Here is a 137,035-nt window from a genome sequence, read left to right on the forward strand (position 1 = left end):
CCACGGGAAGGACGGAAAAGGTCATCTTTGACTGCTTAAATCATCCCGAGTTTGCAGCGAACATTTGGTATGTGGAGCGCCATTTCATCTGTGCGCTGTGAAAGGTTTTTGGGAAATTCTGTGCAAAAAAAAAGAAACCATCTGAGTCCAAATACTGTGGAGAAATATATATTTTTTAAATAAAAATAAATAAAATGACCCTATTTTGCCATCCTTATTGTGGCATAAGTACAACCATAAAGTAGTAACATGAGCACAGTCACATTACATCCTGATCTCCAATTTGTTCCTACTTTTTCTTTTAACCCGACCATTATATCATGAACAGAGACTCCATGTTCATAAAATCACAATTTATGTTGATATCACAAACATTCAAATATTCCATCCATCCATTTTCTTCCGCTTATCCGAGGCCGGGTCGCGGGGGCAGCAGCCGAGGTGTTCCCAGGCCAGCCCAGAGACATAGTCCCTCCAGCGTGTCCTGGGTCTTCCCCGGGGCCTCCTCCCGGTGGGACATGCCCGGAACACCTCCCGAGGGAGACACCCAGGAGGCATCCAGAACAGATGCCTGAACCACCTCAACTGCTCCTCTCGACGTGGAGGAGCAGCGGCTCTACTCCGAGCTCCTCCCATGTGACTGAGCTCCTCACCCTATCTCTAAGGGAGCACCCAGCCACCCTGCGGAGGAAACTCATTTCGAGCGCTTGTATCCACAATCTTGTCCTTTCAAATATTCAAATATATTAAATAAATATTCAAATATTTAATCATTCATTTGTTCAATATAAATCTTTCCATCAGAACCACGATGATCATGTTGATTGTCTCTCTGCCTGTTATACATTTTTTGTCCACTTGTTGGTGCAGTGGAGCAAATGAAGCACCTTGAAGCATCGCCTCAGGAGATGAGCAAATAGATGGAATGCTTCAGTGCTTCATGGGGCTTCATCTCACCATCACTACCTGTACATTCCAGGTGTTACATTTGGTGTTACTGGCAGGATTGAGCAGTCAGTGTGTGGCTGATTTTTATTTTTTTTTTCTTTAGTTTTGGTTACTTATATATATATATAAAAAAAAAAAAGGCAACCAGCACTGACCCTCTGATCTGGACTGTGAAAACCCAGAAATAGCTGTTTGTTAGGTCTGCTCAGGAAGAGGAAGACACCTGGTGCCCCTCTGACCTTTATAGTCTCTGCCATGTGACACAGCTGCCACAGATGGAAAGATTCATACTGAACAAATGAATGATTAAATATTTGAATGTTTGTGATTTCAACATAAATTGTGATTTTATTAACATGGAGTCTGTGTTCATGATATAAAGGTCGGGTTAAAACAAAAAGTAAACACTTCACCTGATTTATTTTTTTTTTACAAGAAATATATTAGAGCAGGGGAAACACTGTGTTATCAAATGTGTGTATTTAGTAATATTGTTTGTTTAATGATGTCATTATTACTATATTCTTTATCAGGAGATATCAGCTCAAAATGTTCCCAAACAGGGGAAAATATTCTGTTTCTTGCTCAATCACAAAAAAAAAAAAAGAAAAAAAAAAGTCAAATAAAATGTACCAAACTCACAATAACCCAACACCACAAAACATGAGGGTGAGTCCGTTGCTTTTCTTTGTCTCTTATGTTTCGAATCACGCGCCAAATCCGCAAACCACTTCCTGAAGCAGTCATGTGGTATGGGCGGTTCACGAGGCTTTGAACGTCACCACATACGTCACTGATACAAACCTCGATACGCTTCACCAAAGACTTTCAGGATTACCCGGCGCACGCTTCAACGCCTCGACACAGACGCCACATCACTAGTAAAAGGAGCTGCTCACTTGAAAATGATTTCAAAGCTTCATGACATCACAAGGTGGAGCAGAGCATTTTGAGCTTTGGAGATGTAGACAGACTAATAATAAAGAGTTACTCAAACATGTGAATGAAACAGAACACATGTCCAGGTCTGTTTTTGAGAATGGAACAACATAATAACATGGTTTAATGTTCACAAGAGCCAGTTCTGTGTCATATAGAACCTTTAGTAAGACACATATAATGCAAAATTGACTTTGCTGAGCTTTTAAAAGGTGCACTGTGCAACTTTTCTGATGGACATGTTTGTCTTCATGGAGATGCTGTTGCTTTGCCTGGAATGTGGAATTATATCTTAGGAAATGAGAAGTCTATGTGTTATTTGTTCATTTAAGACAGTAAAGAAGGGGTGGGCTTAAATACGTATTTACATTCTCCTCGTTTTCGGACACAAGGAAAATCTGCGTGACATTTACTTTTGTTTATTGTATTGAAAAGAAGTTAGTTTTTTTTTTTTTTTGTATTTGTCTGTGTATTGACATTTTCTATGCATTACTGTCCGAATAAACATTCATTCATTCAATGTTCCGTGGTCACTGTTGGGCAAGTGACTTTAAACTGTAATGTGTTATTTATGACTTGTTATTGTCATTTCAAAGTCATTTGTTACATTACAATATTTAATTTAAATTGTAAAACATTTAAAATGTATTTAAAATGTAAAATATTACATGACTATTACAGCACTTATTGAATTTTCACTTATTGAATTACTGAATTTCTGCACCGTATATGGACCAGGACTAAACCAGGACTGAACCAAAACTGAACCAGAGCTGAACCTGGACTGAACCAGAACTAAACCAGAACTAAAACAGGACTAAACCAGGTCTAAACCAGAGCTGAACCAAGACTAAACCAGGTCTAAACCAGGGCTAATCTTGGACTAGAACTTGGAAACTAGGACCGCCCCTGAGAGAACCCCGAGTCCGTGGAGCAGGCTGTCTGCAAGGCCCGATCAGGAGTCAGCTGCTCTTCGCCCTGTGGAGTGTGGAGTTCTGCGTCGGTCCTTTTGCTCGTGGTCACCTGACGGTCTACACGGGCGCATCTGTTACGATTCACCACTGCTGATATCACGGTAATTTTGGCGAATTTGTATGAAGAAAAACCCACCACTTTTATCCAGGTTCAAAAAGCATTGTAACGTGCTTTACTGACATTTGTACCAAGTAGAATATATTACTATTTTCCCCCCTGTAATACCACATCACTGCATTACAGCAAAAAGCAACACATTACAGTAATTTGTTACTTTGATAACACGTTACTCCCAACACTGTGCATGGTGTCACATTAAACACTTCTTTGTAGCATTTATTCATTACATTACTAAAAAACACAACATGTTGCCGGTAGTTGTCTAGTTGTTCTCCCATGGAACATTCTAGACAATGCAGTAACTCCATAACTCTCCATGAGGAAAATCAGGTGACGGACGCCCCACTGGAAATGTTACACAGTGCACCTTTAAGCATGTTATATTGGTGAGGATAGATACATACCTGAAGTTGTATTTTGATCATTTAATTAAACCAGAGTCTCTGAGCGCTACAAAAACATTCTTTTTTGCTCAGATCGTTTTGTTACATGTAAAACACACACGACCCTGTGCAGTTTTTTACATCCAAAAAAAATCACCGGACTCAGTCTGAGGTCAAACTGTGATCACAACGAATCCACGGCTTTGTCAGCATAGTGTTCACTTCATTTGTTTACTTTCTCAGTGTTCCTTCTTGTTGCGGACAGCAGAGGGAGCTACATTATTTTAAGTTAGAAAATGTGAAATACTGATCCCAAAAGCAGGTTTAAAAGAGAATTAAAGCTCCTGTGTTACACAAAATTGACCTTACGAGCTTGAAGTCATACTAGAATGTTGTTACCTCATTAAAAAATAAAAATAAAAACAGATCTGCAGTTGTGTTTTGTTTCATTCACACGTTTGAGTAAACCTTTATTATTATTAGTCTGTTTACATCTCCAAAAAACTCAAAATGCTCTGCTCCAACTTGAGATGTCATGAAGCGGGAGTTTGCACATTAACAGCTTCCATTTACCTACAATTTGGCAGAGATGGGAAATTTCCAGGCTGATCCTAAAAGAAATGGAATGTCAGTTTTGTGGAAATGATTTTTACTAAAATGTTAATGTTAATTTAAACAAGAGGAGATCGCTAAAAGTTATTAAAAGTCAATATGCAAAAATACTGTATGTCTTCTTGAAGTACATTTCGAGAAGTTTGCCCCCACACTCATTTCACATCACATTTCTTCATCTTATTGCACACCCCTTGACCTAAAAATGGGTACAGACCTCATTTCAAGTCAACCACACATGACCCCAAGTGGAAAAAGCCTGCCTCCGCCGTGCTAAATACGATAAGCATAAACCTCAGTCGCATGCTCATCTTGACAAGAGACAGACGGAACAGAATTAGAACTGGAACTGAGTCGACTTTGAATTGCTGAATCTGTCCAAGACGATGTGGCTTTATTTTGTGCTCCTATTTTCCTGGCAAGATTGTAAGTACCACACACGTTCACAATTGGCATGTCTATGTGGATGTTTAAGGCAAAAGTTTGGACACAAGTTTAACGGTTTTCTTTATTTTTATAACGATCACATTGTAGATTCTCATTTGAAAGCAACAAAACTGTGAGCGAACACATGCGGGGTGTAGTAAACAAACACAAACAAACGCAAAATTGTTCAAAACTTAATTCAGATTTAGTTTTTGATAACCACCCTTTCATATCTGCTTCACTCTCTTGGCTCTCCTTGATCCTTCGGGCGCACCAGTGATGTTAAAATCATTTCAGGGACTTTATCATGAAGCTCACTGAGACAAGGAATTGTAATATTAACTTTTTTGTCTTCTGTATGTATCTAAAATGTAGAAAGTACTACATAAAGAAACAAAACAAACGAACAAAAACCATTAAATGAGTAGGTGTGTCCAAACTTTACTGAAGAATGTCGCGCAAAAAACTAAATTAATCTTTGCTTTCATCAGGTCTTGTCATGGGAACATCGAAAACCTCAGCTGTAAGTCAAGACAGTGGATTGAAGATAGTTAAAGTTGGAGACAGCGTGACATTGCAATGCTCATGTGCAAACGACAAAATGACCTTCTTCACTTGGTACCAGCAGAAGTTGGGAGGAAAACCTGAACTGATATCCAAGTGGTTAAAAGGCATCCAAGAACCGGTAGTCGAGCCAGTCTTCCAGCAAAGATTCCACATTTTCCAAACTGGAGACAAAAAAGAAACCAACAACTTGAAAATTATGATCTTCAAGCGAATGACACGGCAAGTTACTTCTGCGGAGTTGAAGTATTCACCACGATCGAATTTGGTGACGGCGTTTTTGTGCATGTTCAGTCAAACACTTCTAATGAAAAATCCGTAGTTCAGGAGCAAGAAGAGAAGAGAGAACTTTGGGTCGGACAACAGTTGGACTTAAGTTGCATCGTGGAAAGAGGATCTTGTTCAGGAGAGCAGCGATTCTTCTGGTTAAAACATGGAACATCTCAACCAGCGATCTACTATCCTGAAAATGACTGTGAAAGCTCCAAGGAGAACTGTGAGGTCAAACTGAAAATTAAGTCTGTAGGACCAACAGATGCAGGGACGTACCACTGCGTTCTTTCAGCGTGCGGAGAGTTCCTGTTTGGGAATGGAACGTCTGTGCAAATAAAAGGTATACATTTATTATATTATTATTGTATTTATTTATTTGAATGAAGCATTGGAAAGGGACAGAAGGTATTCATTTGACAATATTTACGAAGCAACTTTCTTACTCTAGATTCATGGAAATATCTAGCTCAAGGATTTGAACAGTGGAGCTCAGCAGTGACTGCCCACCCCATGACTCCGGAAGATTATTTCTCATAAAATTCTCCCATAGAATTTCTCAAAAAATAAATAAATCAATAAATGTTTGAAAGCTTGCTCATCATTAATCGGCCTTGTAGTAACTGGAGCTAAAATAACAATTTTCCACTAGGTGCTTTGGTTTTTTTCAGTCGACCTGTAGCGTGCACAAACGTTGAATCCTTAAATTTGATCTGATGAAGCACAAGATCATGAGTGGGGTTCAAATCCTATTTCGACATCTCCTCATTACGGCATTTAGTCACACTGGTATTACAACACGCCTCTATTTAGACCTGACCGTTTTACAACACTTTTTAGTTTCACTATTCTCACACGTCTTTTTTTTTTTTTTTTTTGATAGTTACTATTGTCTATCCAGGTGTGTCTCTCGCTGTTCTTCAATGTTCTTAATCTCAACAACTCTCAAGTCACTATCAGTTTATCTTGAGCTTGTTTTTCGTGTTCTTTTTCCTAAACTGAACTCTGGTGGCTTGTTTTTCCTTTTCCATATTCATGCCTTGTCCTCTTTTTACTGGTGTCAGTTTGGAAGTATCAAAATGCATGCCTTAACATAGGTCACGACAACGTAAACTACACCGTGTTGTGCAGATTCGCTTAGGGGGAAAAAAAAAGTACGTATTACATATAGTCTTGGATTCACAATATTATCGGGGAAGCTGCAGGGTCTTAAAAGTCTTAAAAAGCTCTTAAATTATGTTGTCCAAGTCTTATTTTTTTTTTTACAAAGGTCTCAAATTTCATTAGCCTATTTTAATGTATACTCAACCAGGGTGCAGTGCAATATTAAATCGAAGGAGGAAAAATATCGTGTAACGTGAATGAACGTCTAATTTGGAGTATGTGCAAACAATACTTTGGTTTCTGGCACCAGCAGCAATGAGTAAACAATCATTACAGTGGAGGAAGTCGTTGGATGGATCAGGGGGAAAAGCAGGTTTAATCCACAGTGGCTCTTAGATTCTAGATATTGTATTGTTTTTAAATTAAATTTGGGGTAGTCAAACCTGGGGATACCCTGATTATGAATAAAGTCTATTTTATTCCAAATACAAATGCTAGTTTCATTTACTCAGCTAATTTGTGGCATACTTGGTTATTACTTGCGGAGAAGGCCGAAGTCCCTCCATCCTCCTTGCCCTTCCTTGGATATTTTCCCACTGTCTAATATCCTCTGTATCTGATCAAGAGCTTTACAATGTTTGAAAAATAGTAAAGTACAGCTACTTTGACAATGAAGAAAAAATGACAAAGTAGTGGGACGTTTGAAAAATAATATTTATGCCGCTACTTTGACAGTTAGAGGTCAGAGCCTAAATAACGGCATGAAGATTGCTGAGATCATTTAATACATTCTCATTTTCGCTCTTCGTTTTGTTTTTTTTGAGAAAAAATTTAATTCCACAAGGACAATTACATATACTTAGAAGGGAAACTAGCATTTAGAAAAATACATTTTGAATTTGTGCTGATATTTTAACCTTTTATCTCCAGATCCCTCAGATTAAGTAGAGTTTTATTATCAAAAAATGTGACAACTGCCTTTATACTATGAACATTTATAAAGCTTATTTGCCTTTCTTGTTATAACAGACCTCTTTTTAAAGGTATAGTATGGAACTTTCTGGATGTGGCACATTCATAATATTATCATGAAGAGTCCTCCAGGTTAAGAAAGAGTCAGATTTGTGGAGATGCAAACCCACTTGCACTTAAGACTCACGTTTTTGAGTGCAGTAAACACTACATCAGCACCTTCTTAATTTTCTTTTCATTCATCGTAAGTTATAACAAGTTTGGGTAACACTTTATAATAACTACCCCTTATTCAGCCTTAATAAAGCATGAACAAAGACTTAATTACTTAATCATGATTCACGCTTAGTAACTACTTAATTACTACCTGAATTAGCACTTAACTTGCACTTAATTCGCCTGTGCTGTAAATAGTTACTCATAAGTATTTCTTACTTAAATATACATTTACAAATGCACACACAAATGGTTAGTTCATGAGTAATTAAGTACAAATTTAAGTATTTATTAATGATTAGTAAGCCATGAGAGAATGATGTACTAGTAATGCATTACTGTTTCTCTGGAATTTGACCAACCTTAACAAATGCTTAATACAGCATAATTAATCTTCACTTTAGAAAAGCTCTCAGAAAGACTTAACTAACAGATAACAGCTGCCTGAATGATCATTGCACTGAATTATTAGTAAATCATTCTCTCATAGTTTACTAATGATTAATAAATGCTCAAATGTACTTAAATATACATTTGTAAACATGCAAATGGTTAGTTCATGAGTAATTAAGAAGTATTGAGTTACTATTTACAGTACAGTCGAATTAAGTGCAAGTTAAGTGCTAATTCAGGTAATAATTAAGTAGTTACTAAGTATGAATCATTATTAATTAAGTCTTTGTTCATGCTTTATTCAGGCTAAATAAGGTGTAGTTATTATAAAGTGTTACCCAAGTTTGTGAGTCCGTTTCCTTTGGTCGTAGTGTTTTGAGAACCCCTTTCTGAAAAGTAAATGATTATGTGTTAATGTTTATACTTTTCATACACAGCTTCTTTTCACCCACTGGTCAACGTACTTCTTTTGCTGCTGGGAATATTCTTTCTTATAATTATAATGCTGATAATCGTCATCTGCAAACTGAGGAGAAACGCATCATCAAGCCTTCGCCAAGGTAACATCACTCTACGAGATTCATGATTTTAGCCTTCAACTAATTTCATGATATCAAATTTTCAGGACCAGTTGGACAGAATCATTGTTGTTCTCCGGCAGAAGCGGTAGGTGATAAAGCAAATTAACTCTCTGGCAAATTTTTACTGTCTTAAAAACAAAACAAAAAAAACAAAAAACTGAACCGCTTCATTTGAATCAGTTTTGAGTGGTCCAAAGTTATTCCTCACTTACCTTATGCATTCTGAGCGTCCTAAATATTGTTTTCATAAGCACTTTACAGAGACCAGTGCAGGGTTTTGCCAGGATGACGAACCTGACAATAACTACCATGCTAACAAGAACTTCCTGATTATCAGAGCATCCAACTTTCTCACAGCAATCAGTTCATGAACACTTTTCACAACCTTCAGAGACAAGTGCAGTGTTTCACCGTCAAGGTCAAGCTAAAGGGCCGTTCACACCAAAGCATCAAAAACGCCTCTATTTGAACACCTTTGCATTTGAGTTTAGACGCCCCCGACACGCGTCTTTGACGCCGTGGACGAACGGGACAAAAATACTTGATGTGTGTCCGTTGCACTGGAAATAAGAGCCTGGTCCTGGTCTTTTCCCGAAACAATGTCAGACCAGACTGAGAGAGTGTTTTTATGACATAAAACATCAGCAGAGGAGATCGGGTCGACGACTGGGGCGTATATATATTTATACTCCACTAATGACACTGGATCAGTCCCGGTCTAGTCCTGGTCTAATACTGGTCTAGTCCTGGTCTAATCACGGTCTAGTTCCGGTCTAGTCGTGGTTTAGTCTCAGTCTAGTCTCGGTCTAGTCCTTGTTTAGTCCCGGTTTAGTCCTTGTTTAGTCCTGGTCCGGTCCTGGTGTAGTCCTCACGATCGGCTCGGGTTTTTCTTCCTGATAATAACGTCGCTGCGTCACTGGATCGCTGATTGGTTGACGTGGTGCGTCTGACGCGAAAAGTTCAGCATTTTCAACTTCTTGACGCTGATGCCTTGGACGCGCGTCTAGACCGTCGACGCGAAAACACTCAAGACGCGCCACGTTGACGCAAGATTCGCGCCGCTCTGACGCCGAAGAAGCGCCACAAAAAATGCAGGACGCTCTAGTTGCGCGTCCACATAGACTTTACATAGAAACTGGACGCTTTGACGCCTTGGTGTGAACAGCCCTTAACAACTAACAACTAGCATGCAAACGTGAACTTCCTGATTACTGGACAATACAATGTTTTTTATTTCAATGCAGACAGCACACAGCAGATTTATTTTGACCTCAAGAGCTGCTTATACAATATATGTGACGCTTTTCGCTCAAATGTGTGGGAAAAAATTGGTACAGGTCTTAAATGAAATAAAAACTATGAGACTACAAAGAATTTATATCTATTTTTATTATGTTTTCAGAGTGATACAGACATCTATTACGCATCCTTGGACATAAATCGGAAAACTGTCCCAGAGAACCAAGAAGATCCTATTGGAAATGCCTGTACATATTCCAGTGTCAGAAGCAGAAGAGAATGATGACTTATGGATATTTACATTTTTAAATATTATGAATAACTTTTCTGGTGTAGGGTCCGCCACCAAGTTGTCTCCATGAAGATGTTAATGTTTTGCAGGAATGTTACACAGTATGGGATACATTTATTTTTATTTTTTATTTGCTAAACATACTTAAACATGCATTACAGTGAACAGGTCACCTCTAGCCTGATTCACCAGTTGGTTTTACTTCGTAGAAACCGTCTGACCTCGCAGCATTAGGATTCGTTTGGCCGACAGACAGTACTTTTTTTTTTATTTAACCAATTGTCACTATTTGGTCATATGTAATGCCCCAAATCCCGTAGGAAGAAGGGCAATAACGTCTTTCCCCTTGATAAAATTCATCAAACATTCTCCTTGTTCCGGCTTTAAATCCTTGATCTTGGGAATTGTTGCCAACACAGAATGTCTGTCTTCATCTACATCCATCTCGACGCTTTGTTTACTGTTGTGCTGTACCATAAAAAGACAGACGTGACGAATTTGACGTCATGGCTTCACAGCTCACGGCTGATTGGTCGGTGCACACTCTACAACTTCTGGGGTTCTTGCAAACCGTCTAGCCCAGGGGTGCTCACACTTTTTCAGCATGTGAGCTACTTACAAAATGACCAAGTCATAATGATCTACCTAATACAAAGCCAAGTAAACTGCGCTGAAACACTCTGTGCCCCTTTTTGGACCCTCACCCACAGTTTGAGAACCCCTTCTTTAAGAGAACTTCCTCTGGCACTTTACACAAAACTGTGAAATAGTGAAGGAAGATTTTTAAACCTGTTTTTAAAGTTCCAAACTGGAGTTGCATTCTTTTCTGGTTTTGCAGTGATATTTACCAGCCGCTGCACATTTACCAAACCAAACGCACATCGTGACAAACACAGATGCATTTGTGCACTTTTGTTAGGCAAACTTCAGCCAAATGTGGCAGTAGGTCTGTTCTGTAGATCTGCTCTATGCTGTAGACCTGCTTTGTGCCAACACTGGAACACAAATTTAGACTCGTTTTTGCTTCACGTTTTGTCTTGCTCTTCTAATCAGCCGCACTGTGGGAGGGGCTTGTGTTCGCTGTACGCAGGAAGGTGAGAGCGTGAAAAGGCGAGGGGCGGCGTGCTGACGTGAGGCAGATGGACAGGTAGGATGTTTAGGAAGTTGAACCTGCCCTGTGATGCACGCTGGTACACGAGGGCACACGCTGTCGCAGACGAGCCGTGCATAGGGAGCGTGTGTGTTTGTGATGTGCCGTAGAGTCTCCGCGGGTTTCAAATGAGCGCACAGGCTGCACTGAGACGCCCCACACGCTCCTGCACCCCGCTACAAGTTTATTACCAACAGCAGCGGCCGTAATGAAATATGACACTTGTTGAGTGTCAGACCTTGAGTGAGAGACAAGACCGAGTCCAAATGCGATCAAGTCCGAGACGAGTATTAAGAAGACACAGCGATCTACACACACGACCTTGGCAATCGACTGGTAGATCGTGATAGACGTATTGGGCACCCCTGGTCTAGTGTATTCTGATTCCTGGCCTAGTCACTGGAGAGAAATGAAATGAGCAGAGGCACTAGATGGCACCAACCTGACTAGGTCTCCTCTCCACAGATCTGACCTGTAACCTGGCTGCACAAGAGATACATGAGTTTAATGCCATAATGTGCAGCCTTCTAGGCAAAGTCATAGCATCTCCATGGAAACAAGCAAGTGAGAGACCCTCCACTAGACATGTTACTTAGTGCTCTGTTAATGTAGTGTGCATATCAGTTCTGTGTTCAGTGCATTGATAAAGACTATAGGTATGACGCCCTCTGCTGGCAAAAGTGGGGAGTGTGAAAACATGCTACAGGTCTCCAGAACAGTTGATAGTCAAGGTCAGTTAAATACAATCAATCAATGAACCTGTCCAGGGACGACAGGTGGAAATTAGCACTGATGCTACAACCTGATGTACAATGCATCTCTCCTGTCAAGGTTAATGCGAAAATTGTGCGCTGTCCCTGTCTCAAATAAATAAATAAATAAATAAATTGATTTCAATCTGTCTAAAACATTTGCACTACTGGCATCACAATACAGATGTTAGACAACAGAGGTGGGGGATGTGCTGACAGAAGAGTAGAGGGGACAGATGGCCTACTTTATCTGAGTCTCTGTGTTGACGAGAGAACATTATAATGTGGTTTGGTCTTGCTTAGTCCTGTTTGCTTTCATACTGTCCTAGTCCTGGTCTAGTTTTTGGGTTAGTTCAAGTTTAGTTCCAGTTTTGATGTGGTATGTGCAGTATGTATAGAGGTAATATGTAATCTTGTTCCCACCGTACACTTTATATGTAACGTTATGATCATTATGAAGTGACGTTAAAGTGCATATGACATTTTTTCATGTTTTTTTCAAATTATTACTTAGTTTGATGTTTGATATTACCTGTGGTATATATATGTATATATATATATATATATATATATATATATATATATATATATATATATATATATGTGTGTGTGTGTGTGTGTGTGTGTATGTATATATATATATATATATGTAAAAAAAAAATAAATATATATATATAATATATATATATATATATATATATATATAATATATACACATACACACACACACACACACACACACACACACACACACATTTATGGAATTTATGGAAAGAGTTGAAAATAAAAGTACAAAATACTCAAAGTAGACCTTACTTCTAAATTCAAAATACTGAAAATTCTATGCAAAATGCTGTAACAATTTACACACAAGGGAAAACCTTCATTTAACAAAGTAAAGATTTTGTCAGCAATTTTGACTAAACTAATCATCACTATTGTGTGATTTAGTTTTGGCAGTTGTTAATATTATAATTACTTCATATCAGCAGCTCGTGTCCCACCAGGAAGAAAAATTATACTTCACCAAAATTTAAAATACTTTTTTTTTTTTTTTTTGGTAAAATCTTTAAACTGAATTTTTGAATGAACTAAATAACACCTTTGTAGACAGTTGAAGATGTCTTATGTTACCACAAAGTAGACAGGAAGAGTGGTCTATCACACAACAAACATATACGGGAAAGACAAGATGACCTAGCTCCTGTAACAATGTATTTAAAAGAACATTAGCTTGTGAATAACATTATGCATGATTTGTATTGACTTGTAAATATGTTGCACATGTTAATAAAGTTTATTTTAATCCTATTGTAATGTAATATATTCTGTAATTATGACTAAACATTATGAAACAGCCCACGCTGTCTGAAAACTAAACCAGGCCACACTGACCTCAATCAAAAATATGTGTTTTGTTTTTCCCCCCGTACATGCTTCATCAGCATTAAACAGTGCCATTTTTAGTTTCTAAGTTTCGATGTCACCCACAGACCCGTCTACATTTCAAATGATGACTATCCTAAATTTCATAATAAATTATTTTTTCCTTTATTATATAGTTAATAGACATAAGTATGTGACAGGCAATTTTCATCATCCAGTTATAAAATCAGTCACACACACACATTGCACACTTCTTCATGGAGATGTTATAGCTTTGCCTGGAATGTTCCACAGTATGACATTAAACATATTGTATAAACATATTTGTTCAGTTGCGGGGTTTTTTTACTGCACAAGACATATTTGAAACATACATTGTTACTTCATGGATACAGACATGTTTACCTAATGTCATACTGTAAAAGAGTCATAACAAAGCAACATCTCCAGACAAACTGGTGGTAACTCTCCACGAGAAGATGCACGAGTGTCTTGATATAAGAAGATAGAGGAAGAAATGGCGTTGAATGTTAGTCACAGGAAATCTAAGTGCAAATTTAATAATAATCATTCATATGCTATTTTAGGTATGAAACTCTCTGGAGGTGGCACGTCTGTGCGATCAACCACACATACGGAACATTCTCCATGGAGATAAATATATTTTATGCAAAACTGTGGAAAATTACAGCCAAAGGAACATTTTGCAAATATGTAGCCTGAAGGAGGGAGAGGCCCTGCAGGATAAATAAGAGTCAGGTTTATGGAGAAGTCAGTGCTATAAAGACATGCTTTTGTTTTAGTGTATTTTTTGGCTAAAAAAGTTACATACTGTGGCTTTAAATACCCTTACATTTTAATGTCATTAATAACAGTGTTGTAACTATTATTTTATAATTGGCGCTCAGTGTCTCTTCCTGCACAGTGTAACATTTCTTGTACATTATTGAGTCTGTTAAGTTCTGAGTCACTGTAGTTATCACTTTTTAATAACAAAATATTTAATGAAAAGTACCATGGAGTCCTGAGAGTGAGCAGGTTAGGGGAACATCTACAGACAAAACATGATTGGCCAATCAAACAGCCGTGTGTCTTGAAAAGGAGAGAATGTGCTGAGAATGTGCACAAAACTGCTCCGTCCAGGTCTGCAAAATGAGGTGGCCTACTTTAGCTCTGTGCTGTTTATTCGTGTGGGCTCTGGGTAAGTTGTGGCTTTGACATTTTTATCATTTATCATTAAGAGCATGTTCGGGACACTATTTTGTTTAATAAAAACTGTTATTTTACAGCTCATCTACCAACACCAACCTACGCAACCTCTTCAAATATCACCGTTGTAAATATTGGGGACAGCGTCACATTGGAGTGCTCTTTTGGTTCGAGCAGCGTAGCTGTCATGTTTTACTGGTACAAGCAAATTTTAGGCCAAAAACCTATCGTCATGTCTCGCTTTTACAAACATGAGAAAAACAGCACTTTTATTGGCGACTTCCAGAACAATCCCAGACTTTCTATCAAAAACGGGAACTTCCAGAATCACCTCACCATCTCGGATTTACGTATGTCCGACTCTGCGACCTATTACTGCGTCAGTGGGTATTCGTACATGTATAACTTCGAAGTCAGTGCCATGGTGGTTGTGAAAAGTGCAGATTTGACGGTAGAAACGCGAAAGGATCGACAAGATGAGTTGCAAGAGACGATTCAACCGGGAAGTAACGTGAATCTTCAGTGTTTGGTGAATTTGACAAACTGCGATGGACAGCGGAATGTTTACTGGTTCAGAGCAAGAGAAGACAGACATGCAGGAGTCCTTTACAGCCACGGAGGAGGAGGGAGCAGAGATGATCAGTGCAAGAAAAATGGAAAAAGTCCAACCAAGTCCTGTGTCTACAACCTGCCCATACACAACGTGAACTCAGAGCAGACTGGGACCTACTACTGCGCTGTGGTCGCCTGTGGACAAGTCCTGTTCGGGAACGGGACAAACCTGAAATTGTACGGTAAGATTAAATTCATATATTTATCATTATCCGTGGTTCTGATCTCTTATGGATCTTGTGAAAACTCATAACTTGTTTCAGACTGAAAAACAGCCACCCTTTGCTTTGAACTTTGAGCTTTGCACTCTTAACATGTCTTGACCGTAACATGGCACAGTTATGAAGTGAAAACCGTTTCAGAAGAAGAAGCTCATTGAGAGAAGGCCAAATTCTTCCATCATTGTCAACAAAGCAATGATGATTTGAACATAACAAGTACAAACTATTTGAGGTTTTTTCCTCTTCCTACACAATTCCGTATATCATTTGACGTTTGATGTTTTCTGTATGTATCTAAATGTAGAAAGTAGTGAAGTAAAGTAAGCATTTGTGCACATGTATGATGAATGAAACAAAGCCAGGTATACAAATGTGATGCTGATTTATTCTTAATTACAAAAAACATTGGACATAATGAACAAATGATGCTTATTCCAGAACCAGAAAGCAGAACGATCCTCACTCATGACTCTTAATCTCATCACTATCTAAACCAGACTACATAGAATTCTTTAAAGAAACCTACAGAATCTTCAGGATCACAGAAATAATTGAATGTACGGTATGCATTTTTCTCATAATCGAATGATGTTTGAACAGAAACCGAGACTCCGGTGGGGGTGTACGTGCTGAGTGCAGCTTTGGCGTTCACCGTCATGTTGGCCGTGCTCCTCTGTGTCTCTGCTCTCAGACTGGCCCATGGACAAGGTCTGAACTCAACCAAAACACAACATCACAGTCAGAGCAGGCAAAAAAAAAAAAAAAAAAAAAAGTAAAATAATTATTGAGGATTGAAATAACAGGACTGACATAACTTTACTATGACTGGAAAACTCCGCTCTGGTTGCCAGTGTTGGGAAGGTGACTTTTAAAATGTATTCCCCTACAGATTACAGTTTACATCCCCCAAAATGTAGTTTGTAACATGATCCATTAAGTTACTTAAGGTGAGTAACGTAATCTGAATACTTTGGATTACTTGATTTGCTGTAGAGAAGCAAAGATGAGGAAATCTTCACATAAGATGTTTTGTTTTATCTGCTAAAAGAAAATAAAAAGCCCAGATTTTACTGAACCATATTAAAAATATTATTGATAGAAGAGGAGGAGACACAGTCCATGCAGCATGATTTAGTCCTGTTAAATTCTGTTAAATCCTGCTAGATCCTGGTTTAGTCCTGTTTTAGACCTGGTTTTAGACCTGGTTTTAGACCTGGTTTTAGACCTGTTTTAGTCCTGTTTTAGACCTGGTTTTAGATCTGTTTTAGTCCTGTTTTAGACCTGGTTTTAGATCTATTTTAGACCTGGTTTAGACCTATTTTAGACCTGGTTTAGACCTGGTTAAAATCTAGTTTAGACCTGGTTTTAGTCCTGGTTCAGTCCTGGTTTAGACCTGTTTAAGATCTAGCTTTAGTCCTGGTTTAATCCTGGTTTTAGACCTGGTTTAGACCTGGTTTAGACCTGGTTTAGATCTAGTTTAGACTTGGTTTAGTTTCCAGCAATGAGTGGAATTACCAAAAATAGGAAAATACCGCAGTGTAATCCATTTATTTCAACAGAGTAACTGTAATCCAATTACCACTCACTGAAACAGTAACTGTAACTGAATACAGTTACTCATAACTTGTACTCTGATTACGTAACTCCGGTACATGTAATCTGTTACTCCCCAACACTGCTGGTTGCTTAGAGTTGTGAAACACACTTCTGAACTCAGAGCAGTGAATAATTAGGATGATCAGGTAACACTTACATAAGGTAAGTGAGGAAGAACTTTGGACCACTGGAAACTATTTAAAAAAAAAAAAAAAAAACTTCTTCTGTTTTTCACATTTTTAAAACAGTAAACAGGTACATACAAACGGAACAAACCGATGTAAATAGATTTCTTTTCAGTCATACAGGAAAGAAACAACATCGTGGGTGTTCTGTACATGTGGGAGAAGGACCCGCACACTATAAAAATTATCATATGAATTTTGAAAAGAAGGTTTTGACATTTGATAAAATTACATTTCCAACTGTACATTCAAGCTGGACTAAAACATAACTGTAATGGGAAATAATAACAGCTCAAAATGTAATGTTTGCTGTAAATAAATCTATTTTGCCTTCTTCAAAGTTCTGAAAAGTTTTATGAACAAACTCTAATCATTTGTCTTGAATCAGTTTTAAAGATTGAAACTGAAAAGATTACAGTGCATGTTTACAGTTGCATTACGTACATGTACTTTTCTGCTGCACCACCTGCTTGTCTCCATGGAGATGTTATTACATTGTCAGGAATGTTCCACTATGGCATTGCAATTAATATGTATCTATATTTAAATTATTAAAATAATATAACCAAATAAATCTGCATGTTTTATTTATTTATGTTTTTTTTTAATCTTTTATAAGGTACAAGATCATCTGACAAATCAGGGGTAAGATTTTACCATTTGTTATGTACATCATTCACAATTCAAGTTATTCTGGAAGTTGCTGTGGGCACCAGCTACTTAATTCAAGTTGTATTATTCTGTATGAATTGATACTAACATTCCAATCTTTTTATTTTATTTTTTTTTATTTTATTATTATTATTATTGTTATATATATATATATAATATATATATATATTTTTTTTTTTTTTTTTTTTTAATGCAGACTCAGCCTTTTCCCGGCGACGTCTTTTATGCCTCCGTGCATCCCAAAAGATCCGGACATTCCCGAGTGCAGAGGGACGACACCTGGAGTGAGTGTGTGTATTCTGAGGTGCACCAGTAGAGGGCGCCACATGATTCCACCAAACACAGTCTCAGTTTCTCAGTGTTTGTTTTATGGAATGATGATGAATGGAAAATGAACTCTGTTGAAACTGTTATAACTGTGGCACAATGAACAGGAAGAGTTCTGTGTGAACAAGTTTAAAAACATTTTAGCACACATGTATTGAGTTGTTTTGTGTTTAAAGTGTGTTTATTTCACAAAATAGTAGGTGAAATTATAATTTAACTTCCTAACTAAATTGCATTATCATATGATTAAACATATGAATAAAAAATAAATAAAACCATTTAAACTGTCAGGAAAAAAGCATTCCTTGCTTGTAAATTGCTCTTGCTTTTTTCCATCGAATTTTCAGTGTTGATAATTTTCAGTTTTTTTTTTGTTTTTTGTTTTTTTTTATAAAAACAAAACACACACACAAACATGAAAAATGTCATATGTACAGTTTTGGCTTTTGAGTTTTTGCTCTTTGGTTCCTTGTTGTTTTTATTTTGTGTTTAATTTTATTTGTGTTTCGTTATGTAAAATTGTAATTTCAATAAAATCAAAATGATGAAAAAGATGTAAAACACATTATTGTTTAAAGTATTTAACTTGAACGTCTTTCCAACTTCTATAAGCACTAGCCTTACATGTTTACAACTTAAATAAAAATCATACAGAGACTAAAATGTCAATAACAGATTTCAGAGCAGAAAAGCAGTTCAAATGAGGCTCAAAACAATAGCTGCGTGTCAGACTAGATGTTGTGTGGGGTTTAGAGTGTGAGTGTGTCCATGCATGTTGAAGTCCACATGTCTGCTGGTTACTGACAGGTTACAGTACACCCAGTAGTAAGACTGCAATTTAAAATGAAGGAATTTGAGGAGTTATGGGCACCGGTAATACAAGAAACAAGATAATGTATATCCTACCTTTGATGTGTGCATGGATGTATGTGAGTGAGTGAATATGTATGAATGTGTATGTGTGTGTTTATTCATTCATAATGTGATTTTTATTTATTTAGTTTGGTGAGGGGTTATTAATCGGGGGAAGGGATTAAAGGGAAAAATAAGAGTGTAGATATATGTATGTATATGTTTATATGTATGTGTGTGTATGTATGTGTATATGTATACATATATGTGTGTATGTATGTATATATACACACACAAGGAGAATATAAATAGATATAATATTAGGCTCTGCCTTTATAATATGAAGTGTTAAAAAAAAAATGTAATGAAATATATGTATATGTATGAATATGTGCCTATATGTATATAGGTGCACGGATTTAAATGTGTATATGTATGTATATGTGTGCACGCATGCATGTGCGTATGTGGGTGGGTGCATGCATGTGTCCACACACGTATATAAACAAGTAAGGAGTATTGTTATGAACATAAGGTAAATGAATACAGAGTATGTATGTATGTATGTATATATGTATGTGTAGGTGTGTGTGTATGTATATATATGCATGTATATATATGTATATGTATATAATGTGTGACATATGGATGTGCTTACACTCGGGTAAATAGTTAAATGGACACTTAATATCTCTAATGAAATGAATAAACATATATTAAAAAAAAAAAAAAAAAAAAAAAAAGGTTCAAAATCCTGTAGTGTGTGTCGGCCGTAACTGCTGCTGCGAGCCTCATCGTTCTGCTCTTAAAATGTTCGTATTAATCCGCTCTACGTGATATCCCGGGTTTTTCATTTTGCTGTTTTGTCTGTAAATCGATTCCTAAAATGCAGCTCTGAATTCTCCCCTGTAACCGCAGGCGTCGATGAGCTTCATTTGACTGGAGCCGAGCGATTTCTTTACAGTCTGTGGACGTCTAAAGAGGAAAAGGACTCTGGATTTGGGCATTTTCAGTTTGTATTTTGGATTTAGATGTGAGTCATTTATCATTGAAAGACAAACAGACTGTGAGTAAAACAGTGATAATAATAAAAATGAAATGTGAAGCTTTTGAGGCGCCTATGTTCTATTTTTGTCATAATTACACCAGGGATTCGGTCCTGTTTTACATTAGTCCTGGTCTTGGTTCAGTCCATATTTTAGTCCTGGTTCAGTTCTGGTTCAGTCCTGGTTTAGTCCTGGTTTAGTCACATCAGGACTTGTCACTTTTTAGTGCTCTCCTTGTCTCCATCCCTCTTTATCCCTCTTCTCTTCCTCTGTCTTCATCTCTATGTAGCGGGAGGGCACCTGACACACACATACACACACACACACACACACACACACACCCACACACACACACCCCTAACCCTAACGTCACATATTTGACAGTTCTTCAGATAAACTATAAACAACAGAACAAGTTGAACAAACTCTCCGTTTCCCTCCAAATCACTAAATCACTTCAATTCTTCATCCTCGTGTCACTTCTGAACAACTCGACCTCGACCTCCGGAGGGAAACGGAGCCAGGTCTAAACTAGATCTAAACTAGATCTAAACCAGGTCTAAACTAAATCTAAACCAGGACAAAACCAGGACAAAACCAGGCCTAAACCAGGTCTAAACTAAATCTAAACTAGATCTAAAGTAGATCTAACCAGGTCTAAACCAGGTTTTGTTTTGTTTTTTCCGTCCGGGACCCGAAGCTCAAAGTCAAACTACAAACTCACGAAAAACTACAAACCAGGCTAACGGCTCGTGCTATCACAGGCTGACGCGGAGGACACGCCCACCTCGCGACACACGTCATCACGCACGTTTTGTAAGCATAAAAAATGGGACAGAAAAAAAAAATAAATAAATAAATAAAAAGAAAAAATAAATAAATAATAATAATAAGAAAGAAAGAAAGAAAAAAATAAAACTAAAAAAATGGGACAGAAAAGCAGTGTCGGGGAGTAACAGATTACATGTACCAGAGTTATGTAATCAGAGTACAATTTATGAGTAACTGTATTCAACTACAGTTACTGTTTCAGTGAGTGGTAATTGGATTACAGTTACTTTGTTGAAATAAAGGGATTACATGGCCCTTTTTTTTCGGTAGATGCCAGAAACTAAACCAGGACTAAAACCAGGTCTAAACTAGATCTAAACCACGTCTAAACTAGATCTAAACCAGGACTAAACCAGGTCTAAAACCAGATCTAAACCAGGTCTAACGTAGATCTAAACCAGGTCTAAACCAAGTCTAAACTAGATCTAAACCTTGTCTAAACCAGGTCTAAACCAGGACTAAACCAGGTCTAAAACAGGATTTAACAGGACCATGCTGTGTGGACGTGTTTCTTCGTTTTCTATCAATAATATTTTTAATTTGGTTCAGTAAAGTTTGGGCTTTTTATTTTCTTTTATCAGACAAAATCGTATGTGAAGATTTCCTCGTCTTTGTTTCTCTACAACAAATCAAGTAATCCAAAGTAATCAGATTACATTACTCACTTTAAGTAATTTAATGGATTACGTTACAAACTACATTTTGGTGTATGTAATCTGTAATCTGTAGGGGATTACATTTTAAAAGTAAACTTCCCAACACTGTGTCCTGGGTGTACTGATGTTGTTTTGTTAAGTTGTTCCAAATTTTACATCCACAAATGTAAAATTCAGAAATGTCCCACTAACTTTGCTTGTTTTAAAAACGAACTCAAGTTATATATAAAAGCTCTGAAATATGTGTGAAATAGTCCTGGACTTTATGAACTCGACTTCCCTCAATATTATCCTTTTCTCTTCCTAAATGCACTTTTTTTTGTATTTCATTGTTTTGATATAATATATTGTGGCCGCCAGCTTGGATAAACAAGAGTTCGCACCATTTTTTAGATTTATTCTTATGTATCTGATACAATCTTATATACTTATGGCACTAGCTCTCTCGTCAGCTCTCTTGCGTCCTGGTGGTCTGAGCATGTAAACCCTGCCAAACAATTGAAGAAAGTGACGGATTCGTGCGCGACTGTCACCTGGCGGCAGAGCGCAGTGATACGAACGGAGAGAAAATAGTGCCAATTGATTATGAGGTCTGACTTTTTGGAGGATGATGGTTTTGTGATGCAAATGTATCACTCTTTTGAACACAGATTGTTGAAAAACACTTTATTTTCATGTCCCCAGACAACTTGCTGGTCTACTTTCGTCAGCACCGAAAACGGCCAGTATCTGGGCTCACCGGACGCTGTCGGGGGTAAGTCAGTGTGGATGCACGACACTGCTCACGGGGATGACATACAGATTGATGTCAAAAAACCCAAACTATCCCTTTAACATCAGTGAATATAGTCATCTGAATGTATTTGTTTGGAGGATAAGCTCCTTGAGAAGTCTCGCTATCGTTTTCCAGGAGATCCTCATAGTTACAGCAGCATTTTCAAAGCAATAAAAGGTAAAACAATGATCCAAAAATGTCATGTGTTACCTTGGAGATTCTTTGTTTACCTGCTGTACATATTTCAACTACTTCCTGCTACAAGAAGTCTCTCTGGAAGCTCACGCCCCCTACTGTCTGACAAATCCAAGAAAAGCAGCCTACAAGAGCGAGCACTCCAACATCATGTAGACAACTGAAACATGTAAAGCAGGTCAACATACTCTCCTGTCTGACCAAAACAATCTCTAATTTTAAGGATATAACTGAAGACAGAATGAGTTATTTCAAATTATTTTATTTACTTATTTTATTTATTCAATATTTTAACAGGTAGGTCCATTAAGAACACACTTTCATTTGCAATGACGACGTGGCCAAGAGGCAGAATAAAACTAGCCTGATTCATCAGATGGTTTCACTTCGTAGAAACCGTGTGACCTTGCAGCATTAGGATTCATTTGCTCAATGGTAGGCGGGTACTTTTTTAAATTTACCCTTTGTCCAGGGTTCTTGCAAACCATCTAGTGTATTCTGATTCCTGACCTAGTCGCTGGAGAGAAATGAAATTGAGCGGAGGCACTAGGTGGCGCCAGTCTGTCTAGTATAAAACAGCACAAACAGAACAAACTCTCACATCAACCAGAACATGAGACAGTGAAATATTTGCAGATTAAAGATATAAAAATGTTAAAAGCATGTGAAGTGAGCCTGTAAAATACTCTGGATGGAGCTTTTAAAAGTCGACAGAGGAAAAAACAAAAAAAAAAAGTGTGTTGAAGGTGGATCCAGTCTCTGCTGCAGAACTGAAATGAGGAGCGTCCCAAAGCTGTGCAGCTTTAGAACGACCAGGTTCAGGTGTCTGTTGGTGTGTGTCTGGAGCTGTGGATGTGGAAGGACCAAAGTGCACAGTGATGGTGGTAAATGGTAAACACCTGTGACAAAGCAGAGGCTGTGTGATAAATCACATGGAGCTTATGGAACAGTGTTTTTGATGCAGATCTGTAAACTAAGTCTCCACAGTCATTGATCGTGAGGACTGTAGTTTTAACCAAAAGCTCTTTTGTAGGGTGTGTGAAACTGATTTTATGTTGATAAAGGAAACTTATTCTTAGTTTGGCTTTAGTGAGTAGACTGTTAATGTGTCTTTCAAAATGAAATGAAGAATCGAGCCATATGCCTTTGTTCTTGTAATGATCAACAATTTGGATCTCTGAGCCGTCCAAGGCCAACATTTTATGTAAGCTCATTGTCTGTGGGAGGTTTCTGTTCAAGATCCTGCATTTTGTTTTTTTTGTTTTCAGTTTTAAGTGGAGTGAAACTGTTTTGGAACACCGAGAAGTGCTATGACCTGCTATCTTTTACCAACAATTCCAGGTTGGAAATGATCTAATTGATTCTAGTGTAGGTGTATGAATTGTTCTCAGTTTGAGAGAAGAACTGACCCTACAAGTGCTGGATATGTGTGTGAAACGTGAATGAAACAAAACACAACTCCAGGTCTGTTCTTGATGAGGAAACAACATTATAACATATGTGACAGTATCGGGTTTATGGGTCACAAACCCGCCTATAAAAGGGGCACTATGCGCTACGCTCGCCCCTCCCTCCTGAACGCCGACCGCTGACGTTGCACGCTGGCGGAGCCAAGCTGTCATGGCCGCAAGACGCGAGGCCCCGAGTGGACCACGTTTAGGCGCACTAAGTTTACTGTTGCAAGGTGTTCAGCGCAGTAATTGCGGAGAGTGTGCGGGCATCGTGGGGGTAAGTGGGGAAATCGTCTTGCTGGCTCAGTAACGCCGTGTGTGAGGTTAACGCAGGTTGTGTTTTTAGCTTTTGTGTCTCGGCGCTGGGCGGTCCTCTGCGTGTTTGGGTGGCGTGCCGCGGTGAATTCTACACGGTATGTCGCTATGGTTTATTTTGTGTTCCTCTTTGTCGTGTGTATTGTACGTTAAATGTAATATGTTATATTTAGGCTCCTGCTGGCGGGAAGCCTCCCCTTTTCTTTCCCTTTTCTTTCTCTTTTAATATTCTCCGTGTACCTGGTCTGTTCTGTGGTCGTGGCCCTTGGTGAAAGGACTCGCTCTCTGAAGTCTTCGTCTTGGGGGAAGAGCTACTGCGAGGCGCAATATTGACTGTGATAATGGTCCTAAGGTAACTCCAAGCAACGAGGCCATGCGACCCAATGAACGCACAGGACTGGTGGAGGATATTTGTTATTAACCTTTTGCAAAGATGGATAATAAATTCAATGTAAAGTATATTCAAGTCTCACGCCATATTCAGTCAACAAACCTGTGTGTCTATAGTGGGTGGGGAAAAACACTGTGTCCTGGCATTACCAGGTGGCGTTGTTGGCAACTTTACTACCTTGAAGTACATGTACAAATATGCTGCTCTGCTACATTTTGGCGTTGTTGGCAGGATGACTGAATTATGGCAGACTAATGTACTTCTCTGTGTGTGGTGACATAGAGGAATTAAGATTACATTGTGTGTATATATAATGGTGCTGCTAAGGCTGTGCGTACAGGATATCGTAGGCTATGACCCCCCTGTGTTTAATGCATTCATGTGAAGTTTCTAGTGTGGTTTGCATTTTTATTTTGTGTGTAGTTTTATGTTGGAATGCATATTTTGTTCTGTGCTTGGTACAGGTGGACTTAGGCAAAATGTTATTTCTGTGACGGCTACAGGGCACACTGAAAATGTATGCAATGTTTTCTTTTTACCTCTTGTCTGTATTTGTATGTAGATGGTGGAATTGCGACTGATACTGTTTCAAAGAGATAAAGGGGAGGCTTCTGCGAAAGCTCGACGTCCGGGGTAGGATTTTCAGGTGTGGTGGGGGGGCATAGTGGGGCTGCTCTCATCGCAGGCCCCAGGGGTCTAGGTGTCATGGCGGCGTACTTGTTGAAAATGACTGGTGTAGGCTCGTGGGAGAGTAGCTGGTTTAAAAGTACGTGGGCCCCAAGTAACTCTTAAGCCTTTAGGGCATTTCCTTTTAATCGTGGACTTTGGGAATGATCGCGGTCGAGTGCGCCGCTGCAACAGTACGGCAATTTTGTTTTAAATAGCGTTACCGTTTTACGAGTTGCGTCATGCCGAATATTCGGGGACGGAAGGTGATGCATCTAGGGTAAAACAGAGAGGGTTTTGATATGATTACCACGCCTGTCTGGGAATGACTGGTTCTTAAAATTTCCATCGTCGGGTCGCCGATGCAATTTGGGGGGGCAAATGTGATAGTATCGGGTTTATGGGTCACAAACCCGCCTATAAAAGGGGCACTATGCGCTACGCTCGCCCCTCCCTCCTGAACGCCGACCGCTGACGTTGCACGCTGGCGGAGCCAAGCTGTCATGGCCGCAAGACGCGAGGCCCCGAGTGGACCACGTTTAGGCGCACTAAGTTTACTGTTGCAAGGTGTTCAGCGCAGTAATTGCGGAGAGTGTGCGGGCATCGTGGGGGTAAGTGGGGAAATCGTCTTGCTGGCTCAGTAACGCCGTGTGTGAGGTTAACGCAGGTTGTGTTTTTTAGCTTTTGTGTCTCGGCGCTGGGCGGTCCTCTGCGTGTTTGGGTGGCGTGCCGCGGTGAATTCTACACGGTATGTCGCTATGGTTTATTTTGTGTTCCTCTTTGTCGTGTGTATTGTACGTTAAATGTAATATGTTATATTTAGGCTCCTGCTGGCGGGAAGCCTCCCCTTTTCTTTCCCTTTTCTTTCTCTTTTAATATTCTCCGTGTACCTGGTCTGTTCTGTGGTCGTGGCCCTTGGTGAAAGGACTCGCTCTCTGAAGTCTTCGTCTTGGGGGAAGAGCTACTGCGAGGCGCAATATTGACTGTGATAATGGTCCTAAGGTAACTCCAAGCAACGAGGCCATGCGACCCAATGAACGCACAGGACTGGTGGAGGATATTTGTTATTAACCTTTTGCAAAGATGGATAATAAATTCAATGTAAAGTATATTCAAGTCTCACGCCATATTCAGTCAACAAACCTGTGTGTCTATAGTGGGTGGGGAAAAACACTGTGTCCTGGCATTACCAGGTGGCGTTGTTGGCAACTTTACTACCTTGAAGTACATGTACAAATATGCTGCTCTGCTACACATAGATGAGAAAATAGTGTAATACAGGCGCTGTAAGGAAGTAAAGTTTATTTATCTTAGTGCTTTTCACAGACATAGCTCACAAAGTGCTTCACCTACAAAAGATAAAAACAGGAGAAGATACACTGAAGTACATTTTGAGAAGTATGCCTCACACTGCCATTTGACCTATTTCTTCAGCTCACTGCACACAACTCAACCTAAAATGAGCACAGACCTCATTTCAAGTCAACCACATATGAAGTGGAAAAAAAAAACTTCCTGTGTTAAGACCCTTACACAATAACTGCAAACAGCAAGTATTGCCATAAACCTCAACTGACCACATGCACATCTCACCAAGATACAGACCAAATAGATTTTGAATTACAATTTTGTTATTTGTTCAACATTATGTGGCTTTATTTTTTCCACAGCACAAGTTCAAAATTGGCAAAGCTACATATTTTAATACTAGACATTGTATGAAAACATATAGCTCTGCCAATGAAGACTCCTATACGTCTATAGGTGCACTAGAGCGGCACCAATGACACAACCCCTAAAAACAGGACTGGGTTTACATGTGGAGCTCATTTCAAGTTTCTCCCTTTTGGTCTTTTTAGCTGGTTTTCTAATTGTGCTGAATTTGGTGAGAGTGATTTTCATTACTGTGAGTATGAGGTGATTCTTTAACCCTACAGAAGTTGCACAGATTGTTCAACATTTCCAGGGTGGCACATTCCAGGCAGAAAAGCACTATATAAACTGTTACTATTTACCATGTGACCAGGCTCACTGAGAGAAAGCCAAAGGTTTGTAGCAAAGTCAACAAAGCAAAGAGATATTATCCAGATGTGACATTAAAGGCCCTTAACTACTCCTTGCGACTGCAGGGTACATGCCACAGCGAAGATCCTGCTTCTCATCACCGCAAAATCAGCCATTCATTCCAATGAGATCATTTCTGACATGTCATGTCATGTGTCATGCCTGCACAGTTGGAGATAGAGGTATGTCCGCACTGGCTTTTTGGTTCAGTGTGGCAAGACGAATGTTTGTGGCAAATCTGAATTGTCTTCAACAAACAATATTTTTTGACCCATTTTAAATGTTCAATGAGGTGCTGTAGAACACTTTTATATCAAGCCTCCATATATTGTACATCATTGCATTCAGGTCATCGATGTGCACAAATGTTCCATTCGATCCACTTCAATATGACATCATTTGTGAGAAATACTAATGAGTCTCTCGCTGGGACTTTGTCCCTTGGCTCAAACCTAAAAAAAAAAAAAAAAAAAAAAATATATATATATATATATATATATATATATATATATATATATATATATATATATATATGTGTGTGTGTGTGTGTGTGTGTATGTTGATATTTAACATTTTGTTACATAATTCCATAATTCTTGCATTATATATTTAATGTCTTCTGTATGTATCTAACATGTAGACTGTAGTAACATAAAGCAAAGCAAACACTGAATGAGAAGGTGTGTCCAAACTTTTGACTTGCAGTCAAGTCACTTTTATTCAAGATGTGTTTATGCTTAATACTATGTGAAAAACACTCCAGAAAGAGTCATGTAGAGAGGAACAACCAGACACTTGACCTCAATACAAACCTTGTCCAATTAATGATGCACATGTTTAAGAACAAGGGGAGTCCACTATCAAATCTGCATACATACATAATTATGTATGTCTCCTTTAAAAATCCTGTATTATACAAAACTACTGAGACTTAAGCCATATTATAATGGAGCTGTGTTTTGTTTCATTCACAAATGTTTTAGTAACTCTTTATTATTTGTCTGTCTACATCTACAAAGCTCAAAATTCTCTGTTCCTCCTTGTGATGTCATGAAGTGGTAGTTTTCAAGTTAACAGTTCCTTTTACCTTTAGTTTAGTTGAGATCAGAAATTTGAGCTCTGAAATCATCCAAATGATTCTAGTGAAGGTGTAGGGACTTTAATAACATAGTGGAGCACTTCCTTGTATTACTACATGACATGACAAAGTGTTTTCAGCTTGAGAGAAGAAGTGACCCTAAATATGCAGGATTTGTAAGTGAAACGTGAATGAAACAAAACACAACTCCATGTATGTTTGTGCTGAGGAAACATTATAAGACAGATCAGAAAATAGCATACTACAGGGTCTTTAAGGACATTTTGAGAAGTTTGCCCCACATTGCCATTTGATCTTTTTCTTCAGTTCACTGCACACAACTCAACCTAAAAGGGGCAGACCTCACATCAACCACACATGAAGTGGAAAAAAAACTGCCTCTGCTTTGTGCTCAACACAGTAAAAACGGCACATGCCTCAAGTGTTCATCTCGATAAGATACAGACGAAGCAGATTTAAAATTTGAAATTCTGAATTTGTCCAAGATGATGTGGCTTTATTTTTTCCTCCTGTTTTCCTGGCAAGACTGTAAGTACCACACACACTTACAACTGGCAAAGCTGCATGTTTTCATACAATGTTTATGTGGATGTTTACCGAGAGTCTGTCACCTGCTTCACCTCATGAGGATCTTATGTCTTTACAGGGAATGTGTCACAGTTATTGCTAAAAACATGACAAAATATGTTTGCAGTCATTTATAAATGAAAATAAGTTGAATGTCATGCTGTGGGACATTCTAGGCTAATAGTGATTAAATATCCATGGAGACAAGCAGGTTCTGAACCAACACAAAGTTAAATGCATAATATATATTTATGTACACTACTGGTCAAAAGTTTGGACACACGTTTAATGGTCTTTATTTTTATGACTATTCACATTGTAGATTCTCACTGAAACCATCAAAGAGGGGAGTAGGTTTACATAAGGACAGTGGGGAAATGTCATAACCAATATTTGGGGAAAACAAAATAGTCCCCAGTAATATTTGACATTTTATTTTAATAAACAAAAACATACATTTATTCAAATATTTTTCCAAACTCAGTAGTATTAATTGAACATGTTTTAGTTCACATTTTGTTTATTTGACGTTCTGAGATGTATTCAGTGATATGACGACAGGGTTACTCCTGCCGCTGTTTCATTGGCTGTAACAGAGTGATGTCATTAGTGGAGCCAGGAGCCTAAACTGGGGAAGCGGCAGGACAGGGCCGCACCTGAAGATGGCCACTTGAGCAGGAGTGAGTGAACCAAACTTTGAAAAACTTTTTCAAAAGGAACTTACTTGGCTTCATCTTCCGTTAAACTTGCCTTAGAATGAGTCACTGTGGAGAAAGAGCGACTCTGCCAACAATATTCCATGGAAAAATGTACAGACATGACCTCACTCTCCTCATGAATTAAAACTGCACATAGGCTTAGGGAATGTGCAATTATTAATAGAATACAAGAATGCAAGGGCTTGCCTTGTTAATTAGAATAATTTAAAGGTCCTGTTGGTGCATCACTTGTGGTCATACTTGGTCTCATATTTATTTTGTTCTATGGTGTTTGTTTATGTGGTGCTTTGTGTTGTGTTGTCCTGTTTTTTGATAAAGCATGTTACCCCCTGTCCCAAGACAAATTTCTTCCATGGGAGACAATAAAGGATTATCTTATCTTATCTCACAAATATCTCATCATCAACAAGCAAAGGGAAATCTGCTACAAAATGCTACATCACTGTGACCCGCTAAACAATCATCTTAGCAGTGTGCATCATACAAGAAGTAAAGAATATTATATATAATTAATCTGTTAATCAAGTAACCTATCAGTTGGTTTGGTTTCAAAGCTGAGACCAAACCAACGCTCTTGGCATCAAAACTATGAATGAACACATGTGGGATGTAAAAACAAACTCAAAACTGCTCAAAACCTTAAATTTAGAACCTTTAGATCTTTTTTTTTTTTTTTTTTTTTTTTTTATGTTTGTTGAAAAAGTATCTTTTATTCATGTTGATTCATGTTGAGAATGTGAAGAATACATTGGTGCAAAAAACTAAATTGAATCTTTGCTTTCATCAGGTGTTGTCATGGGAACATCGAAAACCTCAACTGTAATTCAAGACAGTGGATTGAAGATAGTTAAAGTTGGAGACAGCGTGACATTGCATTGCTCATGTGCAGACGACCAAATGACCTTCTTCACTTGGTACCAGCAGAAGTTGGGAGAAAAACCTGAACTGATATCCAATGTGGTTAAAAGGCATCCAAGAACCGGTAGTCGAGCCAGTCTTCCAGCAAAGATTCCACATTTTCCAAACCAGAGACAAAAAAGAAACCAACAACCTGAAAATTACCGATCTTCAGGCGAATGACACGGCAAGTTACTTCTGCGGAGTTGAAGTATTCACTGAGATCGAATTTGGCGACGGCGTTTTTGTGCATGTTCAGTCAAACACTTCTAATGAAAAATCCGTAGTTCAGGAGCAAGAAGAGAAGAGAGAACTTTGGGTCGGACAACAGTTGGACTTAAGTTGCATCGTGGAAAGAGGATCTTGTTCAGGAGAGCAGCGATTCTTCTGGTTAAAACATGGAACATCTCAACCAGCGATCTACTATCCTGAAAATGACTGTGAAAGCTCCAAGGAGAACTGTGAGGTCAAACTGAAAATTAAGTCAGTAGGACCAACAGATGCAGGGACATACCACTGCGTTCTTTCAGCGTGCGGAGAGTTCCTGTTTGGGAATGGAACGTTTGTGCAAATAAAAGGTATTTATTTATTTATTTTTTTATTTTTTTAAGTTTCAGCTGAGTACTCATGTGGCCAGTCCCTCTTGTTACTATTTTTTGTATTCCTTCAGAATTTCTTGTATTTCTTCTTCATTTTATCAAACTCTTTCTTTAAGATTTTACTCATTTTGTATGCAAATAGAACATTTTGTTGTTCTTATCATGAAACCCAATGTCTGGACAGTTTTCAGAGATGTTACGGTTTGTAGAGGTGGTCATGTCCCACATCAACACACAGTCACCACTTTCAAGCACTTTTTCAGTTCAGTTTTGTGCCTCTTCTCCTTCGCACATATACTGAAAAAAAAGGTCACTGGATTTGTTTGGAAAAAAAAAAGAAAAGAAATGCAATTGGTTAGAATTATGTTTAGACTTCGAAACTTATTCAATCCCCTCTATACAGTTTCTTTTCTCAGAACATGAAAGTCACTTTTTCATGTTGGTGAAATGTGTTCAAATCATGTTGAATATGCACATTTAACTTATGTTACCTTAACATGAAAACGTGCCTTTTTTATTTTTGCATATTATTTAATTCTGTTGACACAATTACTTTAATATGCAATGTCCAATGTCCTTAAGGGGTTTTAAAGCAGGGGTCTTCAATGTTTTCCAGACCAGAGACCCCCAAACTGATGGAGAGCTGGAGCAGGGACCCCAGACTATATATATATATATATATATATATATATATATATATATATATATATATATATATATATATATATATATATATATATATATATATATATATATATATATGACATACAATTGTGTTTTATATTAGACTGGGCCTAGTGTCATGTACAAACAGCTACTCTGTTATTGTACATTCAATACTAGGGGGGGTTAGTACATTGAAGTGACTTAACAAATCCAGGCTTATCCTGAAATGCTGAGCTGAATCTAACTCCATCTCCAGTTTAAGCCTCAACTCATTCCCTGACAGAAATAAACCTGAGTCTGACCAAAAACGCTCAGGCCTGAAGTTTAGGCTGCACTTGGTGCTCACGGTGACTCTGAGAAGAACAGAGCAACGGAGCAACGACATCACGGAAAATGGGCTCAAAGTGTGACTTTTTTAATGATCGGATTAAACGAGAGACGAGCCACAGCGCACAGACAAGAGTTTGATTTGGGACACGGAACTCTTCTGGTCATTTTGATCTGAAGAGCGAGAGGGAAGACACAACTCCCCCTCCTCTCCTGTTCTCCCCCTCCTCTCTCGGTCACTCCGTGGACAGAGAGGAGGCTGTGGAGTGGAGCCTAGTTAATGCGCCTGGGGAATGAAGTTGCCTGATCCCTTCCTGATGTGCAGTAGTACGTGTGGATCTTAAGTTCAGCTGTGGGTGAAAGTAAGTTCAACAGGAAGCAAGAGACAAGGGAATGATAACAGAGAGACAGAACCCACTGAAAACCACTTCATCCTCATCCTTCAAAAAAAAAAAAAAAAAAAAAAAACACGACTAAACCAGGACCAACCCAGGCCTATTCTTGGACTAGGACTTGAAATCTAGGAGCGCCCTGAGAGAACCCCGAGCCCATGGAGCAGGTGTCCTCAAAGCGCGATTGGGCGTCGGCTGCGATTGGCCCCGTGGAGCCTGGAGTTCTGCGTTGGCCCTTTCACCTGCAGTCACCGGACGGTCTACGCGGGCGCACCTCCAGGCCCGTTCAAACATTTGGAACCGTAACGATGGCGTTTCACCGCTGTTGATATCACCATGATTTTAGCGAATTTGTATGAAGAAAAACAAATAACCCACCACTTCAATCCAGGTTAAAAATACAGTGTGATGCGCGTTACATTTGACATTTGTACCCAGTAAAATATTACAACTTATTCCCTGTAATACCACATTACTGCGTTACAGCAAAAAGCAATGCATTACAGTAATTTGTTACTTTTATAACGTTTTACTCACAACACTGATATATCCATATCTGCCACATTTATCAAGGATGTCAGAAATAAGTGAAGGTCCAGTACAGTATTTTCATGATAATCGAGTGTGTTTGCTCAGGATCACACACTTCCGTGGGAGTGTACGTGCTGAGTGGAGCTTTGGCGTTCACCGTCACACTGACTGTGATCCTCATGAGTCAGGACCACAAACAAGGTATGAACTCAACCAAAAAACAACATCACAATATCACAGTTATAGAAGTTAGTAAAACAAAAAAAACAAAGCAGAATACAATGTTCCCTCGATTATTAAAAACTAAATAAACGTTAAAAACTCTGTACCTGATGTATCTGAGCAAAATATTCATTGGCCCAGTGCATAAGCAGCTCTTCAGGTCATCACATGTCCACTGTGTGCTCTCTGCAGCTAAAGCAGTTTATTGTCCGATATTTATTTTATTTGAGCTGCACAGGGGACAACAAAAAACAAGTGCAACGGCCAAACATTAAAAAAAAAGGTTCGCTACCTACTTGTCTCTACGGAGATGTTATACCTTTGCCTGGAATGTCACACGGTATGACATTAAACATATCCATCTACACCGCAAAAAGTGGAGTGTTAAAATTGACTCTTACAGAATCAATCTGAACATTTTCTCAGGGTTTATATGAGTCCAATCTCTTCTAGAGTTAATTTAACATTTTTGGAAATGTTAATTAAGTAACATTTATCCAAAGTTCCTGTTTAATCCTGAAATCAGGAGTTATATTAACATTTTGAGGGTAAACAGAAAACACTTTGTGGGGCTATCCTGATTTAGCTAAACAACACACAGAGGTGTTTTATTTTTACACTTTATTTGAGTTAATTTAAGATGAAATTATGAACAAAACTGATTCAAACTGGTCTTCTCTTGCGGGGAGTTTGAAGTGGTGGTGGGAGGAGCCAAATTAACACTAAAGGAAGTTGAATTAACACTAGAAGTAGTAGTTGAATTAACACTAGAAGTAGTTGAATGAACACTAGTAGAAGTTGAATTAACTTCAACTCTGGCAAATAACCCCAACTCCAACCCCCTTTTTAACTTTCAAATAGTTAAAATAACACATTTAGTGTTAAGAATAACTCACAATTAGTCCTTCAGCGAATAGGAGGGACTCTCCACAGATCAGAACTGTAATATATTGTAGTGCTGTAACCTGCTCGTCTCCTTAGTGATCGATACTGTAGGTTTACTCTACTATACTGTGGAACATTCTAGACAAAGCAGTAACATCTCCATGGAGACAAGAAGGTGGCGTGGCGGACACTCCACTAGAAATGTTACGCAGTGCACCTTTGAAATATTTTCATACTAAAGCTGCACTGCGCAACTTTTCTGGTGGAGGGTCCGTCACCTGCTTGTCTCCATGGAGATGTCATTGCTTTGCCTGGAATGTTCCATGGGGTGACATTAAACACATCCATCTAGTTTTTATTCTTTACAGGTGTTTCTATTGCTTAAAAATACAATAATCCCTTTAGTAAACAGACATGCCTCTCCACAGATCTGACCTGTAATTGTAATGTAGCCTACTCTATAGTTGCTCCCTTGAGATAGAAAGATTGAATCTATACAGTGGAACATTTTACACAAAGCGATAACATCTCCATGAAGACAAGCAGAAAAGTTGCGCAATGCACCTTTATTAAAATATAATAATAATGATATAGTCAGATAAATATGCATGTTTATTTACTTTTTTAAATGTTTCATCTTTTATAAGGTACAGGATCAGCTTCTGTCAAATCAGGGGTAAGATTTGGTCATTTAAAACATTTGTCATTCACAATAGTTTCAAAAGCTTTTTTATGTAAATTCATTTCTCATTCATTTATTTTGAACATTTCAGACTCAGCCCAAAAGATCCGGACGTTCCCGAGTGCAGAGGGACGACACCTGGAGTGAGTGTGTGTATTCTGAGGTGCACCAGTAGAGGGCGCCACATGACTGCACCAAACACAGTCTCCGTTCCTCAGTGTTTGTTTTATGGAATGATGATGAATGGAAAATGAACTCTGTTGAAACTGTTATAACTGTGGCACAATGAACATTTAAAGTTCTGTGTGAATATGTAAAAAAAAAAAAAAAAAAAAAAAAAAAGTATTGAGTTTTTGTTTAAAGTGTGTTTATTTCACAACATAGTTAACAATTATATGTAAGATTTTAGATTAAAAACAAAAAAAATGTAAGATGTAAAAAAAAAAAAAAAAAAACAACATGCTTTTTAGGTGAAATTATAATTAAAATTTCTAACTAAATTGCATTATCATTTGATTAATAAAAAAAAAATAAAAAAAACCATATAAAACCCCCCCCCCCCCCCCCTTTTTTCCACACACACACACACACACACACGCACACACACACACACACACACACAAACATGAAAAATGTCATATGTACAGTTTTGGCTTTTGAGTTTTTGCTTTTTGGTTCCTTGTATTTTTTTTTAAATTTTGTGTTTAATTTTATTTGTGTTTCGTTATGTAAAATTCTAATTTCAATAAAAATCTAAATGATGAAAAAGATGTAAAACGCGTTATTGTGTTTAAAGTATTTAATTTGAACGCCTTTCCAACTTCTATAAGCACTAGCCTTACATGTTTACAACTTTAAAAAAAAAAATCATACAGAGACTAAAATGTCAATAACAGATTTCAGAGCAGAAAAGCAGTTCAAATGAGGCTCAAAACAATAGCTGCGTGTTGGACTCCATGTTGTGGGGTTTAGAGTGTGAGTGTGTCCATGTTGAAGTCCACATGTCTGCTGGTTACTGACAGGTTCAGTCTTCACACGAGATGTTCTTTTTATAGCTGCTTTGTGGTCAGTGTTATGACTCAACAGAAAACCAAACACAACTCCAGGTTCTTAATGAGGAAACAACATTATAACAGAGATGAGAAAATAGTGTAATACAGGCGCTGTAAGAAGTAAAGTTTATTTATCTAGTGCTTTTCACAGACATAGGTCACAAAGTGTTTCACCTACAAAAGATAAAAACAGGAGAAGATACACTGAAGTACATTTTGAGAAGTATGCCTCACACTGCCATTTGACCTATTTCTTCAGATCATTGCACAAGACTCAACCTAAAATGGGCACAGACCTCATTTCAAGTCAACCACATATGAAGTGGAAAAAAAAACTTCCTCTGCTATGTGCTCAACGCAGTAAGATAAGGTATTATCATAAACCTCAACTGACCACATGCTCATCTCGACAAGACACAGACCGAACAGATTTTGAATTACAATTTTCTTATTCGTTCAGCATAATGTGGCTTTATTTTTTCCCACAGCACAAGTTCAAAATTGGCAAAGCTACATGTTTTCATACAATGTCTATGTCACAGGTGTCAAACATAAGGCCCAGGGGCCAGATCCGGCCCTCCAAGACCTTTAATGTGGCCCTTGGGTGATTTTCTACTAAAATATTTTAATGATATTTTCTATTAAAATATTGGTAATTTTCTGTAGTGTTTATCATAGCAGCGTCTCTGTACGTGGCCCCTCCCACCAGAGCAGCACAAATGAAGACTTGTCTCTTTCCAAACGCTCTTAAAGGACGATCGTTTTGACTGTTGACCGTGACACCCTCATCAGCAAAATGTCCAACATGAGAAAAGTGGAGCCGAGTGCAGGATTTTCCAAGAAAAACTGACTTATTCCTATTTGAATACAAGTTTCAGGTTGTTCATAATATTATAATAAGAAAGAGTTCATCAATTAAAAAAATGATTTCTGTAATAGATTTGTGTTTCTCTGCACGAATATTTGAACTTATTGTTATTTTTGGGGTTTATATGCCATGAGTTTTCTGATCCGGCCCCTTTGGGATCAAAGTAGGTTGGATACGGCCCCCGAACCAAAATGAGTTTGACACCCCTGGTCTATGTGGATGTTTATGAAGAATCTATCTATAGGTCAAATTACTAGGGGTGTAACGATATCTAAGTCTCGTGATAAGATATCGTCACGGTATGAAGCTCACGGTACCATGTTTATTTCGATGTTGTGGGAAAGTTCGCGATTTGGTGGGGAGGCTCACACTCATCAATATCCAAATCTCTTGGTACAATATTTTTATGATACACATTTCACAGTACGATATTTATTGTGATATTTTGTGTTAATATGCTTCTTTTTCCTCTTAAAATGCCCTGACAAGACTTAATTCAAAGAACTAAGACTTAAAAGTATTAGAACTGTTATTTCTTCTTGTAGTCTGCACTGAAATGGAGCGAAGGATCATGGTCTATGGTCTTTTTTTTTTTTTTTTTATTTATTTTTTAGCTATTGCTGCACCAAAACTCTTCATTTAAGCAAAGAGACTTGTAATTCAATACGACATCACAATATTTCGGTTACTGAGTGTGTATACATGCACATCAGTGTCCCGGTTATGATTGGGTTTTTTGAGTATTCCGGTTTCTTCATGGTGCATGTAAACACAGTATCGTTTCAGTATCCCGGTTATGGCAGTATCCCGGTTATTAGAAACTGGGATACTGTAGCTACTATATTCCAATAGTAACCGGGATACTGTGTGTACATGCCACAGTATCCCGGTTACTGCAATGTGAAGCTGAGTGCACATGTGTCCAAAAGATAAACAAACATGGCAGCGGCAAGTAGAAGAAACTGAATTTTGTATTTTAGCACTGAAAGACTTAAATATTCTTAACCAATTGGATGGGAGAAAACATCGTAATGCAGATTTATTTAGAAGGGTGGTGGACCGATTGACAGGAGTTCCTTTTCGTACCGTTGAACAGGTGCGTTGTCGTTGGAAGATTTTAAAGAAACCATACTATCAGGCATAACATAATAACAACAAAAGTGGATCCAGTCCAGCCACTTTTAAGTTCTTTAAAATTCTAGACGATCTCCTCGGCCACCGTCCACTAGCTTCCACCACTGAAGAAGGAGTCGATATTGGCTTTGATGGCCACACAGGTAATTTACGCTTAATGGTTTGGTAAAAGTTATCCTGAATTCACTCATTTGTAATTTTTGTTTTTGTCTGTAGATGGAGAGAAATTATGCTAAAAAAGGTTTGTTTGATGTGCCCCTTCCATGTGCTTCTCTATCATATGTCAAAGATATTCAGTTGAGCTAATTCATGTTTTCAATTCTGCAGACAATAACAATGGCCTGGATGGAGCAAACGATGAAGGTGTGTGAGAACAACACTAAATTGTAATACTATAATGCTCTTTATCATAATGGAATATCTCTTATAGATTGGCATGACAATACAGCACCCACAGCACCCACAGCACCCACTGCTCCCACAGCTGCAGAAGAAAACCATGCACCACCAGAAGAAGAGCACTCTCAGCCTCAAACACAAAGTAAGTCGTAAGGTTTTACGATTCTTATTTGATGTGTTTATTGAATGTTTTTGTTCATTACATAAGAAAACTGATTATAATGATATATATATATATATATATATATATATATATATATATATATATATATATATATATATATATATATATATATATATATATATATATATATATAGTGTTATAATTACAATACAATTACAGTAATAACAATATTCAAAGTCATCATACAATACACACAAGTATAAGTACAAGTTGCTATGCCTGAAAAATAAACAGAACTAGTTACTATTTACACACATTATTTTAGTAGCATTTTTCCTATGTGTACATAAAATTTGATCACTTAAATTATTTGAAGCTGAATTAAGTTCTGAGCTCAAGCCCATGAGGACAGTTGAGGATAAGTCATATTGACATGTTTTTTTTCCCTAATTAACATGTTTTGCCTGCCATCAAAGCTAGAATTAATATGCTAGATTGTTAACCTATTATTGCCTGTTTGCATTGGCATTATTTATTGGGGCATTACCAGGCTCAGGGAACTGAACTTCAATCTGTGCTGCCTCTTGCATCCATCTTGGGTTTCTTGGCTACTTTTCCCTTCCAAAGAAATTGTGCAGGATACAATATGTGATTACCAGATATGGGCAGAATCTATAGTGGAGATCGTTTCTCTTCAACAATATCCGCCACCTTGCCTTCAACCTCCCAAATGCCATCTCGACATGGGTGTAGCCTTTCAGAAGCCAATCCAACAGAGGGTATGCAGGGTCACCAATTATGTAGAAGTTGACCCCAACACCGTCTACATCCACCACTCTCTGAACAATAGACTAGGGAATTGAAACATGACATCTTCATTAACATTAAAACTTAAGAGTTGCTGTAGGACCAACCTTAGGCAGTCTGTGAGTCTGCCTATATAGATCAGACATCCTCAGTACATTGGCATCATGGGCACTGCCATGGACTTTGCAACTCACACTCCAAAAACTATTAAACACACACACACACACTTAAAATAAATGGTACACCAAAAAACACTTGTGTGTGGACAGGTGTTTCTGCCAGTCGCATAAAGGGGTCCACCAAAACACAAAGTCGGCAGAAGGATGTTTGACTCAATCTGACAGTTGTGACATTTGATTATTTGGGAATGGGGACTATTATGGCTGCCTTGAAACAGGCGGGGACCCATGATGTAGAGAGCGATGTGTTGTAGATGAAGGTGAAGACGTCTGATGACTCTCCTGCACAGTCATTTAGCACATGGCCCGCCACACCGTCCAGACAGGCTGCTTTCCTGGGGTTATGGGGCTATGCAGGGTCTGTATTTTCCCTGTCAAGGCGGGCATAAAAGAGATTCAAATCCTCAGCACGGGTGGCATCAGCTGAAGGAGATGTTGATTTGCTCTTATAGTCTGTAATGGCCCTGATGCCCCCCCATACCTGTCTTGGGTTTATAGAGTTGTTAAAATGGGCTTCAATATGCCTCCTGTGCTGTTGTTTGGCAATATTAATGTCTCAATGCAGTCCTGGCTCTGCTATATGCTTCAGGCTCTCCGGGTTTCATTGCCCTGTACCAGTACCTGTATCTACACAGAAATTGAGGTTACTTACGACAGTGATGGTATATTCGTTCTGTGATTCACGAGTGGCCGTGTGCTGCTCTTTGAATACTTCCCAGTCTGTGTGTTGGAAACAGTCCTGCAGCATAGAAGTGGCGCCCTCTGGCACAGTCTCACAGTTTTGGTCATAGTCCCCGCTAGGGTTGCCGACTCCCTGAAAAATAAATAAGGGACACCTCATTGGCAGGGCCGGTGTCCTGTTGATTTGAGCTACCCGTCGTTTTGAGCTACATAGCACTACTGCGCATGCGCACAGCCCCCAAGTGCTGTTCCATTGTAAATGCCGTCGATTTGAACTTCCTAGGCAGAAGTGGAGTACCAAGTCACATTTTAAAAGTGCATTGGTTTTATTGTATGTTTTGTTAAGCATGTAAGCATGTGTGTGTTAGATTTGTGGCAGAATACCTACATTAAGCTGCAGGTAGCTCATTTCGACGGGACAGCCCATTTCAACAGAACATTGTAAATTGTCGTCCATGCTGCTTTGTTACAGAGGAGAGCCCTCAGGATCTTCAAGGTTTTCAGTGAAGGCCCTAGAAAAAGTTGAATAAATTTTTGTGCTACTAATATATATAAATATATATATTTTTTTTATTCTACTACACTACAGTAGAAATAATTTCTAGATCATTGTTGTAAACTTGGACTGATATTTCTTGGGATACAAAGGGTTAATATAATGGAATGGAAATGGACCAATACATGTTTTTCCAATGGTATCTGGGTAAATCAGTGACTCCTCCCAAAAAATGCGCTGGACGCCTCTATTTGGACACCTCTGAGACATCTGAAAGAAGGAGAAGAGAAAGACTCGAGAACCAGAGTTCGGAGCCCACAGCCAGGGCGGAACTTGGAGCTTGCGGAGACTCAGAGCACGCGGCCGTGCAAGCGCCATTCCATTGATTACACACTATTTCTGATTCTCATGGTAATACGGGACAAAGTGCGTCCCTTTTCAGTTCAATACGGGACGCGTACTTTTGTTTCGTAATACGGGACGATTCCATTTTTCAAGGGACGGTTGGCAACCCTAGTCCACGCGCTCTTGATCTTAGGTCTATATCGTGAATGTAGCAGCATGAAAGATGGTTCAACAAACCCAAGTGGGGGTTGACTTGGGCTCTACATGCATCTGCTACATTTGTGTACGCCTGGTTCAGAGTTATTTCTCTCTTAGTAGCCCATTTCACATTACGATGGAATTTAAAAACATGATTGAAGTCCCTAGCTGCAATAAAACACTGTCTGGATGCACAACAAAGCTTTTGTTTATGATGCCATGGATCTGGGCTAATGCTAGCTTAGCATGAGCGTCTGGTGAGGTATAAACAGCTCAGATGTAAACGACAGTGAACCTTCTGGGGAGATACAATGATCTGCACTTCAGCAACATGACTTCCACCTCTGAGCTGCACATTTTACTCACTACGGTTACATTGGCACACCAGGAGTTGTTAATGTAGATGCACAGTCCTCCGCTGGTCTTCTTACCAGACTCCACACTCCTGTCGACTCAGTAGGCCGTGCATCCCGCTAGCTGAGTAGCAGCATCTGGAGTGGTGCAGTCCAGCCAGGTTTCGGTAAAAAGCATGTAGCAACAGTGGTAAATAGTCCTGTCTTCTGCTATTTGGATTTGCTACACCTGTGTGTATTATGTTCTCTATAGTCCAGGAGCAGCAGCACCCAGCATGGTCTCTGAGCAGCTGGAGCCCTCTCCTCGGGACACTCAGCACTCAACCAAAGTTATAAAAGCAAAGACAACCTGTCTGCCACTTTTTCAGGATAATCTCCTTGTTTTGTAGGTAAAATATTCTTCTATATGTGTGAAAATTGTTGTGCTCCACATGTGCCTGATTTCAATTTCCAGATCTTTGTATTTTGTGATTTTCTCTGCCTTTTTGTAAGATTGTACTTTCATTGTAGATGGATACAATAAGCAAATAGCACATTTTGTTGTTCCTATCATGAAGCACAAGTAAAAGTTCTCACTACTTTGCACATTTAATTGAAACATCTACAGACAAAACATGATTGGCCAATCAAACAAGGCAGTGCCTTGAAAAGGAGAGAATGTGCTGAGATGAACTCAAAACTGCTCCGTCCAGGTCTGCAAAATGAGGTGGCCTACTTTAGCTCTGTGCTGTTTATTCTTGTGGGCTCTGGGTAAGTTGTGGCTTTGACATTTTTATCATTTTTCGCATGTTCTAGACACATTTGTTTAACTATAATTGTTCATTTTGCAGCACATCCACCAGCACCAAACTATGCAACCTCTTTAAATTTCACCTGTTGTAAATATTGGGGACAGCGTAACATTGGAGTGCTCTTTCAGTCCAAGTAGCGTAGCTGTCATGTTTTACTGGTACAAGCAAATCTTAGGCCAAAAACCTATCGTCGTGTCCCGCTTTTACAAACGTGAGAAAAACAGCACTTTTATTGGCGACTTCCAGAACGATCCCAGACTTTCTATCAAAAACGGGAACTTCCAGAATCACCTCACCATCTCGGATTTACGTATGTCCGACTCTGCGACCTATTACTGCATCAGCAAGTATTCACACATATTTACCTTCGAAGTCAGAGTCATGGTGGTTGTGATAAGTGCAGATTTGACGGTAGAAATGCAAAAGGATCGACAAGATGAGTTGCAAGAGACGATTCAACCAGGAAGTAACGTGAATCTTCAGTGTTTGGTGAATTTGACAAACTGCGATGGACAGCGGAATGTTTACTGGTTCAGAGCAAGAGAAGACAGACATGCAGGAGTCCTTTACAGCCACGGAGGAGGAGGGAGCAGAGATGATCAGTGCAAGAAAAATGGAAAAAGTCCAACCAAGTCCTGTGTCTACAACCTGCCCATACACAACGTGAACTCAGAGCAGACTGGGACCTACTACTGCGCTGTGGTCGCCTGTGGACAAGTCCTGTTTGGAAATGGGACAAACCTGAAATTGTACGGTAAGATTAAATTCATATATTCATATATATCATATTTGGTGTCTTCCTTATGTGCATAAAATATACAGAGTAGTAAATATGTTTTGAGAAGTAATTGAGTGAGTATTTGTGTGCAAACTTTTGACTAGTAGTGTGTGTAGACTAGTAGACTAGACTCGTCGTGTACATGTGAATGAAACAAAGCCAGGTATACAAGTAATGTTGAAACATTGGACACAAATTATGGTTATTCCAGAACCAGAAAGCAGAATGATCCTCACTCAAGGCTCTTATTTGGATTGCCAGTTTCGTCACTACCTAAACCCCAGAACCTGCAGCCAATCACACAGGAGTGCTAGTGCAACCTCTGCAGCTCAGAGAGGGAATTCTGGAGGTTATGAGCTTTCAAACGAGGTCTGTCCATATAGTGAGAATCAGAAAAAATAAATAAGTTAAGGTGCTGGCAACCCAGGTTCAGCTGTAGTTCTGTTTTCAGTCTAGTCCAGGCTGCGTACAGTTCCTTTAAGAGACCCACAGTACAGAGTTGTGCTCGTCTTCCATCTCTGCCACATGTATTAAAGATCATCAAATAATGTTTGAACAGAAACCCAGACTCCAGTAGAGGTGTACATGCTGAGTGCAGCTTTGGCGTTCAACATCATGTTGGCCGTGCTCCTCTGTGTCTCTGCTCTCAGACTGGCCGAGTCGAGTCAGGCCCATGGACGAGGTCTGAACTCAAACACAACACCACAACATCACCACATCACAGTCAAATAAAAGCTGCTAAACAAACATTAAAGGCCCTGAACTCTGTATATTTGGGCAAAATATGTATTGTCCCATTACATATATGTTGTATATATTAGGTTCAAAATATGTCTTCATCTAATTTGAAACATTGAATTGCCTGATAGTAACAAACTCTAGGATGAATATATCTATGATTAACAGAACTGAGCATGTTTGTGGTTCCAGTTCAGTTTTATAGTACAAAAACACTTAAGAAATGCATAACCAAAAATATTTTCAATACACATTTAACCTACTAAAATTTAAAAAAAGGTATATAATATAGCCATATAAATCTGCTTTTTTATTTTATTTTATTACCATTATTGTGTTTCATCTTTTATAAGGTACAGGATCAGCTTCTGTCAAATCACGGGTAAGATTTTGTAATTTAACACATTTGTCATTCACAATAGTTTCAAAAGCTCTTTTATGTAAATTCATTTCTCATTCATTTATTTTGAACATTTCAGACTCAGCCCAAAAGATCTAGAAGCTTCCGAGTGCAGAGGGACGACACCTGGAGCGAGTGTGTGTATTCTGAGGTGCACCAGTAGAGGGCGCCACATGACTGCACCAAACACACTCTTATTTCCTCTGTGTTTATTCTGTGGCACGTCAATTCTGTTGTAACGAATCTGTGTATCATTCGTTCATTTGTTTTTCAATATAAAACCAAAAATAAAAAAACGAAAAAACATTTTTTTTCATTATTTGTCTCCGAAAACAGTTTTCAATTTTGTGTTTAAAGGAATAATGGAAAAAAATGGATAACGACCGTTTCCCGTTTACGTGACTTAAACTGCGATGCCGAACTGAACCAGTACTGAACCAGGACTAAAACAGGTCTAGACCAGCTCTAAACCAGGTCCAAACCAGTCTCAATCCTGGTTCTGGTCCCTGTCTTAGTCCCAGTCTCAGCCCTGGTCTGGTCCTGATCTGGTCCCGGTCTTAGTCTCGGTCTCAGCCCTGGTCTGGTCCTGATCTGGTCCCGGTCTCAGTTTCGGTCTCAGTCTTGCTCCTGGTCTCGGTCTGGTCCTGGTCTCAGTCCTAAACAAGGACCAAACCAGGAGTATCGGGACGGGCCTGGAGGTGCGCCCGCGTAGACTGTCGGATGATCAGGGCTGAGACCGGGACCAGACCAGTATAGTCCTGGTTCAGTTCTGGTTTAGACCTGGTTTAGTCTTGGTTTCGTCCTGGTTTGGTCCGGCATTGCAATTTAAGTCACGGAAACATGAAACGGCCGTTATCCGTTTTTTCCATTATTCATTTAAACACAAAATCGAAAACAGAAAAAAACGAATCGTTATCCTTTTTTCTCATTTTGGTTTTGAACACAAATAAAGAAGAAAATAGTTATTTTTTCATTTTATTATTTTTGGTTTTATTTTGAAAAACTGAATGAATGATACACGGAGTAAAATACCTTCCTTGCTTGTAAATTGTTCCTGCATTGTGGATGGAATTTTCTTTGTTGATCGTTTTCAATTTTGTCGTATTTTTTGTACTTTTTTTTTTTCAACTTAACCAGTGTAAAACTCTGGCATTTTTTTTTTACCACAGCTTCGATTTCACCAAAGTAAGTCGTAAGTAGGTATGTAACGATAATCGAGATATCGTGTCGTCAAAAGTCTTGCAATAATATCAGCGGCCCTCAGAGTATATCCAATCACGAGTCTCTGTGTAAATGAACAGTTATGGTGATTATAAAGTCTTTCTTAAATAAACTTGGAGCAGCAGGAGCTAAAAACAGAGTGAACTACATAGACCATGATCCTCTGGTGTTGTCAGTGCAAACTACATGAAGAATGAACTGTTATTAAGCACTTTTACATCGATTTTCTTCATATTATAACAGCACTAAAGGAAAAAGCACAGTCACAATTTTGTAAACCTCCACAAAATATCGCAATGAATATCGAACCGTGAGATGCGTATCGTGAAAATATTGTATTGAGGGATTTGGATAAACATTTAGATCCCAAGTAGTAAGTAATGGTAAGAAGAAGAAAAAAAAAAGTACAATTTTGGCTTTTGAGTTTTTGCTTTTCAGCTCCTTGTGATTTTAATTTGTATTTGATTCCATGTTTGGGTTTGTGTTTCAATAAATATCAAAAGTTTAAAAAGATGTTAAAATGTGTTTAAGGTATTTAATTTGAACAACTTCCCAGCTCCTATAAGCAGTCGTCTTACATGTTTACAGCTTTAAAACAAAATAATCTATGGACAGAAATTGTCAAGTAACACCCACAGATTTCAGATGAGAAAAAACGCCACGCTTGGCAGTGGGAAAGTAGATCAAATGAGGTTCAAAACAATAGCTGCGTGTTGGACTCCATGTTGTGTGAGTCTGTCCATGTTGAAGTCCACATGTCTGATGGTTACTGACAGGTTCAATCTTCACACGAGATGTTCTTTTTATAACTGCTTTGTGGTCGTCTTCTTCTGAACTCCAGGCTTCTGTAGAGTGTCGTGGTTTGTAAGAGGATGTGTGCAGAGAGCTGCACGGGGGGACTTCAACAAACAAGAGCAACGACCAAACATTTAAAAAAAAAACTTTAAAGGTTATGGTAAACTTTATTTTAGTATGACCTAAATCAATGAGACACACTGAATGTTCTTGTTTTGTTAGATGATATATGGATATACAGGATCCATATTATGCTATTATTAAAAATCTCTGTTAGAATATCATTTCTACATCATAAACACACCTGGAGTTGTCTTAGAACAGAAAATTACCCTTACAAGAAAATGTAAAAATGGGTAAGGTACAAACCTGAGGCACTCTGACTGAATATATTAAAAGCAAGATGGTCTTCGTCAGCGCAAAGCACTACTTTGCCCTGACGAAGACCATCTTGCTGGTCGAAACGTGTTGGCGTCCCTTCATGTAATAAAGGACTTTTAATATATTCAGTCGGAGCCTCGGGTTTGTACCTTACCCATTTTTACATTTTCCTATAAGGGTAATTTTCTGTTCTAAGGCCACTGTCTTAACCCTCATAGAGCACCTTTACTGATACTTTTTACTCTTTTAAGACCCAGTGAAGTGCTCTACTTCTCTTGTTTTATCTAACACCTGGAGTTGTATTTGTTTCATTCACACATTTATATTCTTGTGTATTATGTTGAAAACACAAACTCTGCAGATTTAGGCTGTGTGCTTCTCTCAAACTGAAAACAGTCTGTTTCATCTTATGATGTCATGTGGTAATACAGGAAGTGCTCTACTGTGTTTTTAAACTCCACAGATCTTCACTAGATGATAATTTCATCCATTGCCAGTCTGAAGTTCCACTGAACATCAGGTAAAAGGAGCTGGTCACTTGAAAACGATGAGGATTCTAAGAAGGCTTAAAGCTCACGAGAGTCAATTTTGTATAATACAAAAAACTCATTCCTGGAACATCCCAGGCAACATAATAACTTCTCCTTGGAGACAAGCAGGTGATGGAACCTCTACCAGGAGCCACAGTGCACAGGGTCTGTGGGCAGGAGGAAGGGGGAGGTGGAACCTGAGCACTCGCGTCTCAAATGCAGAACGATACCAGAGCACGTAAACATGCACGAAGAAACAAATACAAGTCAAAATAGATATTGTAAGATATTTTTCTGATTCAGATTTAAACAGCTTTATTAATCCCTCCAGGGGTGAGTCATTTGAGCAGCGTAATACAATAAAAACAATTCAACACAACAATCACACAACAAGCATGACAAACACAGTGAACTCTTTCACAAATACAATGCTATCATTTTTTAAAAAGCAATACAATTATTGTCTGTTTTTGGATGAATAAGAAACACAGCACTAAGACATATTGTCAAAAAAGATAGAAATCAGTTGTGAGACGACAGGTTGGACCCACAGGTGAAATCAACACTTAACAAACCCATCGCAGAATGAGGCACAGAAAACCAACCCAGAGTTTAACTGTGTAAGAGCTACAGGAGTAAATGGTTTAAGTGTGGGTTTGTTTTACAGTTAAACTGTGTGAGCCTGATGGCAGCAGATGATCTGATGATGCTTTTGTTTCACTGATCTTCTTTATGATCTGCAGCAGAAAACACAAGTATCCGTCCAACTCCAATCATTTATGAGGAGCTAAAGGTGCTGTGTCCATGTTCAGTGGTGTGGGAGAACATCAGAGTACACACAGTCAGTGTGAGCGCTGACTCTCTGTCTCCTGGACGAAGGCTGGAGGCTCAGAGCAGCGTAATGGAGGGAGTGCACATCCTGCTCCTGACAAGAAGAAGATTTAATACAAAGTTGTAGTTAAATTTAAATTGGTCCTTGTGTCTAAGTCTTTTGCACAAACCAGATCATATATCCTCAAATATTTTGTTCTAAAACATTAAGAGTGTCTATGTGTGTCATTCTTCTACCTGACGCTCAGTTACTGTTCGTCTCAGCGTTCACGTCACATGATCTATACACAGACTCTTGTGGTCTGTTTCCTCAGAAGCTCTTGTTGTCTGTAGTGGTTTTAATGGTGTGTTTGCAAAGAGCTTCAAAGAACAAATGTCTAGAAGAGTTAGAACAAGTCAAACCCCAACCAGTCTGAGATATGATTGTTATTTCAAACTTAAAGAACTTGTGCTTTCTTCTGGGATGTGATTTTAACTTGACATAACAATAACATACACAGACTGATCATGACTGCACGTTTTGTCCTTTGCAAACTGAAATATTGATCTAAAACAGCTTGTAACTGCAACTGCACACACAGAGAAGTGAACAAAGATGAGGTCTGGGTGAAAACCGGAACTGTGTTTTATAAACTCCATACACCTCACTAGGATCATCTGGGTAATTCCAGCCCTGGAATTTCCAATATAAGATCTTTACAGTCAATAAGGCACAATATGTTGGTCTTCAAATAATATCTTCGAGAAATAAAAGATGATTTTAAGAACTAAAAAAGTCTGATTACTAAAAATTATAATTAAAAAGTTTCTCAACTCACCCCTGCATCCATATCTGGAAATGTTCTGGACTGCCATTTAAGTTCTGAAATGTAGAGTGTGTCACAAAATCAATGACTCAGCTACAAGTATTTTTAAAGACATGACACTGCATAAATCAAGAAGGAACTCACGAGGAGGAAATATGTATCACAGAATAAACTCTGGTTTAAAGATCCTAAATTATCCAAAGTGGACTCTTGTGAGATTTAAGACATAATGTTACGTCGCCAAAAACAGACCTGGAGTTGTGTTTTGATCTCGTTAAGTGGTTGTTTCAACACACACAGATAACAGAACGAACGACACTCCCCTTACTGGCGCTATCCACAGATCACTGCAAGAATAAATATCTAGTGTTTATTTGTGAGGTGTCAGTCATGGCACAACCAGCTAAGAGGACACAAGGAAAAGAAAACATGAATCGGACACAGGCTCATCCTGCGTCAATCTGGGGAAGGTGTTTGAGGAATAACAGAGCTCAAGGAAAGAGAAGAAGCGACGCAGATCTGGAGATATTGTTATAGAACACGTAAGTTTATGCATTACACTTGAGATTGCCACAGAAAGTGCATGTTTAAAAACGCGGTGAAGCACTTCACGTCGCAAGGTGGAACATGTTTTGTGTTTTCAGATTGAAAGAAGAACTCTAAATGTGCAGGTTTGTGTGTTCAGCATGTGAATGAAACAAAACACAGCTCCAGGTCTGTTTGTGACGAGGAAACTACATTGGAACATAGATCTGAAAATAGTGTCAAATGGGTCTTTAATATGGTAGTAAATTTACTGGGTTAGCAGTTCTATCATTTTTATTGTTGGTGGTTTGTCACCTGTGGAGGAGCTGCAGTATTTCCTCTTCATTCTCCACATGATTAAAGCCAGGAACAGAAGCAGGACAGAGGAGAACACCAACGCTCCACTCAGGATGTAGATTATGGATGAATTATCTCCTCTCGCTACAAAAACACAAGACATTTGATGAAGACAGTTTAGTCCTTCTACACTGCAACTGTGCCATTTATGATGATACCTTGTATTTAAAGATGTACTATGTAACTTTTCTGGTGGAGGCTTGGTAAATAGTCACATTTTTCTTTAGCACTTTACCACCTTCAAGGCACTCCAAAGCACCACTCACCAATTCACTCATTCATACACCAGTGTACGCAGACACTGGGGGCGAGGTGGGTTAAGTGTCTTGTCCAAGGACACAACAACAGCATTCATCTGTGGGAGCTGGAATCACACCAGCCAACCTGTGGGTCAGTACGCTCAACCAATGATGTTTTTTTTATGTCAAGAGCAGAATTCGATCCGCCAACCTTCAGATCAGTGGATAAACATTCTACCAACTGAGCTACTGCTACCCACTTCTGTCAGATGCTTGTCTCCATGGAGATGTTATTCCTTTGTCTGGAATGGTTCACAGTATGGCATTAAGCCTTTGAACTTTAAACAAGATTATGGAGTTAAATCTTTATGGAGAACAAACCAGATCAAGTTACAGATCCAGCTCACAGTCAGAATGTCTGTTTTCCTTTTTATTTTTGGAGCTCCAAAAACCACCTGTAATTGAGTAAATGTAAGATAGAGCTGGTTTAATGTCATACTGTGGAACATTTCAGGGTTTGTGTCAGTGACGGTGACTCCCACCAGATGTAGCAGTGGGTGAAGGACGCCCTGTATGAAAGATCTTTGAGGCCGACCTTAGGATCAAAGAGAACTGTGCTTCAGCTCTCACACCTGGGACAGAGCCACGAAGAGTGCCCCAGATCTTTTTTTTTTTTTTTTTGTCATCACCAAAACTTGACCACCTGCCTCTACATCGGGTGGGAGTTACAGTCACCCACACGAGCCCTGATGAAGCTGTCTGGATAGTAGAGAAAAGTCAGTTTCAAAAGTTAAAGAAGTCCAGTTGGTTTAGTTGAAGTCATTGAGTATTTCAGATCGTATTCGGTATTCACATCCTGGAGCTTTAACAATTGACAGAAGACTCAAATATGAAGTACTCGACGTGAAGACTAATGATGGTTTAAACAAAGGAGAGCGGAGAATGCAGTTTAAATTAGGCTGTAAACAACAGCGGCTAGAGTTGTTTATCAGTTTCCTGGTAAAGGCAGTGTGAGTGACCAAGCGTCCATTTTTCCCCTGACATGTCAGTTTTTTGCGTCCTTCCAGGGCGTCCAGGTTTTGTTTTTGTTTAGCTCTGTGACTCAGAAAGAGCGAGACACAAACAGTCGGTCAGTCTGCAACATGCCGAAGCACAAATGCGCATTTAACAATGACTTGTACAAAAAATTCTCCGTTTTCCATCCCGCTCGGGACAAGTGCGAGGCCATGTGCACAGGTTGTGAGGTGAGAGTAGCTCAATGTCGAGGTCCCCACCCACGGTAAGGTGTCCGGGTTTTCACAAACGGAAATATGGTCACCCTAGACTAGAACATAAACATAATCACAGGTCCTGAATGACTCTGGGAAGACTTCATGAAAAGAACCCAAGGGTCATTTGTGAGACAAAAACAGACGTCCAAGTGGATGTAGCTTTATTGTCAACACTTTCTTGCAGTTTAGGTGTCACACTTTTTAAAATGTTCATTCTTAATAAAAATCTTATAAAATGACTCAAGTTCAAATTCACAGTGTAACCAGTGTCCAGTGGGTTTACAGCATAGAACTGTGTAAAGCAGAGCATAACTGAATTTAGTCAAAGAAAATTTCAACCCACAATGAATGAATTTTGGTGATGCAGTAGAAAAGTACAGTAGTAGTAGAATGCTAAAAACGTAGTAGAATGTCATAAAAAAGTTTACTTAAAAGATTTACAATAGGCTGGTTTAACAACAGTCACACTTTACTGCACTGTACTACATCTCCTGTGGAGGCAAGAACTGTATTGGCCAAGAATATTTACTGTATTCCTTTACAATGGTAGCCTTTGTGAACAATTGCACTTCACATGAGATTATTTCCCAAGGTCAGGTAATAATAATAACAGATATAACTCACATTTTATTGTGATCCTGGTCCCGTTTCCAAACAGGACTTGTCCACAGGCGGCCACAGCGCAGTAGTAGGTCCCAGTCTGCTCTGAGTTCACATTGTGTATGGGGAGGCTGTACACACAGGAGTTGGTTGGACTTTTTCCATTGTTCTTGCACCCATCACCCACACGACCTCCTCCATGACTGTACAGGACTCCTGCTGCAGACTCTTCAGACTGTTTGAACCAGTGAACCCTGTGCTGTCCTTCACACCTCTCAGTCTGGACACTACAGTTTAGAGTCACATTATTTCCTGGTTCTGTTTCCTCATGTGGAGACTGACGGACTTTAACTGTTGGGCTCAAACTCTTCACAATCACAGTGACACTTTCTATGACGTCTAGATCGTGTAGAAAACAACTTATGCACAGGTAAACTGCTGAGTCGGACATTTGTACATGTTTTATATTTAGGTTATTCTGGTCATGTTCAGTATCCAGTGTGAATCGACGGCTTTTGTTGAATTCTCCTTGCAAACTTTCTATCAGGTGATATTTGGCAAAAGAAGAAATCAGCTTTGGTTTTGTGCCCAAACTTTGCTTGTACCAGTGATGTGTGGCACCGTGCAGTTTGCTGTTGTCTTCATAGGAACATTTTAAGGTGATGTTATCTCCTGCAGCAGCTAAGAGGAAATGGTTTCTTTCATGAAGATTCACCTGAGCTGAAGAGATAAAAGACAAAATACTTTTTAGTCTATGAAACACAAAAACAAGAAACATACAACAGCTCACCTTTACTGGCCGACACAAGACTTAGGACGAACAGAACTGTAGATGGTTGGATCATCTTGAGAATCAGATGCACAGTGGAAACTATTGACACCACCTCTGCTCTAAAGTGTCAAGCTTGAATTTGATTGGCTCGTCAAAAAGTTGCCTGGTAAAATGATTGGCTGTAATGTAATGTACAGTGTGACCTCATCATGGTGTCACAAGTCTGAGGTTTAAGAAAGGCTCAGATACTTCAGGGGGGCATCATGAGCAGAGGAATCTGTAGAATTACTAAACCTTGGCAATGAAGAAATGAGGGTTTGTTTATGGAATACTGCTAATTATTCTCTCCTCTTTCTTTTCCTATCTCTCTTTACCTTTTAGATTTTATTTTTCATAATCATAATTATGATTGTCTTTTAATTGTGTGCCTTTATTTAATTTTTGATAACATCTGGATTTGACACTTAAGATGGTATAAGTAGTTACTGAGCCTGAATAATTGTGAGCAGGAGCTGTGTTCATTGGCGGCAGTAAAGTCAGACCTGTTCCCAGTGCATGTTGGACTCACCCTTTGTAACCAGTTCTTTATAAACTCTCCTTTATAAATGAAGTATTTGTTAAAGTTTTTGTCCGTGTGGCAGTTATAAAGTCTTACAGAGGAATCATGTTAAAGATCACTTCATGTGAAATGAGGAATAAAAACAATAACTGGATATGACTGGTCCTGCGCTGACTCCTCGCTCTCACAAACCCTCTGGTACATAAACACTGAGGCAAGTGTGAAGCTCTGGAAGTGCTTTTTCAAACAGCAAAACAAAGCAACAGTCAAAAACTCTCAAACAAACTGACCTGTTCCAAAATAAGAAACGCAACATTCAAAAACCCACTTGGGATATTGTTTCTGTGAAGTGTGTGATCCAGTCAGTCATGTGAAACAACAAGTGAACAAGAGAAGTTTAGTGTTCTTTCTAAAGGATACAAGAGGAAGCACCTTCTCTGTTTGAGAAACACGCTCAAAATAAATTCCTGTGAGTGCGACACCAATAAACAGCTGGAGCAGTGATTTGTTGTGAACTTTCAGACAGCAGAGACACACAGGACGAGTGTGATATGTTCACGTAGGCTGAGGCATTGTGTGTTTCCTCCTGATTATGACTCAAAAAAACAAATACAAAAAGCCCTACACAGTGTCAGCGACACAACTCACTGATGGAATTTGACATGACTGATATTTTCACTGTGTTTGCTGTGAACAATAATCTCAGTGTATTGACTTCAAATCCTTGATGCTTGTTACAGTTCAAGTGCTAAATGTTCTGCTCAGTCACCTTAGATGATGCTTGCTCCTTTGATTTATCGTACAAGCTGCAGAAAGTCTGGAGGATTCCAGGGTAAAACTATCAGCTGAAGATGAAACATTTATAAAAGGACAATCCTAAAGCTTTGGTTGGACTCACAGACCCTCAGACTGTCAGAAAGCCTCACAGACGCTCACAGACTCTCTGAGACTTTTGGCCTGTATGTCGTCCTGATGAATCCTGCTGTATCATCATTAAAGGAAGTGTAAGAAACATATCCATGCCTGAAACAACAGAAATCAACAGTGTGTTCAGACACAGGACTGTGTGTGTGGCTCTGACTCTCTTAAACTCACTCTGACTTCCTGATGGAAACCACAAGCTTTACTGCAGAGACACAGACTTCAGACGAGGTCAGAACACCAACAACCTTCACCACAGACTATACAAGTACTTGTACTTTAACAGAACAAACACAGACCTTGATGTTACTTTTCCCAAACAAAAAGTGAAGCTTTGCACTGAATTTGGTGCCAGTTTTGTTCCATTTGATCCACTGTTTATTGATTTATTATAAGATTGAAGAAGAGTGGACAAAACAGAACAGTTACATAGTCACTACTGAGATGGGAGTGTTTGTTTCACTCCTGGCAGTAGCTCCATTGTTAGAGCTGTCAGATCTATTAGCCCACAGGTTGGCGGTTTGATCCCAGCTCAGGTGCATACTGTTGTTGTATCCTTGGGCAAGACATTTATCCTGTTTTCCCTCCAGTATTTGTGCACACTGCTGTATGAGTGTGTGAACAGAGACTGGTTCTTTGGTGAAGTGTGAGGGGTCGTTGGACGTAGAGCTGTATAAATGTGACTGTTTACTTCATATATTCTGTGCACAGGCTCTGGTTCTTTAGCTCACCACAAAGTTAATGCTTAAACATTGAAGGTAAATGAATAAAAACATTACACAACACATAATAATCATTCAAATGTATTTTATTTAATGGTGCCTTTCTGGGCACAGTGCAAAACAACAAATAAACACACAATTAAACCCCATAATGCACCACACTGACACTAGAGAATGGCTTAATAGAAAAACATAAACACAAATACAATGTAAAAATCAAATAGAACACATATTATTTACAGCAGCAAATAAGATAGATCATTTTATTAAGTTATTTATTCTTTTTTTTCCCTTCTTTAATTTCTTGACGCTGAAGTAGACACATTCGGTCCATGTGTCAGGTGTGTGTCTGCTCCTTCTGTTCATCTGTTCTGTGGTCTTGTACTGGACAAGTTTGGAGAAATCCTGGAATATGAAAACAAAAGTAAATCTGTGAAAATGTAAATTAAGAGATTACAGAAAACACACTCATACCTCAGTCTTTGCTGGAAAATTTCTCATGCATGTCTCTGTAAAAGAAAAGAAGTATTACATTTATTCTTGTGTTTCCTTCTTGGAGTATATTGTAAATGCAGTACTTTGTTCTAAACTCAGAGTCCTGGGTTCTGTCTGCAGCTGACTGTAAAATCTTTTATTCATCACACACACAAGAAGAAGTGTTTCTTTGCCGTCTGAAAACAGTAGTTCTAATACTTGGCACATGTTTGTAAATGATGCATGTGAACACAAGTGACATTAAAATGACCTCTTCTTCCCTTCACAGTGAAATAATCAGTACCTGAGTTTTAAGGAACCATTTGGTCCAAACTGATCTTTTCTTAAATCTTATGACTGGAATCTTTGATTGAATCTTAAGACTTCATGACCAAAATAACACAACTATATTCCAAAGTAAAACTCCTTTCTCTGAACATGTCAGTGCTAAACTGACAGAAGCTCTACTTCTTGAACTTCATGGAATCCTTTGGAGAAAAGGATGGAAGTTAAACCTAAATGGACACGTTACAATATTATACATGAAAGACATGATTATTGTATTTGTCACTGTGTGTTTTTGTGAATGAATGTGCTGCTCTGTGTGACTTTAATTGCTGCTTGGGGACAAATCAGGAAGAGAGAGCACATCACCCCAGTACTGAAGTCTCTGCACTGGCTTCCTGTGAGCTTCAGGATAGATTTTAAAGTTCTTTTCTTGGTTTATAAAGCTCTTAATGGTCTTAGTCCTATTTATTTATCTGATCTGTTTTTATCAAATGAGCCTCTCAAACTCTCAGGTCCTCAGGTAGTCTTCTTTTAACTGTCCCAAGAGTCCAAACTAAAACTCACGGTGAGGCGTCATTTAGCTTTTATGGCCCCCGTTTGTGGAACAGTCGACCTGAGGATCTGAGGTCCACTGCGAGTGTTCAGATTTTTAAAAGTAAACTTAAAACGTATCTTTTTAATTTAGCTTTTAACTGAAACTTTTACCTGTTTTAACTTAAATTATCATTATTATTGTTATTATTATGGTTGTTCTAAATTAAATTATCATTACTATTTTACTTAGTCTCCATCTGATCTTAGCTATACATTTTCATTTTTACTATAACTTTTAAGAGCTTTATGTTTATTAGTTTTTAGATTTTATGTTTCTGTTTAAATTGTTGTATATATGGGGGGGGGACTCAACATGTGGAGATTGGTCCCTGGGTCCAGCACTGTGGCACTTTGCTCCTGACAGGCGGCATTGAAGGATGGGTCAAATGCAGAGGACACATTTTCCCTTCTGGGACAACAAAGTCTAACTAAACCTCTTTAGTGTAATTGTTTATTGGATAATAACTGTGAACAAATCCATAAGTGTTTTGACATATTATACATGTAAAAGTTGAGTTTTTGGTGGATTTTTTTGTCTCTTGCGTGACGTTATCAACCTCACATTGTTTAAATTCTCGACCCCTCAATACTCAGTTTAATGTTGGCACATTTGTAGATTTAACAGTATCATGAGTTATTTACCTGTCTTACTTTGGACACAGAAGCAAAATGTGAGTAAAACGACCAGGCTGGTGCTGAATATGGAAACTCCACTCAGAACATAAACCATACTGTCTGAGACACCTACAAATGAACAATTTACAACAAAGTTAACAACAAAATCACTGTCTTTTTTAATTATATAACTTACTTTTCATTGTGATCCTGGTCCCGTTCCCAAACAGGACTTGTCCACAGGCGGCCACAGCGCAGTAGTAGGTCCCAGTCTGCTCTGAGTTCACATTGTGTATGGGGAGGCTGTACACACAGGAGTTGGTTGGACTTTTTCCATTGTTCTTGCACCCATCACCCACACGACCTCCTCCATGACTGTACAGGACTCCTGCTGCAGACTCTTCAGACTGTTTGAACCAGTGAACCCTGTGCTGTCCTTCACACCTCTCAGTCTGGACACTACAGTTTAGAGTCACATTATTTCCTGGTTCTGTTTCCTCATGTGGAGACTGACGGACTTCAACTGTTGGGCTCAAACTCTTCACAATCACAGTGACACTTTCTATGACGTCTAGATCGTGTAGAAAACAACTTATGCACAGGTAAACTGCTGAGTCGGACATTTGTACATGTTTTATATTTAGGTTATTCTGGTCATGTTCAGTATCCAGTGTGAATCGATGGTTTCTGTTGAATTCTCCGTGTACATTTTTAATCCGGTAATATTTAGAGAAAGAAGAAATGCGCTCTATTTCACTGCCTAAACTTTGCTTGTACCAGTAATGTGTGGCATCGAGCCCTGACTTGAAGCAGGGTAAGGTGATGTTATCTCCTACAGTAGCTAAGAGGAAATGGTTTCTTTCATGAAGATTCACCTGAGCTGAAGAGATAAAAGACAAAATACTTTTTAGTCTATGAAACAGAAAAACAAGAAACTTACAACAGCTCACCTTTACTGGCCGACACAAGACTTAGGACGAACAGAACTGTAGATGGTTGGATCATCTTGAGAATCAGATGCACAGTGGAAACTATTGATACCACCTCTGCTCTAAAGTGTCAAGCTTGAATTTGATTGGCTCGTCAAAAAGTTGCCTGGTAAAATGATTGGCTGTAATGTAATGTACCGTGTGACCTCATCATGGTGTCACAAGTCTGAGGTTTAACAAATGCACTAAGCTTTATTTAAGTTATGGTGGATTATTGAGCTAAAACTTAAGCTTTAAAATCATCTGTTTGTGCGGTTGGAGCAGAGGAATAGATGGATACATCCTCTCATTCTGTGTTTTGTTTTTTTTCTTGTTTTGTTTTTTGCTATTTTCTACATTTTATTTACACGTTGAAGACCTCAAATATATGATTGAAGATATATAGAATGATGTAGTAAAAAAAAAGATAAATAACTCAATTATAGTCACCCTTTGCTTTGTCGACAGCTCTGCAAACCTTTTTCTCACTGAGCTTGAGCTTCAATGATGAAGTCTCCTGAAACAAGTTTTATGAGTTGTGTCTTTTTTTTTTTTTTTTTTTGTTAACAACATTCCATATGTGTCATTTATAGCTTCGATGATTTCAGTGAGAATCTACAATACAAATCTTACAAATCATGGAAATAAAAAGATAAAAGAAAAAGTCTGTCCAAACCTTTGACTGGTAGTGTATAAAAATATCACTGAACATACACTGATTTTTGTTTTTGAAGCTAATTTCCATCTGCCGTCCTTCAAAAAGGCATGAGGGGGCACAGTGCATTATTACACAGTGCGATAATACTTCTCCACTTAAATGTCCATCATCTGTTCTGGTTTAGGTTCATTTTATGGTTTGCATTGGGAGATTTCTCCTCTGCATGTGAGTGACACTGTGCTACAAAATCAGGTGGGAGCAATGATTTGTTGTGCCTTTTACAGAGGCTCCCGCAGTCTAACAGGAAGTAGCTGTGGCTGCCAGGACCAGAGAACAGGAACATGTGAACTTACACTAAGTCACTGTACATCTTCCTCATGATGACTCAGAAAATGACCCAACTCACTGACTGAACTGAACTGATTGTGGAGCGTTGTGTGTTTTTGACATGACTGATATTTTCTCTGTGTTTGGTGTGTTCAGATACAGGACTGCCTGCTGGTCGGACTCTCTTAAACTCACTCTGACTTCCTGATGGAAACCACAAGCTTTACTGCAGAGACACAAACTTCAAACAAGCTCAGAACACCAACGGCCTTCACCACAGACTATACAAGCACTTGTACTTTAACAGAACAAACACAGACCTGATGTTACTTTTCCCAAACAAAAAGTGAAGCTTTGCATTGAATTTGGTGCCAGTTTTGTTTCATTTGATCTGTTGTCTATTGATTTATTATGAGATTGAAGAAGAGTGGACAAAACAGAATTGAAGGGCCTTTACTGTCAATTCTCTCCACGTGGCATGTACATACTGTACAAAGGAATCGAAATTGAACCTTTCCCCCCGTCCGTCCATAACAAACATACAAAGCAATACAATACATGGGGATGACTATGTGGACTGGACCGGGAGACAGGTAGCAGGTAGGAATAAACACTGCAGCATAACATGAGGCTAGAGGGAGGAGAAAAAAAAAAAAAAGAGAGAACTGCCCCAGACCATGCTCTGATATAAGTTTATGGTTTGGGGGAGTGCACAAAAAACATCTCTGCACATCAGTACATAATCAAAACACAGTACAAACATTTCACAGGACTAGCACCAGGGTAGGGAAGGGGTGTAGAGTTGACCCAACCATCCGGTCCACAGCTAAAAAGCGCTGGATACAAAAGAAGCTGCGAGGGATTCCGGAGGGACCAGGATGAGTGCGATTTGACTCTGACCGGCCTTGGTCATGACCGTTGCTGGCTCGGGGAGGCCAAAAGATAAGATTGGGTTGTTTAGGTTTTAGAGCGAGCAGCTGTGTCCAATTTACATATTCCATATTCCACTGCTCTCTTTGTCCATTGGTTCTAAGGTCTTCCCATCTTTCTATGCAAGGCATCACTTATCTTTGAAATATTATGCATGTTGCGATTTAGAGCCACAGTTCCATCCAACCTACAGTCAATGTCCGCTAATCTTTTTGTGATCTTCTCCAACATGCTGCCGACCCCTCCAGGATACAACTCCATAGTCAGTACTGAGATGGGAGTGTTTGTTTCACTCCTGGCAGTAGCTCCATACATGCATCACAAATTTCTGACTTCCGGTCATTGAGCAATGCATACTGGGAATGATTTTCCGAAAAAGTGAGCATCAAACCGCCATGTTTGATTTCCCAGTGGGATGTGTCTATTGACAAAGTCGATCTTTTCTAGTCTTTTGAACCATATCACTTTTATTTCTGGTTCTGATATTGACATATTTTAGTTATGGAATTTGGACATCGTAATTGTGTGGTTGTTGGATCCTAACACTGGAAAATGGCTCGAGAAATCTGCTTCTGAAGTTTGCGAACTCCATAAATGCAAAAGGGAATCAGATGTGTGTGAGTGCAAACCTCTGTTCAAACTTTTTCCCTTACTAACGGAATTGAAAAATATTGAAAGGCGAAGGACGGGAAGGACCAAAAAGGAAAACTTTGGCTGCCTAAATCATCCTGAGTTTGCAGTGAACAGTGGAGCGCCATTAAATCGGGATCCCGTTTGTTAAGCGAGAGGTACAGAAGACAAACAGACTGAGCTGCACTTTCTTGTTCTTGTGGTTTTACAGCAACATCACGTCTTGGTCTCTTTACAGTGGAAGGTGTTTCTTGGTGAACAGCTGGTGCCTTTCGCCTTAGAGTTGATTTGTTGAATTCGTAACCAAGGCTGAGCACTCCACATACAAAATGTTCACTGCAAACTCGGGATGATTTAGGCAGCCAAAGGTTTCCTTTTTGGTTCTTCCTGTGGATCAATCCTGCCCATCGCTTTCACTATTTTTCAATTCCATTAGGAAGGGAAACTGTTTGAATGGAGGTTTGCAGTCACACACATCTGATTCCCTTTTGCAGTTATTTTGTTTACTATTTGTAATTGACTGAGTGAGAACTAATTTTAACAACAAACTAACACAGAGAAGAAAAATAACCAAGGCTGCGATTTGTTTAAAATGGTTTAAACTGACAGTGTGCATTTACACTTTGAAATGATGCATAATTGAAATAAAAAATTGCACTACAATAAAAATAATGATTAAATCTCTCACTTGTGTTGCCTGCTCTGCCTCTGTGCTGTTTCTTGTGTTGGTTCAGCATTTGTAGCTGAAAAGAAAACTATTTGATTCTTTTAAAACCTGAGATCCAGGTTAAGGAGCCGACTCGTATTGCTGGTCACACATTATTTATTTCATTCATATAACTTACAAAACACAACAAAGGTGTCATAAAGTTAAACTGACCATAAAAAATGAAATGAAAAGTAGAACAGAGAAATGCAGTCATAATGTTGTAATAATAACCATCATTAAAATCATAAAAATATTGTATTAAAAGGCCCTAAAGAACAAGGTATAAGACATAAACACACAATAAAACATCATAACACAACTCACACTATAAAATGGCTTGATAGGAAAACATATTGCAGATATAAAATGATGCAAATTACACAAATGCAACTCAAGCGTTTTACAGCAGCAAAGAAGATAGATCAGTTTAAATGACAACCATAGACTGTATAAAGAAGCGGACTACAGGAGTGTGATGTCACCCATTGGCCCAAGTGTTCGGCTCCAGTCAAATGAAGCTCATTAAGGCAGAAAACGGGAAAATAGCACTAGGATCAGTAAAGCCAGTTAATATGAACGTTTTAAGACCAAAATGATGTGATTTTTTAATAGAAAGTGATTGGAGTCGATGGAGCCAGAAGCACGGCTGTGGGAGTTAGTTATGACCCTGTCACACCTTGACACGACTGATGTTTTTTTATTTATTTTTTTTATTTGGCTGTATATAGAGTATTCGTATTCAGTTGGGCGTATACATAATGTATCAGTAACTTATATAGAACGTTTTGAGAACTTACATATAACTTATACCAACTAATCCTTGGCATGTTTCCAGCATCCACAACCTATACCCGGCAGTTTAACTTATGCACAGCGCATGGCAGTATATAAAAAGGCTGCTGCTCGATGATTCATAACTGCTTTCATAACTTCATAACTCCCGATTCATGGTGTCACCCAGTTCCTTCTTCACCGTTAATCTCTTCTTCTCCTGGCCATACTGGCACACAACTGGCACAGTGTCAAATCAGTGAGATCATGCTGATGTTGGAGGACAGCTACTATGTCTTCTCGTGTCAGCCTTGCCAGACGATATGTGTAGCGGTTGTTACCACCTGATCTGCTAACCATTAATCTGGAGGAGTACTGACGGTTTCCTCCCCAATGTTATAAACTAATTTCCCTAAACACTGCCAATACGCCATTATACAGTAGCTACAAGTTAGAAACACGTTCAGTAAGTTCTGTTGGCGTCTGGAACATGTCAAATACATCTGCATACGTCAATATGTGTTTTAGGTAAGTTGGATATAAGTTACACACAGGTTCAAAACACGTTACTTATGGGCATGGGTATGCGAGACATTATCTCAGTGTATTTGGACTTCTGACTAACTTACAATTAATGTGTGTGAACGTGTGTCAATGTTCGGATAACTTACCTACAACTTATGGCCCACCTATGCAGGACGTATAAGCACACACTGACATATGGCGAGAAATTTTAAGCATGCTCAAAATTTTCCGATGACCTTGCCGTACGTCGCCGTATGCCAGCGTGCTTCAGCGTGCTCAGAATTTATACTAAACTTACCTAGAACTTACCCGACATACACCAGGGTATTTGCCAAATTTTTCATGTTGGCATACGCTGGCTAAATCGTCAAGGTGTGACAGCTCCTTTCATATACAGTCTATGATGGCAACATATCTGTAAATATATTTTTTTTTCCCTTTTACTTCTTGCCACAGAAGTAGACACATTGAGTCCATGTGTCAGGTGTGTGTCTGCTCCTTCTGTTCATCTGTTCTGTGGTCTTGTACTGGACAAGTTTGGAGAAATCCTGGAAAGTGAAAACAATATAAGACCGGTGAAAATGTAAATTAAGAGATCACAGTAAACACGCTCATACCTCAGTCTTTATTGTAGAATTTCTCATGCATGTGTCTGCAAAAGAAAAGAAGTGTTCAATTTAATCTTGTTTTTCCTCCTCGGAGTGTATAAATTAAAGAATCTGTGACACAATCTAATCCCACTGTGCACATAATCCTACCTTCTACCTGCATTATCACTTTGATTGCTGTATTTTTTTGTTGGTGTGAATAATTGTGTGCACCGCAGTTACAATTGTCCAACTAAGGCCGTCCTGACCAAAACTAACTCAACATGTGGAGATTGGTCCCTGGGTCCAACTCCTGACAGGCGGCATTGAAGGATGGGTCAAATGCAGAAGACACATTTTCCCTTCTGGGACAAAAAAGTCTAACCTAAGCCTCTTTAGTGTAATTGTGTATTGGATAGTAACTACTGAACAAACCCATAAGTGTTTTGACATATTCTTGTGTAACATTACCAACCTTACACTATTTATATTCTCGACCCCTTAATACTCAGTATAATATACCATATTTATATACCAATAGTACCATATTTTTAGATTGAACAGTATCATGAGTTATTTACCTGTCTTGCTTTGGACGCAGAAGCAAAATGTGAGTAAAACGACCAGGCTGGTGCTGAATATGGAAACTCCACTCAGAACATAAACCATACTGTCTGAGACACCTACAAATGAACAATTTACAACAAAATGAAAAACAAAAAAACACTGTATTTGATATAAATATGATATAACTCACTTTTTACTGTGATCCTGGTCCCGTTCCCAAACAGGACTTGTCCACAGGCGGCCACAGCGCAGTAGTAGGTCCCAGTCTGCTCTGAGTTCACATTGTGTATGGGGAGGCTGTACACACAGGAGTTGGTTGCACTTTTTTCATCATTCTTACACCCATCACCCACACGACCTCCTCCATGACTGTACAGGACTCCTGCTGCAGACTCTTCAGACTGTTTGAACCAGTGAACCCTGTGCTGTCCTTCACACCTCTCAGTCTGGACACTACAGTTTAGAGTCACATTATTTCCTGGTTCTGTTTCCTCATGTGGAGACTGACGGACTTCAACTGTTGGGCTCAAACTCTTCACAATCACAGTGACACTTTCCTGGAACTCACTTTGGTGTAAAAAGGATCGCACACAGTGATAAACAGCAGAATCAGAGATGTTTATGTTGTTGATGTGTAAGTTATTTTTGTCATTGTCATTATCCAGCTGGAAACGATTGTCACTGAGAAATTCTCCATAAAATTCACTCTTTTGGTCATATTTATAGTATGAACAGATGACCATTGGCTTCATGCCCAATTTTTGTTTGTACCAGTTAAGTCTAGCTCCATCCTTAACATTTTTTGCAGAACGACAAGGTAGGGTGATGTTATCTCCAACAGACGCTAAGAGGAAACTGCCTTGTTCTTGTTGATTTACAGACAATGGCAGGTCAGACATCGACGCTAAAAAGACAAATGAAAACAAAACTTTCAAAGCGTTCTAGAGTGACAGGAACATATTTGGATTAATAGTACAATTCTGCTTACCTGAACTGACCAGCGCAAGAGTAAAGAGAGTCTGAACAGAGAACATCATTGAAGATTGTGCAGAACAGTAAAAGGTGTGAATGTGGTCACTGCTTTTTCAAGTCTAGTCTTGCATTTGATTGGCTGAGGGTGACAGATGCAAAAAAGTGCAAGATTACCCGTTTCCTTGTAAACTGAACAAATGTGCTGTCTGCACTGTAGTCTGATACGGTCATGGTGTTGTGGGTAAACTTGTGCTCTCTGTCAAAATGAAAAGGTGAGATAAGATGTGGTGATCATGTTCATGTCATCCACACTGCTGGTTCTAATATATGAACTATATACAAGTCTGAACAATGTACAGCACACTAGTATCTCATTTACATGTCTTCTATGTTTTCTTTTTGTGAATAATAATAATAATAATAATAATAATAATAATAATAATAATAATAATAATAAAAAATAATGCATCTTTATTTAAAAAGCACTTTTATAAACAAGGTTTACAAAGTGCTATACAAGTGTGATAGTATCGGGTTTATGGGTCACAAACCCGCCTATAAAAGGGGCACTATGCGCTACGCTCGCCCCTCCCTCCTGAACGCCGACCGCTGACGTTGCACGCTGGCGGAGCCAAGCTGTCATGGCCGCAAGACGCGAGGCCCCGAGTGGACCACGTTTAGGCGCACTAAGTTTACTGTTGCAAGGTGTTCAGCGCAGTAATTGCGGAGAGTGTGCGGGCATCGTGGGGGTAAGTGGGGAAATCGTCTTGCTGGCTCAGTAACGCCGTGTGTGAGGTTAACGCAGGTTGTGTTTTTTAGCTTTTGTGTCTCGGCGCTGGGCGGTCCTCTGCGTGTTTGGGTGGCGTGCCGCGGTGAATTCTACACGGTATGTCGCTATGGTTTATTTTGTGTTCCTCTTTGTCGTGTGTATTGTACGTTAAATGTAACATGTTATATTTAGGCTCCTGCTGGCGGGAAGCCTCCCCTTTTCTTTCTATTTTCTTTCTCCGTGTACCTGGTCTGTTCTGTGGTCGTGGCCCTTGGTGAAAGGACTCGCTCTCTGAAGTCTTCGTCTTGGGGGAAGAGCTACTGCGAGGCGCAATATTGACTGTGATAATGGTCCTAAGGTAACTCCAAGCAACGAGGCCATGCGACCCAATGAACGCACAGGACTGGTGGAGGATATTTGTTATTAACCCTTTGCAAAAATGGATAATAAATTCAATGTAAAGTATATTCAAGTCTCACGCCATATTCAGTCAACGAACCTGTGTGTCTATAGTGGGTGGGGAAAAACACTGTGTCCTGGCATTACCAGGTGGCGTTGTTGGCAACTTTACTACCTTGAAGTACATGTACAAATATGCTGCTCTGCTACATTTGGCGTTGTCGGCAGGATGACTGAATTATGGCAGACTAATGTACTTCTCTGTGTGTGGTGACATAGAGGAATTAAGATTACATTGTGTGTATATATAATGGTGCTGCTAAGGCTGTGCGTACAGGATATCGTAGGCTATGACCCCCCCTGTGTTTAATGCATTCATGTGAAGTTTCTAGTGTGGTTTGCATTTTTATTTTGTGTGTAGTTTTATGTTGGAATGCATATTTTGTTCTGTGCTTGGTACAGGTGGACTTAGGCAAAATGTTATTTCTGTGACGGCTACAGGGCACACTGAAAATGTATGCAATGTTTTCTTTTTACCTCTTGTCTGTATTTGTATGTAGATGGTGGAATTGCGACTGATACTGTTTCAAAGAGATAAAGGGGAGGCTTCTGCGAAAGCTCGACGTCCGGGGTAGGATTTTCAGGTGTGGTGGGGGGCATAGTGGGGCTGCTCTCATCGCAGGCCCCAGGGGTCTAGGTGTCATGGCGGCGTACTTGTTGAAAATGACTGGTGTAGGCTCGTGGGAGAGTAGCTGGTTTAAAAGTACGTGGGCCCCAAGTAACTCTTAAGCCTTTAGGGCATTTCCTTTTAATCGTGGACTTTTGGAATGATCGCGGTCGAGTGCGCCGCTGCAACAGTACGGCAATTTTGTTTTAAATAGCGTTACCGTTTTACGAGTTGCGTCATGCCGAATATTCGGGGACGGAAGGTGATGCATCTAGGGTAAAACAGAGAGGGTTTTGATATGATTACCACGCCTGTCTGGGAATGACTGGTTCTTAAAATTTCCATCGTCGGGTCGCCGATGCAATTTGGGGGGGCAAATGTGATAGTATCGGGTTTATGGGTCACAAACCCGCCTATAAAAGGGGCACTATGCGCTACGCTCGCCCTCCCTCCTGAACGCCGACCGCTGACGTTGCACGCTGGCGGAGCCAAGCTGTCATGGCCGCAAGACGCGAGGCCCCGAGTGGACCACGTTTAGGCGCACTAAGTTTACTGTTGCAAGGTGTTCAGCGCAGTAATTGCGGAGAGTGTGCGGGCATCGTGGGGGTAAGTGGGGAAATCGTCTTGCTGGCTCAGTAACGCCGTGTGTGAGGTTAACGCAGGTTGTGTTTTTAGCTTTTGTGTCTCGGCGCTGGGCGGTCCTCTGCGTGTTTGGGTGGCGTGCCGCGGTGAATTCTACACGGTATGTCGCTATGGTTTATTTTGTGTTCCTCTTTGTCGTGTGTATTGTACGTTAAATGTAACATGTTATATTTAGGCTCCTGCTGGCGGGAAGCCTCCCCTTTTCTTTCTATTTTCTTTCTCCGTGTACCTGGTCTGTTCTGTGGTCGTGGCCCTTGGTGAAAGGACTCGCTCTCTGAAGTCTTCGTCTTGGGGAAGAGCTACTGCGAGGCGCAATATTGACTGTGATAATGGTCCTAAGGTAACTCCAAGCAACGAGGCCATGCGACCCAATGAACGCACAGGACTGGTGGAGGATATTTGTTATTAACCCTTTGCAAAAATGGATAATAAATTCAATGTAAAGTATATTCAAGTCTCACGCCATATTCAGTCAACGAACCTGTGTGTCTATAGTGGGTGGGGAAAAACACTGTGTCCTGGCATTACCAGGTGGCGTTGTTGGCAACTTTACTACCTTGAAGTACATGTACAAATATGCTGCTCTGCTACACAAGCAACAATGAACAATACAAAAATAATAAAAACAGGACACAGAAAGCACAAAAACAGATAATAATGAAAACAATCCAATAAATTATAATAAATAAATAAACAGAAACAGAATAAAAAGAAAAGGAAAGCCAACCGATGTGTGTGTTTTAAGAGGTGATTAAAAAAATTATAGTGATGGTGTGAGTCTTATTTCCTCAGGCAGGTCGTTCCAAAACCGAGGCCCAGACTGAAAAGGCTCCTGAGGAGACTTGGATGGAGTTAAAATGTCTGAAATGTAACAGAAGACTGTTCCATTTGTAGCATTTGTTAAGACTTATTATTTAAGGTTTTCTGTCAAGCCACTTTTATAGTCATATTTTAACAAGGACAGTTGTTATTCATGGGAATCGTTTGCATTCCAAATGTCACGTTTGTGGTTTTAATCCAAAAACTTTCATTTTTGTAAAGCCCAAAAGGACATGTCGCCTCTTAGGGCTCAACAAGATCATTTCACTAGCTGGGACCACACCAACAACGACGTGCAAAGAAGTTTACTGATAATGTATGAAGCGGTGCGGAGATGGCTGGGTGGTGGAGATGGTGAGACTCTAGGTGGGGGCGTCTCAGTCTTTAACTGGCCCAGCCAGAACGGGACCCCCCCTGTAGGGGTCTTCTGACTGAAAGACAAAATAGAGATGGGAGGGTGGGGTCGAGTTCGCCGAGACAAACTGGGATGATGGGAAAGGCTGCTACATATGGGCTTCTGGGAAATTCGAGGTGTGGTCGAGGTGAGTTGTGGTTCACTGGTGAGAGGAGAGGACGGCTGAGGCCTGGTCCTGCTCCTGAATCTCACTTCATCATATTAACTACATTTGTTTAACCAATAAATGTGAAAATCAAACAGTGTAACAGTCAGTGGTCAATAACAGAGAGACACACCTTCTTCTTTTCCTTCTCAGCAAGAAAACAACTCTAAAAAAATAATCTTGGCAGAAATGTGACATCTCTAGAATGCTAACAGTGCACTTCCTGATTACCAGACAATAAAACACTTCATAATTAGATGCAGAGAAACCTATTTTAATCTGTTTAAATATGTATTGTGAACATTTTCAGTTGGGGTCCATCACCTGCTCGTTTCTATGGAGATGTCACTGATCTGCCTGGAATGTTCCACAGTGTGACATTAAACAGCTCTACTTTACATTTATTCAATTACAGGTGGTTTTATTGGTCGAAAATGAAAAAAAGCGGGGTCACCTCTCCACAGATCTGACCTGTTACTTGGTCTTTTTTGCTCTCCATGATGATAGAAAGCTTTAATGCCATACTGTGAAACAATAACATCTTTGTGGAGACAAGCATTTGACTGACCCTCCACCAGAAAAGTGACACAGTGCATCTTTAAACAGTAAAGCTGTAGTGGGGCGACACATTTAGATCAAATCTATTGAAAACAAAAATCGGTGTGTTTACAAAACCCCAGAATCTCGTCCTGGGCTGGTACTGACAAAAACACACTGAACATAGAAGGAGAAACGGATTCCAAACCATTTTTAGAGGATGACTGAGAGATGTGTCAAAACTTTTGTCTTTACAGATTTGTTACATTCTCATATCCATTTTCTGGAATTCAGCATTTCATGTTATAAGTCTGAATAATTAAAGGCTCCGTTTGGACAAATGTTTGTACAGATGCAAGTGCACAGGAGCAGCAAAGTTCCCTGTTCTCTACGTAACAGTAAGTATGTGAAACCAGCACACTTAAACCATGTCCATGTTCAGTGGTGTGGGAGAACATCAGAGTACACACAGTCAGTGTGAGCAGTGACTCTCTGTCTTCTGGACGGAGGCTGGACTCTCAGAGCAGCGTAATGGAGGGAGTCCACGTCCTGCTCCTGACCCTGCAACAGCAAGAACATGTTCACTCCAGTGGTTTGTAAACATATTTGGCGTAACATGGCAACATGATAACAAGATTACAGGATCAGGTTAAGTTGAAATCATTGGGGAGTGGAGGATTGGCCAATCAGAAATGGGACAAACGTTGCAACAATCTTGTTTTCAGTACAAATACCACCGATGACTGTATGGTGAGATACCGACCAACTCTAGTAAATTATGTTCAGAAAATGAATTTTGTCTTGTTTTTATAGCAAACTTTACATTTTCTTCCAGTAGGACAAACAGTGTCTTGCTCATTTCCCTGACATGTTTGGTGATAGGACTGCCGCCTTGATCAGAGGTGTGTCTGTCTGCTGTGACGTGTCTTATCAGCTGTTGTGACGGTGTGAGCCAAAGTGAACGGCCCCTTGTCTCTGCTGATGGTCCGGTTACAATCTAACACTCACACAGTGTTAAAGAGATCACCAAACAGAAAAGACTCACCTTTAAATCACTCTGTCAAGTGGAGAGCTGCAGTGGAGCTGCAGTGGAGGTAAGTTTAGAGGCAAGTTTATGGATCACGGCGGGTTTACACTGACTGTGGTGTTGTATTTACAGATTTACACAAACACAAACTACGACAGCTGCAGGATTTGACCCAAACCTCAGTCACACTCACAGTCAGAGGCCAGTGTGGCAGGTGCAGAGGTCAGTGTGGCAGGTGCAGAGGTCAGTGTGGCAGGTGCAGAGGTCAGTGTGGCAGGTGCAGAGGTCAGTGTGGCAGGTGCAGAGGTCAGAGGTCAGTGTGTCAGGGCACACTGGTTTTATTGACTTTCTAAGTGTTGTGGGACCTGCATGAGTCCTGAAGCTCACTACACTTACAGACAGAGAACATCGGGCGTCACTGTCACAGGACTTGATGAGATGAGTCTGTGACACTTGGAGCTCGGTACCTGCTCCAGACCCACGATTTAACATATGGGAAAGGCCTGGTGACCACTCTTACTCCAACAAACAAGTGCCTGGGCTCAGTGATGTGTTGGGGAGCGTGTTCCAGACTCAAGTGCACAGAGATATACTGTTACTCTATACAAATAACAGAAAATGTCCATATCATATGTGGAGAGGCTGTTGGAAACAAGAAGCGGAACAGAGGACCATCAACAGAGTGGAGGGGGTGTTTACCTCCGCGTCCACATGAGGTGGTACGAGTGTTCAGTCTGACAGATGTGACAGATCTGTCGACACACTGAACACACACAAGCACAAGAGACGAGTCACAGCAGTCACCTCTGATGAAGACACAAGTCCTACTGCCCAAACACGTCAGGGAAATAAGTCACTTTTAACACTACTGTACCAAGCGCCCTTATTACTCACAGAGTACGTGCTGGCATAAAAAAGGACAAGGGCAATGTGGTATAAGAGTTACAAATCTTTATTTAATCTTCTAAACATTTAAAACACAATTTCATTTTCTGGTTCCCTTCTTGATACAATTACACACCACTCAACCGTCATAAACGTAGGATTTAACCCAAACACTGGTTAAACAGTACATTTACAAGAAGTTAAAGTGCTAATGCTCCGTAAACCTGGATAATGTGAATGGATACTTAAAGTGCGTGTGCCGAGGTGTCTGAGGTCGGCTTCGTTACGATAAAGGGCATAAAATTCAAGCTGGTGAAAGTGCTCGTGTTGAGGAGGCCTATTTGGGCTAAAGTGACTTGTGCCAACCCTGAGACCAAACCTCGCACTGCACTGACCACCTGACCAAATACTGCACTTCCCTCCAAGACCTCGGCTACTGTTATTCAATTAAAACCAACACTAAGAATAAGGATAAAGAATAAAGAGAAGAATAATGCAGCAGTGGCAATTTGTTACACAGGGAAAAATAAATTAGCTTCAGATAGAGCGACCACCACCCCAGGTATCCAACAAAAGAGCATGTACCGTAAATTTAGAAGGGTGCACTCTACATGGGGCTCGGAGCTCGTTACGAGCGGCCGCCGGCACCACCGCCTACTCCAGACAACCTTTAAAATGTAGTCAGACACATCGCATTAAGGCAAATTCTATAAGAAATATTGAAAGAACAACTCCGGCACTTACACACGCTGCCTTCACAAGCCACCGAAAGCCCCCACTGCCCCACTACGGCGTGCGCAGCCTTTTCTAATCCCGTAATCAGTGACGCCGGGAGCCACGCACAGCGACGCACAGGTGGACGCCTTCACGGACGCACCACAGTCAGAATAGTCTAAACACCCGGTTATACTACTTTTTGTTAACTCTGTAAAATGGTTTGTGTCTCGACTCACCTCACCCTTAGCAGTTGAAGATGATCCAGATCGCCATTTGAGTTCTGAAATATAAAGTGTTTTACAAATAAATGTCCCAGCTTTTTTGAACAGATGACACATTTTGAGATTTGCAACACATATTAGAAAAATGAATCAGGAAGGAACATGAGGGGAGGAAAATAATGAATCACCCTGAAGTAAACCAAAGACAGACTGAGAATAAGCCAAAGATGTACATTTTGTCTTCTTATGTACTTGAACTTCTTGGATTCTTTTTAAAGACAATACAATAAAGTGTATTTACCTTGTTGACATGTTTCTGACATGACTGAGAATCTGATCGCAAAGTTACTGGAATCACCAACACTATACATGAAAATAATGACATAATATTTATTGGAATTACCTGTGGAGGAGCTGCAGTATTTCCTCTTCGTTCTCCACAAGGTTAAAGCCAGAAACAGAACCAGGACAGAGGAGAACACCAACGCTCCACTCAGGATGTAGATTATGGATGAATTATCTCCTCTCGCTACAAAAACACAAGACATTTGAGCGTCTGAGGAAGACAGTTTAGTCCTTCTACACTGGAGCTGTAAACTTTTGGATGATATTTAGTTTCTAGTTTGATAGAAGAAGAAGAAGTGATCAGAACCAGTCCAGGAAAAATGGATCACAATTCCTTGATTAGTGCAGGAAGAGTCAAAGCGGTGGGTCCATGAGTCATTTGTAAAATACATTTTGTATGTGTCAAATGTGAGAAGAGCCCTTGTTTTTTACTCTGTTTGTATTTTAGCTCACAAGCTGAGTTAAAAATGCCTTACAGTTTGCCCTTTTCAATACGACCAGGCGGGATACCCAGAACAGGAGCATTTTTATGACACGCCTAAATAGTACATATACTTTGAGCTGAGCTAAAAATATCAAGGCCTCTTATTTTCAAGTTGTTCGCAAAATTGGAAGTTCGTATAAAAATTTATGTCTTTATGAACTTTGAGGTGAAAATTTGGAAAATACCCTCCAAGATCTGTGGTACACTGAAAACACTACCTGAACATGGATTTTCTGACTAGAGGGTCTTCTGATGATAAGGCTGAACCCAGTCGCAGTCTGAAAGACTTTGTTTTACTCTCGTTTTTTACAGTCAACTACAGGACGTGGCAGTGGTCAGACCAGAGGGACTAATCTCGCCAGATCCTCACGGACCTTCAAACAATGACCGCAGCACCCGACCCATTTTAATTCAGATTTTCACCAAACTGGATTTTTTAAAATATTATTTTTATTACATTGGGGTTTTTTTAGGATTCTTTTATCCATTTTATACTCATTTTAAATTTTTATTTTAATATTGTGCTTCACCAAATAAACTGTTAACTGACTGCATCTGCTCATCTTTTCCAAACAGTTTGGTAGAACCAAAGAATCTGACATGTGTTTTATCCTCACTGTCTTGAAATATATTGGAGTAAACAGTGTCCACATTTGAAAAAATGAAGTTAAAGATGCAGTAAAAGAAAATCACGAGGCCACCAGTGAGTGTAGCACCAGTGAACTTTGGATTTGGTCATGTGGTTGGACTGCACGTTTAGAATAGAGTAAAACTAAACAAACTCTAATAATATTAATCCCACATTGAAGAAATAGCAGCGAAGCAACAGGAAAGTACAAAAACAAAAGCAGAATACCCAAAAAGGAAAACACACAAGGTGAAAAAGGATTCATAATAGACTAGTTTAACCAAATTACACAGAAGGAAACAAATTTGCTGAGGATATTTATTCGTTTTCAATCGCCTTAGATGTGTTTTTTCTAATAGGGTCTGCCACCTGCCAGGAAAAGTTACAGGTCAGATCTGTGGAGAAGTGAGACCATTCACAGAAATAATGTATGTTTTTGCACTAATTTTGAAAAATAAAAATTGTACTGTAATTGAATAAATACAAGATATATTTGTTTAAGGCCTTAATATGGAGAATCCAAGGTGATCACAGAGGCAAGCAGATGACAGATCGTCCACCAGAAAAGTTACACAGTGCACCTTTAAGATTATTTCCCATATTACAGATGTAACTCACCTTTTATTGTCATCTGGGTCCCCTCTCCAAACAGGACTTGTCCACAGGCGGCCACAGCGCAGTAGTAGGTCCCAGTCTGCTCTGAGTTCACATTGTGTATGGGGAGGCTGTACACACAGGAGTTGGTTGGACTTTTTCCATTGTTCTTGCACCCATCACCCACACGACCTCCTCCATGACTGTACAGGACTCCTGCTGCAGACTCTTCAGACTGTTTGAACCAGTGAACCCTGTGCTGTCCTTCACACCTCTCAGTCTGGACACTACAGTTTAGAGTCACATTATTTCCTGGTTCTGTTTCCTCATGTGGAGACTGACGGACTTTAACTGTTGGGCTCAAACTCTTCACAATCACAGTGACACTTTTTATGACGTCTAGATCGTGTAGAAAACAACTTATGCACAGGTAAACTGCTGAGTCGGACATTTGTACATGTTTTATATTTAGGGTATTATTTTCATGTTCAGTATCCAGTGTGAATCGACGTTTTTTGTTGAATTCTCCGTGTAAATTTTTAATCTGCTTATATTTAGAGAAAGAAGAAATGCGCTCTATTTCACTGCCTAAACTTTGCTTGTACCAGTAAAGTGCAGCATCGAGCACTGACTTGTCTGACTTGTCTTTATTGGAGCAGGGTAAGGTGATGTTATCTCCTACAGTAGCTAAGAGGAAATGGTTTGTTTCATGAAAATTCATCTGAGCTGAAGAGATAAAAGAGAAAGTACGTTTTAGTCTATGAAACAGAAAAACAAGAAACATACAAAAAGAAATGCTCACCTTTGTTGGCCGACACAAGACTTAGGACGAACAGAACTGTAGATGGTTGGATCATCTTGAGAATCAGATGCACAGTGGAAACTATTGATACCACCTCTGCTCTAAAGTGTCAAGCTTGAATTTGATTGGCTTGTGAAAAAGTTGCCTAGGAAGATACAGTGTGACCTCATCGCGGTGTCGCAAGTCAAAGATTTCACAAATGCACCTTGAAAGTTTGTTGGGTTTCTTTCATCTTTGGTGGAAACTTAAGATTTAACATGCGTTGGTGTTACTTCAGTGTGAGTGAGGAGCAGAAGAAGTCACATACACGACCAGTCCTACGTTTGGACACACACTCTCGTTCAGTTTGATTCAATTTTTATTATTATTTATTATTTTATGGTCTTTTTCTTTTTTTCCCATAGATATTCCAGGAAAAAAAATTAAACTTGCTCAGGCATCATCAGCTATGTGGTAACCAGTGTTGGGAAGGTTACTTTTAAAATGTATTCCCCTACAGATTACAGATTACATACCCCAAACGTAATCTGAATACTTTGGATTACTTGATATTGTCATGCTTTTTAAAACGACATGAATGTAGCGACCACATCCTGAAAATTCTTGTTTTTTCTCTTCATATTGTCTGTTGAGCCCAAGTCTCCATGAACAGACAACTGTTTACTGTAGAGAAGCAAAGACGAGGATCTGAACATAAAATGTTTTGTTTTATCTGAGAAAAGAAAAGAAAAAGCCCAGACTTTACTTAATCATATTAAAAATATTATTGATAGAGAAATGATTTTTATATGAGATCACTGCTGCCTGAAATTATGTTCACCTACTGTTAGTGTCATATTGTTTAGCCCTGGTTTAGTCCTGGCTTAGTCCTGCTTTTAGACTTGGTTTAGACCTGGTTTAGTTGTGGTTTAGACCTGATGTAATCCTGGTTTAGTCCTGGTTTTAGTCCTGGTTTTAGTTCTAGTTTAGTCCTGGTTTTAGTCCTGGTTTAGACCTGGTTTAGACCTGCTTTTAGACTTGGTTTAGACCTCATTTAGTCCTGGTTTAGTTCTGGTTTTGCCCAAAATGTGAAAACAGGAAAATACCACCCTGTAATCCATTTAGTTCAACAAAGTAACTGTAATCCAATTACCACTCATGGAAACAGTAACTGTAACTGAATGCAGTTACTCATAATTTGTACTCTGATTACGTAACTCCGGTAAATGTAATCTGTTACTCCCCAACACTGGTGGTAACTAATTACAAAACCTAGAATGTTATTTAAAGTCTGTTTCTGAAAAGTTATAAACTGTGAAGTTATTAAAACATTTTTCAGAATCTTGCACTTTAAAGCTGCTTTTTGAACTCTTTATATGATTCAGACGCTCAAAGTGGCCTCTGTTTGCTTTGGTGACAACGCTGCAAACCCTTGGCTTCATGACGAGGTTTCCTGAAATGGTTTTCACTTCACAGCTGAGCCATGTGTTTTTCAAGAAAGACCAAAACCACAGCGTTCAGGCTTCAAAGCAAAGAGTTATTGTAATATATTTTTGTTGAGACATTCTGTTTATGTTCATTCATTAGTTTGTATGTCCTCAGTGAGAAACTACAATGCAAATAATCGTAGAAATAAAGATAAAAGGGTGAGAGAACAGGAATATGTGAAATTAGAATAAGTCTTTGTACGTCTTCCTCATTATGGCTCAGAAAATGACCCAACTCACTGATTGAACTGAACTGACTGTGGAGACTTAGACTTAGGCTACGTTCAGACTGCAGCCTGAAGTGACCCAAATCCGATTTTTTGGCCCCTATGTTCCTGTATCTGATCTTTTAATGACAGTCTGAACGACACAGATCAGATTTTTTCAAATGTGACCCAGGACACTTGGATATGTGCTCCTGAAACCAATACATATCTGATCTTTTGACATGCGACTTCAGCCTGAACGGCCAAAGTGCATTCATCCACCTACACGTTATCAACAAGCCACAAACGTCACTATTCTGCGCTGAAGTAGGCGAAAATTGTTAATGAACTCTGTGTCACTGAAGCGAAGCACATCACCACTCACCACTCTTGGCTACGTCTCCACATCCACACGTTCCTTTCAACAGACGTCGCTGCCGCTGCCCCACAAAACACCACGGCCAAAAACCTCGTCCTACTTCTCGATCTCCTCCTTAAAACAAGTAAGTTGTTCATGTTCTGGCTCCAGTACGAGAGGAACTTTAAAATCTCCAGGTGCTCAATGCTGCGTCCATGTTTGGACAACTTCTGTAAACACAGAGACGCTCGCTGCGGTTGACGTCATCGTGTCTCCAGTGCACATGTGGGACACTTTCGGGCCTTTTAATGTTCACACTGGAGTCACATACAAGTCACATTTAATTGGAAATGTGAACAACCTCGCAAAAACATCAGATTTCACAAAAAAATCTGAATTGAGCGTTAAACCCTGCAGTCTGAATGTAGACTTAGACAAACTTTATTGATCTACAAGGGAAATGATTTGGACACATTTGCTCACACATCACAATAAATATAATAACAAAGAGTAAAAAATATAAATGGCAATAATAAATTCTAAATAAGTTGCAAAAAGAGCAAAAGGCTGTGTCCGATAAGACATAATTATATAAATGTAAATGTACAAGTCAAAATAAAATACAAAAAGAAAAATAAAATATAAAATCTCAGCTTTATACAAGAAGTCATACGAAGACAGCAACAATTATATTATTATCTGTTACATAAGAGTTGTTGTACAGTTGTAGGGAGTATTATCTGTTACATTAGGGTGAGTTGTTGTACAGTTGTAGGGAGTATTATATGTTCCATAAGAGTTGTTGTATAGTTGGGAGTGTTTGTTTCACTCCTGGCAGTAGCTCCGTTGTTAGAGTCGTCAGATCTATTAGCCCACAGGTTGGTGGTTTGATCCCAGCTCTCACAGGTGCATGCTGTTGATGTGTCCTTGGGCAAGACATTTAGCTGTCTTACCTCCAGTGTCTGCGCACACTGCTGTATATGTGTGTGTTTGTGGCGACTGGTTTCTTGGTCTGAAGTGTGAGTGGAGTTGTACGTAGAGAAGCGTTGTATAAATGTTTAGTTTTACTTCACATATTCTGTGCAGAGGCTTCAGTTTTGTTTTCTTTAACTCACCACAAATGGGCCAAAGTGCACATAGCACCGAGTGCAAAAGGGCAGGTTTCACACCTTGGCTCTTTCTTCATAACTGTTACACTTCCTGTGTAGGCGAGGCACTACAGGCAAAACTTTTTTTTTTTTTCGCTTTTGTTTTTTTTTTTGGTCTTTTTGTAATTTCAGCTTTTATGTGTGAACAACAACATTTTCCACTCTGCACTATGCCCTAAGATGTTCAAATATTTAATTCAGTCAGTCTGTGTCCATAAAGGTATTGGGACATTGTAACTTCTAAGGCTGTTTCTCAAAATGAATTTCCCCACAGGGACGTGAGGATCAGCTCTTAAAGCAGCACCTGCACACACCAAACTTCACACTCTCGTCTTAGGAGTTAGACAAAACATACAGAAGGATGTTTTGATATCTAATTCCAAATCTGATTTATTGAAGGTTTAACTCCAAAAAATGAGGCAAAATTTTGAATTTTTAGGCAAATTTTCAGTCAGATCTCCATTCCATTCCCATTCCATTTTCTTCCACTTTATCCAGGGCCGGGTCGCGGGGGCAGCAGTCTAAGCCAGACTTCCCTCTCCACACACACTTTCTCCAGCTCCAGGATCCCGAGGTGTTCCCAGGCCAGCCCAGAGACATAGTCCCTCCAGTGTGTCCAAGGTCTTCCCCAGGGCCTCCTCTCGGTGGGACATGCCCAGAACATCTCGCGAGGGAGGCGCCCAGGAAGCATCTGGAACAGATGCCCGAGCCACCTCAGGTGGTTCCTCCCGACATGAAGGAGCAGCAGCTCTACTCTGAGCTCCTCTCATGTGATTGAGCTCCTCATCCTATCTCTAAGGGAGCGCCCAGACACTCTGCGAAGGAAACTCATTTTGAGTGCTTGTATCTGTGATCTTGTCCTTTCGGTCACTACCCAAAGCTCATGACCACAGGTGAGGGGGAGGAAAGTAGACTGATGGTAAATCGAGAGCTTTGCCTTTCGACTCAGTTCCCTCTTCACCTCAACGGTCCGATACAGCGAGCGCATCACTGCAGACGCTGCACCGATCCACCTGTCAATCTCACACTCCGTCCTCCCCTCTCTTATGAAAAAGACCCTGAGATACTTGAACTCCTCCACTTGGGGCAGGGACTCTCCACCCACCCGGAGAGGTCGAGGGCCATGGCCTGGGATTTGGAGGAGCTGATCTTCATCCCAGCTGCTTCACACTCGGCTGCAAACCTCCCCAGTGCTGCAGGTTCTGGTTTGATGAAGCCAACAGGACAACATCATCTGTGAACACCAGAGATGATCCTGTGGTCCCCAAACTGGACCCCCTTATTATTATTAGGGATGTAACAATATCCAAGTCTCATGATACGATATCATCACAATATGAACCTCATGGTACCATATTTATTGCAATGTTGTAGGAAAGTCTCATGATATGGTGGGGAGGCTCACGATTAGAGATGTAACAATATCCAAATCTCTTGGTATGATATTTTCATGATACACATCTCACAGTATGATATTTATTGTGATATTTTGTGGAGGCTAAACAGCTAAAACTGTTCATATGTTACTTTTTCCTCTTAAAATGCCCTGAGAAGATTTAATCCAAAGAACTAAGACTTAAAAGTGTAAGAACTGTTATTTCTTCTTGTAGTCTGCACTGAAATGGAGCAAAGGATCATGGTCTGTGTAGTCCCCTCTGTCTTTTTTTTTAGCTATTGCTGCACTATAACTCTTAATTTAAGCAAAGAGACTTGTAATTCGATATATTGTGATGGTCCATGATATTATTGTGAGAACTTTGACGATACGATATCACGATATTTTGGTTATTGTTACATCCCTACTTATTATTATTTTGTATCTAAAATGTCAACTAAAAGAAGCAAGAGTTTTAAACATGACGTTTTTCACATTTCTGTTTTTGTTTTAATTTTGACCGTTTTTACACATGAAATGCTTTATTTGTATATGAAAACATTACATAGACATCAGCTCACACTGCATCTATACACGATCAAACATTTAAGAAAACATATTGTGGTTTTGTGATGTTGTATCAGACCACTGTGGTGAAGAGGGAGCTGAGCCGAAAGGAAAAACTCTTGAGTTTTACCAGACTTTTTACAGCAGCAAAGAAGAGATGACGTTTTATTCAATGGCATTTTTTTTTCAAATGTGCCCTTTTTTTTCTTTCATTTCTTGACACTGAAGTAGACACATTCGGTCCATGTGTCAGGTGTGTGTCCGCTCCTTCTGTTCATCTGTTCTGTGGCCTTGTACTGGACAAGTTTGGAGAAATCCTGGAAAATTAAAACAAAAGTAAATCTGTGAAAATGTAAATTAAGAGATTACAGAAAACACGCTCATACCTTAGTGTTTGTTGTAGGATTTCTCATGTATGTCTCTGTAAAAGAAGTCATTGTTAAATTTATTCTTGTGTTTCCTTCTTGGAGTATATTGTACATGCAGTACTTTGTTCTAAACTCAGAGTCCTGGGTTCTGTCTGCAGCTGACTGTAAAATCTTTTATTCATCACACACACAAGAAGAAGTGTTTATTTGTCGTCTGAAAAAGTAGTTCTAATACTTGGCACATGTTTGTAAATGATGCATGTGAACACAAGTGACATTAAAATGACCTCTTCTTCCCTTCACAGTGAAATAATCAGTACCTGAGTTTTAAGGAACCATTTGGTCCAAACTGATCTTTTCTTAAATCTTATGACTGGAATCTTTGATTGAATCTTAAGACTCGATTCACGACCAAAATAACACAACTATATTCCAAAGTAAAACTCCTTTCTCTGAACATATCGGTGCTAAACTGACAGAAGCTCTACTTCTTGAACTTCATGGAATCCTTTGGAGAAAAGGATGGAAGTTAAACCTAAATGGACACGTTACAATATTATACATGGGTCTGGTCAAGTGGTAATGGAGGGAAACGGGCAGATTTTTGACATTCAAATGTCTCTTATTCAGAAACTAGAGGGACTATTGAAATAAGTAAAGTATCAGAATGTAGGAAAGAGTTACACTCCAACAGGGTCAAGTTAAACCTGTGATATTCTTTCAAGTTGTTGACAAAAAAAAAAAAAACTCATGTCGGTAACAGAGGGAATGAAATATGCAGCACTTTTTGGGCAATAAATCCAAACAGTGATAACTCTTGGTTCTCACTTCATATCCTTAACAAACTGGTTTGAATATTTGCTTCATATAGTTTTCTACCATATGGTACAAGATTAGGTTGAAAAACCTCTTACTTTTTGAGTTATGAGATTTTTTATTAAGAAAGGTCATGGTAACGGAGGGAAAAGTAACGGAGGGAAAATTGTGCAAACAAGTAGAAGGTGCAGGATTTTACATCATTTGTCAACTTTTTTCTTCCGAATACTTTAATATTACTTCAAAATGAAAGGAAACTATTTCTATAAAATATGTCAGTCTCCTTCATGTCCCTTCATCAACAGTTCAAAGATGGAATAACACAAGATATGATGAAATACATCCATTTATTGACATGATTTGCAGATCTTTGAAATGTGGGAAATAATTTTTGTTCCATGTTTCATACATGGTCTGTTTTAAAATATGGAACTTTAGAACCAAAAATGGTACAGAGAAAAGGTCAACAGTTTCATAAACTAGAGTACATATGTATCTGTTCAATACATTTTTATATCAGATGCATTAACTTGAATTTTTGGCCTTGCTGTTTACTTCTGCTTGACCGGGTCCACATGAAAGACATGATTATTGTATTTGTCACTCTGTGTGTTTTTGTGTGAATGAATGTGCTGCTCTGTGTGACTTTTAAATTATTTTTTTTCCAATTGAACTGAACCAATGCCTCACATCAGGAAGGTTCATGGTTCTACCACCACCACCCGGGCCTTTCTGGGTGTGTTTCCTCCGGGAACAACAGTTTCCCCCACTAACCCAAAACATGCACCACAACTACAATCGTCCAGCTAAGACCGTCCTGACCAAAACTAACTCAACATGTGGAGATTGGTCCCTGGGTCCAGCACTGTGGCACTTTGCTCCTGACAGGCGGCATTGAAGGATGGGTCAAATGCAGAGGACACATTTTCCCTTCTGGGACAACAAAGTCTAACTAAACCTCTTTAGTGTAACTGTTTATTGGATAATAACTGTGAACAAATCCATAAGTGTTTTGACATATTATACATGTAAAAGTTGAGTTTTTGGTGGATTTTTTTGTCTCTTGTGTAACATTAATCAACCTTACACTATTTAAATTCTCGACCCCTCAATACTCAGTTTAATGTTGGCACATTTGTAGATTGAACAGTATCATGAGTTATTTACCTGTCTTACTATGGACACAGAAGAAAAATGTGAGTAAAACGACCAGGCTGGTGCTGAATATGGAAACTCCACTCAGAACATAAACCATACTGTCTGAGACACCTACAAATGAACAATTTACAACAAAGTTAACAACAAAAAAACACTATATTTTAATGATATAACTCACTTTTGATTGTGATCCTGGTCCCGTTCCCAAACAGGACTTGTCCACAGGCGGCCACAGCGCAGTAGTAGGTCCCAGTCTGCTCTGAGTTCACATTGTGTATGGGGAGGTTGTACACACAGGAGTTGGTTGGACTTTTTCCATTGTTCTTGCACCCATCACCCACACGACCTCCTCCATGACTGTACAGGACTCCTGCTGCAGACTCTTCAGACTGTTTGAACCAGTGAACCCTGTGCTGTCCTTCACACCTCTCAGTCTGGACACTACAGTTTAGAACCACATTATTTCCTGGTTCTATTTCCTCATGTGGAGACTGATGGACTTTAACTGTTGGGCTCAAACTCTTCACAATCACAGTGACACTTTCCTGGAACTCACTTTGATGTAAATAACATTCCAGACAGTGATAAACAGCAGAATCAGAGATGTTTATGTTGTTGATGTGTAAGTTATTTTTGTCATTGTCATAATCCAGCTGGAAACGATTGTTGCTGAGAAATTCTCCATAAAATTCATGCTTCTGGTCGTATTTTAAATATGAAGAGATGAGCTCTGGTTTCATGCCCAATTTTTGTTTGTACCAGTAAAGTTTAGGTCCAATCTTAACATTTTTTGAAGAAGCACAACTTAGGGTGATGTTATCTCCAACAGATGCTAAGAGGAAACTGCCTTGTTCTTGTTGATTTACAGACAATGGCAGGTCAGACATCGACGCTAAAAAGACAAATGAAAACAAAACTTTCAAAGCGTTCTAGAGTGACAGGAACATATTTGGATTAATAGTACAATTCTGCTTACCTGAACTGACCAGCGCAAGAGTAAAGAGAGTCTGAACAGAGAACATCACTGAAGATTGTGCAGAACACGTGAACTGTGTGAATGTGGTCACTGCTCTTTAAAGTCTAGTGTTGCATTTGATTGGCTGAGGGTGACAGATGCAACAAAGTGCAAGATTGCTCGTTTCCTTGTAAATGTGAAAAAATCTGCTGCATTGCCATCTGATACAGTCGGGGTTTTGTGGGTAAACCTGTATAACCGTAAAAACACACTGACACGGTGCTTAATTTCCTGTCCACACTACTTGTTGCATTAGCTATACAGCAACTATGAACAATGCACCATGGAGTGTCCTTTGAATTAGAAATCTCACTTTTGTTCTTTGTTCTTTTTTGTTCCTTTGCTCTTCATGAGAATAAGTCCCCTGAGTTACAGAAGTATTAAAAAGCATGCACAGGGCTTCAGTGTGCTTCACACTTTTTACATTGAGCTCCAAATGTCACATTTGATTTGGTTTTAATTCAATTCAGTTTAGTTTTATAAAGCCCAAAATCACAACAGCTGTTGACTCTTGGGGCTTAAAAAAAATATTTATTTAACTCATCAAAAGTTAGAAAATCTGTGAAAAACAAAATAACATTGAAACAGTCATTGGTCAATAACATCACAAGTTAATTAACCAACATTCACTGGAAACAAGCACAAGGAGAAATGTTCCAGAACTTCCCCTGTCCTTAGACCCTCCCTCTGCAGGAAAAACAAAAAACAAAACAAAACAAAAAAACAATCCCAGTTGGAATAAGAGAAATGTTGAGGAGAACCACAGCTGGTTTAAGTTGGACTAGAACAGTTATTTGGTGATGTTGGTTTCCATGAACTAATAAACGTAGTGAGTGAAGCAGAGCTCCACTGTCATGGACCAGCAGGCTGCAGATTTGTCCAGATGTGCTTCCATTTGCAGATAAGACTTGTTTCCACTGGCACGGTTCACTTGGGACCATCTTGACACGGGTCAGTTGGGGAGAGGAGAGTGTTTCCATGACAATGGGGCCAGGCGGCTTTGGGCGTGACACAAGTCTGTAAGACACACCCAGTGGTGTAAATAACACAAACTCACACATGCAAATGTCCCAGAGCACACAGATGATCCTCACGTGGACTCACACACTGGGTACAGCACTTTATACCAAAGACGACACTGTGACTTGTACATGATCTTTGTTTTGATAAATAACTTAACTCTTTTAGTCGACAGTTAACTGGTATTTTATCCTTTCTTCAAAATGTCTGTCAATATAGTGCTTATGAGACGTCATAAGTGGAGCCTTGATGTTCACCTCCAGTCTGCTCATCGGAGTGACTTGAGCTTAAAATAATAATAATAATAATAATAATAATAATAATAATGATGATAATAATAATAATAATAATAATAATAATAATAATAATTATAATTATTATTATTATTATTATTATTCAGCTTTGTCAGCAAAGGCAAAGGTGTGTCTTGTATATCTAAATCTGTTTGAATATTAATAATCGGGTGTTTATGTTTTACTGTGGTTTAAATAAATTTATGTTCATATATCAGGGTTTTCCAGAACTTGTCCAGTACACAGCAGCTGAACAGAGGACAGAAGAAGGTAGAAGACTGACTGACAGCACATGGACTGAATGTATCTACTTCAGTGTGGAAATGGGGTTTAAATGATTTCTGTTCATTTTGTAAAGTTTTTAAGATCTTTTAAGAGCTTAATGCTCCATCATATTTGCACTGTAAATAATATAAAATAAAAATAAATTGACTCTGTATTTGTTTACATATACAATAAATATTGAATATATATAATATATAAATAGACATTATACATTTGAATAATATATATTTGTCTAATATTTATATATATTTATACATTTTACTGGTACACATAGCCTATAGTCACATAGGTAATCATCCCGTTGTATTACATTAGCTGACATAAAGCTGTATCTCTGTCACCTTATACAAACATAAACATATACACTGGCTGGGCTCAGATTGTGAATAACTTAGAGGGGAATGAGTCTTCTCACTTCTCACAAATCATCACTATAACCTTTTTTTTTTTTTTTTTTTTTCCATTGCATAATTTAGTTATTGCTGTAATTATTTTTGTGTTGTCTTTTCAGCACAACTTACTCTTTCTTTTGGGAAAATTATATAAATGAAGTCAAATCATTATGTGTCATCACTTATCTCTCAAGACTACAACTAATACTACATAAAAATGTAATGTATGTATGTAATGTAATGTTGTTTTTTTATTTTTTTAACTTACTGAAATTGCCCTTTGACCCCTTTACTGTTTAATATTGCAATATGTTTCTAATACAAGAAAAAAGACACGTTGGCAACATGATCACAGTTACAAAGGTTTTATTGTTGCTTTGGAAACAGCCTCTGACCTACTCTACTCGAACATACTCAAGTGTTTGAAACTTCAGGTCTTGGAACATCTGTGGTTACGATCAGGAAGTCATACTCTTCAGTTCTGTAAACATTCACCACCAGTCTGAGTCATGTGACGATACCTCGGTACGCTAAAAATAAAACAACCTACACTCGTCACCCGTAGCTTATGTGGTTCTTTTGAAAGTTCAGCTACAGCTTCTGTTTGCTCACAAAAGCAGTAATATGAAAGTCAGGAGAGTTCTATCATATGATTGTACTTGGATCATGTTGAGTAACTACGTTTTTCATACAAGATATCTGAATCTTTAAAATCTTTTTACACAACATTATTTTTAACTTTGAAAAGAGGTATTTAATTTTATATTATGTTATATGTAAAATAATAATTTAAAAAGTAGAGTGATCAAGAGTTTGTAGACGTTGTTTGTTGCAAAGTAAAGAAAATGTGCACAAAATTATCAGAACAAGTCAAATGAAGTTGCATGAACCACAAACATGCACAACAAAAGACACAATTTCAAGTTTTGTGTGTTTGTTTTTGATTAGAAAACACCAAGATCACATGGTTATACATTCAAAAGTCTGTTGAGCATAATCCAGGACACTGAAGAAACACTTTTATATAGTTGATTAGATTAAATATAGTGTACAATACAGAAGTACCAATATATCAAACAGGTATGTATATATTATATTTGTGTATATGATGTGTACTATATCTGTGTACATAATATACATATATTTATTGTTGTTGTTAGATTTGTAATGCAGTGCGGGTACTGTGCAATTATTGCTTATAATGTACAGGAAATGAGAAGTCTATATGTTCTTTGTTAATTTGGGACAGTAGAAAAAAGGGGTGGGGTTAAATAAGTATTTACTTCCTCCCACTCCTTTTTCAGATCCGAAAAATTTGGCGTAACATTTATTTTGTCTATTATTATAGAAAAGAAATAGTTACTTTTTGTGTTATATCTATGTATTTATGTTTTTTTTAATTTATGTTCTATGTATTACTGTCCGAATAAACATTCATTCATTCAAAACTGAATCAGTGTAAATGTGGGTATCAATCCTTCTATGCAAATATAAGTGCTAATTTGCATATGTGAATTGTAAACTGTAATTTGAGACATATTAGGACCGTGTCTTCATAGTTTTGTGTCATCATCATCATCATCATCAGCAGCAGCATTTTGGACTGATCCAGTCTCTTCATGTGTCCAATCTCTTCTATTTGTCCTTTAGAGCCTATCTGAAGCTCTTTTGTACATGTAATGATTTAAATTCCTTCACCCTTAAGATTACAAAATAACACTCCCAAAATACCTGGTATCATATCGATACCAACATGGTGGAATCGCCCAGACGTAACACACAGAACAAAATGATATATGTTGCTCATTGTAAACCACAATGTTGATCTGAAATAGACTTAGACAAAGTTTATTGATCCACAAGGGAAATGATTTCAATGATTTAATAATAGAAAGTGATCCTCAGACTTCCTGTTCAAACATGCTTCTCTGCTGCTGACTAAATTCTAATGCATAAGTGACTGCTTCTTTTTAATGAAGAGAGCTAAAGTCTCTGTCAGATAAACCAAGCATGTGAGTCCAGACTTTGGTTGAAGAAATATGACTTTCTTTCACATTTTGGGTTGTTCAGGCACTTAATAAATAGTCTTTGCAAATCATTATTCAATTGTGACTTCACTGTAATCCATCAAAATGATTAAAACATAAAATGAATGTTTATATATCATATGTGGACATAGTTTTTCTATGAAACTACAACATGTAAAAACATAAGTATTTGTTTTTTGCACTCATCAGGTCCCAATCAGCCCAAATAACAAAAATAAATCAATAAAGCCTTGCAAGAGTTCTGTTAAATGGGTAATGATAGAGTCTGTGTTGTAAGTTTAGGAAATACTATTGAAGGCCATTTTTATTTATTTATTAAGCCAAAAATTTGAAAGTTCATATTGTCCAGCCTTAATAACTTGTGCACACAGATAAATTGTCTTGGTTTAAAGTGAAATAACTAATAAGCTAAGTAAATATGTACTGAAAACATTTTCCTCTAATCTGTACAACTCTTTCAAATGTTCTAAAAAATCTAGTCTACAAATGGAAAAAACACTCGACTTGCTAACCTCATTGTACAGTGTCTCTTTTGATCCGCCAATCACACGCGAGCTCGACTATAAAAAGAAGAGACTCTATCAATATGTTTCACTTCAGCACAAAATGAGGAAGATGGCACCTTCACAATCTGTTTTCGTCCAGTGTCTGCTGTTGGTTTCTGTGGGTGAGTCATAGACTAAAGACAATTCTGATGGCTTAAATAGTCAGATTCTGTGAAGTTTGTCCTCATTTATAATCTTATTTCTAATGTTTTTTTTGTAATTTTTTTTTTTTTTTTTTTCAGCTCAGATGAATGGTCTACATGAGGAGGGTACTTTCCTCTCAGTATCTTTTGGAGAGAACATTACATTACGTTGTGCTTCATCTGATGATGACCAGGTCGGAGCTAAACTTTACTGGTTCAGGCAAAAATTGGGCATGAAACCAGAGCTCATCTCTTCATACTTTAAATATGACGAAAAGAGTGAATTTTATGGAGAATTTCTCAGCAACAATCGTTTGAAGCCGGATTATGACAATAACAAAAATGACTTGCATATCAAGAATGTAAACATCTCTGATTCTGCTGTTTATCACTGTGTGCGAAGTTATTTACACCAAAGTGAGTTCCTGGAAAGTGTCACTGTGATTGTGAAGAGTTTGAGCCCAACAGTTGAAGTCCATCAGTCTCCACATGAGGAAATAGAACCAGGACATTCTGTGGTTCTAAACTGTAGTGTCCAGACTGAGAGGTGTGAAGGACAGCACAGGGTTCACTGGTTCAAACAGTCTGAAGAGTCTGCAGCAGGAGTCCTGTACAGTCATGGAGGAGGTCGTGTGGGTGATGGGTGTAAGAACGATGGAAAAAGTCCAACCAACTCCTGTGTGTACAGCCTCCCCATACACAATGTGAACTCAGAGCAGACTGGGACCTACTACTGCGCTGTGGCCGCCTGTGGACAAGTCCTGTTTGGGAACGGGACCAGGGTCATAATAACAAGTGAGTTTTTATTTTATTATTGAGCTTTTGGCTGTTGCATCCAAATAGTACACAGAAAATATGGTTCAAAGTTCAAACACTTAAAAAGGATCTTCACTTAGGCTTTTTGATTTGTAGTCAACTCCTAAATCAATCTTGATTTGTATTAATTTACAATTCTGGATGGCAAGAGCAAGGGTCGTAAACAACTAAATGCATTTTATTGATACAAGTGATCCTGCTGATTAAAAAGTTCTTCTAATGATGTTATAGTACTAGTATTTGTTTATTTCTAATAATAATGCATCAGTTTTATATAGCACTTTTCCTTTGACACTCAAAGATGCCTTACAGAGCATTATCACTCCACACTCAGTGGTGGTAAACTACTATTTGTAGCTACAGCTGCCAAGGGTAGACTGATGGAAGTGAGGCTGTTAATCTGCACCCTCAGGCCCTCCACCCCCACCATCACTTACGCACACACCACTTTCATACTAGACAATGTGGGTGAAGGTGCCTTGCCTAAGGACACAACAGCAGTTTTTGCCACTGGCGCCCCCCTGTGGCTCTTGATTTTCCCAGTGTCTCCATCCAAGTACTAACCAGGCCCGACCCTGTTGAGCTTTTGAGATCTGACGAGATCAGGCTTTGCTATGACCACAGTTTCTGACATGTGTGAAGAATCCCTCAGTCGTCCAGGTAGAATCCATGGTGAGGAGAAAATTCAGTTTGTCGACTGGACAAAAGTTAGTTTGGTTGAAGATGTTTTGCAGCTTATCCAAACTGATTCTTCAGTTCTGGTCAGAATGCTGGTGGACACTTCCTTATATCTTTCTGACATGTATCTTCAACATACAGTGTAATGTAACAGTCATAATCTGTCAAAATGAGTCAAAAAAATGTAATTTGTCAATCATTCAAATCAGCTTTGGTTTCACAGATGGAGAACAGACTATAGTTATTTACCTCTTGAGTGGAGCTTTGGCAGTCTCCTCAGTCCTGGTGATGCTTCTGGTTTTCTCACTGTGCAGAGTCAAAAAGAAATACAACATTCTGTCCACAGGTAACAGTCTGTGACCCATATGTTTTTAAAGATCTATGTATAACTGTGGTATACACAGTAACAAAATAAGAACAAAATATATCTAAAATATTTCCTGGTGCAAGATCAAATCTACAACTTTCCACTTTCTGCTGTGAATTTCAAAATTTTATTGAGGTTATTATTAGGCTCTTGATGTGTCATTCCATGTGCTTTCAACACATTGACCATCATGGATTTGTTTAAAATTGCACTTACAATACCTAAGTAGGGATGTACGATAGCATCATTTTAAACAACATTTTATTTTTTTTTGTCAGTTTGTGATATTGACATTATTTCGTTGTTCGATCTCACTTAACTGATATCTGTACATTTTACACATTTACAGAACTGAAATATCAGTCCAGAATACTGGCTACGACCAATGGAGAGGTGAGTTACTTTTTATTTTAAATATATATATATATATATATATTTTTAGTTCACATAATTTACAGACTATCTCAAAAAAACTTGAATATCATGATAAAGTTACACATTATTTGTCACTAATTTCAGAACATCAACCCCATGTATTATATCCACATAATGCCAAATGCATCAGATTTGATAAAAGCATTTCTGAGACCTAATGCATCACCCAATGGTAAAAACTTCACTCAAAACCCTCTTGTATCCATGTTATTAGGTTCTTTTTACAGACCAAAAGTTTGTTTTCATACCTGACAGTTTGGACTGCTCACTAGCGTCTTCCTCAGAGTCATGTGATGTCACTGTGATGTGTCTGGTCAGCTGACATGTCTGTTAAAAGAACCTAATAACATAAAATATCGGAAGACCACATTAATCTCATTGGACCTCTTGTATCCAGTCTGACACTTGTCTTTAACCCCCTGGTGGATCCTTTTATCACTACAACAATTAAAACAGTACATGGGACAATCTGAGATAGCCACCTTCAGATAGTTCCCAACTCACCGGATCAAGGTAAAACCGCTGTCACACCTTGACGATTTAGCTAGAGTGTGCCGACGTATGAAAAATTTGGCAAATATGCTGATGTACGTCGGATAAGTTCTAGGTAAGTATTGCATAAGTTCTGAGCACGCTGAAGCACGCTGAAGCACGCTGAAGCACGCTGAAGCACGCTGAAGCACGCTGAAGCACGCTGAAGCACGCTGAAGCACGCTGAAGCACGCTGAAGCACGCTGAAGCACGCTGAAGCACGGCGACATATGGCAAAGTCGTCAAAAAATTTTGAGCATGCTGAAAATTTCTCGACGTATGTCAGTGTGTGCTTATACGTCCTGCATACGCGGGGAATAAGTTGTAGATAAGTTATGCGATCGTTAATTGTAAGTTTCAAATACATTGAGAAAATGTCTAGTGTCCTCATAACTTATGAGTAATGTGTTTTGAACCTAAGTGTAACTTATATCGAACTTATCTCCAACACATATTGATGTATGCAGACGTATTTGACGTGTTCCAGACGACCACGAGTGGTTTTACTGTAGACAGGAAACAGCTGACGCGATCGTGCTCACAACTTTACAGCCAGTGGTCTGCAGACAGATCCCGCCGCTCTATAGGCTGCCTACCGACCTGTCAATCGATCTGTTGCATTCAGCACCATATACAGAGAGAGACTGATATGATGATATATCATATGATATGATTTAACTTGTCGAGCGGCAGCATTTTAATAGGCGACGACATGTGATCGTCGGCGATACGCTGTCGTGTGCAATGCATAGGTCAGTCTGTCGTTAGGCATAAGTTGTGGATGCTGGAAACAAGTTAAGCATTAGTTGGTATAAGTTATATATAAGTTATCAAAACATTCAATATAAGGTACTAATACATTATGTATACATTTAACTCGTTATGAATACACTATGTATACACCCAAAATTGAAAACAAAACAAAAAAAAAACATCGATGGTTCAGCATATGCCAGCGTTTTAGGGAAATTCTGGTACGTCGGCATATGTTTTTTAAATCGTCAGGGTGTGACAGGGCCTTAAAGAAATTTGTGATTTTTACGTGACATTTTCTTTTATGTGACATTTTCCAGTGACATTTTCTTTTTATTCATACATTTTATTTATGTTATTCTAACATGAACATCTAATCTGCCGAAGCAAGTTATAGTTACATAATAATGTATAATGTAATAATTTTATTATGTAGTAAAACTGTGTATAAAATTTGTGTTCAAATTTGATACTACAGGTAAAAAGTGGAATTTGGTAGTAAATCCCTCAACTGTCATCATCTTTCTTTTCTTGGTGCAATATGCTCTATATTGATGATTGTGTATCATAAAAATGTTTTTCTTAATCAATTACACAAATTTCAGATTGCAATGTTATATTTACAACATCCTTGGTGACAATTCAAGCGATATACAGGAGTTGATGTTGGCAGATGAAGTGTTGGATTAAAATTTTACCCCTAATGCAGATTATGATGAAGAGAACTCTAGTACTGGTAGTAGCAATGAGGATGATAAAACTCTATGATGGGCTTGAAGTGGAAGAGGAAGATCTTACAGTGTCACAAGCAACAAAACAGTGCAGTAAAAGCAAAGTGAAAAGAAAAAAGAGGAAGGGAAAGGCACATACAGATGCTGACTTTGATAATAGTGATGACCAGATTAGCACAGTAGAAGAAGGTCCAACAGTAACACAGGCCGAAAGAAGAAATAATAACAAATAAAACGAAATAATACAAATGGAGGAAGGCAGAATTTAACCCTTCAGATCAGGAGTGTCAAACTCAAATTCACAGAGGCCAAAATTGAAAACTGGGATAAAGTCGTGGGCCAAACTAAATATTTATTGAACAATTTCAACAACATCTGCATGTTTTCTCTTCTTTCAAGATATGTAATGTTAAACTTTTTCTTATTAAAATAAATGTTTAGTAATAGTTTTGCTTAAACACTGAATCCAGAACAAACATATAAAATATAAAATAATAACATTTTAAATAAATAATGTCTCTATAGCCTATCTGTAACCGGCGAACAGCTCTAACACATGTTTGATATGATCTCACCAATATATAAACTAGATATATAACTACATATATAATATAACTACATCGTGGGCCAAATGTGGCCCCCGGGCCTAAGTTTGACATGTCTGCTCCAGATGTTCCATTTATTGAGAGTGCTGATGAAGGTATTGAAGAAAGGTTTAAGTTTAGCAGTAGCATTAGCAGTTTGAAGAAAAATAAGAGGCCGACGTTCTTGTTATATTGCCTGAACTGCTGTTTTCATGCCTGTTACTGTTCATAACACAAGAAAAAGTTACTGATTGACTGATAGCATTTATATATCGCCTTTCAAGATCCCCAAAGCACTTTACAGTTCATTATTCATTCACTCCACACTCAGTGGTGGTAAACTACTACTGTAGCCACAGCTGCCCTGGGGCAGACTGACAGAAGCGAGGCTGCCAATCTGCACCATTGGCCTTCCAACCACCACCATCACTCACACACCACTTTCATACTAGGCAATGTGGGTGAATTGTCTTGCCTAAGGACACAACAACAGTTTTTTTTTTTTTTTTTGCCACTCATTTTGCCACAATTCCAGGTGCCACCCTCCTGTGGCACCTGGAATTCCTAGTGGTCTCCCATCCAAGTACTACCCAGGCCCAGCCTGCTTAGCTTCTGAGATCTGACAGGATCAGGCTTTTACAAGCTGGTATGGCTACTGGAAACAAAGCAGTTCTAAAAAATACAAAGCCAATGTTCTTTACAGCTTTAGCTGCTGTTTTCATGCTTACCACTGTTCATAATAAAAGAGAAAAGAAGAAAGAGGCTTGTTTTTGCTGTATCACCAAAACAGCATGCCCAGTGCCCAATGTGTCACTTACGATACAAATGGAAAAACCTATATGAAAATAATTTTCTTTTTTTTTTTTACCTCCCCATTCTTCCTGAGGACTCTGGGACCTTAATTTCCAAATTGTGTGCATTGTGTGATGTGCAAAATTTACTTTAATCTGAAAAGAGAACTTTGAAACACTGAGCAACAGTCCAGTTCTTTTTCTCCACAGTCCAGGTGTGACTCTTCTGACATGGTCTCATGTCCCATACAGGATTTGTCTGTGTGTAGTGGCTCTTGATGCACTGACTCCAGCCTCTGTCCACTCCTCATGAAGCTCCTTCAAATTCTTGAGTGGATTTGTTTGACAGTCCTCTCAAGGCTGTGGTCCTCCCTTTGCTGATGCACTTTTTCCTATCACACTGTTTTCTTCCTCTCAAGTTGAATATGCTTGGATACAACAATGACCTTTTGTGGTGTTCTCCTTGTGGAGGATGTCAGTGAGTGTCTTCTGGACATTGGTTCAGTTCAGGAGCCTTCCCCATGATTGTGTAGCCCTCTGACCCAGACTGAGACCATTTAAAGGCTCAGGAAACCTTTGCAGGTGTTTTCAGTACATTAGTTGATTAGTGTGTGACAACATGACTTTCCAATATTTAGCATTTTCACATTTTCATTATCTGTAAGCCAGAATTATTTGAAAGCTTCACACTATGTGTCATGAATTTATATAATATATGTGTGACTTTCTGAAATCAGTGACAAAAATATTGAAAATTTCATATATATATATATAAGTGTTTTAGATCTGTCTGTAGGTCTGTATATTGTGAATAGACACTAGATGACATTTCTGTGTCTTTATTTTTCTCAGGAGCAGGACGTGCACTCCCTCCATTACGCTGCCCTGAGCGTCCAGCCTCCGTCCAGAAGACAGAGAGTCACCGCTCACACTGACTGTGTGTACTCCAGTGTTCACCCACATGACTGAACATGGACACAGCAGGGTGCTAGATGTGCTTTTGTGGGACTTGCTGCTTCCCTTACAGAAGGAATATTATTATGTGATCCATGGATGAGTAATCTAGAGATCTGTCCCGCCCACTATTAGCGCCTTCACTGCAGTTAGTGTTACGATTCTGTGCAACGCTCAGACCCAAGCCTATATCAGCCTTTCTCCAACCCAGCCATTTTTCATGAAGCAGGATACAGAGCAAATCCACTACAACTTCACAAACCTGATGAGATGTGCAGTAGTTTAATTATTAGAATGCAAGGGGAGTAGGGACTACAAGAGAAACAAAGTACACATGTTTTCAAACAATAAAATGTCACATGATGATCTAAATATATTATGTGTTAACAAGTAGAAGATTGGAAGTATAATACCTCCTCTTTAAAAGTGACATATTGCACTGTTTCTGGTTTTAGTAATAAACTATTACATACCCGGATCATGATTTTACATTCTGTTCACTGAAATAATTTATACTTATCTAAAACAATATTTATGATTAGACTAATAAATATTGTAAGTATCCTTGTATGTACTGAGGCCAGAGGTAATTCATCTGTAATGTGGAAAACTTTTTTGTTTCATCAGGTGAGGAATTGTCTATTGGTTTTAATTTGAGATCCAGGCTAGACCCAACCAACCCACAGACCAAGTAACTCAAAGTAACTCAATCAGAGGTCTTGGCGCTCATAGACAAATAAACAATAGTGCTAGAGAAGAAGAAATCAACTCATATTGTTCTTAAATTCCAATGACATACTGCATGTTTTGCAATTTGGGTTCCACCCTCAGTATTGAACTGAAACTGCAAACTGCTGTTTTATTTATTGAACAAATTAAACTGGCTATTGTTAAAGGCCAAATTATTGGTGCATTTTAAATTTTTTTTTTAGATATATGAAATGGTTTAAGAACATAGCTGGAACAAATATAATAGTTTGTAATAATCAACAATGAAAGATCGTTCTTTTTAACATTCAAAACAGGGGTCTCACAGGGATCAATATTTTTAAACACTTGTCCTGGGGCTTGCAGCCAAATGTATGCAGACGATGCCTTTGCACAGGTGTAAAGCAAATTTATGGAAGCCATTATTGCTCAGCTTCAGTACCATCTACAAGCTGTTGCAGTAGATAGTGTTAGTTTGCTTCTCTTGTTGACAATCTGTGAGACATCAATCAAATGAGAGGTCGATTATCTCGGCCTTATCCCGGACATCTAAATTGTACAGCTTCAGAATAATCATACTGCATGTTTTTTAAAAGCAACCAGAAACTGCAACAACACAGAACAAGACAGCTCGGTTTATACAAAGATTAGCCTCACTTGGATTGGAATATAGAATCCTGAACAACTCAGCATGTGCACCTCTCAAGCTCTATGTTCAGTCCACATCTGCAGTGAAAACCAGAGCCACGTGTGTCTCCCACCAATCTCCTGACTGGACTAAACAGCCAAACAAAATATCCAAGATTCTCTGTGGAGCTTTAAAAAATGGTTGTGGAATAAACAAACCTGCAGCACTGATAACAAGTGTTCAATATCACACAGTGTGAAATGTGCAGCACTGATATTTTGTGTTTTTGTATGTAGATACGGGCTCATGTAATAGTGAAATGTAGAAATGGCAGATTAATATGATCTTTAAAATATCTAATGCTTTGCTTAGTGAATGGGTGATATTGTGTGAGTGTGTGTGTGTGTGTGTGTCAGAGAGTGAACAGTGTGTATCTCTCTTATTGTTGACTGAATGTAACAGATTGTATAAGTTATTTCTGTATCTACTGTGTATTACTAATATTTTGTGTTTTTTTTTGGACCCCCTCAAAAATGAGACACATTCTCAAGGGGCATTCCAATAAAATTAATGAATAAATAATACATTTTTAAGTTTTTTTTATTTTTTATGATAAAGCAGTATAAATAAAATTACTCTTATTTTTAAGTATTTATTTTTGATCCGATCGAGATTTTTATGTACATGGTTTTGCATTTTGTTACAGCATTCAGCGACATAGGATACTCATAAAATTTTTTTTTTTTGCATATATATTTATTGCCTTTTAGTTTAAACAAAATAATCAACAAAAAAATAACAATATAAGGAATACAAGCAAAATTAAACAAAACAAAACAAACAAACAAACATTGGCCCATTCATATATTAGACACAGATACAGCCATTTCAAAATGTAAATACCCTATTCATGATAGCTGAGATCTCAAGTCCAGAATACATCAAAAATGGTTCCCAAGTCTTCTTAAAGACATTGTCCTTATGATGAAGCCGACACGTCAGGTAATCAAGAGAAACAAAACCAAGAACCGTCCTCTGCCATTGAGTTTTTGTGGGGGTCTTGTCACATATATCCAATTCACTAGTAGACTTTTTCTGGCACAAAAAGTCAGCATCCCATACAATTTTCTATTATATTTATCTTTTACAACGGGGTCAATTACACCAAGCAACAGAAATAGAGGATCATTGGTTAAATTTACAGACAGAATCTTTTCTATTTCTTGTCCAATCATGTCCCAGAATTGTTGCACTTTTGGACAGGACCAAAAACAGTGTGTAAGGGTACCAATCTCATTTTTGCACTTCAAACACAATGGCGAGGAGCTAGGTTTTAATTTATTATATTCGATTAGGAGAAATGTGAGCTCTGTGGAGAATCATAAGCTGAGTTGCTTTAACCCTATTACAAACACACAGAGTTTTTGCATTGTTCCAGACATTTTCCCACTTGTCATCAGTAATCGTACAACCAAGTTCGCTCTCCCAGAGCCCTTTCAGGTGAGAGTCTACAGTAGAATACCCCTTAAGGATATTGTAAAATATTTTAATGGAAGCAGTTGACTTTGTAAGGAAGATCTGTCTTTCCATGTCCGATATTTCTCCAAAGACTGGATGTGCAGTATCTTTCCTAACAAAATCCCTCACCTGTAGATATTGGTAAAAGTCTTTCCTTGAAATATCATATCTCTCAGTCAATTGGTTAAATGACATTAGGTTACGCCCCTCTAAGAAATTGTGCAATTTGGATAGGCCTTTCTGTGCCCAAATCTGAAATCTACTGTCAATTATTCCAGGTAAAAACTCAGGATTATTACAGATAGGGGTAAAAACAGATGTAACATTATGCCTACCTTCTAGCTTTCTTAATGACCGCCACGCCATGGCTGTGGTAACAGTGATAGGATTAGCACAGGCAGACTTAAGAGACTTCATTTTTTTTTAAGAAATAATAGCACTGTCAAGGGACAATCAGACATAGAACTTTCTATGTCCATCCAAAGTGAGGTTGGCCTATTGTGCACCCATTCCGCTATAACACGCAAATGAGCACTAAGTTGGTACTTTCTTATGTCTGCCATGTCTAGACCTCCCTCCAATGACGGTCGACATAACATAGCCAGTTTAATACGCGACTTCCTTTTGGACCATATGAAAAGAGCTAAGCCAACCATTTAATTGTTTGATAACCTTATGGGACAACAAAAGACTGGGAACATTTGTAATGGATAGAGCAACCTGGGGAGAACATTCATTTTCAATAGCGCAATTCGGCCCATCCAAGAGACGGGAAGACTATTCCATCTCTCCAGATCAAGCCGAATACGATCAAGTAAAGGAGGGAAATTGGCTTTATACATCTGTGCAAACGTAGGGGTTACATGTATTCCCAAATAAACAAAACCCTCTGCTGACCACTTGAAAGGAAAAGAGCCCATTGGTGCTTGTTTTAAAGTGCCTAGGGGCATTGCCTCAGATTTAGTAAAATTTATCTTGTAGCCTGAAAAGTAGCTGAAATTGTTAATTTTCTCAACAAGGCAGGGCACAGACACCTCAGGTTCTGTCACCACCACCAAAACATCGTCTGCATAGAGTGTGATCTTATGTTCTTTATCTGCGATTTTAAAGCCGCTGATGTTATTATCTACTCTGATGGCCTCAGCCAGGGGTTCCATCGCCAGAGCAAACAGCAGTGGGGACAGAGGACAACCCTGCCTAGTTCCTCTAAAAATAGGAAAGTATGGGGAACGTAAACCATTTGTAAGTACTGCTGAGAGAGGATCTGCATATAAAACTTTTATCCAACTAATGAAAGTAGTACCAAAGCCGAATTTATGTAATGTATAAAATAAATATGATAATTCTATGCGATCAAATGCTTTTTCTGCATCTAGAGAGAGCACAAGACCACTTTTTGAATGTTGATGAAAGTATTGGATTGTGTTAAGTAGCCGTCGCATATTGTTTATAAGAGTTACGCCCCTTAATGAATCCAGTTTGGTCTTCATTCATTAACGAGAATTGGCAGTAATTTTTCCAATCGAACAGCTAAAACTTTAGATAGAATCTTCAAGTCCACATTTAAGAGTGAGATTGGCCTATATGATGAGCATTCTTCAGGTGCTTTACCTTTTTTTAAAATCAAAGAAATATTTGCTTCTCTCAGGGATTGAGGTAGCGTACCCCTAACAAATGAGTCATTAAACATATTCAACAGAGGATCAACAAGTACGTCACAAAACTCCTTGTAAAATTCTACGCTTAGTCCATCCGGACCAGGGGATTTACCAGATTGTAGCCCTTTAATTGCATCAAGTAACTCTTTTTTGGATATTGGGGCATCAAGACATCCACTTTGCTCCTCCGACAGACATGGGAGAGTCAAAGAGGAAAAGAAACTGTCCATTTTCTCAAGGCTATCTGGCTGGTGCTCAGACTTATATAAATTTTCATAATAACCTCTAAACACATTATTAATATTTAACGTGTCAAAGATTTGCCTACCCTGGATGTCCATGACAGAGGAGATCGACTGCGAATCTGCCTTTTTTTTGGTTAAATATGCCAAGTATTTTCCCGCTTTACCGCCGAATTCATACAGTTTCTGTTTTGCAAATCTTATCTGGTTTTCGGCCTCCCCCGTCAAAAGTGCATCCAGGGCACATCTGAGTGCCGATACCTCCTTTATTTTCTGAGCAGATGGCTGTTGCCCATATTCTTTCTCTGCACGTTTTAATTTAGACTCAAGAATCTTCCTTTGTTCAGCCTGTCTTTGCCTTTTACTAGATGTGTAGGATATGATAAGACCACGGGAAAAAGCTTTAGAGGTTTCCCATAACAATGATGAATTGTTAGTGGAGGTTAAGTTAGTGGTTAAAAAAAATTTAAATTCGTCCCTAAAATACAAGAGAAACCTCTGATCAGTTAAAATGGATGGTTTAAATCTCCAGTATTTGGTCTGGTTAGCTGGATTTGAAAAATTATATTGCAAAAATACAGCAGCATGGTCAGAGATAATAATTGGGCCTATTGAGCTTGAAATAACTGAGTAAAGGAGAGTTTTTGAAAGAAAAAAATAGTCAATCCTTGTAGATGATTGTGAGACATTTGAAAAAAACGTATATTCTTTATCTGTAAGGTGCTGTGCTCGCCATACATCAGCATAATCCATATCTTCACAAAATGCATTGACGCACTTAGCATGAGAAGAAAGTGATATTTTGCCAGGTGGGGATTTGTCCATAACGGGGTTGAGATGACAGTTAAAATCTCCTCCTATAAAAGTCTGTCTTGTACCAAGATTGATAATTTTTGAAAAGGCAGTGGTTAAATGGTTTTTTGGGGTGCCCAGGTGGATTATATATGTTTAAAATTGTGATTTCTTCACCAAATATAAGCCCCTTTACAATAACATAACAGCCCATTGAGTCCTTTATGCAATCCAACAGTTTAAATTGATTATTTTTTTTGTATCAGAACAGCAACACCTCGGCTTTTTGTTGTGAAAGACGAAAAATAAACCTGACCAAAACTACCTTGTTGTAGTTTCAAATGCTCATTGTCACTTAAATGGGTCTCCTGTAATAAAGCTATTTGTACTCCCTCCCTCTTAAGATAATTTAAGACTTTTTTGCGTTTAACAGGTGTATGTATCCCCTTAACATTCCAGGTGCAAAATTTTAAACCAGACATGAAGAACAGGTAAACAGCAAAATAGTAGGGTATCTGTCTATTTGTGTCATATACATATAAACTGAGTCAAGCACAGGGCCAAAAAGAACACAAAATGAACAATTCGAACAAAAAACGGTGTGCTTAAGGCACACGTTACCTAACATAACTACAACACTGTTCTCCTCAGTCTTAGAGAAGATCGAGCGAGTGGGATCCCTGACGGAAACAAGACATCAGTGCAGAGTGCCAGGAGGCTGTGCTTTACTATATCCCAACAGTCAATGTAGCGTCAAATTGTAATACAAGCGCAGGTCACATTGCTTATGTACTCGGTGGTAGAAGACAGGCGAAGGAACTTTAAGTTAAGAAATTAACCCCGATTCTCGGACGCTGACCAGCCCGAACGCAGCCTCGTCCTCACTCGCCATGGGTCAGAGGGGGGACCTCCAACGAGTCGATGTAGCGCTGTACCTCGTCGGGGTTGTCAAACACCTTACTCGTCCCACGGAAGGTTACTTTCAACAAAGCTGGGTATAGCTGCCTATAAACGGCACCAAGTGACCGGAGCCGTCTCTTCACAGCGTCGTATCCCTTCCTCTTGCGGGCCACGGCAGCTGACAGATCCGGGAAAAACATTATAGTAGCATTTCCGTGCGTTACGGCCTGGTCCCTCCGTCCTATTTCCCAAGAACGCATTCAGTTTACACGTACAATCACGGGTCTTGGCCTCTGTGTCGAGGGGGGCTTAGGGCCAGAAATGCGATGTGCTCTCTCCAGCTTGATTCGTCCCTCTTTTGTTTTAAGACTCAAAACCTCAGGGAGCCAGCGCTCAAAAAACAGGGTTGGATTAGTTCCCTCGACATCTTCGGGGAGCCCCCTATTTTCGAGATCATCAACACGTTCAATCAAGTAGCGAACGGACTTCTCCAAGGCCACCACTTTAGAGTTGGTCGGATCTGCCGCATCCTCGAGGGCTAGAATCCGCCGCTCCGACTCAGTTAGCCTGTTTTCATGTGCGTCAATCCGATCACCTTGTTTTTTCAGCAAAACCAGCACCGGTGCCAGTTTCTCATCAATTGCCTTGGTGACATTGGCCGTCATCTCGGTCATTGTCTCACGTATGCAAGCACGCATGCTAGCATCTAACCCAGCCCGTTCTGTACTGGTACTAGCTCGCTGCTCCTCCATGTTAGCATCGGCTACTCCTTGTTCCACAGATGTATCCGAGTCTTGGTTTTTCTTGTGGCGAGGCATGTCTGACTGTCTCAGAAAGTAGTTATTAATGCTCATTATAAGTAAGTACACTACAGCACTTTTTGTGGTCTTTAGTTGGGTCAAATGATAATATCAGTGAAAAGTTCACCAGCACTCCGGAGCCAGACCTGTCCTCACGCCGCCATAATTGATTTAAAATGACCTTGTCCAACAGACTGTGGTTATGGACAAGACACAGCTGCCCTTTGTCCCCTGTACTGTTTAATATGTTATAAACCTACTGAGGTGTCAAAGCAATATGAATAATAATGAAACAATAATGCATTACTTTTAAATAGCGCTTTTTTGGACACTCAAAGATGCTTTACAGAACATTATTCATTCACTCCACACCCAGTGGTGGTAAACTACTACTGTAGCCACAGCTGCCCTGGGGCAGACTGACGGAAGAGAGGCTGCCAATCTGCGCCATCGGCCTCTCTGCCCACCGCCAACACTCACGCACACACCACTTTCATACTAGGCAATGAGGGTGAAGTGCCTTGCCTAAGGAAACAACAGTTTTTATGACTGGCGCCCCCAATATTAAGTTCATAATACAAGATGCAGCCATGTTAACCACATGATCACAGTTACAAAGGCGTCATTGTTGCTTTGGAAACAGCCTCTAACATCATCTAACATACTCATGTTTGAAGCTTCAGGTCTTTGAACATTTGTGGTTACGATCAGGAAGACACAGTCTTTAGTTTCACAAACATTCAGCACCAGTCTGAGAAGTACATGTAAAGATACCTCAGTGTGCTGGAAATACAACACACAATCCTACACTCTTAGATTCTGTGGTTCTCTCGCTTCAGCCACAGCTCCTGTTTGCTCCTTCACAAAAGCAGCAATATCATCATGTCATGTGATTGTTCTTGAATATAAGACATCTGAATCTGAAACATCTAATATATTCAACTTTGAAAAGTGGTATTTCATGTTCAACATTGTATATATTATATTTAAAATGATATATATATATATATATATATTTAAAAAAAAAAAAAAAAATTAACTGTATGAAGTGAGGAGTAACTGTAATGCAAAATGTAAAGGATTTCAGTGGTTTTCTGTCTAGGAAAAAAAATAAAAATAAAAAAATCCTGAAATCCTGAAAATGTGTACTTGATACATATGTGTATTCTAAAATGTACTGTATGAATGTGTAACCCAACTGCCTCCCTTTTTACTTACTAACTTATTATTTATTTTATACTTGTATGTATGTATATATATATATATATATATATATATATATATATATATATATATATATATATATATATATATATATATATATATATATGTGTGTGTGTGTGTGTGTGTGTATATGAGTATGTATATATGTGTGTATGTGTATGTATGTGTACATATATGTGCATATTGGTGTATGTGTAAATATGTATGTATGTGTATATGTGTATATATGTGTATGTGTGTATATGTGTGTGTGTGTGTATATATGCATATATAAAATGTGGTGTATGTATATATGGTGTACATACTGTATGTATGTGTATGTGTGTATATATACATATATATACCTGGTACACGTTTAGTCTATGTTGTATGTATTATATACATACATATATAATCCTTTTCATTATTAAGTATCATCTTCATTATTATTGCTATTATGTTATTTATTTTATTATTATTTAGTTATTTTGTACATTTTTTATTATTATTATTTTTTCTTTCCCTTTTTTTTTAATTTTATCTACTTTCTACGTTTATATTGAGTTTATGTGTGTGGGGGAAAGAATAGGGCATGTATATTATGATTAGTATTAATACTATTATGCACATATAAATACTAATTTGCATATGTAAATTGTAAACTGTAATTTGAGACATATTAGGGCCATTTTTATTGGTATATACACTGGTCAAATAAAAAAAACCAATCAGATCTCAACGTGCATTTACTTTTTCACATTGAGATCTGATGTGTAAGTGTTTCTTTCATTGTTTGGAGCAGTGTATATTACTTCCTGTTCAAACCTGCTGACTCCGCCCCTTTTGAGTGCCCTTTCATAGTAGCAAGTCAAAAGTTTTCATTTAGTGTTTTATGCAGTACTTGTAGAGCTGTGCATTGAAATAAACTTTGATTTCAGTTTCACTCATTTCTATTTTATTTCCTCAGTGATTAGGTTGGGTCTTTTTAATAAAGAGATCTAAAGTCAATTCTCCGTCAGGTAAACTAAGCCTGTGAGTCCAGACTTTGGTTGAAGAAATATGACTTTCTTGTGTTAAAAGGTTATGATAGAGTCTGTATTGTAAGTTCAGGAAATAATACTAAAAGACATTTGTATTAGTTTAATAAGCAAAAAATTTAACAGATGGAAAAAAAACATGTGACTTCCATTGTACAGTGTCTCTTTTGATCCGCCAATCACACGCGAGCTCGACTATGAAAAGAAGAGACTCTATCAATATGTTTCACTTCAGCACAAAATGAGGAAGATGACACCTTCACAATCTGTTTTTGTCCAGTGTCTGCTGTTGGCTTCTGTGGGTGAGTCATAGACTAAAGACAATTTATATGCTTATTTATAATCATATTTATAACCTTTTTCAGTTCAGATGAATGGTCTACATGAGGAGGGTACTTTCCTCTCAGCATCTATTGGAGAGAACATTACATTACATTGTGCTTCAACTGATGATGTCCAGGTCGGAGCTAAACTTTACTGGTTCAGGCAAAAATTGGGCATGAAACCAGAGCTCATCTCTTCATACTTTAAATATGACCAAAAGAGTGAATTTTATGGAGAATTTTTCAGGAGCAGTCGTTTCCAGCTGGATTATGACAATAACAAAAATGACTTACATATCAAGAATGTAAACATCTCTGATTCTGCTGTTTATCACTGTGTACAATGCTTGTTACACCAAAGTGAGTTCCTGGAAAGTGTCACTGTGATTGTGAAGAGTTTGAAACCTACAGTTGAAGTCCATCAGTCTCCACATGAGGAAACAGAAGCAGGACATTCTGTGGTTCTAAACTGTAGTGTCCAGACTGAGAGGTGTGAAGGACAGCACAGGGTTCACTGGTTCAAACAGTCTGAAGAGTCTGCAGCAGGAGTCCTGTACAGTCATGGAGGAGGTCGTGTGGGTGAAGAGTGTAAGAACAATGGAAAAAGTCCAACCAACTCCTGTGTGTACAGCCTCCCCATACACAATGTGAACTCAGAGCAGACTGGGACCTACTACTGCGCTGTGGCCGCCTGTGGACAAGTCCTGTTTGGGAACGGGACCAGGGTCTCTATTGAAGGTACGACAATATACGTAGGTACATTTGTTCTATTTATCATCAAACTGCATCTTCACATCCTAAATTCTGAGTTGTATTTTTGGTTTGTTTGGATATATTCAATTGTTAAATCTATGTGAATTGTCAAGATATTTCTGTCTTAGTTTTATTTTCATCTTTTCTTCAAACATCTCTCAATATACTGCTTATTTGGGACATTAAATAACTTAACTTGAAATTAAACTAACTTGAAATAAGTATTTAAATCAAGTAAAAGTAAATCTACTGCTGGATCATTTCAAATAAGAAAATATAATTTTACATGTAACTCAGAAGAGGATATACATGCATGACATTGTTATTATTAAGTAACTCTGAATGTCTAATGGAGTGTTTAAAAACGTAACATCTTTAGGGGCCCTGAAAGCTGCACTTGCCCATGTGTACGTCTTAAGTGGAGCATTGATGTTCACCTCCAGTCTGCTCATCGGAGTGACTTTGTGCGTGTGCTTTAAAAACAGCTCAGGTAAAGAAAAAAAAAAATCATGAATACGTTTATATTAAATTGAATAATTATGAGTAACAGTGTAAATGTCTGTTTTCTTTGTCAGGACCAGGACAAAATTCAGCCTCTTCAGTAAAGTCAAAGGTGTGTCCTGTTTAGTTAAATCTGTTTGAACATTGATAATTGGGGTGTTTATATATTACCATGGTTTGAATTTATTTTCATGTACCAGGGTTTTCCAAAACTTGTCCAGTACATGGCAGCCGAGCAGAGGGCAGAAGACGACAGAAGAAAGTCTGGCGGCACATGGACTAAATGCGTCTACTACAGCATGGAACGTTTGTAATTTACTATTATTTTAAGAGTTTAAACAGGTTTTTATACATAGATTTTTTAAGCGTTGAAGGGCTGTATCTTCTTCCCGGTCTATGTCCTAGTGTGGGGCATCGTGCTCTAAACATGAAGTGTGCACTGTGCACTGTGAATTCAGGAAATTGCTAGAATCATTAAAATAAACATCAAACTAGTTCACTGAAAAACTTGTAAAACGTGTAACATACTCAAGGAATAAAGAGCCTTTTATTTGGAAATATATTAGGATGATAAATAATTAACATTCAGAACATGTTGGCTGCTCATTCATATGAGGTCATTGACATCGTCATCCTAAAATCTGTTTTCTTACCCAAATGCTGCAGTGTCAGATTTCCTCACATCCTCATGCTCTTTTTGTTATTGACTTTATTTCATTTCTTGACCAAATTATTTCCATTGTGCCTCTTTGGTTAGTTTATAAAGTTACTCACCAGTAGGTAAATTACCATCAGAACTGTAGAATATTGGTGCATGGAGCGAGCTCACGCTCACACACGGCTTTGATTGACAGCCCAGGCTGCGTCTCATGAACTGTTCTCTTGGCAGCGGCGGTCAACAGAGCAGCCCACGAGACGTAGTGCACATGAGGTCTGCTCTGTTACAGACACCTACACATCCTGCTCTGCTGCGCTCGTGTCACTACGAGTCACACCGCAGCGTCCCACATAAACTCTAACACACGCTTACAGAGGAAATGTCCCTCCCTCCTCAGCGCTGATCTGTCATATCAGTCACTTGTGCTGGGCAAACGCAGGTCTCCCTCCCCGTGTGTTTGTGGTTTAATGCAACTCTGCACAAAGAGGTAAAATCAGAAACATATTCCATAATCCACAAGACATCCACCTGTTTGGGAGCATAAACCCAGCCACTTCTGTGTCGGCTCATCCAAAAATGTATAATCCTGCTATTGGTTCATATTTACATTGTACTGACTTTTTTCAGATTTTCCTTTTTTCCCTCACACCTCTCTGTTTGTCTGGTAATGAGGCAGAGTCTGCAGACTTCACCCACGTGGGCAGTGCTTGTAAATGCCACAGTGGTCACAGATGGTTCAGATACATCAGTATATACAGTATGTAGTGTCCCACTCCAGCCCCCAGTGGACAAGTGCAGTCCGACCTGAACATGCCCCTTGTTAACACTAGTGATAAGACTCGGGAATGATACATGCCCAAAACTATGTATGTTTCATGATAAAGGAGTTTAAATAAAATGACTCTTTATTTGTTTTGATCCAATAGATTTTTTATTTTTTTTTCTGTACACTGTCTGGTATTTTAGTATAACATTCAGCGACAGCGACAGGATACTCGTTACATTTTGTTAAATTAGCTGACACAAAGCTATCTCTGTAAAAATGTTAAAGGAACAGTTGAGTTTAATAATGTATTTTTAAGCAAAGTAGGAAATATCAATTTTGCCTAGACATTCTACTGTTAGAGATTTGTTGTTGGATTTTTCATTATTATTGACCAGCAAAATTCAGAATGTTCTTTCATTACTGTATCTTTACAGAAATGAGACATTTTGGATTTCATTATATGTCTATATATATATATATATATATATATATATATATATATATATATATATATATATATATATATATATTTACCATATATATATATACATTAGCGCTTACCACTGTATAGACTCATGAAAAATGTGTAAACAAAAAATTCAAAAGTCTGGAATAAATTTGTTTACTTCACAGGAGATTGCGAAAGAGATTAAGCATCTTTGACAAAGGGAAAATCCAGATTTTTAGGTTTTACTGGTCAGATCCTTTATTATTTATTATTTATTTCATCATAAATTACATTTTGTTGTGAGGCTTAAATACAATTTTGAGATTAGAATTATTTTCCATCCTTTTTAACAGAGAAACAACTTTGACATTTAAAATAGTTGTTTATTGTTTATTTTTTGTTAAAATTTTATAAAAAAAAAAACATTAGAATAAAATCTGTTCTTCAGGTGATCACTGAACACAAATTATGTCATACTTTGGCTCCAGCTGAGAATAGAATAGTATATATATATATTTTTTTGTATGTAGTATTATTATTATATTATCACAATCCATCACTGCTGTACAAAAGAAACTGTTGAACAAAATAAACTGTTGAACAAATAAATACAGTTGTAATTATTTTCATCTTGCCTCATTCTAAATGAGACGATATAAACAGAATTATACTTTCTGTACATTCTATAGAATGCCTAGGCAAAGTCACCATCCTCGGGTGGTCTCTGATCTTTATCCAGCTCGGGACCTCTACCAAAGGCCTGGGAGCTTAAGGGTTCTGCGCAGTATATTTGCTGTTCTTATTTATTTATTTATTTATTTATTTATTCATTTATTATTTATTTATTTAAAAAAAAAAAAAAAAAAAAAAGGTTCATAAAGGTACACACTTTCTGTTCCAATCTAATCATGCAATTGACTTTACAAAATCTAACTTCACTTTAGGCAAGGCAAGTTTATTTTTGTAACACAATTTGTACACAAAGCCATTCAAAGTGCTTTACAGAATAAGAAAAACATTAAAACCACAATACAAACAAATCAAAACATAAATAATCATCATAAAATTAACGTTAAAAGAGAAGAGCGAAAAGTGCAGAATAAATATCTTTCATATGCACAGTTAAACAGAACCGTTTTGATCCTGGATTTAAACAGAGTCACAGAAGAGTCTGTCTCACATGTTCAGACTGTTCCAGGTTTTAGCTGCATGAACCTGAAACTCTGACTCCCCTTGTTTAGTCGTGACTCTGGGCACCAGCAGGAGGCCGGTCCCTGAGCTCCTCAGAGTGTGAGATGTTCATATGACACTAACATGTCACAGATGGACTTTGGTGCTCGGCCATGGAGACACTTGTACAAGCAGAGCTGCTTTAAAATCACTGTGCGACAGGGGGCAGTGCAGAGACCTGAGCACAGGACACATGAGCTCGTACTTCTTGGTTCGAATCAGGACCCGAGCTGCAGAGTTCTGGATGTTCTGCAGCGTCTCACAGTGAGCAGACTGTTACAGTATCTAACCTACTGGAGACAAACACATGGATAAGTCTCTCCAAGTCTGATTTATAAAGTATATCTTTTTTTTGCAATGCTTTAACTTTCAATTTCTTTAACTTTGAAAATAACTCATATTTTGACCAGCAGGTCTGTTTACACACTTACACAGAAAACAAAATTGGTTATAGAATAAATGTGGATATGATGATTGTGGCAATTATAGAACAAAGTGGCTTGTGCTGGAAAGAAACTCAAAATACATCAACCTCCTCCACTATCACCTCTTCAACCCCTCCTCTTCCCTGTCACACTAATAACAGTGCGCTCAGTGCATCAAAGCAGTCCATTTGTGATCATTTCTTAACACACTGAGTATAACATTATTTGCTAAAGACTTTTTGTATATTAATAAAACCACATAAAAAACTAAAATCTACAATAACTACACTCTAAAACTAGTTTTTTGAAAGGCATTGATATTTCAGAAGAGTCAGACTTTTCAGCGCTTTTAACCATATAACGTTGTATTTAAAGAGGATGTTTGAATAATGTTTCTTTTATTAAGCCTTTAAGATTAATATTGCAATTTCAAAAGTCCAACATATAACCTAATGATCTACTGGTGAGATTAAAAAGAGAGATAACTGTATAGCAAACACAAGCACAATATGTCTTTTTTAATTATAAGTGATATTGAAATTAAAACTCTAAAATGATGCATTACTGCACATTTCATCAACACCAAAAGATCAGTGGGGTGTCACTTCTGGTTGGCCAATCAGATTCAACCTTGTTTCATAAAATAGTCGAGACACCATCCTTATCTTTCACTGAAGACTAGAATATGAAGAGGATGGCGTCTTTGCAGATTCTCCTTTCCGTCCTTCTCTTACTACATCTGGATGAAAGCAGGTGAGTTTCCACAGTGTTACTGTGTTCTTAATCTTATCTAAACCCAGATCTAACCCCAGTCTCTTTTTTGAAGTGAAGAGCAGAGATTCTCAGCCTTCAGTGAAAGTTCAGACGGTCAAAACTACTTTCCTGTCAGCCACAGTTGGACAGAATGTGACTTTGCATTGTTCCTATAAAAAAGAACATAGTGGAAATTTTTACTGGTACAAGCAAAATCTGGAGAACACCCTGAGGATGACTTCATCGTACTTTGACAAGAGTGAGTTTTACAATGACTTTAAAAACAACGATCGCTTCAAACTGGATAACAAAGACAGGAACAATAACTTGGAAATTACAAATGTACAAATCTCGGACTCGGCTGTGTACCATTGTATAAATTCTGTGGGTCATCATATAGAGTTCTTGGCGACTGTTCATGTGACTGTTAAGAATTTCAATTCAGGACTTCAGCTTGATCAAATGGCGTTGGAGACAGTCAAACCAGGACGCTCTTTGGTTCTGAACTGTAAAGTTCATTTTGGAACATGTGCAGGACAATACAGGGTTCACTGGTTCAAACAGTCTGAAGAGTCTGCAGCAGGAGTCCTGTACAGTCATGGAGGCAGCAGTGATCAGTGTGACAACAACACCAACACTTCAACCAACTCCTGTGTGTACAGCCTCCCCATACACAATGTGAACTCAGAGCAGACTGGGACCTACTACTGCGCTGTGGCCGCCTGTGGACAAGTCCTGTTTGGAAATGGGACCAGAGTCGTTGTTGAAGGTATGACACTAGTCTCAGGCCCCGTTTACACGTACACGTGTATTTTTAAAAATGGAGACATTTCCCTTCATTTGTTCCCATCTTTTACACACAAACAGCAAATTCGCCTCTAAAAACGAATCTTTCTAAAAACTCCGGCTAGAGTGGAGATTCTGGAAAACTCTGGTTTTGTAAAGTGATATAAACACAGTTTTAGGAGCTGATGTGTTGTAAGTGCGACCAATGTATACCTTTTGCTATGATGATGACAGTGTGTGAAATACAAGGGGTGCAGGGTCCGACACCCCCGATTAACCCATCACACCCCCTAAAAAGCTTCAAAAGGAAAATTTTGAGGGTGCTAAAATTGTGTTATTTATATATATATATATATATATATATTATATATATATATATATATATATATATATATATATATATATATATATATATTTGTGCTGTCATGCGATTAAAAAAAAAGAGAGATTAATTAATTATGATCTGTAATTAATTAATCTAATTAATCTCATTTTAATCTCACCTAAAAATTGCTGAGAAAAGCCTTCAATTTGAGGTATTTTCATTTAAATTCATTATTACATTATTGTGGCAGATCAAAAGACTGATATAGATTTTAAAAAAGTGACTTTATAAAGTCATTTATTGTTTAACAAATCTCTCTCCAAATTGGCTGTTGAGCCCAAGTCTCCATGAATAAGAAACTGTTTGCTGTAAAGTAGCAAAGACGAGGAAATCTGAACATAATAACTTTTGTCTACTTAAAGACAATAAAAAGTCCAGTCTTTCCTTAACCATATTAAAAATATTATTGATAGAGAAATGGTTTTATATATGAGATCACTGGTTTTAGTCCTGGTTTAGACCTGGTTTAGACCTGCTTTAGTCCTAGTTTAGTCCTGGAATGGATTAATCCTGGTTTTAGTCTTGGTGTTAGTCCTGGTTTAGTCCTGGTTTTAGTTCTGGTTTAGTCCTGGTTTAGTCCTGGTTTAGTCCTGGTTTAGACCTGGTTTAGTCCTGGTTTTAGTCTTGGTGTTAGTTCTGGTTTAGAGGCGCACAGGAGGAAGCGCGGTTTACGCAGCGTACGCGAGAAAACACGATCCACACGCGGCTCACGGGAGCACGTCAGTGTCCACGCAGTAACTACGGAAGGAAACGTGGTCCGCGCTTTCTCAGGTTAATGACGATGATGAAGGTGTGTGTTTGTTTGTGTGTGTGTGTGTTGTGTGTTTGTGTTTGTGTGTGTTTGTGTCCTCTCATGTGGCAGGTCACTATAGGACAGTAGTGCAGACATCATGAGTCTATGCAGGTTGTTTTTCAGGCGATATTATATTTGTTATTTTCTTTTATATTTCACGTCGGGAGAATAATTTCCAAGACACGAATGTGTTTTTACCTGTGCACTGCTGCCTCTGTTCTACTGGCTCTTCGACCTCGTCCATTGTGCGACTGACGCCGCCAACGTTAACATGACGTTTACATCGCTGTTACTGCGCGCGTTTTGTGTGAGTTTCCGGCAATGAGTGGAATTACCGAAATAAAAAAAATTATAAATGTGTTTTGTGTGTGTGTGTTGTTGTCCCAACAACACATAAAAACAGGTTTTATAATAAAGAAACTCACATACAGAAACACTAAAGTTAGAGATTAAAAATGAGATTAACGCGATTAAAAAACATAACGCGCTAAATATGACTGTAATTAATTAATCGCAATTAACGCGATAATTTGACACCCCTATATATATATATATATATATATATATATATATATATATATATATATATATATATATATATATATATATATAGTCCAGATGCCATCCCATACGGACCTGGACTAGGGTCAGACCGATCTTCCCAATGTTCCTCCAACTGCGAAAGGAATTCATGTTCATCTCAAGTTCTCACCATGAACTCATAAAACAGCAGCATGTAGCCTAGAACTTTGTACAAACTCACTGCACATCAGCCCGGAGCAGAAGAGCAGAAGCTCTGAGTTCGGGTAAAGCTCTTCACAAGTGGAGGCACTGAACACCACTCCCCGCTTCAGCTCATCTGTTTCTTCTGGTGAAACACTTCATGTGTTTACATTTGCACACAGCTGATAGATCAGATCCATGAGCAGAGATGAACAAGGGCTCGGAGGTCAGTGATTTTGCCGCTTCTTTAACATATTTGTGGAGAGGCGAGGCCGCTCACTAATGCACGTTTTTCAAGGTATTTTTGAGTAATCCTTAAAACTGCAATGAAATAAAAGCTACAGATTTGAATCTAATCCAGGTGTCGCCCAGAGGCTCGGTGTAGTTATGACGGCGCTCGATGGCGTATTTATGCGGCTTGATGTAAACTAAATTTTTTTTTAAAACAATGCTGCACGATGTTATTTTGGAAAACGGAGGGAGGGAGTTTTTTAGAATCCCTCCCTTTTTTAGACTAGGTTTTTAAGAGGTTTTTGACTACTTTAGACACATTAAGTGATTAGACCTATTTGAATTGTTAAAGTTTTTCTGTTTAGTTTTAATTTAATAATTTCTTCATGTAATCTGGTAATTTATATAGTGTGTAATTGGGACTTTTACATATGAAGAAAGTCAATACATAGCAGTTGAATTAAGTACAAAATAAATCTACTGGTGGAGTATTTCAAATAAGAATAGGACATGTTCAGTCACTCAATAGAGACTATAGCTCAGGTCCTCTACCAGAGGCCTGGGAGCTTCAGAGTTCTGCACAGTATCTTTGCTGTTCCCTGTACTGCACTTTTCTGGACTGAGATGATCTGTAACCACTCCTCCAGTTTGATGGTTACAGCCCCAAAGTGTCCAGTAAAGTTTACTTTGCCTGGTTGTATGTTTGTCTCCAAGATAGATCAGTTTAATGCCATACTTTGGATTGTTACAAGCAAATCAATAAACTCACCATGGAGATGGGCCCTCCACCAGAAGAGTTACATAGTGCACCATAAAAAAAATAAATAAAATAAATAAAACAAAAATCTCTTTTTGTGTGTTTCTGAAAGCTGCTCCTGTCCTCCTGTACATCCTGACTGGAGCACTGACATTCACCTCTGGTCTGCTCATCGGAGTGACTTTCTGCTTGTGCTTAAAACACAGCTCAGGTAAAAAAAAAAAAAAAAAAAAAAAAAAAAATATATATATATATATATATATATATATATATATATATATATATATATATATATATATATATATATATATATATATATATATATATATATATATATATATATATATATATAAAGTTATAAGTGAATTTATATTAAAATGAATAATAACAGTGTAAATGTCTGTTTTCTTTGGCAGGATCTGGACAAAATTCAAGTTCTTCAGCAAAGGCAAAGGTTTGTTGAATTTACTGAATATTGATAATTGGGTGTTTATATATTACCATGGTTTAAATGTATTTCTTTTCATGTACCAGGGTTTTCCAAAACTTGTCCAGTACATGGCAGCTGAGCAGGTGGCAGAAGAAGGTAGAAGACTGACTGACGGCACATGGACTGAATGTATCTACTTCAGTGTGGAAATGGGGTTTAAATAATTGTATTTAAATTGTAAATACAATTTATGTTTAGGTGTTACACATTTATTTATGATACAATAGACTCCATTTGCTTAAAATCTGAACTATGAACTATTATAAAATGTATCACTTTCTATGTCTATATTCATTTTACTTTGTTAAATTTGTTTGCGTGTCCACCAGTTCAAAGGTTGGTGGTTTGAATCTCATTCTCAACCTAAATCGCTTGGTTATTGGTTAAGTGATCATATCCACTGACCCACAGGTTGGTGGTGCAATTCCAGCTCCCACAGATGAATGCTGTTGTTGTGCAAGACACGTAACCCGCCTTGCCCCCAGTGTCTGTGTGCACTGGTGTACGAGTGTAGATGTGTGTGTAGTTCCTTGATGTAAAGTGCTTTCAGTACCTTGAAAGTGGAAAAGTACTATATAAAAATGAGACTGTTTACCATTTCAGTTAACTGACACAAAACTATCTGTGTAACCTTGAACAACCAGATCTGCTTCAAGTGTTTGGAGATCTTCTACCAGTCTGTGGTGTCAGAGCCCTGTACTTGGCTGTGGTTCTACTGGCGGAGCAGCACCAGTAAAAGGGACACTGGGCGGGTTGACAAACTGATCCGTAAAGCTGGTCACATGATCGACTGTGAGCTGGAGACATTTGTCACAGTGAAGGACATGAGGACACTGGACAAACTGCTCTGCATCATGGACACTCCTGCTCACCCACCGCACCAGACTATAAAGGGACAGATAATACTCCCTACAACTGTACAACAACTCACCCTTATGGAACAGATAATGTCCTGTCAATCATCAAATATTTTTTTCATTATGACCTTTTGTATATAGCTGAGATATTTGTATTACTTCTTTTCTACTGTATTTTTGTTTTTACATATGTTTATATAATTATGTCTTATTTGACACGTGTCTCTTGCTCTTTTTTGCTACTTATTTTGAATTTATTCAGTTTATTACCATTTATATTTTTACTCTTTGTTATTATAATATAGTGTGATGCATGAACCACTGTGTATAAGTAATTTCAATCAATAAAGTTTGTTCAAGTCTAATTCTAAGTCTGACTGCTCAGATGCTCAGGGTGCATCATTTGCACCCTACTTGTACCCAAATTCTACTTTTACCCAATTTTAAAATTTGCTCAATTAAATAAATTCTACTGGATCCACCAAGCCTCTTAAGTTCCATCCTAACAGTGTCCATAAAGCACTGGCAGAAAAATCTGTTTTTCTCAAATATAAAAAAAATAAATAATGCATTTAGGGCCACGGTGTCAATGAAAGTTGAATATAAATGTTGCTGTTCCGCATCTTTTGGTACCAATCTTCATAACTTTCTAAGATATGACAATTTGTTCAAGATTTTGAGAGTTTTGTTGTTTTTTTTTCCGATAATTATCCAATATCCACAAAGACCAACGATGAAATGAGAGAAATAAAGATTGTTCTGGTAACACTTTATAATAACTACACATTATTTAGCCATAATAAAGCATGATCAAAGACTTAATTAATAATGAACAAAGATTTAATTAATAATGATTCACACTTAGTAAATGTTTAATAAATGGATGAAGTTTCTTATTGATACTTTGACAAGTAGGTTACAGTGAACACGTCTGATAATGGACAGTCATAATATAATAATACCTGTATTAAAGACTTTACTTTTCACAATTCCAAGTCTTTGAGTTCTAAATGTGTTACATAACATGTTGTAGGCCCTACATTTGTTACAGTTTAGGACTTTGATTATTCAAAGTCCTTGAAGCATCAAAGAAATGACACTTTTGCCACATCTCAGAAACTAATGATGATAGAGACATAAAACTGGTACCAAAAGATACACATGTCCATACTTATATTCAACTTCCATTGGTACTATAGGGCTAAATTAATTATTTTGTATGTTATTAAAGAAAAACTGATTTTTCAGCTCAGATTTAAGGCTTCCGCAGGCACAAAACTTCAGAGGCTTGGTGGACCCAGTAAACATCAATAGAATTTCATAAAATCTCTCATGGAAGTTTACTTTGGCAAGTGTAAAAAAAATTCAACTTTACTTCAGTAGACATTAGCAATTCCAGGGCTGAAATTATCCAAATGATTCTAGTGAAGGTGTACAGAGTTTAAAAACACAGTGGAGCACTCCTTGTAACTCCTTTGAATGAAACAAAACACATCTCCAGGTCTGTTTGTGACGAGGAAAATAGCATCATATGGACCCTTTAATTTGTATTTTTATTTATTTATTATAAGTTTTTTATGAGCCACTGCTGGCCTGGAACACAAATCCATTTTCAAACAATTTTCAAAACTCAGCAGTAGTCAGATTTGTTATTTGTGGTGTATGAATGTGCGTGTGAAGGGGTGAGTGGTTCCTTGTTGTAATGCGCTTTGAGTGCCTTGAAGGAGGAAAAGCGCTATAGAAAAATGTGACCATTTACCTTTTACCATTTGCTTGGACAGATGTTGGCCTAAGGATGTGGTTATTGAGTCTGAAAAGGCGTAGCAGAGAGTGAACTACATTTCCTCCACAACAACACATTCTTTCAACATTGGGCACGTAAGACAAAGTGAGTCGGACATTTTTATCATGTTGCTTTTAAAGACATTTCTAATCACAGGTGAAGAGGGAGAAGCCCAACCAAAGACAGGAGTCAGCTACACACTCTATATGTTCATTCACAGATGTTTGAGCAGATGTTAACCTTTTATTCTTGAGTAACCCTTTAGTCTGTCTTTATCAAATAGCTCTGTTGCATTTTATGATGTCATGAAGTGGTAATTTTCAAAGAACAGCTCCTTTTTCAACTTTACTTCAGTAGACATTGGCAATTCCAGTTCTGAAATTATCCAAACGATTCTAGTCAAGGTGTACAGAGTTTAAAACACAGTGGAGCACTCCTTGTATGACCACATGATGACATCACAAAGTGGAACAGAGTTTTTTCAGTTTGAGAGAAGAATTCAGTCTAAATGTGCAGGGTTTGTGTGTTAAACGTGAATGAAACAAAACAAAGTCCAGGTCTGTTTGTGACGAGGAAAATAGCATCTTATAGACCAGTGGTGCTCAATACGTCGATCGTGATCTACCAGTCGATTGCCAAGGTCGTGTGGGTAGATCTTAGTCTCGTCTCGGACTCGCGTTTGGACTCGGTCTTGTCTCTCACTCAAGGTCTGACACTCAACAAGTGCGATCATATTTCATTACGGCCGCTGCTGTTGGTAATAAACTTGTAGCGGGGTGCAGGAGCGTGTGGGGCGTCTCAGTGCAGCCTGTGCGCTCATTTGAAACCCGCGGAGACTCTACGGCACATCACAAACACACACGCTCCCTATGCACGGCTCGTCTGCAACAGCGTGTGCCCTCGTGTACCAGCGTGCATCACAGGGCAGGTTCAACTTCCTAAACATCCTACCTGTCCATCTGCCTCACGTCAGCACGCCGCCCCTCGCCTTTTCACGCTCTCGCTCCTTCCTGCGTACAGCCAACACAAGCCCCTCCCACAGTGCGGCTGATTAGAAGAGCAAGACCAAACGTGAAGCAAAAACGAGTCTAAATTTGTGTTCCAGTGTTGGCACAAAGCAGGTCTACAGCATAGAGCGGATCTACAGAACAGACCTACTGCCACATTTGGCTGAAGTTTGCCTAACAAAAGTGCACAAATGCATCTGTGTTTGTCACGATGTGCGTTTGGTTTTGTAAATGTGCAGAGGCTGGTAAATATCACTGCAAAACCAGAAAAGAATGTAACTCCAGTTTGGAACTTTAAAAAATAGGTTTAAAAATCTTCCTTCACTTTTTTCACAGTGTTGTGTAAAGTGTGAGAGGAAGTTTTCTTAAAGAAGAGGTTCTCAAACTGTGGGTGAGGCAGAGTGTTTCAGAGCAGTTTACTTGGCTTTGTATTAGGTAGATCATTTTGACTTGGTCATTTTGTAAGTAGCTCACATGCTGAAAAAGTGTGAGCACCACTGATATAGACCCTTTAATTTAATTAGTAATTTTCTTCTTTTTTTTTCTTTTTTTTTTAATAAACCACTGCAGGCCTGGAACCATTTTCAAACAATATTCAAAACTCAGCAGTAGTCAGATTTGCTTGGCCAGATGTTGGTCTAAGGATGTGGTTATCGAGTCTGAAAAGGCGTAGCAGAGAGTGAACTACATTTCCTCCACAACAACATATTCTTTCGACATTGGGCACGTAAGACAAAGTGGGTCAGACATTTTCATCATGTTGCTTTTAAAAACATTTCTAATCACAGGTAAGTTTTTATTTATTAACTTTTATAAACCATTACACACTAGGAACAATTCAAAACGACTCAATTCTATCTGTGTATTTAGGTCTTGTCTTCACATCCACATGCTCTCACTTAAGTGGAAGTTTCGTGGTGCACAATGTCGGCGATCACATCACCCTGACCTGCTCCATTTCTGAAAAATCCGACATCATGTATTGGTTTAGGCAGAATGTCGGGCACGTCCCTACGCTTATATCTACTCTTTATTCGTTCGACAAAAGGGGGATGTTTTACGGTGAATTCGCCAACAATGAGAGGTTCGGTTTGACTCCTGACAACCGCCTGAACATTTCGAAGTTGCAAGTTACCGACACGGCCACGTACTACTGCGCCTCGAGCCAACTGTACAAGCTCACCTTCTCGGAGGAGACCAATGTAGTTGTGAGAGGAACTGATTCGTACATCGAAGCAGAGATTCATCAGTCTCCAAATGAGGGCACAGAACCGGGGAAATCTGTGGTTTTAAACTGCAGCGTTCAGACTGAGAGTTGCGAAGGACGACACAGGGTTCACTGGTTCAAGCAGTTTGAGGAATCGGTTGCGGGGTTGCTTTACAGCCACGGAGGAAGCGCCGATCAGTGTGAGAACAACAACGGACAGTCCAACCAACTCCTGTGTCTACAGCCTCCCCGTTCACAACGCGAGCTCAGAGCAGACTGGGACCTACTACTGCGCTGTGGCCGCCTGTGGACACCTGCTCTTTGGGAAGGGAACCAAACTGAACGGTAAGCAAATTCAGACATTTTGAAATACGTATTTATACGGTGTTAGGACTAAAGAGGAAATAAGCAACGATTAAAGCAAGAGCAAAAAGAGGACCTGAATGAAGAAAAAAAGATGTTATTGTCTGTGTATTTGAGCAGAATGTCCAGTCCAGACAGATGAGCAGTTCTTGAGGTCAAAATTAGACAGCTGTGTTCTACTTGCATCTAAGGACCTGTTTACATGGAAGCAAACAATGACACAATATTTTATCAGAAGTGCGTTTCGTTTAGACGGTGATGGTGTTTTTGGGACTTAAAAATGCAAAAATCTAAAACCACCCTCCAGAGTGGAAAAGCTGAAACCACTCCGCTGTAGTGTTTCCATCTACACTGCCCAAAACGCAACACTCTGGTCAGATCTGTTCAGGTCGTGTACGCGTTTACGTCACATACATACAGTACACACAAACCTGACATGCATACACAATCCAATTCCACACACTTTTGTGTCACTGTATGCACACAGATTTCCTCCCAAAAACGCTTGTCTAAACGCGGAATAAAAAGTGAAGATGCGACACCACTTTTGCTTCTTCTGTTCAGACCATCATCATATAATCCAGGGGTGTCAAACACATGGCCTGGGGGCCGGATCCGGCCCTCCAAGACCTTTAATCTGGCAGCATCTCCAGTGCCTCTGTGCGTGGCCCCTCCCACCAGAGCAGCACAAATGAAGATTGTCTCTTTTCAAACGCTCTTAAAGGACGATCGTTTTGACTGTTGAACATGACACCCTCATCAGAAAAATGTCCAACATGAGAAAAGTGGAGCCGAGTGCAGGATTTTCCAAGAAAAATTGACTTATTCCTATTTACATACAAGTTCATGTTAAAACATTGTGTTGAAATTGCATTTTTCTTAAAGTTTCAAGTTGTTCATAATTTGTAAAAGAAAGAGTTCATCAATTAATAAAGATTTCTGTAATAGATTTGTGTTTCTCTGCACAAATATTTGAATTTATTGTTATTTTTGGGGTTTATATGACATGAGTTTTCTGATCCGGCCCCTTTGGGATCAAAGTAGGTTGGATACGGCCCCCGGACCAAAATGAGTTTGACACCACTGATATAAATGTAGCCTCAGTACAAATAATTTTATTGCCTGAGTATCAGGAAATTATTCATTAGGATGCTAGTTGTTGTTAGCTTTACTGTGGTGGCAAAACTCTGCTCTGGCCTCTTAAAGTTGTGAAAAGCTCTTATAAACCCATGCCAGTGAATAATCACTATACAAGGAATCCAAGGTAAGGTAAGAGGTTTAACTCTGGACTGTGCAAACTGTTTAAGATTAACTGCAGTAATTTCCAGACAATAAGATGCTAGTTTTTGTTTGTTTTTTAACACACCATGTTGCTTATACAACAATGCTTAGCTGCATTTATAGACAGATTATTTGTTTATGAACACAGCGGATGTGCACAGGCTGAGTGCAGAAAGCACCGCTGTCTGTCCGGTTCACATGAAGTCACAGTGTTAGCTGGTGATGATGTCACCGCCACAACAGTTTATCTCCATGTGATAAAACAAGTTCTGATGCCAAATGAACATTAGTGAGTGAGAAACATCTTAATGACCTGTATGTGTTAAATGTTAAATGCAGGTGAGTGTGTAAATGACGAGAAGAAACGTCTCAAACTTAAGTAGTCGGACATGAACTCATACCTGATACATACACCTGTCCCCGCCCCCCGAGAGAGCCTGAAATCGGGTGAAATCCTACAAGACACTGACATGATACAGACAGAACAGAGACTCTTTCTGCAGGAGACATGCACAGTAGTCTAGTAGCAATAGTCTGATAATCCCTCTAGAAAATATAGATAGAGTTTTACAGGCTAAGGCATGTTAGACTCCAGCTACAGGCTATAGAGACACAATTTATTTAAAATGTTATATGTTTGTATTAATGTTATATTCTGCTTTTTCTGGATTCAACGTTTAAGCAAAACTATTAATTAAACAGGGGTGCAAGAGTGAACTACAGGCTTGCTGTTTTATTGCCATGTTACAGTCATGTCACAGGCACTGTTTGGAAAAAACATGTACCGGTATTTAATCCTTATATTGTGTTAGGGTCAAAATTGACCCGTTTTCAAGTTTAGGTATGTAAAAACTGCCATTTGCTTTTTTGTACTGGAACGAGGCTTCATCTAATCCTCAGACACAACTATTTTAATGCAACGAAATACATTTTCACCATTTTAGTAAATATTAAAGGTCTCAAAAAAAAAGTGACATTTGTGGTGTTACGGAATAATGGCTGTTTTATGCATCACTTACAAGCTGTAGGCTGCTCTGTGGATCAAATATGGCTCAGTGTGTCCCAACACACACACACATACAGGCCCCTTCACCACATTCCACAACATGAACTCAAACTTTCTCGTAGAAACTAGATACACAGACACATACACACGCACGCACACACACACATGCACACACACACACGCGCACGTGCGTAAACACCACACACACCGGCTCCCCTCACCACCCCTCCCCCACGTGAACTCAAACTTTCTCATAGAATCTATATTCACACACACACACACAAATAAAAAGGTCGTCTTCACCCATGTGAACTCTTCTCTTTCTTGCAGCACACTGACACATTTTGAATCAAAAATAAACCTTGTCATATATAAACAGGGTTTTAGTGAGATATTATCAGCTGTATCTGTTGCAGCATCAGTCAACATGAGCAGGTTCACTGTTTATGAGGCGCTGGATCAGATTTTTGTTCATGACAGTGATTCTGAAGACAGAGAGGAAAGTGAAGCTGAGGAAGATGTATCTGAGGATGAGGACACAGACTGAATAAAAGAAGTGGACTAAGTGAGTGTGACGTCACCCACAGCATTTGGCGCCGCTCAAATGAAGCTCACGGTTACAGGAGCGAATCTAGAGCCAGGTTATGAATAGAATTTTTTGGACAAACAAAACAGCCAAAAAATAAAAATAAAAATCAGGATCATGTGTCGCAGGTTAATACGTATATTTTAAGACCAAAATGAGGAGGTTCACAGCAGCAGGTACAGAGAGAAGGACGACAAGATCCTAACATAAGTCAATTGGAGCCAGAGTCAGAAGGAGCCGGAAGAGCCTCCTGGAGAACTTTCTATTTGGAACGCGGTGGCTACAGCGTTAGTTATGTCCATTCATATATACGTCTGTGGATGAGGATGAGGTTCAGTATGACCCTGAACAAGAGCACACATGTGGTGAGGAGAACCCAGATGTCACAAAGACTGAAAGAGACGTCTTCAAGTCAAGAAAAAGTGACAGTTCATGGTCACCAAGCCTCTTGACACCCAATATAATTATACTTATATAAATTAGATTTATATTATATGTATTATATATAAAATTATTATGATTATAGTATAATTATATAATATAATTACTAATTTTATCACTATAGGAAATATAATTAGTGAATTTAAGCAGTTTTTGTAATCAAAAACGAGTGGTATATTTTAAGATAAAAGGTTTGTGGAGCCAAAAAAAAAAAAAAAATTAAAAGTGTTTCCATGGACATGAACACATACTAAGTTAATTATGAGATGAAAAACAATATTGGATGATAACTAGTGTTTTTAAGTATTTTCAGGCTGAGTTAAATCACGGGTCAAATTTGACCCGATAACACTAAAGACGCGTGTAGCTTTCTAACACAATACAAGGGTTAATTAAATTTAATTTATCTTTCTGTGTAAATATCTCAAGTTAGAATGTGGACACCTGCGGCTTATAGACAAGTGCGCCTTATATATGTACTTTTTTTTTCTTCTTAAATTGAGTTGATGCATCTTATATTCAGGTGAGCTCACTAAATTAAAATTATGATAGTTTAGGTGAAGGTGCACTTTACTGTCCCTGTGGAGAAATTTGACCTCTACATTTAACCCATATTCCAAGCTGCCAGGACCTCAGGATCAGGAGACTCATCTCTGTGGTCTTGTTTCTAGGTTTGGTCAGATGGAGAAAAACGGGGTTGAAGGAGAAAAACAAAGTACTCAGAGGAAACCTGCCCAAACACAGGGAGAAACACTAGAAACTCTGCACAGAAAGATCTGGATGACCTGGGAATCAAACCCAGAACCACACCAAGCACATTTAACCAGGACCTGTACTAATAAAAAAACAAAAAGATCTGGAACTAAAGCTCATAAAAGAAGGACTTAACCTACGTGCTTCCTTTCAGGGGCCAGTGTGTAACTGTCACAATAAGTGAGTAAGTAAATGACTAGCATGGTAACAGTGGACTTCCTGACACACCAATGACAACACACTTATTTTGAGCTGAAGAGCTGCTTTACACTATATCTGTACTGAGGCATAACAGTTTTTTACTTAATTACATGAAGTAAATCAGGTACATGAACATTTTCATCTTGAGGAGTTTCTGTCACATTTAAACGTCTGAGTTAGAATTTGTATTATTATGAACTGACTTTGTTTTGTTTTGTTCATGTAGTTTTAACAGAATCGGCCCAGGTCACCGTCCTGAGTGCTGCGCTGACGTTCACTTCTGTTGTGGTTGTTCTTCTGGCTCTTCTTATCTGCATCTTAAACAAGAGGAAGAAGCACAGGTTTGTTCTTGATGTTTTTAATGTGTTCAAATGAAATCTGGAGATTGTGTTAAGACACTGTTTTCTTTCCAGAGTCGTACATCCGTTTCAACCTCTTATAAAAGCATATCAGAGGTAGGTTTGCTTTCTATGGCACTATGTTCATTCAATCACAAAAATGATTCACTTTTTTATCATGTTATAACGTTATTCCCACTAGGGTTGGGCGGTATCCAAATTTTGATGCCGTGAAACCTTCTCAGGATTTTATACGGTATTGCCAAATGTTTTAGTATGATTTTGGTAAACTATGAAGCCACACTTGCAGCCTATACGTGTGTAACCTTGTAAAACCATAGCCACGTGTCAATGCAAGTGCAGCTCCACTGGCAGCTGCAGAAGGACGTAAACACGCGGCACTGGCTCTGTGTTTATCAATGGGAAAGAAGATCAAACTTGACTGGGTGCGTTTAACCACTTGTAGGTCCACAGTGAAACTAACAACTGAACAGACTTGTATTTACCTTCTATACAGGCTCACCACGGCAAACGCCAGGATTTCAAAAGTAAATGTTAAAGCACTTATTAACACGACACAGAACTGCCCCAGGAGCATGATGTGCTGATGGTAAACACACAAATACAACCAAAGATTCATGCTCTCTGTATTTTGACGCCTATGCTCGCGTAGAGCATAAAAAAATAGGATAGATCCTATTTTCTGAAATCTACGCATGCAGAATGTGCTGCTCCATACGCGCACCGCCCTCATTCACTTTCCATGCATTCTAAAAGTTACGCATCCAAAAGTTGCAGTTTTTACGCTCGAGTAGAGTAGAGCGAATTATGCACATGCAGTGGAACCAGGCCCATAATCTCTGAAAAGTTAAAACACGAACTGTCTCCAACTCGACATGCACAGAACAGACTCACCGTCAGCTGCACTATCCTCACAGAAAAAAATCATATATTACACTGAAAAAAACATATCTTCCACTGAGTCGTGTCCTTTAGTCCAACAAAAGTTGAACCGGATCAGCCGCACAAGGAGCGAGCTGTTTTTTATCAGCGCTTACAGTTCATGCAAATTAGCCATGTGGTTTTAAGTTTCGTTTCTGTAAAACGTAAAGAAATGTGCGCCTGAAGCCAACTCTCTTGCAGCCGGACTTGCCGTCTTGTCTCGGTCTCTTATGAGTGTCACGTGACAGCGGAATGAAACTAATTGAATGTCATCTCCCCAAGAAACATTATAGATACTATTAGTTTTAAATCGTGATAGCATTAAACTGAAAATACAACCACTCATTCATTTGTGCAGCAAAAACACATTTAGATATCAGTAAATTATAATATAATATTAGGTCCTTATGCACTTCAGATTCTTTTTAATGATGGTAATGAAACTAATACCATTGCTATTTTTTGATACTGCGGTATACCGTAATACCATATCACTGCCCAACCCTAATTCCCTCATGAAAATGTGCCTGAATTGTTTAAAGTGTCATCCATATATGTTTGAGTCATGTCTCCCAGGGCCTGTCTGAACCCTCCTCTACAGTCAGTACACTCCTGTCCAAGGCTCCAGCGCTGCCATTTTCAGGTTTGTGAAGATGTAGTGTATTGATTTGTATATTTTAAATATACAAATCAAGACACTACAACTTCACAAACCTGATGAATGTGCAGCAGTTTCATCAGCACCGTGCTCCCTGATTGTGTTGTGATAGTGCTCTGAAGAGGGAGTGACTTAGCATGGGGAGCAAGAAGAGGGGGGACTCAGAGCATAAAAAAGAAAATTAAAATTATTATAATATATTGTTTGTGGCGGGGCAAATGTGCACAACAGTAGTAGTTCCTCAGATTGTATCTTGCTGAACAGCAGAGTAAGATAAGATAAGATTATCCAGAATAAAGCTGCAGTGTCTCTACATGATGATAGTTTGTGCTTTTGTGTTTTTATTCCACTAGACGATCAAAAAAGGAGATGTTCTTTACTATGTGGCCGTGGAGCAGAGGAAGAGTCAGAGGTCCAGAAGACACAGGGACGACACCTGGAGTGAATGTGTCTATTTCAACGTCCAGTAGAGAAGAAAGAGTACAGAGTGACCTGGGGCCTCGTGGAGGGGCTCATGGCCTCGCTTCAAGCCCTGTGCTTAAGAATCACTGCAGGTTTAATCTTGATGTTTACTTTAAAATGAAATGAGATTTTATGTATAAATCATGTTTTATTAACTGTTAATCATGAGATATTGGAGTTCCCTCACCATTATTTAGCTCAGAGTTGTATTCTGATTGACCCGTGCATGTTTGACTAATCCTGCAGTGGCTTGTGTGTTTTCATCTGCCCCTTACCCCCACTGCTCTGAACTTATTTGCAGTAATGAAACAAATAAATCAGACTTTAAATTAGAAAAATCACTGATTTTTTTTTTTTTTTAAGGACTTACATTGCAACAGTGAAAATGCTTTTATAATAATGTTTTTCATAAAGCTCAGACCCTCCAGAATTCCCTCCCTGAGCTGCAGAGGCTGCACTAGCACTGATTCAGGATTGGTGCAGGTGTTGGAGTTTAGGTAGAGACCATTCAGATCAGAGCAGAGACTTTTTAGGTTTAAACACACTGGATTTCATGTGAGACTGATTCTGCTTTCTGATTGGATAATCATCTTGAAAACCAAAACACCAAATCATAACAGAGAAATGGAACATCATGCTCTTGTAATTAAGAATAAATTCTCATTACATTTGTTATCAGTATTGTTTGATTTGAACATTTGTACCTTGTATCTGGGGACAGAGATGGTTCAAGTTTATGATCTTTAAAACAATCTTTATAATCTTGCATACAGTTAGTTTAAATTCATTTTACCATCTCCAAATACAAAATAAATAATGAACATTTCAAGTTACACATCAACAAAAGCATCACCACACACAACCAAACAGTGTGAACAGAGCAAGCAGGAAGCCCGAAAAATCCCCTCCTGTCTATAATGACAGCGTCTGTAGCGTGCAAACTGTCCGGCGGTGAGCTTGGTGTCAGCCGCTTTCTCTTGGTCTGAGGTGAGATGTGCGAATGATGGTAAAACTGTTTCCACTGGTGGAAAATAAACACAGGAAGTACCGCTCTGCAAGCGTTAAGACCACTATCAATGCTCTCATCGCAAAATAAACTGTCTATCTCTATCTCTATCTCCATCATGATTTGAAATTCAAGATCAGATTCTGTTGCAAATGACGGTGCATTGGTGAAATGTTGAAATGTTGCATGCATCGAAAAGTTATTTGTTGTGCCGTTGTTGTGGACGGTGTTATTGTGAGAGGACCAGTTAGCTTTGTGGTTTCAACAGGATGTCTCCAAAAAGAAGACGGGGGCTAGATGATTATCTCGACTGTATCAAGGTATGAGACGCAACAGGAGGATGAAAAGCACATTCAGTTTGCAAATTCAAACTTGTGCTATGTAACTTATCCAGAAATAATATTGCTTTGCCTAGAATGTTACGTAGTTTTGCACTAAACAATATGTCACAATAAATTCGAAAAGACAATTATTTAGTTAATTGACAGTTCACAGTAAACAACAAATTACTTTTTTATTTACAGAAAAGTTAATTCATTAGTTTGTATATGTCCTGAATTATATTTTAGTCTTCAATCAAATGTTCCTGATCCTGGACATGTCTCAAATGAACTCTCTACAGAATTCTACTTTTTAACATAAATTGCAAAAGTAATAGCTATTGCGAAAAAAAAACTGTGCAGTCCTAAATTACAGGTTTTACTGCTAAAAATATACAATGAAAAACATACATTTTTAGTATAAGGAGGATTGCCTCTCCACAGATCTGACCTGTAACTTGGCCTAGGTTCTACCAGAGGGGGGGACACACACCACATGAGACAAACTTTTAAAATTTTTTTTGTAAATTTGTACGTTATTCACTTGAAAATGTTAACTTGTCATTAACACTAATACTTGATACACACTTTGAATTGAGACATTTGAATATGCCTACATGTACTGTATATAGTGTACTGTATATAGTGTACTGTATATAGTGTACTGTATATAGTGTACTGTATATAGTGTACTGTATATAGTGTACTGTATATAGTACATGTAGGCATATTCAAATACTGAATATACTGAAATGCCTACATGTGTATCATGTCGAGGAGAAAATTCAGTTTGTCGACTGGACAAAAGTTTGTTTGGTTGAAGACGTTTCGCAGCTCATCCAAGCTGCTTCTTCAGTTCTGGTCAGACGCTGGTGGACACTTCCTTATATCTGCAGGGAGGAGCTAACTAACTACTCTGAAACTAACACACACACTTGTTTACAGTTTCTGTTTGTTAGTTCGGCCTATTGACCTGTACAGGGTGTGGGATCTAATTAGCAGAACAATTAATGGTCATAATGGAGCTTCCACACCTCTGGACCTGACCTGACTACACCTGTTGTTCTCTTGTTTGTTTTGATTTAGGTTTGAGGATGGAGTTGTAAATAGAAGACAGATGGTGTCTGAGTCCATTTCTGTTTAGAGAAGGATTTGCTTTCTTAACAAAAATGGCTTCTTTCACTCTCCTCTCAAACCAATTCTTTTCTCTGACTAAAATCTGTACCTCACTCTCCTAAAATGAGTGGCCCGTGGTTTTTAAGTGGAGATGTACAGCAGACTGAGGTCCACTGCTGCTCTCTCGTCTGTGCTGGTTCATCCTCTTGTGAAGTGGCTGTTTAGTTTCTCCAATGTAGCGTTCACTGCACTGAATGGAGGAGGATATAGTTGGATGCTGTAAGTTATTTTCGTCTTATTTCCTGGCCTGATGTATTTAGTAGAATGTAACTATTAACTTGAAAACTCCCACTGCATGACATCACAAAGTGGAACAGAGCATTTTGAGCTTTGGAAATGTAGACAGATTATAACATGGCTTAAAACTCACAAGAATCCATTTTGTGTAGCAACTTTAAATACACACAATGTATAGTCATCAGTTACAGGTTAAAGGTTAATGGTTATAGTTGGTTATAACTCTGCTTGTTACTTAGACACAATAGTTCCACATTCTGCTTTAATTATACAAAAGGTCAGGGTCAAAATGATAGAGAGAGTCAAGTCACGTTAAGAAGTACATGCATGCTGCTGAGTGTTGCATTCAGGCCACACAAACCACAGGTCGGGTTGTGCTCTTTACGCTTGTGCCGTTGCCTGGCACAGAGTCAAAACATGCGACTAAAAGAGGCTGAAAATGATCCACGCCACACGCTTTTTGTGATTTTTTTTTTTTTTTTTTCTGGTTATGTAACGTAGTACGAGTTATGCTCCAATTACCCACACATCTTTTCCGAAAGCAGAGATTTCGTAATGCAGTATGTCTGTGATTGTACTGAATGTGGTTTCGCAGTAGGGCATTAAGAACATCAAATCTCAAAACTGACCCGAATAAACACTTTCTGAGAGGGTAACTGCAGAGAAACTAACACACCCTAGGTTTTACGGTACGGCGTGTCTGTTATTGGTCAAGTCAACTGAAATATTCTGTGAAGGTGTGAACTATCAGCTGGGAGATGGTTTGCGTGATTGTTCAAGCTCCTAACTCCTTAGACATTCCTCTTACACTGGCGGCATCGACAAGGGACACGGTTACACAATTCCGATGTATAATCTTGAGCCGGTGTCACTTTATGTGTATGTAGAGTGATATCGCTGATGCACTATCCAACTAAAATCCAGATGTCATAGGATCTGAGCATGCAAGTATCCAAAGTACACTTATTTTAATGGCTTTTATCTGGGATGTTGTACTTTTGTAGCCTGATTCATCCACTGGTTTCACTTCATGGAAACCGTCTGACCTCGCAGCTTTAGAATTTGTTCGCTCGACATTAGGCAGGTACTTTTTTTATTCAACCAATCGCTGCTATTTGGTCGTGACGTATGTAATGCGCAACTAACGGGGCTAACCTGCATATTAAGCTTTTCCCAAACTCCATAGGAAGAAGGACAATAGCGTCTTCCCCCTTGATAAAATTCACAAACCATTCTCTTTGTTCCGGCTTTAAATCCTCGATCTCGGGAATCGTTGCCAACACAGAAAGTCTAGTTCTTCGCTGATTGGCTGATGCCCGAACTTGCACTTCCGGGGTTTTTGCAAATCGTCTGGTGTATTTCAATTCCTGACCTAGTCGCTGGAGAGAAATGAAATTGAGCGGAGGCACTAGGTGGCACCAGCCTTGCTAGTACTTTTGGTCAACGTCCAGAACTCAGGACATCAGATGTGATTAGATAAGAATAAAAATAGGATGTTTTCTGTGTTTGAGGTGAATTAAAATCAAGTAACTGAACAGTGTCTTGTCTTTTACCAGTGCACTCTCAATCATTTTCATCTGGAGCTGGAGTTAAAGATGTTTTTGTTTGTTTTCCATAAATATTACGATAGATCTAATGCCTGTGTATTTTTATACAGAGGGATCTGGTTCCCACGCCCGCCATCGTGCCAGTGCCATGCAGGTAAAACAAGGGAGCTCACTGGTCACTCATCATTTACAGTAGAACCAAATTTCTCAGACTCCAGATTAAAAGAGTTCAGTGCTTCGCTCACGGATTCTGCAGAAATCTTCAAGGTGACTCAGATGTTTTTTCCGTTGTTTTTTTCCTCATAAGCAGCCATGTTTGCTTTGATACGGACTATGCATGTCCCTGATTGTCTAATCCACCTGTCCATTGCATCCAACTGAACTCAGGGACTACACTCACATCTCTGTAAATTATTGGAGAAGTAGATAGTCTGGATCCCAGGAAAAAAGAAAAAAAACGAAATCCCATGAAATACGAACGTCAAAGTGTACAGGGGTCACCAGATCTCTGGAACTACAGAGACACTGCTATCACTTCATCAGCCTATATTCAAATGAGGACGTGTGCAGAGTTAGGACACACTTTGTGAAATCTGATTGGCTGAGCTCACACAGTCAGCCCTTATAAGAACACTCAAAGGATTCAACTTTGATACACTTAGCTCTGCAACTACAGGCACGATGTCACCTTGTAACTTTGCTCAGACTCTTATGTGCCTCAGCCTTGGCATTTGGGGTAAGTAAACAACAATTTTTATTCTTCTTAACTAGGAAAACAAAACTTGCAAACAATTATTTTTGACATTTCTCTCCAGGACCATTTCCAGCTTTATCCCATGTTACTCTGAGTGGCCAAGTTGGACAAAGTGTGACATTAAACTGCAACTGTCAGGACAGCAATATTGTGATGTGCTACTGGTACAAGCAAGTTTTTGGAGAAATACCAGTGAGAATTACTTCTTACAACAAGTATGAAGGAGAAGTTACGAATATTAAAGTCGATACTAAATTCAAGAATCGGTTTAGACTTAATAATACAGACAATTACAACAACTTAGAGATTAAGGGTTTGATAGTTTCTGACGCAGCCACCTACTTCTGCATGAGTAGTAATTTGTACAAGCTTGATTTTTTGGAAGTTGTTACTGTGGATGTAGACGGTGCTGGATTTCATTTTGCAACTTTGGACTATGAACTGACAGTGGAGAATTCCAGTGTTCAACGAGTCTCTGAGTTGAGTTGTATCTTCAACAACGGAATATGTGAAGAAAAACACCAAGTCTACTGGTTTAATACTTTGTATGAGTCTGCAAAAGGGATTCTTTACAGTCATGGAGGCAGCAGTGATCAGTGTGAGGGGAGGATGGACAGTTCAACAAAGTCCTGTGTCTACGACCTTCCTGTACGCAGTGACAGCGCAGACAGTAATTTGGAAAAATGTGCTGTGGCATCATGCGGGAAACTGCTCTTTGGGACTAAAAGCAAATGGGACTCTGAAGGTAAATACTATGATGCACACTACTGGTCAAAAGTTTTAGAACACCACACGTCTTTTTAGTCTTTACTGTTTACTGTTGACCAAAATGTATTCTAAACTTCTGATTGATGAAAAAGTCCAACTTTGGCAGATAGAACAGCTGAACACATTTGTGGCTCGTTCTTTTAACAATAGAAATCAAATATGTTAATATTTAAATAAGTTAAATGAGTTGAATAAGTTAAATGGAAAAAAATTAATTAGGTCCACACAGGTGTACAACAGGTACAAACAGGTGTACACACACACACACACACACACACACACATATATATATATATATATATATATATATATATTTTTTTTATGAATATAGTAGTCAGAACATGCATATATCAGGTGCTGAATGTAGTTTTTTGTTTGTGATTTTGCACCTGACCAGCTAAAATCTCATTTTTTGGGGCGGCAGTAGCTCAGTTGGTAGAGCATTTGCCCACTGATCTGAAGGTTGGTGGTTCAATTCCAGCTCTCGACATAAACATCACAGGTTGAGCGGTCAGATCCACTGACCCACAGGTTGGCTGGTGTGATTCCAGCTCCCACAGATGAATGCTGTCGTTGTGTCCTTGGGCAAGACACTTAACCCACCTTGCCCACAGTGTCTGCGTACACTGGTGTGTGAATGTGTGTGTGAAGTGGTTCCTTGTTGTAAAGTGCTTTGAGTGCCTTGAAGGTGGAAAAGTGCTATAGAAAAATGTGACCTTTTACCATTTTCAGTGAGCTTTTATAAACCTGGAAATGAGTTGAATCACATTTAATCATCCATAAATGAAGAGTTCAGAGTTTAAAGTTTCCAGAGATACAAATACGTCTGTGTTTCAATTAAGTTCATGAGTGTGAATATCATTTATAATCACTTGTGGAAGTCTGTTTTCTTTTATGCAGTTATGCTCTAGTCATATATGTATGGGTTGTTCCTAGTAGACGTCCAAGGGGGAAAGAGTTAAGTCTGGACACTATGCTGGACACTCCAGGTTTTCAAGCTCACGATCTTGTCCTTTTTTCCTGAGGTAGTTTTGGCAGAGCTTGGACTTGTGTTTTGTATCTGTTATCTTTTTTAACCTCTGTCTGTTCAGTTCTTTCCTTTGTACCATTTCAAGCTCTTCATTGGACTTGCACAACTTGAATTGCAATAAATAACTGGAACAATGAGGGTGTTCTAAAACTTTTGACTTGTACTTCTGGTTGTACTGCATCCACATTAGTTTGAATAGACTGGGCTGGTTCTAGTCTTGGTTTAGTTCTGATCTCGCCCTAGTTTAGTCCCAGGTTTAGTTCCAGTTTTGGTGTGGTGTGTGTGCGCAGTCACAATACAAAAAATTCAAACTCAATTTCAGTACAGATGCTCATTACAGCATTTGAATCCAATGGCAATTCATGTGTAATTGATGTAATTCCTTCCAGTTCATCTACACACTGTACATCCATAGATACTGTAGTGATGTCCATAATGATGTGGCTGATGAACCCAAACCCTGATCTGAAGTTGTCTTTTGTTTCATTCACATGTTTAACGCACAAATTCTGAACACTTTAGGCTGAGTTTTTCTCTCAAACAGAAAAAAAAAACTTTCCCACTGTTTGCACACAACTCCATCCACCTTCACAAGAATCATCTGGATCATTTCAGCCCTGGAATTAACAATCTCTGCTGAATTAAAGGTATCTGTTGACTACTTACTTGAAAACTACCACTACATGACATCACGAGGTGGAACAGGGCATTTCCAGCTTTGGAGATGAACATGTGAATGAAACAAAACACAACTTCAGGTCTGTTTTTGATGAGGTAACAACATTATAACATGACTAGAGTTAATTTTGTGCACTAAAAACCTGTACTGCTTTTTTCACTTGACTTGCCTGTAACTTGGCCTGATGTGTCTGAATGGAGATGGAGTTTAATGCCATAGTGCAAAACATTCCAGGCAAAGCAATAACCTCGCCATGGAGACAAGCAGGTGGTAGACACGCCACAAGACAAGCAGACTTTTAATGAGGTTTTAAATTCATAAAAAACTCAATTTTGTTTTTCTTGTATTAACTGCAATGTTTATTTTCTTATTTCAGACAAGTCCACGCCCTCAGTACTGGTACAAGTCTTGAGTGGAGCTTTGGTGGGGACTTTAATCCTGTGTGTGTTACTTTCACTGGTGATTTACAACATCAAGAAGAAATGTGAGTGACATTGAGATCAACACATTTTTAAGGAGACGTATTTAGTATTAAATGACAACATATAGAGGAAACTATTACTGCATTTTGATCACTGTAAACCAGAACTGCTTAATAATCAAAACAAGTCCACTGACGTCTCGTTCAAAACTGTAGGAGTGACAGGCCCACCTCTTCATGGAGACTTTACAGCATGAACACAGTGGATTTTCATTCATTTTGTTTTGTTATTGTTGAAAAATGTGTTTTGACATTTTAGAACCTTACATGTATTTTCTGTTTTTTATAATGGCAAGTAAACAGAGGTCAGTGGGCGGGAATAGGACAGAGGTGAAAACAAAAACAAAAAAAAAAAATATGAGCACTAAATGCATCCATGAAAATAAAACAGGTCAATGATGAGGTAATATGGTTATAACATGGTTAAAAGTTCATAAAAGTAGATTTTTAATAATATGTCCCCTTTAAATGTCTGTACCAAAACTAAATTGTAATTACTATTTTTCAGCACAACCTACAGTGACCACAGAGGTAGGACATTTGTTATTGATTTACCTTTGTATAATAGTAGTTTATATTTAAATGTAAGTTTTATTTTTGTTTATCGTTTGGTCAGAATGAAGAGGACATCCACTATGCGGCCTTAAAGCATCAGAGCTCCAGCAGACCGAAAAGTCACGCCGACAGCACCAACACCGAATGTGTTTACTCTGGGGTTCGACTGTAGAAAGTGACATTCAGCGGCGTCGCTCTGCACACGCACATTATGCCCAGTGCGTAGGGCACCACAAAAAATCAGGCTCATGAATACCCCCTTGGTCCTTCTGTACAATCCTGTGATTTTAAATGTGTGGTTTGCATGTAAATATGTTTTAAAAGAGTAAAAAAAAAATTAACTTGAATGTACTTGTGCAAAATGTTGTCAATAATATGTCCTCCTCCTGTCTCCTGTCTCTCCATGGACACTGCTGCGATGCTGCAGGACACAGAGGACACAGAGGAGGGACACTTTTGTCCTTAGGACTGCTATTCTTTAATCTGCTAACCCTGCCTGTTAAGTTACATTGACACTTTTGTTTGAGCTTTTCTATTATTATTGTATTTTACTGCTCTATGTACTTAAAGTGATTTGGTGATTTTGATTTGATCTGACTGAGTTACTCTTTTACCTTGTAAAAATAAGTCCTTTTTTTGAAACATGAACAGAAGCCTACATTTTACACATTGTTTTCTTCAGGACTCAAGTACAATAAATAATACAAATATGTAATTGTGTTTTTAGTTTTTGTTCTTTTTTGAGAAAAATATAAACAAAACAAACCACCACCAGATGAGTGGGTGTCGTCCATAAACTCTCAGTCATGTGTACTGACTCTGGTCCATCTGTGATGCATCTGCAGGTGAACTCGGACATGTTGATCTGACAGTTTGTCCTGGAGCCGAGCAGGAGGATGGTGATGAGCAGATTAACTGTGTGATCTACACACTCGACTGTGTTGGCAGAATAATAGTTTTGAGCTCTTCTGTGGAAACCCTCTGTAGTCTGTATATTTGTACACTATTCCAACCACACACTTTGTTTCGCTCTTTCTCACCAGCAGAGCATTATGCATGTTGTGGCATACCAATATTTTGGGCACTAGTGTGAAGATCCTTTCTAGTCTATGTATTTTTAAATCTTAACCACACACTTTGTTTCAGTCTTTCTCAACTTTTTTTTTTTTTTTTTTCAAAATGATTTATTTGACAACAAAAGCAACCAATCAGGTGTAGTTATGTTAATGCTCCAGTCCAATCAGATGCCCTGATTCTGGACTTTAAATTGCTTTATTTGCTGTGGATGTGTGAGCTGGATAAGGCACGTCCCCTCTGTCCTGAAGCAGGTTAGATTAGTTATACAGAACTGCACTAAGTACACGGTATGGCCGATAGCTGATGTGATGCCTCATAACTATTTCCAGTGCTTTGCTTTCATCCATCCACTTTGTGCACAACCTCAGTGTTACAGATGAACAGAAGCAAGACAAACTTTCAAAGATTAGGCCATGGTTTGGTGCTAGATCTAGCAGACTTACCCCGAACACTCCCTTGGTTCACATCAAAATCACAGAGTATGCCGGAGATTCCTGTTCTTGTCCAGATCTTGAAGCCCCAGGGATGGAGTTTCCCACACATATACTGCTTGATGCCACTGAACCTTCCCTCGAAAGGAATCATCATTTCATCAATGGATTTATGCTCCTCTGGCACTGTCTTTGTAGCCACTTCTCACACACACCTATACATCTATTCTACTGGCTCAGCACTCAGGGGTGAGGGATTGTCTGTGTAAAAGGGGCACCCTTGTGTTGCGTTTTTGCAACATTTACATAAATCACTGTAAATCATGTGTATTGTACTTTAAAAAAAAAATATATATATATTTGTAACTAGGATTTTCAAAGATGCCTACAGCTAAGGCACTATTTAGAGCAAGAATTTAATAAGGTAAATTGGGATCTATTTCCGTCAGGTATTTTTAAACTAGTTCTGGATGCATTTAAATCAGAGTTAATTAGTAAAATTATATCCAAACTATATACAGCTTTGGAAGCTTTAAAAGTCGACACCACAGATTATGTGAAAGAAAGATGGAAAGAGAAGCAAACTATGTAATTTCAGTAGAGGATTGGGAACAAATAAGTTTATGTCAGTGGACAACCACAAACTCTTTATTTTGGAGGGAATGCACTTTTGTGTGCTTTCTGCGTGGTAATTTGTAGAAATTTTTTTAAAGTAAAAACTAATTTGTAAAAGCCTCACACTCTGTTACAAAAGCCTATAATTATTTTTGGGTACTAGTGTGATAACCCTGTTTGTATTTTTGTATTTGTACTTCAACCACACACTTAGTTTCAGTCTCTCACTCAGAGCACCATGGTCAAAAGGTGTTGCCAAAATCTGCTTGATGGCAAATAACACCAATATGTGTCTATCTCGTCTTTGAATTTTAAGTCTCAAAGAATTATCTGTTTTTAATTGCAAATGATTTAATTTTCATCATGTCTTTTGTAGATACATAAAAACTTTTGGTTACTTTTAGGTAAATGTTTCGTCTATGCTCTTATGCTGTGGTTAGTGACGTAACAAACCAACCAATCAGGTGCATTTATGTGAAAGCTGTTGTCCAATCACACGGCCCTGCTCTGCACCTTAAACAGCATCTGCCTCTCACTTCAGATCATAACCATCCATCGAGAGCCATC

General features: G+C 38.7%; 10 protein-coding genes, 4 long non-coding RNA genes and 2 pseudogenes across 16 annotated transcripts; 10 read left to right on the forward strand and 6 right to left on the reverse strand.

The window, feature by feature from the left end:
• The first annotated feature begins 14,392 nt into the window (after window positions 1–14,392).
• LOC110170128 (uncharacterized) lies at window positions 14,393–18,287 on the forward strand. Its single transcript, XM_055156523.1, has 5 exons — window positions 14,393–14,523; window positions 14,612–15,325; window positions 15,965–16,072; window positions 17,765–17,790; window positions 18,014–18,287. Exons 1-5 carry the CDS (start codon window positions 14,475–14,477, stop codon window positions 18,131–18,133), a joined length of 1,017 nt encoding a protein of 338 aa, XP_055012498.1. The 5' UTR covers window positions 14,393–14,474; the 3' UTR covers window positions 18,134–18,287.
• Window positions 18,288–24,080: 5,793 nt separating this feature from the next.
• LOC129409820 (uncharacterized) lies at window positions 24,081–24,463 on the forward strand. The gene is made up of 3 exons (XR_008632598.1): window positions 24,081–24,227; window positions 24,297–24,363; window positions 24,439–24,463. It is a non-coding gene; the product is annotated as an uncharacterized LOC129409820 (long non-coding RNA).
• Window positions 24,464–25,633: 1,170 nt separating this feature from the next.
• On the forward strand, window positions 25,634–26,170 carry LOC129409819 (uncharacterized). Its single transcript, XR_008632597.1, has 3 exons — window positions 25,634–25,933; window positions 26,004–26,070; window positions 26,146–26,170. It is a non-coding gene; the product is annotated as an uncharacterized LOC129409819 (long non-coding RNA).
• Window positions 26,171–42,275: 16,105 nt separating this feature from the next.
• Window positions 42,276–44,534, forward strand: LOC110170127 (uncharacterized). Its single transcript, XM_055156212.1, has 5 exons — window positions 42,276–42,358; window positions 42,474–43,153; window positions 43,737–43,859; window positions 44,269–44,297; window positions 44,395–44,534. The coding sequence occupies exons 1-5, from the start codon at window positions 42,276–42,278 to the stop codon at window positions 44,476–44,478; spliced, it is 999 nt and encodes a 332-aa protein (XP_055012187.1). The 3' UTR covers window positions 44,479–44,534.
• Window positions 44,535–50,709: 6,175 nt separating this feature from the next.
• On the reverse strand, window positions 50,710–52,716 carry LOC129409704 (uncharacterized). Its single transcript, XM_055156213.1, has 3 exons — window positions 52,662–52,716; window positions 51,896–52,591; window positions 50,710–50,759 (listed from the first exon to the last, which is right to left on the reverse strand). The coding sequence occupies exons 1-3, from the start codon at window positions 52,714–52,716 to the stop codon at window positions 50,710–50,712; spliced, it is 801 nt and encodes a 266-aa protein (XP_055012188.1).
• Window positions 52,717–55,103: 2,387 nt separating this feature from the next.
• LOC129409705 (uncharacterized) lies at window positions 55,104–57,826 on the reverse strand. The gene is made up of 5 exons (XM_055156214.1): window positions 57,767–57,826; window positions 57,013–57,696; window positions 56,844–56,945; window positions 55,320–55,354; window positions 55,104–55,250 (listed from the first exon to the last, which is right to left on the reverse strand). Exons 1-5 carry the CDS (start codon window positions 57,819–57,821, stop codon window positions 55,104–55,106), a joined length of 1,023 nt encoding a protein of 340 aa, XP_055012189.1. The 5' UTR covers window positions 57,822–57,826.
• Window positions 57,827–61,896: 4,070 nt separating this feature from the next.
• On the reverse strand, window positions 61,897–64,524 carry LOC129409822 (immunoglobulin kappa light chain-like). Its single transcript, XM_055156607.1, has 5 exons — window positions 64,477–64,524; window positions 63,679–64,392; window positions 63,503–63,604; window positions 62,952–62,986; window positions 61,897–62,882 (listed from the first exon to the last, which is right to left on the reverse strand). Exons 1-5 carry the CDS (start codon window positions 64,520–64,522, stop codon window positions 62,775–62,777), a joined length of 1,005 nt encoding a protein of 334 aa, XP_055012582.1. The 5' UTR covers window positions 64,523–64,524; the 3' UTR covers window positions 61,897–62,774.
• Window positions 64,525–65,008: 484 nt separating this feature from the next.
• On the forward strand, window positions 65,009–65,696 carry LOC129409823 (uncharacterized). The gene is made up of 3 exons (XR_008632600.1): window positions 65,009–65,209; window positions 65,280–65,346; window positions 65,422–65,696. It is a non-coding gene; the product is annotated as an uncharacterized LOC129409823 (long non-coding RNA).
• A 1,058-nt stretch (window positions 65,697–66,754) lies between these two features.
• Window positions 66,755–67,230, forward strand: LOC110162510 (uncharacterized). Its single transcript, XR_008632601.1, has 3 exons — window positions 66,755–66,901; window positions 66,971–67,037; window positions 67,113–67,230. It is a non-coding gene; the product is annotated as an uncharacterized LOC110162510 (long non-coding RNA).
• Window positions 67,231–67,235: 5 nt separating this feature from the next.
• Window positions 67,236–74,612, reverse strand: LOC110170130 (uncharacterized). 3 transcript variants are annotated; one of them, XR_008632599.1, is made up of 6 exons: window positions 74,557–74,612; window positions 73,779–74,480; window positions 72,107–72,232; window positions 71,719–71,762; window positions 71,351–71,628; window positions 69,301–69,414 (listed from the first exon to the last, which is right to left on the reverse strand). XR_008632599.1 is itself a non-coding variant. In XM_055156605.1 (5 exons), exons 1-5 carry the CDS (start codon window positions 74,609–74,611, stop codon window positions 69,326–69,328), a joined length of 1,011 nt encoding a protein of 336 aa, XP_055012580.1. In that variant the 5' UTR covers window position 74,612; the 3' UTR covers window positions 67,236–69,325. The 3 variants fall into 3 exon arrangements, 2 of the variants coding, with proteins under 2 accessions (XP_055012580.1, XP_055012579.1); XM_055156605.1 differs by lacking the exon at window positions 71,351–71,628 and having other exon boundaries at window positions 67,236–69,414; window positions 71,724–71,762; XM_055156604.1 differs by lacking the exon at window positions 71,351–71,628 and having other exon boundaries at window positions 67,236–69,414.
• Window positions 74,613–79,635: 5,023 nt separating this feature from the next.
• Window positions 79,636–83,111, reverse strand: LOC129409821 (uncharacterized). The gene is made up of 5 exons (XM_055156606.1): window positions 82,995–83,111; window positions 82,197–82,910; window positions 82,028–82,129; window positions 80,063–80,097; window positions 79,636–79,993 (listed from the first exon to the last, which is right to left on the reverse strand). The coding sequence occupies exons 1-5, from the start codon at window positions 83,038–83,040 to the stop codon at window positions 79,886–79,888; spliced, it is 1,005 nt and encodes a 334-aa protein (XP_055012581.1). The 5' UTR covers window positions 83,041–83,111; the 3' UTR covers window positions 79,636–79,885.
• A 4,574-nt stretch (window positions 83,112–87,685) lies between these two features.
• LOC110170125 (uncharacterized) lies at window positions 87,686–96,062 on the forward strand. The gene is made up of 5 exons (XM_055156500.1): window positions 87,686–87,738; window positions 87,859–88,554; window positions 89,477–89,599; window positions 89,970–90,013; window positions 94,298–96,062. Exons 1-5 carry the CDS (start codon window positions 87,687–87,689, stop codon window positions 94,412–94,414), a joined length of 1,032 nt encoding a protein of 343 aa, XP_055012475.1. The 5' UTR covers window position 87,686; the 3' UTR covers window positions 94,415–96,062.
• Window positions 93,198–93,314, reverse strand: LOC129409919 (5S ribosomal RNA; annotated as a pseudogene).
• Window positions 96,063–104,272: 8,210 nt separating the features above from the next.
• LOC129409785 (uncharacterized) lies at window positions 104,273–107,105 on the forward strand. Its single transcript, XM_055156502.1, has 4 exons — window positions 104,273–104,946; window positions 105,341–105,451; window positions 105,537–105,574; window positions 105,663–107,105. Exons 1-4 carry the CDS (start codon window positions 104,385–104,387, stop codon window positions 105,774–105,776), a joined length of 825 nt encoding a protein of 274 aa, XP_055012477.1. The 5' UTR covers window positions 104,273–104,384; the 3' UTR covers window positions 105,777–107,105.
• Window positions 107,106–118,273: 11,168 nt separating this feature from the next.
• Window positions 118,274–125,800, forward strand: LOC110170124 (uncharacterized; annotated as a pseudogene).
• A 4,009-nt stretch (window positions 125,801–129,809) lies between these two features.
• On the forward strand, window positions 129,810–134,998 carry LOC110170123 (uncharacterized; the record flags this gene model as incomplete). The annotated part of the gene is made up of 5 exons (XM_055156531.1): window positions 129,810–129,819; window positions 131,155–131,577; window positions 133,686–133,793; window positions 134,299–134,321; window positions 134,407–134,998. Coding segments are annotated over 5 exons (675 nt in total), but the record flags the coding sequence as incomplete, so codon positions are not given.
• Window positions 134,999–137,035: the final 2,037 nt, after the last annotated feature.

Source organism: Boleophthalmus pectinirostris, unplaced genomic scaffold (assembly GCF_026225935.1).
Source record: "Boleophthalmus pectinirostris isolate CB_2022bp ecotype Guang Dong unplaced genomic scaffold, ASM2622593v1 HiC_scaffold_20, whole genome shotgun sequence".
Taxonomy (NCBI): domain Eukaryota; kingdom Metazoa; phylum Chordata; class Actinopteri; order Gobiiformes; family Gobiidae; genus Boleophthalmus; species Boleophthalmus pectinirostris.

Excerpts from the sequence above, each read along its gene's own strand:
- LOC110170130 (XM_055156604.1), bottom strand. The coding sequence starts at position 74,611 with ATGATCCAACCATCTACAGTTCTGTTCGTCCTAAGTCTTGTGTCGGCC. Across the intron at positions 71,763-72,106 it reads ATACTGCAGCTCCTCCACAG|AACTCAAATGGCGATCTGGA; the intron begins GTAATTCCAATA and ends TTTATATTTCAG. Across the intron at positions 69,415-71,718 it reads CTTCAACTGCTAAGGGTGAG|GGTCAGGAGCAGGACGTGGA; the intron begins GTGAGTCGAGAC and ends TTGCTGTTGCAG.
- LOC129409705 (XM_055156214.1), bottom strand. The coding sequence starts at position 57,821 with ATGATCCAACCATCTACAGTTCTGTTCGTCCTAAGTCTTGTGTCGGCC. Across the intron at positions 56,946-57,012 it reads GACCAGGATCACAATGAAAA|GTGTCTCAGACAGTATGGTT; the intron begins GTAAGTTATATA and ends GTTCATTTGTAG. Across the intron at positions 55,251-55,319 it reads ATTTTCCAGCAAAGACTGAG|GATTTCTCCAAACTTGTCCA; the intron begins GTATGAGTGTGT and ends TTCATATTCCAG.
- LOC129409785 (XM_055156502.1), top strand. The coding sequence starts at position 104,385 with ATGAAACCAGAGCTCATCTCTTCATACTTTAAATATGACCAAAAGAGT. Across the intron at positions 104,947-105,340 it reads GACCAGGGTCTCTATTGAAG|GGGCCCTGAAAGCTGCACTT; the intron begins GTACGACAATAT and ends TAACATCTTTAG. Across the intron at positions 105,452-105,536 it reads GTGCTTTAAAAACAGCTCAG|GACCAGGACAAAATTCAGCC; the intron begins GTAAAGAAAAAA and ends TTTCTTTGTCAG.
- LOC110170127 (XM_055156212.1), top strand. The coding sequence starts at position 42,276 with ATGAACTCAAAACTGCTCCGTCCAGGTCTGCAAAATGAGGTGGCCTAC. Across the intron at positions 42,359-42,473 it reads TTTATTCTTGTGGGCTCTGG|AATTTCACCTGTTGTAAATA; the intron begins GTAAGTTGTGGC and ends GCAACCTCTTTA. Across the intron at positions 43,154-43,736 it reads GACAAACCTGAAATTGTACG|AAACCCAGACTCCAGTAGAG; the intron begins GTAAGATTAAAT and ends ATGTTTGAACAG.
- LOC129409704 (XM_055156213.1), bottom strand. The coding sequence starts at position 52,716 with ATGATCCAACCATCTACAGTTCTGTTCGTCCTAAGTCTTGTGTCGGCC. Across the intron at positions 52,592-52,661 it reads TCTTGTGTCGGCCAGTAAAG|CTCAGGTGAATCTTCATGAA; the intron begins GTGAGCTGTTGT and ends TTATCTCTTCAG. Across the intron at positions 50,760-51,895 it reads GACCAGGATCACAATAAAAT|ACAGCTTCATCAGGGCTCGT; the intron begins GTGAGTTATATC and ends TCTACTATCCAG.
- LOC110170128 (XM_055156523.1), top strand. The coding sequence starts at position 14,475 with ATGAGGTGGCCTACTTTAGCTCTGTGCTGTTTATTCGTGTGGGCTCTG. Across the intron at positions 16,073-17,764 it reads CAGACTGGCCCATGGACAAG|GTACAAGATCATCTGACAAA; the intron begins GTCTGAACTCAA and ends ATCTTTTATAAG. Across the intron at positions 17,791-18,013 it reads GATCATCTGACAAATCAGGG|ACTCAGCCTTTTCCCGGCGA; the intron begins GTAAGATTTTAC and ends TTTTTAATGCAG.
- LOC110170125 (XM_055156500.1), top strand. The coding sequence starts at position 87,687 with ATGGCACCTTCACAATCTGTTTTCGTCCAGTGTCTGCTGTTGGTTTCT. Across the intron at positions 88,555-89,476 it reads GACCAGGGTCATAATAACAA|ATGGAGAACAGACTATAGTT; the intron begins GTGAGTTTTTAT and ends TTGGTTTCACAG. Across the intron at positions 90,014-94,297 it reads TGGCTACGACCAATGGAGAG|GAGCAGGACGTGCACTCCCT; the intron begins GTGAGTTACTTT and ends TATTTTTCTCAG.
- LOC129409822 (XM_055156607.1), bottom strand. The coding sequence starts at position 64,522 with ATGTTCTCTGTTCAGACTCTCTTTACTCTTGCGCTGGTCAGTTCAG. Across the intron at positions 63,605-63,678 it reads GACCAGGATCACAGTAAAAA|GTGTCTCAGACAGTATGGTT; the intron begins GTGAGTTATATC and ends GTTCATTTGTAG. Across the intron at positions 62,987-63,502 it reads CTGCGTCCAAAGCAAGACAG|ACACATGCATGAGAAATTCT; the intron begins GTAAATAACTCA and ends TTTCTTTTGCAG.
- LOC129409821 (XM_055156606.1), bottom strand. The coding sequence starts at position 83,040 with ATGTTCTCTGTTCAGACTCTCTTTACTCTTGCGCTGGTCAGTTCAG. Across the intron at positions 80,098-82,027 it reads CTGTGTCCATAGTAAGACAG|AGACATACATGAGAAATCCT; the intron begins GTAAATAACTCA and ends CTTCTTTTACAG. Across the intron at positions 79,994-80,062 it reads ATCCTACAACAAACACTAAG|GATTTCTCCAAACTTGTCCA; the intron begins GTATGAGCGTGT and ends TTAATTTTCCAG.